Genomic DNA, 143,346 nt, shown 5'->3' on the forward strand with positions numbered 1-143,346 from the left:
CAGCAGCTAACACATCCTGCAAATCAACATTGACCTCACTTCTTGTTCTTGTTCTTGATAGAGAGGGTGGTGGATTGCTTTGTCTTGTAGGAAATGATGCAGAAGAAAGTGAAGGGGCAGAAATAAATGGCAAAAACTGCTTATCTTCCACACCGCCAACCGAGAGATGAGACTGTTCCTGATTGTTAGCTACTGATCCTTCTTCCATCACTTCTCCGGACTCAAAGGATGGCTCTTTAGATTGATTTTCAATGGACCCACATTTGTTTGACAAGTCTTGATCAATTTCAGGGTGTGGATGGGTTGGTAAAGGAGGAGGCATCATTGGTGCTGAGGCTGGATTTGCACTTGGTCGTAGTGACTGCTTAGGAACTTCAGGAAAGTCTAATGAGTCCAAACCGTCATCAGAATCAGACAGTTCTTTCTGGGCTTGATCCGAGGCATATTGCAATGTTTCATCATGTTTTTCTTGGGGAAGGGGCAATTTAGACCCACTTACAAACTGTGTCGGACCACTCTGACAATTAGGGGACAGATTTAAGTAGACATAGGCAAAAAGGAAATAGGGAAAAAGAACAAACAAAAAATGAAACCAAGCAGGGGCGTATATGCTTACCAACAAATCTTCATGCGGTTTGTAAATTTCAGCTTCAGATGCAGCAGGATCCCAATCCAGGCCATGCTCTTCAGCAATTTCTTTAAGAAGCTTCAGTTTTTTCTCAGGTGAGGGAGCACGAACAGATAGCAGTTCTATCAACTGCATCAAAATTGAGTGTCACAAACAGATCATAGGAGCCTAAATATCATGAACAACACCCTTGCAGTTTTAGTTGACTAAGATGAATATCATGGGAGAAAAAGGGAGTACACCACAAAAAGAAAGTTCATAAAACCTGGCGATTGACACCACAATCCGGTATGAGCTCTGCTGCAGCTGCGACAAATTCTTTCCCATATTTGGCGGCAAATAGCATTTGAACTTGCAGCAACTCCGGCAGATCAGCACATCTTGGCGCAGCAAAACACACACTGGATATTGCTTCTTTCAAGTCTATAGGGCATTCCCTGTATCAAACAAAAAGTTATAACCAAATTTTTTAAGATTAGGTGAATTTTAAAATGTAAGTAATTACAAAACTTGCTAACTTTTTGTGTCAAGACTTCAACAAACTTTAATGCCAAAAAAGTAAATCAAGTATCAGAGACAACACTTTGAGAATGAGATAGTGGAAAGATGAGAAAATCAACCATATGAACCTAGTTAAGGTACACAGACTAACCAAGATAACAAGCTAAGTGATGCTAGAAGTGCATGTGTTGCATGCTACCTCGTAAAGTAACATGGTGGGTTATGTGGAAGTGCCATGTGAGTTAATGGAATTCCCTGGGATACATGAGGGTTGGGGTTGTATAATGCATGGTATGCCATCTAAATCTCCACTACAGTTCGCAAGTCTTAGTACAGTTAGAAATTTCATAATGGGTTCATTAGATCCTCCATCAAGGAACAAGGACAAAGTAAATGTGAAACTCAAACAAACTTCCCATAACTGATACTATTGTACTCCCTATTCCAAAAACACGACAACAAACCATCGGTTAGAGAGCAGACAGTGCTCCCCGCTAGCATTTGGTGGGTTTAGTGACTGAATTGCAATCCCCGAATGACAAACTCTGTTTGGTTTGTAGAATATATCGGTAAAAGATGGTATTAAATATTTTATTTGTAACAATTTGGGAAGAAAAGTACGAGCCTATACAACAATCCAGCTTACCTAAAGTGCTCATATTCCACAAGAAGAAAAATCACTAGTTCTCAAATTTTCTTTTTCCTCTCTCTTCTCTCCCCAACTATTTCTAGAAGCCAACTTAAGTATATATATGAAACTAGAAAGCCATAACAAGGTTAAAGAGAGAAGGCCCATTAGCAGCATGTTTTCTATGGAACTGCAAATTCATGCATATCTATTTTATGGGAATACAAACAAGTCAATTAAACGATTAAGTTTGGGTTCCCCAAAACTTAAAAAATTGTTTGACTTTGGACCTTTAACTAACATGTAATATGATTGATTAGACTTCCAAAAGAAAATATGATCATTGCACCTTCAAATTATTTCATAAAGCTTTTGTGATCTAACCTAAAATGCAGTAGCCAAATTTCTGCATACCATGAGAAAACACAGGCTAGTATACAAGCTTAGTCAGACAGTAAAAATAAAAAGTTTTACCCCACAAATTACAAGCTTTGCAGATGAAGCCACAGCAACATCTGATTAAGTAATAAAATGATGTATTCCTGACTTAACAAATGCTATGAGAAACCATATCATCATATCCAAAGTCCCATGTCCTCGTACGTAAGAAATGTAGCTATGCAATTGAAGTCTCTTCCTCTCATCTATAATTTTCTCTTAACGATTTTATCTCTGCTCCATGTACATTTCAAAATGATGTGTGTGTTTGTGATTCTGTGCTTTTGTCTTAGTCTAAAGAGGTTGGTTCTGTTAACAGTTAACACCCACTTGGAATGTAGGGGCTGTTTGCCCCCTTCGCTATAACATGTGGTTTATAAGGCTCTTCTCCAAGATTTAAGTTTGTCTGGTGTTTCTGTGAAGAAAAACTAGTCACATCAATCTAACGCAAAGTTACAACTAACAAGTCAAAGAGCTTTATTTGGTCTTGTAAGGAAACTTGAAAAGAGAAAAGAAAAGAAGTTATTCAGAACTTATAGTTAGGTTTCAAAATCAAAGATACATGGGCATTCTTTTCTAATTTAGATTATCCTAAGGTAATAACATATAAGAATCAAACTCCAATAAAACTCTTTGATAAAATATGGGTGGGGAAACAGGTATGGTGGGGGGAGCAAAGGGATTTTAGCTGAAGTTAAAATCTTTCACACTTATAGCCAAGGTCCTGTGCCAAATCCCTCAAATATTTAAAAATAATCCTTTGATTTGATTTGATTAATTGATTAAGTGTCATTTTATTCTTTATTCTAGCAACAATGGTCTTCCTTCTTTACAACATATCAATTGCTTTTTAAGAATGAGATTCTACAAAGAAAGTGAAAGCATGCATCAACCAAAAACTAAATCTTCCTTCTTTATACAATCCGCAAACGGTCATTCCTTCACCATACTAAAAGATATGTATAGATATTTTCCAAATTTGCAAACATTGACTTAAATTTGATTTGGTGAAATCAAGTTAATCAACCTATTGGTGCATAATTAGCCATTCAAAAAGATAGCAGGCATAACAGCATGCATTATAATCCCTCCCAAAAATCATCTGAGTTTTTTTCATTAAGAAAATATACAGTACTGAAAATGTTCCCTGCGTAGAGAGAATACGAGATATGACATAACTTCAGCTTACGGTTCTGACCACAAGAATATAAGCTTACACAAATGTTAAACCAGAAGGTTGGGCTGTAAGTTATAGGAGAATAACCTTTGTGATTCAATAATTGGAAGGCGGACAGCAATAAGCTCGCAAAATAGCTCAAGGATCTCATGAGCTGCCATCATATTCTCTTCTCTAATAATATGCTCCACCTGAAATATAAATATCAACAACACCATTACACAATGATCATTATAAATACCCACACTAAACTTTTTCTTCATACTCTACTTTCTAATAGGAGTACCCAACTCATATATAATTCATACATAGCAACATCTCTTGGTATCGAGAATATATGGAAAAAAAAGATGAATTACCCGAATCCTAGCAGTAGCCTCTTGGCCAGTCTCAAGAAGTTTGGCAATGTCGCGGCGCATCTGTTTAATCTGAATTTCTCTCCTGTTCCTCAACAATTTCATCCGCGGAATCGTCAATTTCAGCAGGGTTTTGCTGCACATACAAATACACACTCACATAAAATCACCCGAAACCGAAAAAATCAAAATCTCAAAGTTGCATAGCGCATCCACAGAACGCAAATAATTCCAAACCCACGTCCCCAAAATCCTCAGTAGATCATAATACAACGGGTTTTCTAAAAAATAAAAATTTTGTAAAATCTCACACTTCCAGACAAACAGAGTTACCAAATCGATCCAAGTTTTCGATCGCAATAAAAATTTGGACGAAACTACAACGAAAAAAGGACACAAAAACTGAGAGAAAGAGAGAGAGAGAGAGATGAGTGATGGGTACCATTTGGCCGCCTTGAAGCCCTTGTTGAAGAAGGAATCGAGCATCGACATGGCCGATGAAAATCCAAATCCTCAATTCCCAAATCAAAGTTTCAATCTTTTCTCTGCGTCTTCGATTTTGTTTATGTCGCAGAAGCGGAAGGAATTGGGGAGATAGAACAATGATCAGTAGCTGAGGAGAGGACTAACTGCTATACGTAAAAGTGACACACAGGGTGTTTGGCTACGGACCAAACGCGTGGTTTACAAGTTTGCTTAATGGACAAGGACTCCCTTCCTGCGTGTACGGCCTTGTTTGCGCGGGCGGTCTCTCTGCTGTGCGGTTATTCTTAATTGTGGGGCCAAACACTGCCTTCTTTTTTCTTCTTTTTTTATAATTATTATTATGAAAATGAGAACGGCAGATAAGTTAAAACATTATAGATCAATCTAGAGTAAAGGATAGAGGGACTTGTAGCAAGATTGTAAATAAATGTCGTACATTTAAAAGATTTTTAAGGCCAAGCAGCGCTTGCAATTAGTGGAGTGGAATTATGTATGTCGCATGTAGCGCGTCATAATGTAAAAAAGGTATTTCGTACACGCAAGGTGTGTGCAGAAATGCTAGTTATTATTAAAAGGAGAACGATGTAACCAACCCTTTGAGATGAAGAAATTTTCTCCACTTTTAAGAGCAAACTAAAGGAGCCACTTAGTACTACGATCTAATAGTATTCTTCTTCACTTGTGAGTGAGAGGTTTTAGGTTTGATTCTCGGCAAAAGTGAATTTGAATCGCATTATTGTTAGCCCATTGTAAGGCTAAGCCCACCCTCTCCCTATCTTCCCTTAATGTAGATAATATCGTTTATCCGAAAAATAAAAAAAAAGAGCAAACTAAAGGAAATGAGGCACTCCAAAATGAAATATCTTAATAAACCTTCTCCTAGTTAGACGATAAATTAGAAGCACCAGAAATTAAGTTTCAAATATGACGGATCATAAAAGCTTTATTCCAACAATGGAACCTCTTTGAGCCAAGGTCCCCTTCTGATTTAGGGGGACAACCAAGCCACCTTAGCTGAAGAACACCCTAAACGAGTACTAGACCCTTCTTCAACATCCCTAAGAGGCATTCTTTGGGGATGATTAGATGTGAGCACCAAAAAACTTGAAGGCTCACAATTTGGGTGAGTTGCAACCTCCCAACACATGAGAGAACAATATTCTTGAAGAAAGCTGATGTTATACCATAAAATCAATTGACAATTATGAAGAGTAACCCAATACTCTTACCAATTCTCATAGCTTTTAACCCTTGCTTGAGTCTTGTCATTTAAATAAGAACAATCAGAGAGCTTGAGTTTGGAAGTGATGATCGACCGATCACAAAACTCAAAGAAAATAGATCGGCAAGGATTCTAATAGAAAATTAAACAAGAATAGTGTTATTTAAACACTTATTTACCTCCCACATACACTTATTAATATCTTAACCTTGATCTTTTTGAATTCATTTTTTATCTAAGATAAAAAATAAAAATTTGACAGCAATCCAAAACTTTAGTTCCACTAGTTCAGCTTACTGTACATTTTAAAAGTTGTGAAATACCAGAAATACCCTTAATGGTTTTTGAAATTCACCTCGTCTTACCCCCGTGTTTCTGTGATGAACATCTACTCCCTCGTCTGCAAAGCCTTCACTAAAACGTCCACTGTCACAACAATCTCTCTCAATCTCTCTTCAATCTCTCTCAACGCGCTCAAAGAAAGGGCCTCTTCTTCGACACAAAGGTAAGCAAGCAATCTCTTCAAAACGTTCGATTCTAGGGTTTCAATGGTGCTCCTCATTTCGTTTGTTTTGATGCCAGACTCAAATTCCCACGCTAGGGTTTCCAAACTGGTTCGAAATTTTCATTTTTTAGGGTTCTTGCGGACTCTGGGTACCATGCTTCGTGGGTATTTAATGCTTATTGGCCTGTGATCAACCTTTGATGGTGTTCTTCGTTTCCTCGGTTTTGAATTTAGATTCAATGCGCCAACACTGGGATTTTTTTTTTCTTTCTGGAATTTGAAATCTGATGATTTCCTTGTTATTAATTAAGCTTCCTTGTGGTTTCCTCAAGGTTTTTTTTTTTTTCAATTGAATTTGTGTTAAGCTTCTTGTTGCGTTTAGAATCGTATGCATTAGGCGAAATTAGTAGAAGGGGATCTACTAAGGTTAATTACTTTGACAAACCTACTCCAATTGTATATTAATTTTTGAATCTTGCATGATGTTTTTTTTTTTTGTACTCTGTTATATGCTTGTGATCAGAAAGCATATAAGTAAATAACTACGATGTTTACCATTTTTTCTTATGCAAATAAAAAGTAATTGACCCGAAAAATCATTCTTATGATGCAAAAAGTTCATCGTGGCTTGCAATTTTCGTAGAGCAGTGATCCCTTGGTTTTCTTTCCTGTCTCCTCTAGCCCAAACAATAGGTTTTGGTTTATTATACTTCATTATTATCGAGTTTTCCTGCTCCAAACCACTGAATCTTGCATAACCTTCTGGCTTGGTGCTATGGCAAGGCAAAAAGTTAAATCCTTCCTTGAGCGAGATCTTGTTTCTTTGTCTCAGCTGGCCCTTTGTCAGGCACTTTATTCTGGCCCATGTTGTTTTAAAAGCCATGAATTTGCATACCTGTTTTGAATGATTTCAAGGTAGGAGGTGGTTTTTTTTTTCCCCTTTTACTGGCTTATATTTTTGGTTCGTTAACTCAAATGTGGCTTTTGTTGCTCCAATAGTCTGACTTTTGGGCTCATCAGGTGGTATTGTTTTGTTAGGTTCTGGAAATAAGTAGCAGAGATGATTTCAGAGAAGCCCAGTTGGATTAGACATGAGGGAATGCAAATTTTCTCCATTGACGTTCAACCTGGTGGACTTAGGCTTGCCACTGGTGGGGGTGATCACAAGGTAAAATTCCTCTTCTCCTTCTACTCTGTTTTCTTGTTTAGGAAATGTAGAAAATTCAAAAAAATTCATTGTTTATTGTTTCTCCAACCTGTACTCCTTTAGGAACTTTACAAATTTTCTTGTTAAATGATATTTCATTTACATCATTGTTGTGGTTTAGTTGGGAAAGTACTAAACAGATAGTACATTCAAGTTTCCAGAGACTCTTGACCTCAGAATGCATTTGATGGGCTTAGTTTGTTCAAATTTTCAATAAGAGTGTCTTCCTTGCTGGTGGAAAATTTGGTGGAAATAAGTTGTAACTTATGTCTAATGATGTGTTTGGTTTGTGTTTTTAGAAGGGATCTGAGTTCTTATTAGGAATTTTGTTTTGTGTTAATAAAAAATGGAAATCAAAATAGGGTGGATTCCGAATTCCTCAGAATCGATGATAGATAAATCTATCTTTTTATGTTAGAGTACGTTTGATGAAAACAAATTAAACTTTGTAGTCAAATATAAATCCACCATTTTAAATCTACATAGAAAAATGCAGAATAGCTTTTAAATCCAGACGCTAAGGATATTATATTTTTGGTTTAGAGCATAACTTGTTTGTAAGGTTGCATGTATTTCCGGTGTGTGATAGTGAAAGTTTAAGCAGATATTTATTGAATATTTTTTATTTTTCATTTTAGCGTTTTCATTTATGTTTCTTGTCTACTAGAATGGAACCCTTATTGTGTTTTTTTTATATTTTATCATTTTTTAACTAAGGTTTACGTATTTCAAAAATGGTTATTGAAGTACTTCTTGTGCTATCTGTACATTACTAGTTTTTATTAATTCACAATTGACATTTAAATGCAATAGATGAAAAATATTGATACTTAGAGGTAGCATCTCATGTATGGCATAACTCATCTCCTCAAAGTCTGAATCTGGTGTGGCAAAGGTCCACCATAGTTTGAAAGTAATGCCTCCACTTTAGGTGTACTCCATGCTACTTGCATTCTTTAAGACCATGAAGCCATTTTCTAAGTGCGTTCTGGACCTGAAGTAAATCATGTCATTGTATTTGTGTTATCATATTCTAGTACTAGAATTCATTGCAAACACATTTGGATGAAAAATCAGAAAAACAATTAAGTGCAAATGATCACCACTGGCGTCACTAATAGTGGGAGCATTCTGTGCATACATTCAAAATTTCCCATAAAACTAGGTTTTATAATTCATTATTGCACATGGTGTTTGAACAGCCACATAATCTCATTAACGGTATATCTTGTGTTAAGACACATCGGGTCATAGTCCCATTTATATTTATTTATATTCAGACTTGTTGCATCAACTTACATGATATCATTTGTTATACCATGGAAGTGATTTATTCCTCCCCACTTTACTACTTACAGGTGCGGGTATGGAATATGAAATCCCTTGGCAGGGATTTGGATAATGAAGAATCAGCCCAGAGGCTACTTGCAACTCTCCGTGATCACTTTGGTTCTGTGAATTGTGTTAGGTGGGCTAAACATGGTCAGTTTCTTGCATCAGGATCTGATGACCAAGTGATTCTAATTCATGAGAGAAAGCCTGGTTCAGGAACCACTGAGTTTGGCAGTGGAGAGCCACCTGACCTTGAAAATTGGAAAGTTTCAATGACTTTGAGAGGGCATACTGCAGATGTGGTAATGACATTGCTTTCACTATTTGGGAGTCACCACCTAAATAAATTCTTTCATCTTATAGTTTGTTGAAATGGAGTATGTTTTGCTTCATGAATATGATCCACCTTTTGTTTTCAAAAATCAAGTCATCTTGCTTTTGGTGGATTATCTTGAGCTACAGTGAATTGGGTCTTTGAAGTTAGATCTATGATTGCAGCTGCCCTTCCGAAGAAAAAAACATGGATAGTTTAGTTGTGTTTTATTTCAATTTTCCCAAATGAATGCTGTGAAATTTTTTTATAGTTCCTGATGGGTGTTGTCTTTCCGAGGTGTTGTTTTTCCATGCTTAAAGTAGGTGGATCTTAATTGGTCTCCAGATGACTTGATGTTGGCCAGTGGAAGTTTAGATAACACTATACACATCTGGAACATGAGCAATGGTATTTGCACTGCTGTTCTGAGGGGTCACTCTAGCCTGGTTAAAGGAGTTACTTGGGATCCAATTGGCTCCTTCATAGCAAGTCAATCAGATGATAAGACTGTAATTATTTGGCGAACAAGTGACTGGAGCCTTGCTCACAGGACAGACGGCCATTGGCAAAAATCAGTATGTTAATCGTGTCAATGAAGTTTATCGTCATACAAGTTCCAACATCTTTTTCTAACATGCCTGTGTTTCTTCAGCTTGGATCCACCTTTTTCAGGCGGCTGGGATGGTCCCCTTGTGGCCACTTCATTACTACCACTCACGGATTCCAGAAACCAAGGCATTCTGCACCTGTTCTAGAGAGAGGGGAATGGTCTGCTACATTTGACTTCTTAGGACATAATGCCCCTGTGATCGTGGTGAAGTTTAACCATTCAATGTTTAGGAGGAATATTTCCAATGCTCAGGAAAAAGCTGCACCCATCGGGTGGACTAATGGGGCTTCAAAGACAGGAGAAAAAGAGAAAGAACCACAACCTTATAATGTCATTGCTATTGGGAGTCAGGACAAGACTATAACAGTATGGACTACTGCAAGTCCCCGACCTCTCTTTGTAGCAAAGCATTTCTTTACTCAAAGTGTTGTGGATTTATCCTGGTATGGTTTCCATTTTACAATAAATATCTACCATTTAGTATTTTTCATATTCTATATCATTTTTAATTTAGCTTTTTATTCATTTTATGTGGTTATTCTTTTATGTAATGTGTTTATGTTTTTCTCATTGAAATAGGAGCCCTGATGGCTATTCACTTTTTGCATGTTCTTTGGATGGTTCGGTGGCAACTTTCCATTTTGATGTTAAAGAACTTGGTAACCGTTTAAGCGATGCTGAACTGGATGAATTGAAGAGAAACCGTTATGGCGATGTTAGAGGTCGGCAAGCAAATTTAGCAGAAAGCCCAGCTCAGTTATTGTTTGAAGCAGCATCTGCTAAGCAAGCCTCAAGCAAAAAACTGGTTCTGGAAGTTCAGCAAAACGAGACAGTTGTAAAACCTTCTACTGAAGCAACGGTTGCAACAATAACTTCTGCAGACAGCTTAAATAAGGTTTCAATACCTGCCAGAATTTCAAGTCCTGTGAAGCAGAGGGAATATAGACGCCCTGATGGTAGAAAGAGGATTATTCCAGAAGCAGTTGGGGTGCCTCTGCAGCAGGAAAATATATCTGCTGGGGTTCAAACCCCGGCACTTGACTTCCCTTCTGTACGTTCTGATAAAAACAATGATGACAATGGATTAATTGCTGCTGATAGTGGCATCAAAGAAAGTTCTGTTAGGGGAGTAATTGGCAGAAGCACTGAAATAAAGGAAGGACATGGGGTTACTGCTAGAGCTATGATTACCAAGAGCCTTGTTATTGAGAAGGTTCCTGCTTCCACAGGTGGAGATGAAAGCATAGCTGTGGAACAGTCAGGTAATTCGAAGGCGTCTAGTTCAGCAGGTTCTTCATGTTCCACTCTTTCAATAAGGGTGTTTGATAGGAAAGAAGGGGAAGACAATGTACCAGTTTTCTTGGAAGCTCGACCTCGGGAACATGCTGCAAACGACATCGTTGGCTTGGGAAATACATTTATCATGAAAGAAACAGAAATTACTTGCGCAAGAGGGTTACAGACTCTTTGGTCAGATAGGATATCTGGGAAAGTCACTGTTTTAGCTGGAAATGCAAACTTCTGGGCTGTTGGGTGTGAAGATGGATGCATACAGGTGAGAATTGATATTGCTTTTGCACTTGTATACATTCAAGTTTTCTCCTTTTCTTTGTTTTTTCTCCCAAGTGTTATTAATAGATTTATTTCACATTAAGTTCAAAACTCTGCATAATATATTTCAATTTGTTTCCTTGGCGGTTGCACTCCTCAGATCCCATCTAAAGTTTAGCATAATTGTCACGAAAATGTTTCTTTCGACATCGACTTAGTCACACATTAGGACAAACATCTTCTTGGTACTAGAATTCTGAAGCCAACTTGTTCTTTGTAATCATTCTTTTCTATTGAATTACCCTTGAAGCAATAGCATTCTATTTCCTTTGCAGCATTTTATTTTTAAGTGATTGTAACTGAGAAAGATGCTAATGTACCGTAGGCTCAGATCTTAGCATTCTTTTTCTTAAGGTACTCTTGAAAATCCATTAAAAAAAAGAGAGGTAGGTTTTGCACAATTGTTTGGCTTGACATACGGTTCATTCAAGGGGGAGGAGTACCCAAAGTACTAATTCTCAAAAGCGAGTTCAATCTCCCTAACTATTCTGACAAGCATTATGCCATTTATGTTCATTATAGATTTTGACACAAATATTACCACCAAGCTTGGTATAAGTGGTTGAATTTGTTTAACTTATGGAAATTTTTGGTTGCCTTGAGTAGGTTTACACAACGTGCGGGAGACGTGCTATGCCAACTATGATGGTAGGATCTGCAGCAATATTTATAGATTGTGACGAGCGCTGGAAATTATTTTTGGTGACAAGAAAAGGATCCTTTTATGTATGGGATCTATTCAAGCAGAATTGTCTCCTCCATGACTCATTGGCATCTCTGGTCGCTTCAAACCCAAACCCATCTGCAAAAGATGCAGGTACCACATTGCACTTGTCTTTTCAACCCTTGAAGTGTCTTTTTGGATCTCTATTTGGCGGATAGCCATAGCCCATGTCTTGTCAGCATGAGGTCTAGATGTGCTTAACATCTTGACCACTGTGGCTGTGGGTATTGTTTTCTCCTTTTATTTCTGATCCTTTTTTTTATATAATCTCTTGTTTCTGATTTTTTTTTATACATGCATTCCAGGTGTGATCAAAGTTATATCAGCAAAGCTATCAAGATCTGGTTCTCCTCTTGTTGTTCTTGCCACTCGCCATGCCTTCCTCTTTGACATGGGCCTGATGTGTTGGCTTAGGGTTGCGGATGACTGCTTTCCTGGGTCAAATTTTGCAAGCTCCTGGCATTCAGGTTCAACTCAGGGTGGTGAGCTGGCTGCTTTGCAGATTGATGTTAGGAAGTATGTGGCCAGAAAGCCAGGTTGGAGCAGGTTTGTACTGAAAACTATGGAATTTTGAGATTATAATATGTGCTGACCTGCACACTGCAGTTTAGTATCCTGCTTTTGGAATTGATTTGTTTTATTTTCTTGTAGGGTGACAGACGATGGGGTGCAGACACGTGCTCACTTGGAGGCTCAGTTGGCTTCCTCGCTAGCTTTAAAGTCAGCTAAAGACTATTGCCAATGCCTTCTATCATATATTCGCTTCCTTGCAAGGTATTTTTTTTCTTTCTTTTGTGCATATGTAATTGAATATAGGAAGACCTATATGTCCTTGCCCTCCTGCTGCTGCTCTTTTGTGCTATTTGCACATACATTTCTACTAATTTTGAGAAACTCTTTTATTATTATAATGTTCCTTGGTGGTTCTTCTCTTCAACTTCTACTGGTCTGCTCTGCTTCTGCACTTTTTTATTGTTGGTGGCATCATCTTTTACCCTTTATACAGCAAAAAACATGAGATGTGAATTTGGTTGTGCAAATTTGACTCTTAAAGTATGTTAAAATTGAAGACTTCTTAGACACTCTCACAAAATGGGGTGTCTATGTTTGGTTGTCAATGTTGTCAGCAAGTGTAAAATTAAGAGACGTATTTATGTCCGTGCAGTGGATGTTGTTGCTTGTGGGCTCTGAATGTCTGTTCTTAAGATGTGATACCGACATAATTTGTGTGTGTGTGTGTGTGTTGATGTTTAACAATTTTAAACTTTTGATGCATAATAACTTCAGTTTCTGCAGCAATACTCACATATACATACATACATACATACATACATACATACATATATATATATATATATATATATATATATTATGACTTTATGTTTTCACTGATTTCAGAGAAGCAGATGAGTCTCGTTTACGAGAAGTGTGTGAGAGTTTCCTTGGACCTCCAACTGGGATGGTGGACGATACAACTTTAGATTTAAACAACTCGGCATGGGATCCTTGTGTGCTTGTAAGGCTGTCCATACAGTTCTTTGGGTGTCATGCTATTTTTCAACCCATTTCCCCCCTGCTGTTCATATACATGTTTTTCACTTGTGTTTTTGCTTTTGCAGGGAATGAGGAAACATAAACTTTTACGAGAAGATATCCTTCCGGCAATGGCTTCAAATAGAAAAGTACAGAGATTGCTTAATGAATTCATGGATCTCATTTCCGAATATGAAAGTGCTGAAACAAATATAGAGAAAAAGATTCAAACTTCGCTGACAGCACATCCACCAGCAGCTGATGAAATGGACTCTGCTCCTTCCAGGACAAACGAATTGGACGTTGTCCCTGCAGCAACAGAGAAAACGAAGTCTGTTCCTGCCTCAACTGACCAAAAGGACTCTTCCCAGTTAGCAACAGATACAGAAAATTCTGCTCCAGTAGCCGAAGACAAAGTTAATCCAGATCCGCCAATGATCAGTCAAGTTAGTGTTGCTGCACAAGATGCAGGTTCTTGAGTTTTGCATCTGGGAAATGCAAGAAATAGCGCGTGTTAACTTTTAGTTGAACTGGAGTCCTCTTGATGATGACCTATGTATATGTTTCGCCGATCACCTTCCTAGACTGGAGTCCATTTTGCCGATCACCTTTCTTCTCGGGGAAAAGCTAACTACGGCTGAGAGCATATCATATGCTGTGTTAAAGACAACGTTTGGTGATCTGTTGATGGTTTCCTCTCAGACGCATTTAGACCAAAAAAGGACTTTCCAAATGTAGTGTACCATATGTAGCCGGCTTGTACATTATTCGGCGTTATCGGAATTAAGGTCGCTTAATATTTTGTAGTTGTAGACTTCTGGTGTTCTACTAGGCGTGCCTGCCGTAAGGCGCTGATGAACACGTCTGTGTACTGTGTGTAATTTATTGGTAAATTTTTTTTCTTAAATTATTCATAAATTTTACTCGTCTAATGAATTAAACTTGATTCTTTCCTGCACTGGTTGGAAGTAGTAGGCTGTAAAAATGGTGATGGCTTGTGGCTTCGGGTTTTGAATGGTCAATATTTGAACAAAATCACAATTCAATCAAATACTCTGCTTCGATGACAATTTGTTGCAATCACAGGAAGCAAACACAAACGCCAATAACCGCAGTTGTTGTCCGTCTTTGGATATCATAAATTAGTAATTTTAAATTTTAAATGAATTAAATTTCTTCCACATTTTTCTCCAATACCTGTCACTTCTATAATTTTCTCCGAACCACAAGATTGCTGGTATCATATTATATATATGTATATATTAGTAATTTTAAATGGAGGCTGATCTGTAGCACTACATTTTTTTAGATAAGTTTTAGACCATTAGATTGGTCCACTTTTAATGGTTGAGATCTAATCTAGTAAGGCAATTCATTAGTTAGATATTTATTTTTTCAAACAAATTTATATTGGAAATAAATCTTTGAACTTTCTAATTATAATTTCATGCACCTAATCTTGCTGTCAATTTTTGGTGTTCACTCTAGATAATTATTGACTAGTCTTCATCTCACAAATAATGTGAATCTTGATGCAATAACCAGAGCACCATAACAGATCGACTAACAGTGATGGCAAGAGAAGAGAAAATAAATAAATAAAAAATAAAAAAGGAAAGCAAGGGAACAAATCAATCACAATATTGAGGAGAGAGAATGTAAGTGATAATTAAAAAGTTTTAAAATTTTAATTTTCCATGTATATTTGTTTAGAAAATTAATTAAATGCCATGTTAAACTAGATCTCAACCATTAAAAGTATAAATCTAACGGTTTAAGATTTGTCTCAAAATTTATGTCAAAAATACGGTATCACGGATCCGTCCTTATTTTAAATATGTATTTATTTTTTACAAAAATAAATTCCAAGTCCTAAGCCGCTACCAATAAAATGCTAAAACCCTAACCGAAAATGATCAACACCAGCCCTTGACGAACCTTCGAAAACCCTAAACCCTCAAAGTTCACCTCTCACACTACAACGGACCTTTTAAAATTATAAAAGAAATAAACTTGAGAACAAGTTAGAAATCTGCCCTATCTTTTATTTAGTAACCGGTCACCTTGCAATAAAATTTGTGACCTATTTTATAATATTTAATTAAACCTGTATTTTTCCTTAAAGTCCAAGTCAAACTCAGTATTTAATCTGAATTTATCTTTTGTTTAAAGCGATATCGATTAAGAGAGCTGTTTAGCTTTTAAATTTTTGTACATTCTACTATATGACCTAATATTGTAATTTTCTTTTTTTTTTTAATGTTATTGGCACTCTAAAAATCTCATTCTACACTCCTCACAAGTGTATTTTTTCTTTCCAAATATAGAAAGTTCGGAGTGTAGAATGAGATTTTTGGAGTGCCAATAACAATTTACTTTTTTTTTAGTACGTCAATATTTTTACACTAAGAATTTTTACCCAATAGTATAATTTTAGACATGCACTTCAGTATCTATATAATTAAAGTAACAGTACAAGTTTCAAATTTTATGCTTTTGAAATCATCACTTGTGGGCACTACAAAATCTGAGACTTTATGTTAAAATTGGATAACTTGCCAAAACATGTGATACTTTGAAATTGAAAGGATGGCCGTGGATCATGTGAAGTGCAACAGATGTACCCTCCTGCCACCTGCCACATGCCACATTTAAAACCATTCCCTCCTTATTTCCATTTAATATTTTACCCCCTATATAAATTATGTGTGTATATTTACCCCCATCGATATCCCTTATCATGCACCTTCTTCTTCTTTCTCTCTCTCTGTTTAGCTTTTCTTAGGTCTTCCGTTGTAATGAAATCTCTTTTCAGGATTTGCCTTTAGGCTTTAGTAGTCCGACATTTTAAACAACTTTTATCATTTGATTTCTTAGAGTCAATCTTCACCGTTTATTTTCCGTGCTACTGAGTAGTTCCTCGTATTTGTGTAGTTAATTTCAATCACTACAAGAATTACAGGTTACAAACAAAACATGAAGAAGAACTTGTCTGTTGGAGTTGCAGCTCACACAAGTTTCCTCCTTGTGGTTTTCTTCATGCTAATTACGATAGGCAGAAGCCTACGTGTTAGGCCTCCTCACGTCCCACGTACGTATAATCCATATCTCATTCATTAATGTTGGTTACAGATATATGATCACTCTTAATTTGTCGTCCTTGATACTTCAGTGAATCTTCAAAGAGAAGTCGGAGCCAGTAACAGAGACAACCTATACCGAAGCAAGGAAGGAGGAACGGAAGAAGCGAGGAAGGACCTACTTGGAAGCGGGTCGAAGTTGCCGGACTGTTCACATGCGTGCGGGCCGTGCTTTCCATGCAAAAGAGTGATGGTGAGCTTCAAGTGCTTCGTTTCAGAGTCATGCCCAATTGTTTACAGGTGCATGTGTAAAGGGAAGTACTACCATGTTCCCTATAACTAGCATTCATCATCAGATCACCACATTGCGACGGCCTTTGCTAGTTATACGCATGCATGCATGGGGATTCATCGCTAGGAACGCAATGTGTCAACTTGTGACCCCAACTTTTTTTGAAGCCTGGCAGTGGCAGTCGCCTTGCTCGCCCTATGCCACAACGGGCCTTAGGAGGATGCATGTTAACTTGTGCGAGTGGATTTTTCTTATTTATGTACGATTAATTTGTTTCGGATTTAATTGTAGTTCAGAATTTTCAGATGAGCAGAAGAAAAATGTATTAATTGTAGGGGAGAGTTAATTTGTATCTCATCACGAGTTTCTTGTTTTTCTTTTTTTTCCCTAGCCAATTATTATATTTGAATTTTTTGCCTTCTATCTCTGTGATTTATAGTTTATACCCATCAATGTTTCGGCAGTGATGTCATTAATTGTTGTAACGGCCTGTAATGAACCGTAAAAAGTTTCATGGGTAATAGTCAATTCAATCCACCCAAACGAATAGTAACTAACACTAGCTGTCCTAGTGCATCTCCACTCCTAACCTAAATAGCCTAGGTAATTTGCATCAAAATATTATTTATTTTTTTTAATATTTATTTTTAATTTCGGATATGTTTTTTAACCAATTTTGTCACGTCACGTATTATGATCCAAAAGTACAATTTTTGGGATAAGATTTTCGAGTAGATTTTTAGCCAATTCTGTAGTGCCATGTGTCATGATTTTGTAAGAATTATATGGATAGATTTCTGATAAGATTTTGAACAAATCATATCGCGCCACATGTCACTATCTGTTTAGAATCCTTGAGAATATATTTCGATAAGATTTTTAACCAATCACGTCATGCCACATGGCATTATTTACAACCTCATCCTTTTTTTCCCATATAAACTCTTCATCCATCCTAAAGTCATACACCAAAATCAAAATAGCTCAGAATCTTTCTTCATAGTTTATAAATCTCGAGTTCTTACAATGTATTCTTCAAGTAGATTGTTATAAATCGATGAGCAAGAGAAATAATTCTTTGAGGAAGATGAAGAATTGTTCAATCTCGAGAATGGTGAAGATGAGGTGTTCAAAATGGAAGAGGAAGAAGATGATGAACTTAGAAGCGGGGTGAGATCTCCAGACTTCTTGCGCCAATCTTCTCGCAAAACAAGGTACGAACCGTCTTCCAAACTTCTCACAAGTGCATCTCATTACCTGTAATCAGATAATGAGTAGCTTGAACCCAACTAATGTTTTATAATATGTCTTCAGGGTCAATATTTGTTATAGTAAAAATAGGTATAGTTGGCCAAATGCTGACAAAATGACTCACTTAAAATTGTTAAAAAGCTTGGCGATGCGTGCTCTTTTTAAAATTCCATAAAGACTTGTATCCGCAGTTGCTTGTACCTCCATGAACATTATTTCCAGCTATGCCCCATATATGATGTTGCACTGAATCATTAAATGGAACCTGAAAATTCCGCGGACGGATGAAACCATATCACCAGCTGTGCGACATAAGAATAAGGGCTGGTTTGGTATTATTGTATTTTGAAAAAAAAACTGCTTTTATTATGCTGTGAGAATAAACAGCTGTGAAATAAAGTAGCAGAGTGTTTGGTAAACTTTTTTGTAAAAGTGTTTTTGAAAGAAAAAAAAGCAATATTATAGTGTTTGATAAACTTTTATGTAAAACATATGTAAAAAAAAGCTGGTTTTTCAAAGCTAGGTTTTGCAGCTTTGTGTTTTTGGCTTTTTTTTTCACCCAAAACTGTGAAAAAAAAGTTGAAACTGAATGTTTACCAAACATAATGATAGCCACTTTTTTCAGAATCACCTCAGTACCAAACTAGGGCTAAGAAAACAAAGTTTCCCACCACAAAAAAAAAAAAAAAAAAAAAATGAAAAAAAGAAAAGATCATATATATATATATATATATATATATATTATTCACTAAATTAATGGCCCGAAAACTTATTATAGAAAATCATAAACTCAAGATTCATTTGTAAATTTATGGAATCATATTATGCTTGTGAATGAAGAGTCATAGTTAAAAGGTGAATTACCTTCTCTTGGAAGTTCATCATTCACCCATCCTTTCCACATGATCTTACACCGCATGCACCATTTTTTTTATTCTATTTTGTGAAATAAAATTACAATCCATACCCACTAACCCGAGCCAAAAACGGCCATAGGGTTCGTTGAGCCTTTTTGATTCTATTAATCACTTTTCTATCAGCTCCTCGTCTGGTAAATTCCAAATCCGACAATCTATTTCTTCGATTTTGTTTTGCAAATAATGAAATTATTATTGTGTTTTTGATTGATTTCGTTGCTTTGGGTTTGAATCTCTGTAAATTTTGAATTTTTAGCTCAAAGATTGTCAATTTTTTTGGATGATTTTAGTTTTCTTGAATTTTATGGTTTTGGATGGGTAATTATGCATTAAAGTTTTATTTGGATGGGTAAGATTGTATTAAAAAGATTTGCTGGGTTGTGTAGAACTTTGTTGGGTTTGAGTAGCTCTCTCTACATATACATACCCGTTGCTTGTCTTCAGCCACCATTGCCATTGCCATATATATACTAACCAGTTCACTAATTATGATCGACTTGTAGGAAGCTTACTGCATTTCACAGAGGGGAGAGCGAGCAGTAGCAGCAGAAGCAGCAGCAACGGCGGTAGTAACCACGGAGGGGAAAGCGCGGTGGTGGATTATGGAAAAAACAAAAGCTCACGGTTCGTCTCTCTCGTCAACTCCCTCTCTCTCTGTCGTAATTTGTTTGGTTTTAAGTTCACAATTTGGTTGATTTCTCTTGCTATTTAGAATTTGAACAAGTTTAGAATTTTGATTGTGATTTGATAGAGCCGCGTAGCCTATAAAATTGATTATATTCTTCGGATGGTTGTCTGTTCAATCCATGGTCGTTGCGAATCCTCGAAAAAATTGTAATTTTGAATCATTGGGCTTAATTCCATGAATACTAGATATTGTGATCAATTTGCAAATTAGTTATGAGGGTTCTAAGCGATTCGATTTCGACAGAAAGAGTTGGGATGTTAGGCCAATGCTAATTGCGTTTTATGCTGGTAATTTAATTGGAAGGCTAGGAATTGAACTAGAACTAGAAGTCAGTACAGCTTTTTAGGCCGACATACACCAAACATTGCACTAAGTTAGTCAAACTTAGTCTATTTTAAGTCAGTCCAACTTAGATCCTGAAACTATTTCAATCCAAGATAGTTTCGTACAACAAACGCATCTTAAATTACCTAATATAGCCCAAATGGGCTTGGCCCTAATGGGCCCAGTAAATACAAAATTAATTCGAAGCCCAATTTGGATGTTGAGCTTTCATAATTAATTAAACTATTTAATTAATTATTTCCTTCTTTGATTATTCTAATAAACCATTCCAACACTTTTGTATTCACCGCAGACAAGAATGAGGTGTGCAATCTATTAGGTTATAATCGATGAGGCCGTGAGCGATCTAGAGTTCCCAATTTTTAGCCATGATACTGTTTTTTGAAAAATTTATCTAACACTGCACTCTTTCAAAGACATGACACAATTGGTTGACTACCTTTAGCTAGGATATTGGCTCTTTAGAGGAAGAAGAATTTAGAAGTCTGCTAAAGCAAAACTCAACTTCAGTTTGGAAGACTCTCTTGTCAATATACCACCAACGGTCACAAGCATCAAGCAAAATAAATTAATGATCTCATCAATCGCGTTTTGAAGGGAGGTGTGCAAATCTTCGGGATTTCCTTAGCCCTCCATCTCGGGTAGTTTCAGAGTTCCAGCCCAAGTCAGGACAAGTCCTTGTGTAGTTATGGAGTTGGCTAGGATGAGGGTTGCACTTCTTGCAAACTGTTTGGAAAATCTATCAATTTTAGATATTGATCTGAGTTACGTTTCCGATCCTTCAATGGGAAGGTTCTTCCATGGTTGTCCTTATTGTAAAGTCGTTCGCATTGAAGGAAACATACATGAAGTGCCGAAAGAGAGGCACATGTTGAGCATTAATTCCACAAGTCTGATGGAATTATGGATCTGCTTGTACATTAAGTTTGGCCATTGTGATGCAATTGATATTCGAACATCACACGCGTTCAAGGTAGCTGCTCTAGATTTGCGTCTTTTGTACTTGGACGACACTACGTGCGCAACCTACGACTTTCAAGGCTTTATAATGCTCGAGGCAAGAGTGCAGGTCGACATATTCCTCAAAGCGTGTCTCGTCCATTAGAAAATGACGAGGACATGTTAGGTCATATACATGAAGTGAAAGTAGAAGAAACTATGAACATTGTGTTTGGTTTGTCCGAAAGCTCAACTCTTAAGTCACTTATCCTAGGCAACAAAACCATGCGAGTAAGTGTTGCTGGACAATTATTGCTTTCTGCAAGTGACTTAAGAGATACACTTTTGGATACAATGCTCCCAACTTCTTTCTATTTCCTCTTCATGTTTGGCATTTTTCAAGTGGATGAGAGGGCACCTCAAGGAATACGTCGGCTTGCAGTTTGCCTTATGCATTATCTAGCCTTGAAAGTTGTAGGTTGTGCACGAGTGTCATCCAAGTACAAAAGTCACAAATTTAGAGTAGCAACCTTGAACGTATATGATGTATGAATACTAAGACATCATAATGGTCGAACTTGATGTGCATGCGGATCCATAATTCCATAGACATGGAATTAATGCTCATCATCTGCTTCTCTTTCGGCACTTCGTATATTTTTCCTTCAATGTGAAGCACTTTTAAATAAGGGCAACTATGGAAGAAGCTTTGCATTGAAGGATCCAAAGCTTAACTTTGACAAATTTTCCAAACAGCCTGCATGAAGTGGAACTTTTATGCTAGCCAATTCTATAACCTTTACACGAGGACTTGTACCAACTTGGGGTCGAAGCTCATAAAACTTCCCGAGATAGGGGGCTATGAAAATCCCCAAGATTCGCACACCTCCCTCTAAAACGCGATTGATGAGATCATTCAATTCATTTGGCTCGATATGCTTATGACAGTTTATGGTGTATTTGACAAGAAGACCCTTCCAAATTGAGGTTGAGATTTGCTTAGCCAGACTTCTAAATTCGCCTTCCTTTAAAAAGCCAATATATGGCTAAGGGTAGTCAACCAACCGTGACATGTCTTTGAAAGAGTGTAGGTGCATGCTATGTCCTTTGGTTTGAGTCGGTTGAAATAGTAATTCTATTTTTTGATAAACATGAAGTCCCACTTTGAAAGAGTCTCGTTAGCACCTAGCTTTGGTTTTTTGCCCTAATACTCAACAATTTTCGGATTTTTAACCCTCCAATTTTCTATTTTAATATAAAAATCCATCCTCAGAACATAATAAGGCAGTGGAGCAATAACAATCTCTTCCTCCTAATCCATCAAGTTCAAGGATTCGGACGGTTCAAATTTAATCTAACGGCTAAAGTTATTATAACTTTTAAAGTGAACTTTTGTTTGTAGCCGTTAGATCAAATTTTAACGGATCCGGATCCCCGAACTTGATGAATTAGGAGGAAAAGATCCGGAGAAGATCTATTTTCTTTGTTAGTTTGCCGATGAGGTACACGTGCCAGGCCTACAATTCCTATGAGACGACACCACGTGAATGTTGCCATCTCAAAGCACAAAATGTTGATTGAGTCAATTTTAATGTTAAAAATTGTGTGACTTAAAACAAAGGGAAATTCTCATTTTTCTACTCAAGTTTTCCAATTTTCAGCTTTCATACCTAAATATTTTTCGTATCACTTTCGTACCAAAATATTGATTTTTCTACCAACTTCATACACTCTTTAGTCTATCCGTTAGCTAATCATGTGTTGAACTTCTCGTGCACGAGATACACGTTTGCCCTCTTGGGTTTGAATTTCACATGCTTGATTTACATTTCTTTATAGCTAGGTAATTCCCATGACAAAAGTCTAAGATTTAATAAGGGTGTTATTTGATACATGGTCATAAGTTAAATAAAAGGCTATCGTAATTATCATTTCTCAGCATTTGTAAAATATATTACCCTTTGCGTTTTTTAAGGTATGGACTGCACTTTGCGGACTTTATATGTTGACTAAATTGTGTTCGTTGGATCAAATCAGAACGGCTGAAAATAAAGCCATCAAAATGAGGTTTAGTGTGAAACCGGGTCATAAATAACCCGTCATTAATTCAAAATGGTACCTAACAACAGTTTTAAAGTTGTTGGTTTTAAATTCTCTCCCTCCCTGCCACTCATTTCTACGATCTAGTGGTATTCTTCTTCACTTGTAAGTGAGAGGTTTTAGGTTCGAATCTTGTGGATAACAAATTCGACCAAATTAAGTTACCTATTATGTGGCTTAACCTAACTCTCTATTTTCTCTAATGTAAAATATGTTGTTATACTAAAAATAAAAAATTTGTTATAAATAGGTCAAAGTTAGAGAGATAACCTTTTAGTGAATGGAGTAAAGCTGATGTAAAATGTCACACTGAAACTATAGCACAAGAGGATAACAAATAAAAGACGGAGGAATAGATGATGTTATTGATCTTTTCTCTCGTTCTCTTCTTTTATATTTTTCTATCTCTTGAAAGCATACAGAGTGCTCTATTTATAGAGCAACTCCAAACTGATGCATTAACTGCACATTGAAGTTTACAGCACTTTCTTTAACAATACAACCTCCATGCATTTACAAATTCAATTTCACTTTGCATGGGCATTGAAAATTTTTGCCAAAGTACTGTGGGCATTCACTACCCACCCGCATTTTCAACATTCCCCATTGGATACCCACATATCAACATGAGTTGTCTCGTTAAAATCTTGCTTGGAAAAACCCAGTGGGAAAAAACCATAACAAAGGAAAAAGAGTACAACTTTTCCTGGATTGTTGATATAGTGTCAAGTATACTTATGTTGCCTCGTTAAAACCTTGATAAGAAAAATCCAATGGAAAAAATCCTAGTCGAAGGAAAAAGAGTACAACAAGCATGTATCATGGATGCTCCCCCTGATATGTATCTCCCCCTGATTCCGCATTCTCCAAATTTAGCTGTTTGGTAAGTCGATGTAATCCAATACTTTGCACTAACTTCTGAAACGTGCACTTTGGTAGAGATTTGGTGAACAAGTCTGCCAGATTTTCATTTGAACGGATTTGTCTGCCTTCAATAATTTTAGCTTTTTGAAGCTCATGTGCACTAAAAAACTTTGGAGATATGTGTTTAGTCTTATCGCCCTTGATGAATCCTTCCTTCATTTGGGCAACACAGTTTGCATTATTTTCATGAATGACAGTTGGATTGTCTATCTTCGAAGTTAGACCACATGAATTCCGGATATGATGGATGATTAATCTTAACCAAGAACATTCACTACTTGCTTCATGTAAAACAAGTATTTCTGAATGATTTGAAAATGTAGCAACTAATGTTTGCTTGGTTGAGCGCCATAAGATTGCTGTATCTCCATTCTTAAACACATATCCAGTTTGTGAGCGGACTTTATGCGGATCAGAGAGAAAACCAGCATCTGCATATCCAACAAGAACTTGGTCATTTGTGGAGTTCTTTGAGTAGAAGAGACTCATGTCTATTGTCCCACGAAGGTATCGCAATACATTTTTGATACCCTTCCAATGGCGAATTGTTGAAGCAGAGCTATACCTTGCTAACAAGTTAACTGAAAAAGCTATATCTGCTCTATTACATTGTGCTAAATACAACAAAGCACTTACTGCACTCAAATATGGTACTTCTGGACCAATGACCAGTTCATCATCTTATTTTGGATGGAATGGATCTTTCTTAATGTCCAAATAACGAATGACCATTAGCGTGCTGAGTGGATAAGCCTTGTTCATACCAAATCACTTCAGAATTTTTTCAATGTAAGCTGATTGGTGGACCAAAATTCCACTAGCACAATGCTCGATCTACAGGCCCAGTCAAAATTTTGTTTTTCCAAGGTCTTTCATTTCAAATTCGCTTTTCAAATATTCAGCAGTTTTATTGAGCTCTTCAGGAGTTCCAACTAAATTCATATCATCAACATATACTGCCACTATAGCGAATCCAGAATTGGATTTCTTAATGAACACACAAGGGCAAATGACATTGTTGATTTACCCTTCTTTGATCAAATACTCACTGAGATGATTATACCACATTCGTCCAGATTGTTTCAACCCATACAATGATCGCCTTAATTTGATCGAGAACATACCTCGTGGTTTGTTACTTGTTTCAGGCAACTTAAGTCCTTCTGGGACTTTCATATATATGTCAGTATCTAATTCTCCATATAGATACGCAATGATGACATCCATAAGTCGCATGTCAAGTTTTTCTGAAACCACTAAACTTATTAAGTAACGGAACGTAATTGCGTCCATTACAGGAGAGTACTAGCAAGAGTGCCCGCGCGGTGCTGCGGGTTTTCAAACTGTACAAAACATGTAGAAAGTTTTAAATGTATATATGATATGCCATACTATTTATATACATGTGGAAAATGTACTTACAACACTATCTACAATAAGGAACAATAAGTAGGATTGGACTTCCTTAATCTGATGGGCTTGTTTTCATTTTGCTTAGCATCGTTGACTGAAATTATGAGAGAAATAGAAAAAGAATTTTAGAAATTGTTTATGAAGGAAACAAATTCAGTCCATATTATATATAATAGATGATCTATTACCTATAAGGAAAAAGACTTGGTAAAACCATTTTCCCACATCAGGAAACGTTTGTTTATGGGTTGTAATTCATTGCAACAAATTTATTTCCATCACCAATGCTTCGTACTTGAATGATCTAAATTAAAAAAATAATAGCTATAAATGGACATTCATCACTAAAAATGAAAATCATAGAACCTAAAACTTCCAACATGGTGAAAAATATAAACATTGCGAAATTGGAATAGAAATCAATTCTGAAAAGAAACTGAGCAGAGGGATTACACTACATGGAAACCGTAAACATAAATTGAAACAATTCTTATAGAATGAGTCAATCGAACATACAACGTAGTGAGGAGTGCAATCTTGCTGCCAATTTGCTAAACCAAGACTACCTACACCAAATCAGAACATTTTAATCCTTGAATAAGTTATATTGGATGACGCTAAGCATGCATGCTTAAATTAGACAATGACTTGGAACATCTACTTAAAACTCAAAAGTACATCACTTCAATTAAGAATATCTCGAGACTATCTCTAATCTTTGGTTAAACCATGACTTGGAACATGTCTAAAAAGCCCCGAATTTTAATTGGTACAACAGGACAAAGAGCTTATAGCTCCAACCAGTAATCAAACTCTACTGAAATCAGCTAGAATAATAACTGAAATGAAAAAGAAACAAAAATATAGGAATACCATATTAATTTTCAAATCTTACCACCAGTCTGCAAGGTGTGCCGAAAGCTTGTGTCTCACCATGGCTCAGTCTTTGCTTTGTTAGTAACTTAGCCGTCAAATCTTTCAACTGCAATGATCAGTTAGAACACGATCAGAGAAAAAGCACATATGGAAAAGCATACTACTTTCAAAATGCTCATGGAATCCACAATCGAAACTTTTCACTTTGCTTCTATCTGCAAGATACCAAAAGGATAATAACGATGAAGAGATGATAACAAATCTTATTAAAGAATGCACTGTATTCATTACCAAAGTGTTAACCTGGTGAAAGTATAAAATATTATGGATTTACACAGCTAAATTCTACACTTGTTAATTCCGAAATTTTTCGTTTTTTGGCATATTGTAACAAAAGTATAAGGCGTGATCTAATCAATTTGAAAAATCTCAAGAATTCACATATTATTACAAAACCAAATTCATTGTCAAGATTAAGAGCAACGGAATAACACAATAACAAAACGGAAAAAAAAAAAAAAAAATTAACTACCTTTGTCAAACCTCTTGGGATTCAAGCCGACTGACTCCAGCCCCATACTAAGTGGTGCCCCAGAAATTCTTGCAACTTTAGTAGCCTTGATCATGCATGTATAAGTATAAATACATAAAAGAAGATAAATGCAACTTATTAGACTAAAGAATTTGGGATCAATAAACTTACAGCGAGGCCAATAAACAGCGACTGAAGATACTTTTTCGTGTTGCTACATTGAGAGAGGCACCCAAACCTGATATTAAAAAAACTAAATATTTAGTATAATGTAAACAATTCAATATGTAGTATCAGTTTAGGATGCATAATTCAAGGCTCTAAAACCCGCAAAATCACAGAAAAAAAATATCACATCTCATTGTAAAAAAGAAAGAACCGACTTAATCATAGTATAAAAGACATAAATACAAATACAACTTTAACACATGATGATATTTGATATACATAAATTTTTAAAAGGTGATACAAATACCAGAACATATTTATATATATATATGTACAAACAGTTATCAACATGATTAACAAAAATTTGTAAATTCTAAAGTTTACACTACTTGTCAATCACTTACACTTTTTTTTTCTTTCCAATTTGAGCGAAAGCACTGTGTAGCTTATATAAATTGTTGTGCCAATAATCTGCAATAGATAACTTAGTATAAATAAGTTATACAAAACAACAGCATTGTAAAAATCCATTTTTTTTTTATTTAAAGCAATAATTATCAATACGATTAGTAAAAATTTATAAATTGTGAACTTAACACTACTTAGTAAGTTGGCTAATTCCCCTAAAGAGAAAGGCTTCGAAGTTGGCTACTTAGTAAGTTGAGCATAAACGGCTTCGAAGTTGCACATAGAAGCCCCAAAAAACGAAGAGCAAAGTGTCATGAAACAAAAAAAGAGATGCAAATCACACAACCAAACGACAGTTCCAAGGATATAAACAAAACACCAAAAACTACAAAAACTAAATTCCAAAAAACATAGAGCATCGTGTTCTGAAACGAAAAACACAAACAAATCATACACCCAGACATTAGATCTAACGATATAAAGAAAACACCCAGAATTAGAAGGAAAAAAAAATTCATACAAAAATCCCACTTGAACATGGAAAACTACAAAAATAAAAATTAAAACAGCAATACTTTAAAGGTTAAAAAAACTCACCAGCAAACACAGGTGGACCTTGGAGGTAACAAATCCACCCTGATAAAATCCAAAAACCAACAAAATCAGTACTAACCCAGGGATTTTAAACGGAGGATGCAACAACTATTTATTTTTCCAAAGGGTTTTAAACGCAAGAAATTTGCACAGATGATTTGGCAGAGAAAAATGAGAAAGATGAGAAGATCGGAAACCAAAGGTTGAGAAAAGGAAAGCAACTGGAAACTGAAGGAGATTTGGAGAGATGCAATTGAAGAGAACTTATCCACGATGATTGACGCGTGGCAAAACAGTGGAGAACGCATGGGAAGGCTGTGCAAAGGAAGAAAAGCAACGGGCAAGCTGGCATCAAACAGGGGCAAACATGTTCCAGATTTTTGTTTTTTTAATTATATTTTGATGGCAAGCCATGCATCATTGCTGCGAGATGTGATGGGGTAAGGTTTTTTAATTATTTTTTGGTGGCAAGCCATGCATCATTGCTGCGAGATGTGATGGGGTAAGGTTTTTTAATTATTTTTTGGTGGCAAGCCATGCATCATTGCTGCAAGATGTGATGGGGTAAGGTTTTTTAATTTTTTTTTGGTGGAAAGGCATGTACCATTGCTGTCAGTGTGGATTAGGTAAAAATAAAATGTTGGAATCGAAGAGAGAGCCGGACGGTTACACAAAAAGTAAAATAGAAGAGGGAGTCAGAATGGAAAAAAAAGATACTCAGGATGATAAACACGTGGCCAAAGAGTGAAAGAATCCCGAAGAAAAGAAGGATAACAATAAGGGTCTCTCCAACGCACGAAGCAAGGGAGAGAAACGGAAGAAAGCAAAGAAACCAGGGGCAGATCCGTCCGGACACTATTGCTGAATAGTGCCAGAAACCAACTGGGTTTTAGTAAATATAATATCTCCTTATATTCAATTCCAGGTCTTTGAGAAAAGCCTTGTGCAACGAGTTGTGCTTTGTATCTTGCAATCTCGTTTTTCTCATTGCGTTTCTTTGTGAATACCCATTTGTAACCCAAGGGGTTTACACCAGTCGGGGTTTGGACTATTGGTCCAAAAACATTTTGCCTTTCCAAGGAATTTAATTCTACTTGGATTGCATCTTTCCACTTAGGCCAATCCTATCTCTGTTTGCATTCATCAACAGAGTGGGGCTCAATATCATCACTTAAGATGATTTCAGTGGCTACTGCTAATGCGAACATATTATCGATGATTATTTTATTCTGATCCCATAATTCATTTGTACATGCATAATTTATAGAGATTTCTTTGCTTTCATGTACTTCTGTCTCTTCAGGAACATGTGTCTCATCAAGGACATTTTTTTTTTCTAGAAGTCCAGAATCATGAATTATGGATTTATCATTCATTTTCTCTTTCTAAATGATTTCATTTAGATTCAGTTGTGTATTTGTCTTTCTCTTTCGAGGAGCTGAATCTTTTGAACCTGGGGGTCTACCACGCTTCAGGCGTGCACCAGATAAATCATTCGCTGCCACTTTATTTTGTCCAATAGGGACATCAATTCTTGCAAGTGCATTTGCAGTTGGTATATGTGATTTTGTTACTTTCATAGCATCATTAAATGCATCTGGCATTTGATTGGCAATGCTTTGAAGATGAACGATCTTTCTCGCTTCATTTTCACATTGAATGCTGTGAGGATCAAAATGAGACAAGGTGGGAACAACCCATGTCAACTCTTTCCGTTATTCTGGAACAGTCTTTTCTCCCTCTAATGACGGGAAGACTGTCTCATCAAAGTGACAATCAGCAAAACGAGCTGTAAACATATCACATGTCAAGGGTTCCAAATATCTAATGATAGATGGTGAATCAAAACCCACGTAAATTCCCAGTCTACGCTGAGGTCCCATTTTAGTGCGTTGCGGCAGTGCAATAGGCACATAAACAGCACAACCAAAAACTCGTAAATGTGAAATGTTTGGCTGATGTCCAAACACGAGTTGTACAGAGGAGTATTGATGGTTGGCTATAGATCTCAATCGAACCAATGATACAGCATGTAAGATGGCATGTCCCCACGCAGAGACTGGCAATTTGGTTTTCATAAGCAGAGTACGAGCTATTAACTGAAGCCACTTGATCAATATTTCTGCTAAACCATTTTGAGTATAGACATGAGGAACAAGGTGTTCAACATCAATGCCCAATGTCATGCAATAATCATCAAAGGTTTAAGACGTAAATTTACCAGCATTATCAAGTCGGATTGACTTAATGGGATAATCTGGGAACTGTGCTAGTAACTTAATTATTTGAGTAAGAAGTCTCACAAAGGCTACATTCCGAGTAGACAAAAGACAAACATATGATCATCGGGTAGATGCATTAACCAAAACCATAAAATATCGAAATGGTCCACAGGATGGCTGAATAGGCCCACAAATATCCCCTTGAATTCTTTGCAAAAATGATGGGAATTCAGCATCAACTTTTAGTTGTGATGGTCTAATTACCAACTTCCCTTGAGAACAAGCTTTGCAAGGGTTATCATTTGAGATAGCAATGTGTTTGCTCACTAATGGATGTCCATTAGAGTTGGTAATGATCCTACGCATCATGGTAGATCCTGGATGACCCAAATGGTCATGCCAAAGCATGTAAACTTTTGAATCAATAAACTTCTGGTTCATGACAGTACGTGATTTAATTATCCTTATGTACGTATAATACAATCCACTCGACAAACCACGCAACTTCTCCAATGTACACTTCTGGGTATCATTGGAGGTAATGCATATATACTCCACATTTTCTGCACTTTTCGTTTCAATGTGGTATCCATTTAAGCGTATGTTTTTTAAACTCAACAAATTTCGAGTATATCAAGTAGCATACAATGCATTATGTATGGATAATATTGTTCCATTTGGTAACATAATCTGGGCTTTCCCTGAGCCTTCAATTACGTCTGAAGGTCCTGATATTGTTGTTACCCCTATTCTTGTAAGTATTAAGCTTGAGAAATACTTTCGATCACAAAGTATTGTATGTGTGGTTACGCTGTCTACAAAACAAATATTTCCGCCATTTCTCATGTTCTGAGAATGACCATAATTTTTATCCATGCTCTCTGAGTAAATGGAATCACAGTTGACAAACAATTTATAACAGGAAATACCACTTTTATTGAATTGAAATGCTAGTTTTCAGCATAATAAAAGTACATCAAACATAAACGATTTAGTCGGACCTGTATACTTCATTTCCCTTTCCACAATAAAATCTGGAACATCTAGGTGAGTTGTGTACAACTGCCCTGATAAGTCAAACATTGGATCAGGTATATTCATTGGTCTAGCCTGGTAGAGAAAATTGATCTCGACACCCTTCTCCTTGAGGGAAGTTTGATACAGATTCACCAGATGTTTTGGGGTACGACAAGTACGCGCCCAATGCCCATTGCCACCACACCTATGGTAGGCACCTTCAGAGTTCCTAGGAGCATTGTTCATATGGGCTTTGCCTTTGTAGCGATTCACATTTTTGAAGCTCGGGCCTGAATTATGCCTCGGAACCTGGTTGTGAAACTGAACTCCATGGTTCTTGCCTTTCCTGTTCCACCCATCTTGCTTGTGGTCACGTCCTCGTTTATGATTATCACCACCACAGGATGTGGCGTTCACTTCGAGGGAATCAGCATTCACTTCTGGGAATGGTGCAGATCCAGTAGGTTGAGAATGATGGTTTTTCATCAGGAGTTCATTGTTCTATTCAGCTACTAAGAGCACAGATATCAGCTGGTTGTATTTAGTGTAGCCTCGTGCTTTATACTGCTACTGCAGGAGCACGTTAGAGGCATGAAATGTGCTGAGAGTCTTTCCCAGCATATGTTCCTCAGTAATAATATCCCCACAGAGCTTCATTTGAGAGGTAATTCTGAACAACGCAGAATTGTACTTTGCCATTGACTTGAAGTCTTGGATCCTCAGATGAGTCCACTCATAGCGGGCCCTTGGAAGAATCACCATTGTCTGGTGATTGTATCTGTTTCTCAAGGCATTTCAAAGAGCTAACGGATCTTCAACCGTTAAGTACTTGCTCTTTAGCGTCTCATCAAGATGGCGGCGAATGAAAATTATGGCCTTCGTCCGATCTTGAGATGATGAGCTGCTCTCCTCCCTAATAGTATCTCCAAGATTCCCTGCTTCCATATGGATCTTGGTATCCAGTACCCAGGTAAAGTAATTCTTCCCGGTAATATCCAGGGCAGCAAATTCAAGCTTCGCCAAGTTCGCCATTTTCTTTTCTGAAAGAAAATAAAATGTGTAAGAACTTGCAATAATATGTATTCCTAGAGGAATATGATGTTAGAACTTCTGATTCTTACAAAATTTTCATTTTGATCTTCAGGCCAAAATGATAAGCACTCGAAACTTTTGGCTCGAGATTTTCAGGGTGAATGAAGAGGGCGATTGTACGGCACCATTCTCATTGAAATAATGTAACATAGAATGGACGAATATTCCGCACCACTCAAGTGGCAGGAAAATTTAAATACGCAGAACAATGTGGGCGATTATACCGCACCACCTAAAATTGCAATGAAGGTAAACAACAGGTAAATTTAAATATGCAAGGTAGGATAGGCGATTATACCGCTCCACCTAAAATTGGCAGTAAAATTAGATCTACAGTCTAAGATAGGCAATGATACCGCACCATCTTGGATCGCAATAAGAATAAATTTGCAATTCAAGATGGGCGATTGTACCGCACCATCTTGGATTGCAGTAAAATTAACATAAATAAACACTGGGTTAGTAATCAATATCCAAACCAAACAAGAAATCAAAGATTTATGTAACCGTTAGGTTGAGAACTAAGAGCAGGCATGGAGCAAACAGTTCGTCGCAAGGGTATACCGCGCAGTTGAGGCTGAGGAAGAAGACGAATAGTAAAAACCTTAGGGGAAACATTTTTTTCTTTCTTTCGTTCGGCGAAGAGAAATGAGAGAATAATTATATTTAGAGAGTCGTGCTGATAACGTGTTATAAATAGGTAAAGTTAGAGAGATAACCTTTTAGTGAATGGAGTAAAGTAGGTGTAAAATGTCACACTGAAACTATAGCACAAGAGGATAACAAATAAAAGACGGAGGAATAGATGATGTTATTGATCTTTTCTCTCGTTCTCTTCTTTTATATTTTTCTATCTCTTGAAAGCTTACGGAGTGCTCTATTTATAGAGTAACTCCAAACTAATGCATTAACTGCACATTGAAGTTTACAACACTTCATTTGACAATACAACCTCCATGCATTTACAAATTCAATTTCACTTTGCATGGGCATTGAAAACTTCTGCCAAAGTACTGTGGACATTCACTACCCACCAGTATTTTCAACAAAATTCTCCCTCATCCCGACAAATCCAAAATTTTAGGCCCAAACAAATCCAACAAAATAAAGCATCCAACTCAAGTATCGAGTATCCTTTCCCTTGTAACGCTACCGTTTTGACCAAAACTAAAAACAAATAAAATAAAAATGTCTACCATTGTAAGAAGCAGCCCACTTGTAGGAATTTAATCAGCTTTGTAGTTTTGAAGTAAAATTTAAAATTAAATTGCTTCGTTCATATTTTCTTTCTGCTTCAATTCGTTCTTCGACTGTCTCCATTTTTTCTCGCCAAATCTTCCGCCTCTTGTCTCTGCGCCTGCGGACTCTCACCAGCAACGACAATTTCTTCACTCGCTTCTCAAGTTCTTTAATTTCCCCATTTGGAGGTTGCAGACAGCCACCCCATCTCAAGTAATCAATTCTTCCATTAAAATTGTTTTTTTTTTTTTTTTTTTTTTTTTGAACAAGTCCATTAAAATTATTGTTTCTTGTATAATACTTCTCCGTCTTTCTTCAAGTGCTGAAATTGGTAAGTTTTATCTATTTATTGTAATGTATAATAATTTTGTTTCTTTGTTTCCTATGTGTAATCTTTGTCAAATTGTCAAATATCTTCACGATTTTATATTGGAAACTTGGGATTTTATTAAATCTTGCAGGAAAAAAAAGAAATAAAAACATCCCATTTTTTGTTTTGGTTCAGGGTAAAAATAAGATCATCATTTTCTTGTTAGGAAGATTTGTGGGTTTTTTGGTACGATTTGTTTGACGACCAAATTTTAAATTTGACATTTTACGAACCAAGGAATTTCATATTATTTGGACTAGTTCTTTAGCATTCCTCTCGTTTTTGTTCTCTGGGGAAAAGTTTATGTATGTATGTATGCCCTCCACCTTGTTTTGTTGTCATAGGATCTAATTTTGAATGGAACTGTATAGACCCGAAATTCGAATTTTTAAGGAAGGTAATTATCAGTTGATGATCACTGTAACTAGTTTTCGTTAAAAAAAAAAAATCCGATAACCATAAAGGAATCCCGCTTTCTTTAATTTTTAGATGTTCAATCTTCAAAGGGTTTAGGCTGTTATGCTGGTTGAGGTAGTAGGAACCATGCCTGAAAATAGATGTTCAACGAGCAAAGATAATGGTTGGTGACTGGTTTTCCTGTTTTTCCTTGTACTGTTGATTAAATGTTTGTTTTTTGTTTCCTTTTCTTATCCCCCTCTTAATTTTGTTTGAACCAAATAGGTTACTAAGTTGCAAGTTTGTTTTGGGTTTTCTTTTGGAATCGGGTGTGCAGTATGTGTCACTACTGTGGTGCGGAATTGACACAAGCCAAGGAAAAGACCTGCAAAGTTTGTGAGGAGAAACAGGAGCGAGAATTTTTTAAGCAGGGTAAGGTGATTTTGTATACAGTGCAAATGATCACTCCAACAACTTCCTTGTCAGGCAGTGACACTTCTGTCTCTAGCTGCAGTAAGTGTCCATCTTGCTTTCTAGTCATACATTTTGGCCTTTCTTGAAACAACAGATTTTAGTCTATGCTGATGTGTTTGATAATTTCGTTTAACTTCTGATCTTTTAGGTGAGTTTTCTGTGGATGTGAGCTCATGTGATAGGTATGTACCCTCCTCGTATTGTAATTTGTTTCTGGTTACTATAATCTTTCTTTAGAACTTTGCACGACCGCCATTTCACTTTAATGTAGGGTTAATCAAGAAGAAAACACAATATGCAGTTCTAAAATGGATGTCAGCAATCAATCTAATGGCAGACTACAGAATTCAAGCTTTGAGCATCCAGTAAATGGTCTTGATAATATGTATACAGTAAGGGATGTTGAGATTATACAGACAAATGATGATCATGAAGCAAAAGATAGTAACGAAAATGAAGATTCAAATTATTTAGAAGATGATACAAATGCTGGGTATTATATTATCTGAAGTTTGTCATTGAAATGTTAGATTTGTGCCATCCAAATGTGGTTTTTGTGGGAAAAATTGTTTCTCCTGATATTCAAGAGTCTATTTTTGCCAAAGGAATGACATTTGTCTTTGACATGAAGCGTCATCGCCTAGAGAGAGTTGCTCGTTATACTGGATCTCCAATTTTGTCACCAGATACAATGATGAGCAAAAACCTGAAACAGTGCGACTCTTTTCACATTGAATATTTTATTGAGGGGCATGCTGGAGGTGGAGGAAAGGAGCTGAGTAAAACATTAATGTTTATTGAGGACTCTTGTGCAAGCCTGGGCTGTACGGTTGGTAAATCACCTGCCCCCTCCCTCTTAGTCTTTATCTGCATAATCTATACACATGCACACACACATTCCCAATTGACAAGGTGGGCAGAGCCTTTCTTGTTTAAATTCACTTGACAGCACTGAATACTTGATGACAATCCAGATTCCTTTTGGATATGAATTTTTAGGATAATGTACTGATTCTTTCATGTTGCATATTTTTTTCTGTAATATTTACGTTCAAATAGCTTAAGCTTAACTTTAATAAGCGTTTGTTATTTTTTTCATGCACTTTATGCTAATAGGAGTAACATATGCAGACCTACTGTTCTCATCTCATGTCAAGGTGCCTTCTTTAATCTACAATTTTTCAGAGGCCTGTTACTTATTTTATTAAACAACAACAACAACAAAGCCTTTTCCCACTGAGTGGGGTTGGCTATATGAATCCTAGAACGCCATTTCTCTCGGTTCTGTGTCACGTCTTCCGTCAGATCCAAGTACTCTAAGTCTTTTCTTAGAGTCTCTTCCAAAGTCTTCCTAGGTCTTCCTCTACCCCTTCGGCCCTGAACCTCTGTCCCGTGATCGCATCTTCTAACCGCAGCGTCAGTAGGCCTCTTGTTACTTATTTTATTATGGTGGTTTTTTTTGCAACCATTTTTTATTGAGTCAAAACTTTGAATTCATACTGCCTATGTTCAAAGACAAGTCTTTTTTTCGTTGGACTTCTTGAGCTTGCCTTTTTTATCTGATACTAGAGACTGTATGATAAGTATTTCATCAATGCTTTAATAAATGAAAACTTTTGTAGTTTACTTAGCTGTGCTCGAATTAGCACTACAGGTTTTGCTGAAAGCAGCACAGAGTGATGCATTGAAGATCAAGTCTGTAGTGCAGTGTGCAGTTTTTCTGGTGCATCATTCAATTCTCGAGACTGCTTTCTTTGTTGACCAGAGAGCTACACTTTCATATGCTGATGTAGCAACTGATTTGCCCACTGATACAGAAGCCCTTACTTTAGGATCTATTAACTCAAGTGTTCCTCAGAATACAGACACTAGTGCTGAAAATGAATCTGATGCAGTTGATATTCTCATTTCCAATGAATCCCATGAAGGATGTTCTGACAGTTCTACCTTGGAATTCAAAGGCAACTCCACATTTGACGTACCACACAATCCTGCTCTACTTTCTGGGTTCTCGTCCATTTAGGTAGCACTAAGGAAAGGTTTGGGGGAAGGTTACAGGTATGAACCTCTTTTTAAAGTTTGTTTCTAGGAAATTTGCATGACCGGTTATCGTTTTCATCATCATGCACATATCAAGTTTGTTTGGTTTCATTTGTTTATCGTTTTCATCATCATGCATAGATTCAGTTTTTTTGGATTCATTTATTTATCGTTTATATGTGTAGGACTCTCTGGTTTCATAATGTGGATAGGCTAAGTGAGTTGCCTTTTGACATCATACACCATATGCTCTCCCGACTCACACTTAAGGACATAGCATGCACTGCACTCTTTCAAAGACATGGCATGGGTGGTTGACTACCCTTAGCCATGATATTGGCTCCTTAAAAGAGGGTGAATTTAGAAGTTTGGCTGAAGCAAAACTCAATCTCAACTTGGAAGGCCTTCTTGTCAAGTACACCACAGACTATCACAAGCATACCGAGCCAATCATGTTTTGGAAGGAGCTGTGCAGATCTTGGGGATTTCCATAGCCCCTATCTCGGGAACTTTTATGAGCTTCCAGTCCGAGTTGGTACAAGTTCTTCTGTATAGGTTATGGAGTTAGCTAGGATGAGGGTTGAACTTCTAGCCAATTCTATAACCTTTACACGAGGACTTGTACCAACTTGGGCTCGAAGCTCATAAAACTTCCCGAGATAAGGGGCTATGAAAATCCCCAAGATTCGCACACCTCCCTCTAAAACGCGATCGATGAGATCATTTTGGCTCGATATGCTTGTGACAGTTTATGGTGTATTTGACAAGAAGACCCTTCCAAACTCATGTTGAGATTTGCTTTAGCCAGACTTCTAAATTCGTCTTCCTTTAAAGAGCCAATATATGGCTAAGGGTAGTCAACCAACCGTGCCATGTCTTTGAAAGAGTGCAGGTGCATGCTATGTCCTTTGGTTTGAGTCGGGAGTCTATATGGTGTATGATGTTGAAAGGCAACTCGCTTAGCCTATCCACATTACCAAAGAGTCCTACACCTATACACGATAAATAAATGAAATCAAACTAACTAGATGTGTACATGACACAATGAAACCAAAAAAGAATTCAATTGAAACGGTGGTCATGCAAATAAATTTTAAAAGGAGGTTCTTACCTATACTTTTCCCCCATGAATTTCCTTAGTGCTACTGAAATGGATGAGAAGCCTCTATAAACTTTTCAATGTAAAAAAAAAAAAGGGCGTTGTTTTAGGTTTTTGCTCATTATCTGATGACAAAAATGGTGATTTAGTACAACAGGCGATGGAGTTTCATGTTCCTTTGGCAAGAATAGACTCTTGAATATCAGGAGAAACAGTTTTTATTTTTTTTCCACAAAACCCACATTTGGATGGCATCAATCTAACATTTCAAAGATTAACTTAAGATAATCTTTTTCCTGTTTGCAAGAAAATAGTAAGAACATGTAATTATTAACTTCCCCAGTAGGAGGACTGAAACAAAATCATCGGACAGCGGACTGCCTGAAACGAAATCATCGGTGTAATATATGGAATTGGGGCGGCATCCAGCAAAGTTTGAAGCCAAAACAGAGACTGAATGATTGTCGCCCAGGTAGACAGACTCATCTCCAAGGCCTTTTACCTCAACCCAGTGCGCAATGCATCCATCATCTTCATCGTTGAAAACCCACTTGTAGACCAGAAATCTCTTAGTCCGAAACCTGAAATACCTGTCAGGCGCAACTTCCCTCATCCAACAATATCTTAGGATGTGAAATAGGTCGCCCTTAGCTGATTCCACAAGATATTTATTGCCGCTATATCTTTCAAATGGTTCTGTAGGAGAGAGTAGCTTGAGTTGTGGCGGCTATGCACCAGGCTAACGCTTCCCCGCATACTAGCTGCGTAGACTTGGCCTCTATAAAATATAACATCAGCAGTTTCAAAGGACTTTACAATCAAATGCCAAGACTTCTGGCCTGCTTTGAAGACAGCCAACCTGGAATTCGAAGTGTAAATTGCTACAACGACATAGTTGTCCGGATTCAGAGAGGGATCACCGGACAAGATAACCTTACGGACAAAATGCTCATGGTAGCTTGCTACGCATTTGGGGATGAAGACATCTATGGGAGGCAGACGAATAACTGGCGATGCTTGTCTGAAGGGGTTCCTGAGTGCTATGATGAGACCTTCGTATATGCGCTCTACTGTGGCCAGCCACCCATGGCTAGAGCCGCAAGCCCTCATCCTAAAAGGCACTTGTAACTGAGCGTGGTTGTAGATTCGTCCTTCAGAAACGTTGTACACGAGTCTTTGGTCAGCTTGTGGGCGATTCTCGTCGGGGATCAAGAGCATGGGAAGTAACTGACGCCACCGGTTTGTTGCAAGATTATACAGTTTGGAAAGAGAACGCCACTCCCTGCAAACGGCAGCGAAACGAACATGTTCTATTGGTTCCGGCAACCTGTCGAGAATGAGAAAGATGAGTGCAGGAAGGCTTGCCCATCCAGTAGTGCTGAAGCTGACAGGCGTGATCCTAGGACAGGGCATCGTGTGAGACTCAAACAATCCGGACAAGAAACGACGACGAAACCAAATCCCTTAAATAACCAATGGAAACAAAATCCTTTTTCGTTTTGGACCTTCCCTTTCCGTTACCTTAGAGGACAAGGAATCCCACAGCAACAAGGTAAATCAGCATCCCAGAGCTACAAGGAAATAAATGATATGTATTTAATTAATCAATTACTTAAAATTAAGCTAGCAAGCAAGAAATCAGTAGGAAAAATGTGCAAATACAAAGAAAAGCAAGAACTCAATGCCCTCACTCCCCAAAGCAGGTCCAGGGCTTTTACCTCCATGAAATCCAAGGGCTTTGAGCAGCAAGTTTCGAGTTTCTGCAACGCCGTAATGGAGCAGTGGTACTTGCCCATGATACACTGCAACTAGTAACTAATCAAAACAAATCACTAATTAATTAAGATGCTCAATGTTCGCTTAATTGTGATTAAGATAATCACAATCCTAACATCCTCCGTATGCTCTGCCAGTGCCACGTCCGCGGCCGATGTTTTCTGTTCCGATTTTTACTTTTTTACTCTTGCTTACAACATTTAAATAATCAGGTTGAAATAGTAATTTTATGTTTTGACAAACGATAGTGTTAGTAGGTTAAATTGTTAGTTATTACGAGAGGAGATCGTTTTAGAGATCAAACTCGCATCAGAATGCATAAACATCATTGATTTCTATCTCTCCAATTTGAAATAAATAAAAATAAAAAAGTCAAGTAAAACAACATTACAACGAGCGAGGATCCTTTGTTGATCCTATTAACAAACTTGTCAAAGTCTAACCTAAGAACTATTAAATTACTAAACCAGATACAAGATTAATTATAGTTGAATCCTAACGTATCGAACCTATCTACTGCCATGTTAGCCGCTCGAATGATAAGACTTTATCGTATAATTAGGAATTTGATGCAATAGGTGCCAAATGTCCTTTCCATAAAATTTGAGGTAAATTGCGGTTTAACTTCCTGAACTATTACCCTAGTTGAAATTGACCCCCTAAACTCTTTTTTTTTTTTTTTTGATAAATTAACCTCCTCAACTATTTAAAATCAATTAACCCCTTGCCGTTAGATTGTGGAATCAATTCCGTCAAATTCAAGGGCAAATTAGTCATTTCATCATCAATTGTTACTTGTCAGCTGTAACCACCAATAAATTTTGACACATGAACACAAAATAATTAAAAAACATATAACATAATGAGAAAACATAAAAATAAAATAAAACACAAACGTTTATATAACGGACCATCTCACATTGTCATCACACGTTATTTTATTTTCAAATGTCATAGGTTTATTGATGGTTATAGTTGACAAGTAAGAATTGATGAAGGAAAGGCTAATTTTCCTTTGAATTTGACGAAATAGTTGATGGAATCTCTCGACAAGAGATCAATTGGCTGATTTCAAATAGTTCATGAGGTTAATTTACCAAAAAAAATAGTTCAAGGGGTTAATTTCAACTTGAGTAATAATTCAAGAAGTCAAATAACAATTTACCCTAAAATTTTCCCAAGGACCTTGAATACCTTTCTTAATTGCTTCCATCAAAATCTTCGAATCGCCCTGAACAGCAATTTTATGATAGTGCTGGAACTGCCAAATTGGAGGGCCATTCTTAAAGTTGTAGCCTCTGCCTGCAAAACAGAAGACTCCCAATTCCTAAAGGAAAAGCACAACTGAAAGTTCAAAGTTTAATATTTTGATCATTTCCAACCATTACTAACAAGAGAAATGATTACGGACTCTTTTACGAGTGAGATTCTTTGTGGACCTTCAAAAAGTCTTCTTAACATTTCTCTACGAGACTCTCCAACTTTTGTAAAACATTGTGTTAAAAAAATATAAGGTTGTAAACAATCCATAAAAAGTCTTAACTTTAAAAAGTTTTCTTAGAATTTCACGTCCAACGAATTCCCTTCAATAAAGTAGGTCTTGGACTCGTCCAACGAGCAAAGAATGGGCCCTTCAAAAGCTTTTGGTTTGTGCCAGTTTTCTCACCAGAGCAATACCTCTACAACTTGCAATATATATATATATATATATATATATATGTACATGTGTATGTATGTATGTATGTATGTATATTGGTTGGTTGAAGAGTCTAAAATCAAAAGAGTGGACGATCCTCTTAAATGAATTGCAAGTTGGAAATTAAATTAACCCAATTTGAGGGACAAGTTAGTTAATTTGCATATATAACTCAACTCAAAATATTATTTGACTGACTTTTCATCCAGAATTTTGACTACTTTAATATTTGGTAAAAAATATACAGAGTCAAGTACAAATAACTATTTAATTTTTCAAAGTAATTTTAAGTTGGTAGCAACTTTTTTAAACATTCTAAATAACTAATTTTATGAAAATTGGACCGGTTAGATCACCAACATTAAGTTATAATAATGTAATGATTATATACCGTATCATCCTTGAACTTTTTCGTGTTCTTATAAAACTCTTTGAGATTTGCAAGTAGTGAATTGTTCCAATGAATATGTGGTTTCTTTTCAATTCATTGTGTCCCGACTTCAAACTCGCCCCCTAGAGGGATGTTAGTAAAGAAATTATTCACAACATACATGTGCTAGCTTTCCACTTGAGGTTCATGGTGTTTAAGTTTTCGCCAAGAAAGTGGAACCAAGCAGCCCCTGATGTGGCTAAATACGTTTTCCAAAGAACAAGGTGTTTCCCAATAACATGGTTTTGGACTAATGACTTTTTCAATATTCTAGCTGCTGAAGTTAATGTGTTTGTTCGCATAAATTAGTAATAAATTAATTTACCGTTTGAAAAATAATTTCCTATATAATTTACATTTTAATGCATAAAGTCAATATTATGAGGTGTTTAAAATCCGGTGTCGTTGAAAATATTCATATTTAAATTTATAAAAATATTGAGAGATATATCGAATATCGATAATGATATTAGTTGTTTTTGATAAAAATGAAGAAAATTTAAAATGAAATTTTATAGATTGTCAAACATTAATTTTAAGGAAATAAGATAATTTCTCCGATATTTTACCGATGAGTTAGAAATATCTACGAAATTTATCGATTTTAGCTTAAATTTAAAAATTTCTCAAATATGAAGCGAAGTTTAAACTTCACCAGTCATTTTCATATCTTTCTCTAAAAGAAAATTAGATGAAAGACCAATTATTTGTTATTAAAGAAGTGAGAATGAAGGGCCGATAATTGATTTCCAGACCTTCTCGCCACATTTCAAAATTTGCAAGATTCAACCAAGAGAATTCTTGTCACCAACATGCCACGTATAAAAGTTTCACTTCCCATTTGTCACGGCAATGGATAGTTTGGTAATTGCATTGCAGCATAGAAAATGACATTAAACACCCTCTCTACTACCATCACGTGGCCAACTACCACGACAGCCGTCTGTCCTTGCCAATCATTTAACGTCACCAACAACAAAAGAAGGTCCTCCAAGAATATAGCAAGCACTTGTTTATTTGTCAAATAAAAACAACAAATGTATATAAAAATGCCGTCTTTAGACTCTTTACGGCTGGATGGCATTCGGCAACATCACAAAGCATTCCAGCCGTTGTCTACCAATAGTCAACTTTTGGTTTTTCGCCCTAGTACGCAACAAGAGAAATGCTAAGGCGGTTTTTAAATTAAGATTCTTTGTAGTTTTTATATCATTCTATAGTTTAACGTTAATATTGTGTCAAAAATATGAAATATCTGAGAGTTCATGAGAGTTCTACTTTTGAGAGAGTCTCCTTAGGCAGGGACAGATGGGAGTACGGACCAATGTAGTCTTAGGACCACCTGAAGTCCGAAAAATATACATGTGAAGGTCGTTCGAGGATCCTCCAAATGTTTAGTACGGATTTCTTTTGTACCTACTAAATGTTTAATGTAATTCATACTAGACATATCTCAATTCTCTATATTCATTTATCAGATTCCTTCAACATATGTTGTTATTTGTTAACATATATGCAACATAGTTTGATTGACAACAAATCCACCAAAATTTCGACAAAATACCTCAATAAATAAGCAGAAATTTTTTTTACACGCTTCATGCTCTTAACACTGCTGAATCCGCCTTTCTCACTCCAATGTTCAGAATTTTTGACCCTCCAATTTTCTATTTTAATATAAAAATCCACTGATGCTGTGCTCAATTGGTCATTAAATCACACTACGAGGTATTCTCAGAAGTCAGAACATAATAAATCAATGGAGCAATAAGAATCTTATTACAATTCCTTGGTACATATCATATGTTAATAGACAGAAAATCGAATTTAATTTCACCCCAAGAAAATTTGGGTGTACGTAAATTATATCATATATTGCTGAAATTAACTATGTGTGCTAAAAATTCTAAGAAAATTTAACGTTTCAATTTGAACCACGCGAATCTAATTGAATCAATTTTAATGTTAAAAAAATTTCAGTGACCTAAAATAAAAGGAAATCCCCATTTTTCTACCTTAAAAATTCCCAATTTTCCATCTTTTATACCCAAAGCTTTTTTTGTCTTACTTCCATACCAAAACATTGATTTTTCTACCAATTTCATGCATTCGTTAGTTTATACATTGAATCATTTGTTAACTAATGACGTGGTAGCAACTCACGAGAGATTTTTCAGTGTGATTGGCACACGAGATGGTACACCACTATGTAAATGGTGGGATTTGTGTGTTAAAAAGTTAATAACTTAAAAAATAAAATTTCCTACCACTTACATAAAAACATGTGGTATACCATCAGTGTTCCCATCACAATGAAATTTTTTTCGCAACTCACGACACAATATGATACGTAAATATATAGGAAATCATTATTAGCACTCTTAAAAAGCCATTGTGCACTCTTCTCTTCTCTTTTTTTTTTTTGGTCAAATGATAGATTTGTTAGATTAGAGAGCCGACCGAGTTCGAACCCACGCTATGGTGCAAGGGCAACACTCATCTCTACCACTGTGTTAGATGGCTACTTGCTCTTTTTTGTGGGTTGTGCCAGGCCCAAGCAGTAGTGCAATGCTTGAACGACACCCGAGACCCCAATAGCAAGCTATTGTAATAAGCCCTCACCCTAAAAAAATTAACTTGATATCGTGTGTACCATTGACCCACTATTCTCCTCTTTCATTTTCTCAATAAAAATTAGTGCAGGGTGGATTATTTGAAATGGTAATGGAAGCCCAATTATTATAATTTGACAAGGAGTAGTGTGTAGTTTTTGGATGCCTATAGCAACTATTTATGTATCTTCAAAGGGGAGCTGTAAGTGTTGGTATTGCAAAAGAGTCATCATCCACTCATATATTATACATGGAGGAGTGCACATGATTTTCTAAATGGCAATCATAGTCTCATTTTTCGAAAAGCAATACTTATATATATAAATATATATATACACACACACACACACACCCACACACGTATGATCGCTCAAGCACTAATTGGTTAGTAACTTAATACGGTGTTGACTACTTGCCTAAGTTTGCTCCTAGTTATTAACTTAATCGGTTAAATGATTTCCGATCTCAGTAAATTTTTACACCGTTAATCTTTTAATGATAACTTAGATCAGTCCACTCATAATTACCATTTCTCAGCATTTGCAAACATATATACCCTTACTGGACAAAGGTGATGAGGTATCATTTCTAGTACAAAAAACCTCTATATAGTCGTAATGTTGAGGCTAAATTACTTTATTACTATAAGGATGTTATTATTTAACAAGGGTGTAGCTAAATTTTTTTTTTTTCCTTAATGAAACTTGTATGGTTACAAATAATGGAGCATGTTAATTTTCAAAATATCGACACTGGAAGGAAAGAGAGCCTAGTCTCTAATAGCTACATGTAGCGCTCTCTTTAACGTCAAAAGTTTCATGCCAAGAGTCTGTAAATATTCTTGACAAGCTAGAAACATTTTGACTTCAACAAGGTGTCTATATTGACGAGTTATTACGTAATTGCAACCTCAAATACATGGAATCAACTTTAAAGAATAATTCACTGTCTAGACAACTTTAGACAAATATTTTATTTCATCGTACATTTTTATTAGTGACATTACATATTTTTGGAATTATTGACAATTATTACCATAAGGAGGTAAGTTTCTTAAGACGAGACTTAGAACAAATTATAACTTATTACAATGTGAAGCATATTCCTATATATCATTGGCCCAAGTTGGGACCAAAATGTTTTATGATTAAAAAGAGGTTATTCATATATAGATTACCACTATAGAGATGTTTAGTTTTGTGGCCATCGTATTTAGCTATGCGATAAGTTTGTTCAATTCGAAATATTTGTGGCGATTGTTGTCTAGATCTGAGATGGTGGCGTTGTAATTTATGCTCTCAACAAATTAAAACTCGATGTTAATTTGTTGGAGGGGACTCATCTTAGGGCTTCTTTGTCATTGAATGCAAATCATTAGAGATAGGTGTGATATTTCCCTCGTGCAACCTCTCTTATGGTTCTTTTAAGGTTTAGAACTAAGGATCTCCATGATTGAAGAACCCTACTGTATATTTGAGGTGTCGTGACATTCTTTTCATATGTGCAATCTTTTGAGTTGTTTTAAGAGACACGTTTAATATATTTGTTTTTAATAAAATTTCTTGCGCTCAAAACAATTGTAAAACATGTTTTCAATTGAATAAGCAGGTGAATTTCATTTGAAAAGAACTCATTTTGTGAACCAAACGGACCTTTATGGAGACAGGGTGACGAGATAAAATATCTTTCTTGTATATGTAGCTACACGCAACAATTATTCTATGTAATTAACATAGGCAAAATTTTCGTATTGACGTGATGTTAGCAAAATTTATTGTATTATTCTTACGGTATTAATGATAATTATTCAGTTGTAATCAATTTTTATTAATTCTACCAATAAATGCATATCACCTCAATTTATTACTCTTTTAAAATACAGTTCATTGATCACATATTGATTATGCAACAATGACATATTAGCCACACAACGATAATACAAAATAAACACCAATCATTTTTGCAACAAATGTCAAAAATTAATTATTCCTGCTAATTGCCCAAAGGAAAAAAAGTAATGTCATCAAAACACAAAGAGTTGGCAGCCACCATAGGGTGGCCCAGTGATGAGGCGAATTCTAGGCCCATATTCTATACGGCTCGTTTTAGGTTCAATTCATGATGCTAGTGAATCACACGATGATGTTCAAGAGAAATTTGAAATATCTTTCTGATCCTTTAAAAGGGTGGAATGTCGTGACTTAGCTACCTGCAGATCTCCTTTTTAAATTGTAAAGAGAAAATACAAGGAGTTGCCAACATTATTTCAAAATTGTAAAAAATACAACAAAACCCTAATACCAAAACAACCAAAACCCTAAAACAATAAACATTCCTAAATCGTGATCAAGCTCGCAGTGTCTAATTACAAATAAACCAATGTTGGAACAAGGGGTGATATGAAGAAAACATGCATTGATCGAACTACACATAAGAGGGTAGAAGGATCACATAATAAGGAATAAGGATCCTTATTTGACAATGATGACGAAAAACACATGAGTAGATGGCAACAGAATCATTCAACAACCATGTTCCGACTTTTGAGAGAAGAATTGGATTCAATTTGTCGACAAAATGTGATGGACTACTGAAATCTTTATCATAGTTTAGATCAAGTCACCACAAAGGAATAAGGATTGCCGATGGAAGGGCTAAAAGTGCTTTTTCCCGAAGAACTTGAATTTTCAACAATGTTTCAACCGGTTTACATGTTTGGTAAAAAGATTTAGAAGTAATTCTCACATAAAATCTCTTTTGATAGACACTTGTCAGATGATTTTCCAACAAGTACTTGTCAAGTTCTTATTTCGACGCTTTAATTATAAAAACTCTTTTAACAAAAACACTTAAAAGCAATCCCAAATAAAACTGGTAGAAGATTTGTTTATGAACAAAAATGCTTTTGGTCCTAATTCAAAAGAAACAAAAAGAAAGAAGTTGAAAGGTGGAGAGTGGGATCCCCTTAGAGGCTAAGGTTTGCTTTTTTCTTTTCAGGACTATTTCATCCTCCATAATTTTATGTTTAAGCAGATTTGTTTATTTTTTTATTTTTTTAATTTTTTTTATGGACAAATAGCATAAAAAGTAGTTTAGAGGCTAATTAATTAGAACGGGTACCAACTTAATCAAAATAAGAGTGCATGTCTAGCAGCTAAGCATAAAGTGGTTGTCTCATTGTGTGGCTTAACCAAAATACCATTTAGCTGGTATTTGAATTCTGGGTTGTAGGGAGAATTCGAAATGGATTTTTCATCCCCATTAGACCCTCACTTATTTTTAAGATTCTAAGATTGTCCTTCACATTAACCCAACACCACCAACAGCTGCGCAATTTAATACGAAATTCAACAATAATAATAACATTAATATAAAAAAATTTAAAAAAAAATTAAATTTTAGTGTATTTAATATTTGGTGAAATGAGGTATTTAACTTTTATTCTATTAATTAGTACACAAATTTTACCAAAAAATTAGTATATATAATAATTTATTGTAAATAAGGACATTTTAGTAAGCATGTTAATTTTTATTTAGATTCAAGTGAACTAGTAAATAGTTTATAACAAGAAGGGCTAAGGGTTTGTTGCCATTAGTCAAAATACAGCATTGTATAATTCCACTTCAATCCTTTTGGTTTGGGATAATGTAACACATCGCATTAACATATCGGTGGTCATGGCTTTTTAGCTATGTACCAATTCCTTTCTAATTCCAGAAGGTTTTAATAAACAACATTAATATGAATCAAATTCTGACTCATTTACATTCCAACTTCTTATCAATTCAATTTCTCCCATCTTAATTACAAATTAGTAAACGAGTTAGTGTAGATTATCATTTGTAATAAAATAAAACTTACTATCCATAAAAGTCAAACCAAGACCTTTAATTTATGGATTTGGATCCTCTCCGGATCCCCTCCCTAGGGATCCGGGGGATCAAGGCACAAAGACCGTTCATCAAAGATCGTGTGGCCACAATTAAATGCTTTTTATATTTTTAAAAGTAAAGTAATCTCGTTTTGCGTAAAAAAACATTTAATTATGGCCGCACGATCTTTAATGAACGATCTTTGTGCCTTGATCCCTGGGATCCCCAGGGAGGGAATCTGGAGAGGATCCAAATCCTTAATTTATAACTATTTGGGATATGAATGCAAAACTTAAAGGTAATTTACTTTTAAATACATCAATATTATTTTTACATTAAAATTTGAGCTAAACCACTCCATAATAACATGGTATTGAACACATAATCTACGAAATTCAAATTTAAAAATTTTTATTTACAAGTAGCGAGAAATATCATTGCACTGTAACTGCAATTTAAGTTGATTGTTTTCTTCTAATAATAAGAAATACATACTAGGTAAAGGTATGGAGTATTCTTTGTAATAAAACCTGAAAAAAAAAAAAGAAATAATATTTTTGGGAATGCTAACAACCTTCTTGTTTGGACCTTCTCGTTCTATCTTTTTGACATTCCTTCTCTTCTTGCAATGTGAAATGATAATATGATCGGTCTATTATTTAGATCACTATTTCAAAATCATCTCTAAAAAAAAAAAAATTAGCTAAGGCCAAATCGTTTTGTCATTTACCAAGTATACAATAAATCGACGAACCATATTTTTCACTTAAATACTAAAATTTTGTCAACGTTAATCGAATGGTTAAACAATTTTTAAGTTCCGATAATGAAGCAACAATGCCAAATGGTAAAGAGAGTCGAGAAGATAAAATTTGAAGATTCAAGTGAGAAGGTTGCTAGCATCCCATTATATTTGTTTAGAACAAACTTTTGCACCAAAAATCCTCTATGATCTATCTCATTTATTGATACATTAAACCCGTTTAACAATGTTAACTCTTAAACTGATCTCCTCAACTAAAACAAATTAAAAACTAAAAAGAAATTAAATAAAAAAAATTCGTCTCAATCAAGTAGATAAATCCTAACGAGCCGATAGAATATTTGAACTCAATATTTTTACAGCTAGTAAGGCAGTGTTGCATGGACCCCACTTGTGGAAATAGCTTCGTTGTAAGGAAAATTCAATTCAATTCAATTCCTTCCTTTTCTTTTATTTATCCAATTAATACATTCCTTGACAATGCCCCTTTTTTCCCTCTCCAAATCTTACGCCTCTTGTCTCTCTGCTCTGCTCCGCGTCTGATAGACTCTCTGCGGACTCTCACCAACAACAGCAACAACTTCTTCACTCCCTTCTAATATTCCTTGCTTTCTCCATAAACTTTCGATCTCTGCTTTTCAAGTACACGCCAAATAGTTTTATACTCTGGGATCATATGGAGGTCGCACCAGACATCCATCTTTGTTCCTGTGGATTTCTTTAACAGTAAGTAATCAATTTCTTCTTCTTCTTTTTTTTTTTTTTTCTTTTCTTTCTCTTGTTTAATTCTTTGAGTGCTGAAAATGGTAGGTTTTTTTTTTAATATTAAGTTATTTCTTTAATTTGTTTGTGTAAATTGTAATCTTGGTCCAGTTGTCGAATTTCTTCATGATTTTAATTTTCGAAACTTGAGATTTTGATTGATGATTTTATTTAGTGGATCACTTTCTTCACCTCAAATTCTTTGTTGGGTTTTTCTCTGAATTTGCATATCGATTTTTGAATCAGTTTTCATATTATTTGTTGATATTCTGATCTCTTGGTAAAGCTGGTATTCGTTCAAGAATTGGGTATTTTTCTTCACTTTGGATCTTTTATTTGTGAGTTTTTTTACAGAAAAAATCCGAATTTTCGGTTTAAGGTGTAAATGTTTAGGAAGATTTGTGCGTTTTCCGTTTGAATATTCAATTTTTTTTGGTACCATGTGGTTATTTGGTGACCAAATTTCAATTGAATTGGTTAGCTTGCTATTTGACATTGTACAGTAAACCATGGACTTTCATGTCATTTGCACTCGTTCTTCAACCTTCTCCTCTTTTTTTTTTTTTTTTGACTGGGTGAAGTATGTATATATGTATGTGCTTCACGTTGTTTTGTTGTAGTATGATCTGATTATGGATTGATTCGTGTTGATCCCCGTAACTAGAATTCGTGTTTAGAAATATTAGATAACCATAAAGGAATCCCGGTTTCTTAATTTTTTAATGGTCAATCTTCAAAGTGTATAGACTGTTAAACGTAGATTTTCAACAAGCGAAGATACGATTGGTAACTGTTTTTCCGGTTTTTCCTTGTACTATTGTTGAATTTTTTCCTTTGTTTGAACCAAATAGGTGACTAATTACCGGTCTGTTTTGGGTTTTCTTTTGAAATTGGGTGTGCAGCAGTATGTGTCACTACTGTGGTGCAGAATTGACACAGTCCACGGAAAAGAAGAAAAAACAGGAGAATTCGAAATTAGTTCCATTAGCTAAAGGAGGCCCCAGTAAGTATTGCAAATTTTGTGCAGAGAAACAGGAGCGAGAATCTATCAAGCAGGGTAATACGGTTTTATATACAATGCCAATGATCAGTCCGGCAACTTCCTTGTCAAGCAGTGACAGTTGTGTCTCTAACTGCAGTAAGTGTCCAATTTTGTTTCTTTTATATGATACATTTTGGCCTTCTTAAAATACAAAAGTTTAGCCTATGATGGTGTGTTTGATAATTTCTTTTAACTTCTGCTCTATTAGGTGAGTTTTCTGTTGATGTGAGCTCATGCTATAAGTATGTACCCTCCTTTTAAAATTTGTTTCCGGTTACAGTAATCTTTCCTAAGTACTTTGCATGACCAATATACTACTTTAATTTATTTTAGGGGTATTCAAGAGGAAAACACGACAGGCAGTTCTCAAGAGGATCTCTTTTGTCGGTCTAATGGGAGGTTACAAAACTCAAGTTTTGAACATCCAGTAAATGGATTTGATAGATCAGAAAAACAGATGGAAAACAACCTGAGCGAAAGTAGTTGTGGCAGTGATGTGTATACAGTAAGAGATGTTGAGATTATACAGACAAGTGATGACCATGAAGCAAAAGCTAATGTCAATGCAAGCACTAGTTCACATAGTGATGGAGCTGAGAACTCAAATTCTTTAGAAGATGATACAAATGCTGAGATATGGGAACCCCCTGAACCTGATGATCCGGAGGATGACATGGAGGATAGTGTTGCTTTCAATGATGATGATGATGAGGAATGTGGTGATGGCATGAAATGGGGTACATCGAGTTCTTTGAGTCATTCTGGAGATGAAGGAAGTGGAAGTTATACGTTTAAAGAGGAAAAACAAAGAGCAATGGAAGCAGTGATTAATGGAAAGTTTAAAGCCTTGATCAGTCAGCTACTTAAATCTGTGGGTGTTGCATCTTTGGGGGAGGGTGGTGAAAGTTGGGTGGACATTATTGCTTCTTTGTCATGGGAAGCTGCTTCATTTTTGAAACCTGATGCTGTTGTTGGTAAAGCAATGGATCCAGATGGCTACGTGAAAGTAAAATGCATTGCAACTGGTGTTCGCACCCAAAGGTGACAGTAATAAACAACTGGTTTTCTTTTACGTTTTAGTTTTAGTTTGTTAATTATCTTCATCTTTTATTAAGTTCAGGTATTTATCTTTTTATTGATTGAAAGAATCATGGCTGCATGTTTCGGATTTGTTTCTTCAGAAAATTGCTTTTGCAAAATTTTCGAATTGCAACCTGGGCTTCTTCTTTCTTTTCTCAAAGTTATGTGAGGCTGAAGAGTCAGCTATTTCGATTTCATCAACAACTTATAATCTTTCAAAAGAAACTTATTTCTCCTTCAATACAAAAAAAACATATCAGCTTCTTCCTCCTTTCCATTACAGATTTCCCGAAAAAGATATTTAAATTTTTGTCTTCTAACTCACTAGATGCATTTTTTAATAAGGCAAAGGGAAAGCTTGCCTGGTTGGTTGCTTAGAAACACCACCCAAAATTTCTTTTGTTTCATTATATCAGTTTTTAAGACTTGTGAGATGCAATTCAACAGTGTAATAATTACTTTACTGGTAATTCTAGTTGGCATATTTTGAGAATACTTTTGTCATCTGATAGATGAAAACCTGAATCAGTGTATGCCATTGCAGTCAACTAGTAAAAGGTTTGGTCTTCAAAAAGCATGCTGCACACAAGCATATGTCGACCAAGTACAAGAATCCAAGGTTGTTGCTAATCAAGGGAGTACTTGGTCAGTCTTCAAGTGGATTGTCATCCTTCGATTCAATGGAACAGGTAATAGGATAATAATATCAGTCATTATTTCAGGGAAGTAAACAAATACGTGTTCTCATATTTTATTGCTAACAGGAAAGAGATTATCTGAAGTTTGTCATCGAAATGTTAGAATTGTGCCATCCAAATGTGGTTTTAGTGGAAAAAACTGTTTCTCGTGATATTCAAGAGGCTATTCTTGGGAATGGAATTACACTGATCTTTGACATGAAGCTCCATCGCCTAGAGAGAGTTGCTCGTTGTACCGGGTCACCAATTTTGTCATCAGATACAATGACGAGCAAAAATCTGAAACAGTGCGACTCTTTTCACATTGAAAAGTTTATAGAGGAGCATGCTGGAGGTGGAGGAAAGGTCCCAAGTAAAACATTAATGTTTATTGAGGGCTGTCCTACACGCCTGGGCTGTACGGTTAGTCAATAATCCACCCCATCTTACTCTGATATCTGCATGATCTATACAAATACACACATATTCCAGTGCTAAATACCTTAATGACTCTCCAGAGTCCTTTTGATTATGAATTTTTCATATACTATATTGATACTTACATGTTGCATTGGTCTTTCTGTAACATTTACGTTCAAATAGCTTCAGCTTAACTTAAATAATTGCATCTTATTTTTTCACACTTCTTAAAATAGTGCCATACAGAGAACTACTGCTCAAAGGAGCTGCTGTATTACCAGAAAACATTTACTCACAGTCAATATGCCTTCCCTTAATCTACAATTTTCAGAGCCCTATTACTTTTTTTATTCAGTCAATGTGCCTTCTTTCGCCATCATTTTTATTGAGTCATAACTTTAAATCTGAACTGCCTAGTTCAGACCACTCTTTTTTCATTGGACTTCTTGAACATTCCTTTTTGATCTGACACAAGCAATCATATGATGAGTATTTTGTCAAATTCGATAAGAGAATGAAAACTTTTGTAGGCTGCTTAGCATCTTGTATGAATAACTGTGCTTGAATTGACCCTACAGATTTTGCTGAAAGGAGCACGGAGTGATGAATTGAAGAAGGTCAAGTGTGTTGTGCAGTGTGCAGTTATTCTGGCGTATCATTTAATGCTCGAGACTGCTTTCCTTGTTGACCAGAGAGCAATGTTCTCTACACTTCCATTTGCTGACGTAGCAACGGATTTGTCCACTGATAAAAAAACCCTTAATTTAGGATCAATTAGCTCATGTGTCCGTCAGAATACAGAGACTAGTGCTGAAACTGGGTCTGATACAGTTGATATTCCCATTTCCAATGGATTTCATGAAGGATGTTCCCACAGTTCTACCTTGGAAGTCGAAGGCCGTTCCACATTTGATGAACCATACAATCCTGCTGTACTTTCTGGCTTGTCGTCCATTTCAGCATCTTTAAGGAAAGTTATAGGGGAGAATTTTCCCCTAGCATCTTCTTCTTATCAGTCTCTTTCTTCATACTTTGGATTCAGTGGAAGAGAACTGAATGACCCAATCACAAGATCTGTTTCTGTTTGTACAACTCCTGAGGAAACAGAGCATTGTGATGTTGAAGATAAAGGTAGTGTTGATGAAGAGAGATTACTTAATGGGAAAAATCAGACTTCATTTACATGCACAGAAGCTTCTCTTGAGGTGAAAGAAGATCATGGAAATAGTGAAGATCAAATGAAAAGTAAGAACCAAATCAGTGCTGTGTTGGATTCTCAGAGTATTTTGGTTTTGATGTCTAGCCAGAATGCATTAAGAGGCACTGTTTGTGAGCAGAGCCGTTTTTCTCATATCATGTTCTACAAGAATTTCGATGTTCCCATTGGAAAGTTTCTTCAAGATAATTTACTCAATCAGGTTGCACATATCTCTAACTTGAGGCATTTTATTGTCATTTACTTGTTGCATACTATATTGTAAATGGTTAAGTCCAATACTGTCATTATGCATGTGTTAGGATCTGGGGACACACATTTTGACACACGTTTTTGTGGCTCCCATTCCGTAACTTTTTTCAAGGATCCAAACCGTCTATATTTCAATTCATGATTCATAGTTCATCCTTGCAAAAATTTAGACAAATCCAAAACCATTAAGACATTCATTTGTGGTGAAGACAATGGACGAATACAGTTCTACAGAGAAACACTAAATTTAATCCAATGATCATATGGTTTTGGATTTGGATGATTTTTAGTAGTCGTGATCTTTGAGGTAACACATAAAAGATAACGGTTGGATCGTTGAAATACATTACAGAGTGGGCCCAGCAAAACGTGGTTCAAAAAGGTGTCTTCGGATCCTAACCCATTATGTATATATATTTTCTGGAATGTTTCAGTGTTATTCTGCTGAAGGTTGCTACTTTGAGTTTTATTAAATACTGTACCTAATGTTCGGTCATTGAAGTACTGACTTTCAGTTTCTTTAAATTTAAGGATTTGATTTTTTTCAAACTTAAAAACAATGAGTTTTTTGAAGATGGAACTGATGAAACTCGTATCCTGCAGCAAAGCCAGTGCACATCATGTGGTGGACTTCCAGAAGCTCACTTCTACTATTATGCACATCGTAACAAGCAGCTTACTATTCGAGTTAAACGGCTCCCTGGAGAAGTGCATTTGCCTGGTGGAGCAGAAGGGAAACTTTGGATGTGGAGTCGATGTGGTAAATGTAAATCTAGGAATGGAATCTCAAAGTGCACAAAAAGAGTATTGATTTCCACTTCTGCACGTGGTCTATCATTTGGAAATTTCCTGGAGCTCAATTTCTCGAACCCATCTTTGTCTAATTTATTTTCTAGCTGCGGCCATTCTTTGCAGGAGGACTTTCTCTACTTCTTTGGGTATAAATCTGTTCCCTCTCATCTAGTGGTACTTTCAGCTTATATCAGGGTTTACTTACTTAAAGTGCAATTTCAAACCTTCTAGTTTATGAAAGGATTTCCATTCAAATACGTGGGGAAATCTACTTAGGATTATGCATTATGGGAGGTGGGATTTGGCACTTATCTGGGGCATGTGAAGACATTCCCTAGGTTCAAAAGCATTTTGATGCTGTGCGATATTCTGTTTTTATGGTTATTTTAAATTTTAGAATAAAAATCGTGGGAAAAAATTCTACATTATTTTGGATTGGATCTATTAGTATATTTTGGTGTATCTGCTTTTATATTGAGTCTGCAAGCAGCAACTGTGCACTTATTTTGTTTGTCCTTTGTCATTTCGGACGATCTGCAGATTAGGCCCTATGGTTGCCTTGTTCAAGTATTCCCCTGTTACGACTTATACTGTTTCTGTGCCTCCTCTGAAGCTTCCATTCAGCAGTTCAATTAGACAAGACTGGCTTGTGAAAGAAACTCAGAATGTATATTTCTTTTCTTATTTTGCTTGCTTCTTCGATTTCTGATGATTCATTAATATGACATTTGCCTATGGCAGAAACATTAGCCTTCTCTTACCTACCCTTTTCCTATTTCGTTGCACTGGATGTGACCTTTTTGTTTCAATCCAGGTGTACATGAAATTGATTTACTTGTTCACAGAGGTTGCCAACTCTTTAGAAAAGATGAGATCTCAATTTGATGGGTTGGCTTTGAAACTTCAAGGCTCATTTAAAGAATTCTCTGACATTGAAGAGATGCTAAAGCAAGAAAAATCTGAGTTAGAGGTCAACTTTCTCCATACATATTTTTGTCTTGTAAATTTTGTGGCATGTATTGCAGAAAGGATTGCTTGGTAGTCTTTGTTTGAATGTGAATGCGTTTGTTACAATTTGTTGCTGATGCTGCCCATACTTCTGTAATGGCTATTGTGATCTGTGAAAAAGGTTGTATTGTTCGAGTGTTCTATAGTATTTCCATGATAATTGCCTAATTTGATTGTGTTTGGACAAATCTTCTCAGTTTTTTGTAGTTTGAGATTCTTGTATAGATTTGTTTTCCTTTCCAAATATTTTTTTACTTTTCAGATGCAGTGAATTCATTTTGTTATCTGTTTTGAACTGAACTTCTAAGATTTTCTTTTTAAACATATAAGAATGCTGGTATGAAGGATGGGAGCTTAGTCTGCCTAGAAGTATTTAGTTCATGAACTTACTTTCCAAATGCTTCTATTTGTCTAGCTTGGCATTCTTCTCCTAGACTTCTATTTTTTCTTTCCATGTCCTTTTTACTTTTCACTTTACAGTCATGGATTTGTTTGTTCTCTGTAGGAAATTCATTTGTAGCAAATTTGCTTTTATCCTTCTCACCTAATCCTTATTACAAAAACAGGTAGTGCTCAAGAATGCTGTTACCAGGACGGAGAACTCGGACCAGGTTGCCTACAAACTACTTAGCTTGAACAGAGTACTTTGGGAACTGCTCCTTGAAGCATGTATTTGGGAACGGCGCATGCAGTCATTACTGTCACCAGATCCTACGATGATCCATTCTAGAGAATCTGTGAAGGCAGAGCCAGAAAAAGTTGATTCAGGTATTGGTACCAGTTTAGAAGTCAAATTGGATACAGCTGCAGAAGCTGATGGATCTCCAATAAAAGACATTCCAGTTGAAGGTCCTGTTCAAGAATCTAATGGAGCTGATCCAGTTAATGTGTCTGATTCGGCTGAGGGTTTCAAAACACCGAATGTGGATGGTTCAAGCCCAAAACGGTTGGCCAGGGAGGGGTCCAATTTGAGGAATGGCTCCAGCTATCATTGTGAGACTGATCAGCTAGCAGAAAATGTGGATGGTGCTCTTGCCGATTCAGATCTATCAATGAAAGGCACTTATCACCGTTCACTGTCATTCAACTTGGAAGGTTCACATGACTGGTTTTGGGCACCATTCTCCGAAATTCGTCAAGTTGGCATGAGAGATCTACACAGAGTGTTCTTTCAGAAGTTTGAATCAATTAGTAGCTATACTGCAGAGAACTTACCCACAGCGTATCAGCTAATCATGGAAGAAGGGCAAATGCTGCACATTCCTCTTGGAACTGATAAACATGTTGTGTCAGACTATGAAGGAGAACTGTCTAGTATGATTGCTTGTGCACTAGCTTTATTGAAAGATCTACCTTTACAAACAGAGGTTCATGCTGACGATAGCAAGGGAGAGAGTGGAGTTGCTGTGAGAACATTTGAGAATTTGCAGAGTCTGACTCGACTTCCCACTAATACTTCCCTGCATTGGTCTTCAAATGGTTCGTTACATTTAGATTCTGTCCATAATATGGCAAGCATTTTTTCAGATGAGTCACGCTTCTCCAGTTTTGATGGGTTGAATTTGTTGGATTCTCTGGTTCCGCCTGGAACTGTTAACCCAGTAGTCCCTCTAGGAGTTTCAAAATCATTTGGCAAGGATAAATATACTGTGATATGTCCATATGCCAATCAATTTCGTGATCTCCGCAATCGATGCTGCCAATCTGAAGTTGATTACATTGCTTCCCTTAGCCGTTGCAGAAACTGGGATGCTAAAGGTGGGAAGAGCAAATCCTTTTTTGCCAAAACACTTGATGACAGGTTAATTATTAAAGAAATCAAGAAGACAGAATTTGAGTCGTTTATGAAGTTTTCCAACGAGTATTTCAAGCACGTAAAGCTTTCATTTGACAATGGGAATCAAACATGCCTTGCAAAAGTTCTTGGGATTTATCAGGTTTGTAGCATTTGATTTTTTTTCCATCGGTGGGTTGTTTCTTTCTCTGTACTAAATTTTTTCCTTGTAGGTGATTGTGAGACAGACAAAAAGTGGGAAAGAAATGAGGCATGATCTGATGGTCATGGAGAATCTTACCTTTGGTCGGAACATCACTCGCCAGTATGATCTTAAAGGTGCTCTACATGCTCGATTCAATTCTGCTAGTGGTGGTTTGGGAGATGTCCTTTTGGATCAGAACTTTGTCAATGACATGAAGTCATCTCCATTGTATGTTAGTAACAAAGCAAAGCGTATATTGCAGCGGGCTGTGTGGAATGACACAACTTTCCTCAATGTGAGTTGTACATATTTCCCTCCATTTGTTTGTAGTTCCGGATCTTCTGAAATTCCTTTAATGACAGCAGAGGATATTAATGGTCCTACGCTATCTAGAAGGGGTATCTGCCGTTCTATGATAATTTCTTTTTAATTCTATATTGTCAATTGTCTTCCACCTGGTTTATTGTCCATTGGTTGGAATTATATTCTAATTCTATTACAAACTCCGCAAACTATCTATAAACTGATATGGTTTTGTTCTTAAATTTTCAGTCAATCAATGTTATGGATTATTCATTGCTTGTGGGAGTAGATACTGAACGTCAGGAGCTTGTATGTGGCATTATTGATTATCTTAGGCAGTATACATGGGACAAGCAACTAGAGACATGGGTGAAGTCTTCACTTGTGCCGAAAAATGTCTTGCCGACTGTCATCTCGCCAATAGAGTACAAGAGGAGATTCAGAAGGTTCATGTCTAAGCATTTCTTGAGCGTCCCTGATGATTGGTGCTCACCAGAATCCTCTGACCCCTGTCACCAATGTGATGTTGGAAATGATGATTCTTCTCATTCAAAATCCCAAGTGAAAGGCGGGTTCAACAGTTCTTCAGCCTAAGCCTTCTTTTTATCGGGTATCATCATTTTTCCTTTTCCATCTACGGATATCAATGCTGCTCCCTTTGACAGCTTTAAGTACTGTAAATAGTTCGTTCAGTTCTGCCCTGTTATTGTGCGATTTTTAGCAAATTTCTGGGGATAGTTTCGGACCTATTGGTCACGATGTGCAGCTAGAAAGAAGTATAATTTTTTTTGTAAAGCCTATTAAGGAAGTATAGAGTTACTGTGGTGGAAAAGCCGTGATTAATTTGGAATCAGTGAAACGTCGTAGCCATTATTGTTGTTGATGACATTGTTTCTGGTACATCTGTAAATGTTACTCATCGATTCAGTGTCGGAAGTGCACAAAATACAAGCTAGTGAAAAATCTTATACAATTTGTTGCTCTGGCTCAAGTTTTGTTTTTGTTTTTGCGTGTTCTTTTGCTATCGGTTTTTCTTCGGTTCTGCTTGAAGCTCATTTGGTCAAAATTCTGCATTTGGTCTGTGAAGTAGGATTGTATGTGGGTTTGTTTTGGTCTTTACATAGGGAGTTGATGGCTTATTTGTGGACTCACTAATCTACTCAGTCTACGAACATCCCAAGAATTTTTGCTGGAATCGCTTTTGATGAGAGGCAAGCCAATTTTTTATTTATTGACAAGAATTCAAGTGCTTTTTGAAAAAGCAATTGGAAGTGCATGGAGGTGCTTGTTTAAGAAAATAAAAATTTGAAAGTGCTTTTACAACCCATAAACAGTGTCAACTTTTTCCAACATAGTAACCAAAAGCGTTTTCCGCTATTGTAATTGCCTGGCTTTTTTCGAAGTGCTTTTAAAATAATTAAAAGCACTTTCATATCACCCAAAGTGGTTATGGTAATGTTTGGCATAAAACTTTAAAAGTGCTTATGAGTTGAAAAAGGCAATTGAAGTGTTTTGTGGAAGAAGCATCTGTTGTGTGTTTCCTTAATAAAGCAAAGCACTTGAATTTTTCTTAAAAATTTCGATGTACTCCAAATAAAAGCTCTTTTATTGGAAGTGCTTCTGAGCATAAGTGCTTTTTAAAGAAGCAACGGACCTGTCATCAACGAAGAAAACCTCCCAACAAGAAATTCAGTACTTAACATAGAATTGCTTGCCCCCTCACTTGAGCAAAGAATCCTCCCTTTCTGCAGGGCAGTTGTTTATAAACTCCTTTCCATCTAAATTGCCTCCTTGAGAAACGATGGAGAACTACCCCATCATCCAAGACCTCATTGACAGCACTGAAGAACACGATGACGACCCAAATAACGAATCCAATTTCATGTCTGCTATGAACGCAATACTAAGTGGCACTGCACGTCTCAACGTTCTCCTGCCCACGGCCCCCGTTCTTTCCTTCACCATTTTCACTCCTCTCTTCACCAACGACGGCGTATGCACCCCTCTCAACCGCTGGCTGACAGGTCTCTTTATCGCTCTTTCAGCAGCATCATGCATCTTCTTTACACTCACCGATAGCTTCAAAACAGTGACTGGCAGGTTATACTATGGAGTGGCCACATTTCAGGGGATACAGACTTTCAAAGGCAGCCGGAAAAAGCCACGCGTGCCCTCCGATTATAGGTTGAGATGGGCGGATCTCTTCCATGCCTCGCTTTCAGTAGTCGCGTTCCTAGCGTTTGCAGCTTCGCATTATGATGTTGTGGGTTGTTATTATCCGGCGATGCCTCGGAGGGTGACCAACATTCTTCCTCTTGTGGTAGGGTTCGTAGTTAGTGTTTTGTTTGTGTTGTTTCCTTCTAAGAGAAGGGGAATTGGGTATCCTTTCTTGCTGCAGAGAGAGGCTTTTTACTCTAGATGTTGATAAACTTTATAAATTTGTAACCAATTTACGGTTTTCACAAAGAATGAAAAGAAAAAGTTGTGACAAAAGCTATTGCACAACAAGAGATACATTTACGTATAAGGCTGTAAAAGTTAAGTACAGTGGCAACGGCGTGGAACTGAAACGCCGGGTGGTTTTCTCCTTTCACGAACGATTGATTCCTTAATCATTGGCAACTTTTGATGTATCTTCTTCCACACGTGGTTCACTGCACCGTCGGGAGGAATTGGCCCGATGCCACCAGGATGACCATTGTCATACTCAAACATGGGCTGAAACTGAGCCATTTTCCGACGAAATCTATCCCTCTGCTCTCTACTAAAGGTCCTAAGATGGCTCAAAAGCCAGTTCGGTTTCAATGCATCATCAACTGCCACGAAAACTGAAAACTCTGAATAATCTACCATCCCTTCGAAAGGAAGTTCTATGTTGTCGCTGACAATAACGGGTATACAAAGACTTTGAATCGCATCAAACAGCCGACATGAAGTGGGAGTGTCCCCAGCTGGGTGCAAGCAAAACTCTGAAGTTCTCATCCCTTTTATAGACTGCTCCCTCCCAGTGGCGTTAGGGAAGCCTTCTTCCATGATAACATCTGGCTCGTTAACCACCAAGTCCCACAATTTTTCTCGAACTAAGCCCCCCTGTTATCAGAGAACCCAGTTATGTTACAAACATAATTACACAACATAGACAAGTTAGCTTTATACCATCCTAGATTAGGTCACAAACATAGTATCCTATATCATATAAAGCATTTATAATGATTGTTAAACTTTACGACAACCCCTGCGATTAATGACACGAGATGTACACGACGCATTAGGACATATAAAGAGTGTGTCAGGTGGAACTTCAAGAGTTTGCCAAATAACTATATAAACAAACTACTTTAAGACTAAATGCAGTTTAAACACTGTCAGTTCAACGATGAAATTGGAGAAGAAAGTGCAATCTACAAAGTGATGAGTTACAAGCAGTCAAAACAGAAAGGCACTGAAAATCACATCATGTGTCAGATACAACAGGAGAAGTAAAGATTCAAATCTTGCATACTGACCCGGTGCCTATGTTTAGCTCCCTTGAAATAAAGTAGAGTAGGACGCTTCTTGTTTTCTATCAGTTGCAATCGAGGAAGTAGATGGGTGTAGGGCACAATGACATCTTTGAGTAGTGACACTTGTGTGTGCTGAATCACATCTGATGAGTTGCCATTTAATGACTTGGATTCAAGTCTGTACCACCCTCCAAAATCTACAACGAGAAGAACCGCCGGGGCTATCTCTGCACGAACGTGCCACATTGCCACCGGGTCTGCCAAAAATGCTTCAAGTTTTAACACAACCTACAAACCCAGAGCTAAATCAAAAGCTGCTACAGCATATACTACATTTACATTGCTCTCTAACATTTTACCGGTGCTCCGAGTTACCTCCAACTGATCAAATGGTATCCAAGAAAATAAGAAAACCTCTTCGAAAATCACAATGGCTTAATAAAAGGACCAAACTTTCCAAATTCCAAGGATCAAATGGAGAATGCAGACAGATTCATTGAAAATACTAGAACACATTTAAATCTACAGACCCACATAAATAATCACAGAATCACATCAAAACCAACACCTAATCGTCAAATCCAGTGAACAATCCCAGAAATTACTTGATTCCCATTAGCACAAATCGAACTTAACACCGCAATTAAATCCCAACAAAAAATTTAATTAAAAAACTAACATACCAGTAAGCACAAACACATGGTCTCTTCCACCTGACCTTTTCCAAGCCTCAGTGTTCTTCACAAAGTCCACCACTTGCCTCTGCCTCTCATAGTCCTCATTCCCAGCCTTCTTCCTAAACACCCCTCTAGCCGTAGCCAGCTGCAATTCGGCGCTCAAGGTCGCGAAAAAGGGCACGAAAACAACGTCGGCTTCGGCGGCATCGAAAACCCGGCTGGCAAATGACCCAGTTCTGTGCTCCTGAGGGGTCATCAGGTCCCCCAAAATCCAGTACTCGGCGCTGTACTGTTTGATCAATGGATTCTCGGGATAGGGTGGAAATTCAAGGTTTTTGGGCAAATGGGTGTCTGGGATTTGGTGGTCAACGTCGGTGTGGAGGCGGGAATCGGGCCCGGAGGCCCAGTATTTTTCGAGGAGGCCATAGTTGAGGGATCTGGGGAGGTCTGCTACGTAGACTTTGAGGGAATTTTGGGGAGAGAAAGGCGCGTTCTGGGAAATGAAAGAAGAGCAAGAAGGAGGAGGAGAGGAAGAAGGTGAAGGATTGGAGAGGAAGAAGAGAGAAAGAGAGAGAGCGCAGAGGAGAGTGAATGCGAAGAAGAGAGTGGGAACAGAGCATACGGATGAAGAAGCTGTCGTTGTGGGGGTGCTCTTCACTGCCATGCCTCTTGCTTTCCTTCTCGGTCGCACTGCAATTGCAATTGTATATGGGAGACCCGGAACCCCCAGACAAACCCAACCCAAACAAACCCACCCCCCCCCAAACGGTACAATTGGTATTGGTAATTTAATCTTTTATTTGAAGTGGGGCTAGCTGATGGTTTCGCGCAGCCCACTTTCAAACGTCAATAATTTAATCTTGGTCATTATTGGTTGATCATCAACGTCAATAATCGAATCTAGAATTAATTTTCTTAGTAGTGTTAGTGACTCTCAAACAAACTTAACTCAAAAGACAATCAATTTTTTTAATAGAGCGATACAGTTAGTGGGTTAATTAGTTAGTTATTAGAGTAATGCTAAGCATATTTTTATACCACATTTCTATACCATCTTAGGTGACATCTGTTATGGATAACCATATCATTTGAAAAATTTACAAAACTCAAGGAAAGAAAGGAGAAAGACTTCTCGGGTACCACAATCATGATTTAATTAATTAGTTTTTCTTAATTATTAGTTTATTAAATAATGAACTAAATTTAAAAATCTGATTAATTCAAATGACGTGGTTGTTCACATCAAATACCACATAAAATGGTATGACAATATGGTACAAAAACATGATATGAATATCAGTACTCTAGTTATTAAGGTTAGGAGAAATCGATGAAAACCAAACCCGTACTTAGATGTCTAGGTATGATCAATCAATTAAATTCACTTTAAAATACTATTACTTTTAGGATGATTACTAGGTGTAATCCACTCTCTTAGTTACTTTTTATTTATTTATTATTTATTCAACAATATAATATTTTACTAGAAGATGGGAGATGATTGAGCTATACTGCATAATGAATCAGTCACTAATTAGATATCAAACTTAATAAAAGTATAATATGTCTTTATTATCCATATGAGTCAAATATCAAACCTCTCGTTACAAATAAAGATAAATAACAATAGATATGACACGAGTACTAGCTTGTATTCTTATAATTACTTTGAATTATACTATTATCACTCATTTACTTTATTTCTTTACCCACATTTTAAATAAATATGAGAATGATTTAAACATATAATGGTTTGAGGAAATAGAATATGTGGGTGGAAAATAACAAACACTTTTTACTTTTAAGCAAATACGATTGAAACTGGATGTGTTTTTTTATAATGTTGCTACGAACAATTTTATATGCTAATACTACACTTATTACATATTTATCATCTCTTTCGTGGAGATATAACCCACTAACACATATGAGTTTCATTTTTATTAAAAAATAATATAAATAATAATATAAATACATAATAAAAGTAGCGTTTTTTTATCTTATATCTTGTATTATTTTTCTAAAGTTCGGTGAATAATAGGTATAACCGTATAAGCGCGTTATTGGGCATGTCCTTGGAGGCACAGCCCCATACAAATACAGCCCATAATTTGCATGATCTGGAGGAACCGAGGAAGGACTATTATATCAATATTATCCTGCTCCTCCGAAGCTTCCTTATGAAATTAGCTGTTGGACTATAAACACTACCGCCGTTGGAATGCACTACTGTCCGGGCACGTGCGTGTATCATGCACTTTAAGACCTGTTTGATAACAATTTTGTTTGTAATTTGTGGTTTTAAATTTTTAGAGAGGGAAACAGAAGGAGAGGAATGTTGTAGAAGAAATGCACAACGAAATGATAAAAACGAACGATTTTAGAGGTGGGTGCGTGCTGAGCTGGGTCTAATTTTTTATGGATCTTGATTCGACTTTTTTTAATATAATCGAGCTTATGTATTTATTAGTGGAATTAGCTCATTTGGATCCGTTTGATATGGTCCGATTTCTATAGGTCAAACGGATCCTTTTCCAATTTTGTGTCACATAACAAAACAATAATATTAAACAATCTCTATGTGGTTCTTTCACGATTGTTGTTTTACTTATTTTCAGGGTTAGAGGGACATAAAATCATGGATCATGCGCTTCATGTGGACCACAAAGAAACCGATAAATGTTAAAGACAATCCTTAACAGTTTAGGTCAAGTTACCCACACATAAAAAATATGAACTCGGTTTGGACTCATTTTTACACAAGCCGGATCCCACTTGGACCTTTTAAAAATTAAAAGTAAGAACCAAATGGTTTTACATCGAGCTGAGTACTACGGTCCGAATCCACAGGTTTAAAAACCTGTTTGCCCACCCCTGATTTTCAGTTGCTTTCACTTTCAATATTTTGTTTTCGTTCTCTCCCATTGCCCTTCATCATCACTCCTTTTCCCCAAAACCTCTTGAGACATGTCTTCATAGTGTGGAATGGGAAGGATTCTTCCGTATAACGAGGAATTCATCCTTGATAAAAGGCAAAAGATTTATAGTGCTGCGGAGTATCAGATAATCCAGACACATTTTAACCAGTGGATCTTAGTTTTTGAGACCAGCAGCATGTCCGAACTGTTGGTACTTACATTCTTCCAGGTTTCTTTTGGAAGTCGAAAACACATCATTTGTTAGTATGTTTGATAATGGTTTCATAATTAAATGGTTTTCAATACGACTGAACTGCAAAAGGACTACGAAAAGGGTCAAATTATAAACAAACGCAATGATTTTCTGGGATGGTTACAAATGCACAAACTCTCCCAGAGGGAAAAGTGAGTTCAATGTAGCCATAACTAACAAAAATAGACTGCATTATTGGCTCCCACAACTATACCATGGTAAGAGCCTTCTACTCTCCAGTCAAACTGAAAAACTCTAACGCCCCATCACAGCCTCGTCAAAGTTCCAGTCTCTCACGATATCCCTTCTCACAGCCCGGCTTCGCACTAGCCTTGGGGTACCTGGTATGGAACCACCATTTGAAAGAGTTGGTTGCGGGGTTACTCTGGATGATGCAATGTTGGAATGTGTTGGCAGTGGAAGAGATGGCCTCCGTGTTAAGCAGTTGGCAATAGCAGAACATCTTCCATCGTTTTCTGTGCTTGATACAGAGTAACTCCTAAAAGAGTGTGATGGACTTTCTGCGCTGCACACAAGGCATGCCAAGCTCATACTTAGACTTGCAAGCTGACACCGACTGCAGAGTTAAAATCTGCAATTTACATCAAAGATAGAACCATAAATTTATCATATTCTAGATGATAGATTAATAAATGGCACACCACTTAAAGAGAAGAATATAGATGGAAGCAAAAATGAAGAACGGAAAGGTGGAAATTGTTTTTTCAATTATAAGACTTTTTGTAGTCATTGAGAACAAGTAAATTCTGTATCCAAGTAATGCAACAGACCAGGTAATCGAAGCAATAGAAACTGGGGACTGCACATTATGCCAATGTTGTATAAGAGATCAAAGCGGTATTCTCGACTTTTGAAGAGTGAGTATTGTTCTCATGTTGTAATAATTATGATAAGAAAACACAACCACAAAGTACCGAATAAGCAATGTAGAACAGAGTGTGAAAAACTGAGCACTGATTCAGCACAATGCTTCTTCTTTATGTGTGTGAGCACTCATGACAAAATTAAGAACTGTTTCTCTGAAGGTTTTGGTCAAGTACATTTGTATGATCAGTCGGTAACTAAAAATACATAATCCATAATGTTGTCAGACCTCAGCTAAGGGTTAATCAAGGACTTGGAATATTATTATTAAATGGAGTACATAACCGGTTCTTATCATTGGTAGTAGTGCTTTTTGATACAACGATGTTTGAGGTAAGCCACACAAAGGGACAAGGTATTGAACTCAACGTTTGTAGCAATGCTAACTGCTGAGCAAGAGGTTATCACCTTTGCTTAAAAGGTTGGAAACTTGGAAGTAGAAAAAAAATACACCCAAACACTTGGATTTTGAAAATAACCTGGTCAAGTTCCAAACACGCGCATTCGTAGGTGAAAATTTTAAATGTCACATGAAGGAACTCGATTAATAGTATCAGACAACTGTGAGATTAAGATGCAGGATGACACAAGGTTGGTGTCGCCTATGATTGCCATGAGCTTGAGATGATAGAAACTTCTAGTCATAAGGTATTCTTAAGGAAACTGATATATGATGATCCATATATTCCTTTTTGGTCTAGGGTGTAGTAAATAGGGTGTGTTTTGTGTTTGAGTGATTTTTGGAGGGCCGATATCAATACCCTGAAACGAAATGTGACACTGCCAGAAGTAGGATCTTCAAATGGACGTGTCTGGAGACAGGGAAACAATTTGAATGATCATAGAGAAAAAAATTAAAATAGCACCAATTGAACACAAAATGAGAGAGAACTTATCACGGTGGTTTTGACATGCTTAACAAAGATCAATAAGTGCCCCAATAGATGCATCAAAGTGACTTAACCAAAAATTTGGTGCCAGGGAAAGAGGAAAATCAAAATAATATGGTTAAAGGTAATTAAGAAAGATATGATAATGCAACTCTCACAAAATTATGAGTTAGGATATGATGGAATGGAGCACAAGAATTCATAGCCATTATTTATGTTGGTTGTGTTCTAGTGTTTCATCCCCCTCCTTGGCGCAAAATACAGCACAATGGCGTTCTAGGATTCATACAGCCAACCCCACTTAGTGGGATAAGGCTTGGTTGTTGTTGTTGTGTTGTAGTGTTTCAATTTATGTCCAATATTTCTTAACGCATATTCATAACTAGTTCGAGATTTTTGTATAGCTCTAAGGACGTCTAACTCCCACCAAATAATTATATAGTCAAATTCTTCTTTTCATTTTTTAATCCATTACGAAATTTGTACACCTAAAACATTACAAAGGTTTCTCACCTTGAAAGAAGGCTTCATTCACTTATACCCTTACGCCTTCGGATAGCTTCTAACCTCAAATAGCCGATTCTACAGGCAAGTAAGACACCTTCTGAATACTAAGTACATTAGACTTCTACTTCCTACCCTCGAAATTGAATGCAGATAGGATTCTAATCAAATGAAGAAAATGAAAAATGAAAAACAGCTCCAAATTAAACACTGCATTTGAACCCAACCCCACAATCCTCCTGGCATCAAAAAATTTGTTACCCCCAGATCTTGTTGGGAAAAAAACCCTTCAAAGAACAACCAAAGAAACCCACCACAGGCAATTGAACAAAATGGATTCTAAGAAAGTAGGGAGTTAGAGCAATTCAATTGATAAACACCCACAACACAGTAAACCAAAAACGAAATAGACAACCAATACAGAAAAATATCAACACATGCAAATAAGAAAAAACGATTCTGCAAGATCTAATAAAAACATAAATTGAAGTAAAAGACAGGATCTGAGATCTGAGAGACATACATACCTTCTGTGTTCTGAGTTTGATGTGCAATGCTAAGGGCAGTGGTGGCTGGTGGCGTTGATTCTTTCTGCGAGAGAGTGAGACAGATCGTGAGAGAGTGGAGACTATGTTGTATTTATGCGCGGTAATTGGTAAAGGGAAGATAGAGGATCATAACATTCTACAATTCTGGGAAATTTCGTGACTTGTTTGGGAATGGTCAGCCTAGTGGTGTCATTGTCCCACCCCAAATATCTCGGTAGACAGTTGGGCTTGTAGCGAATTATGTACTATCACTTAATCTTTATTTGGAAGTGAGAGGTTTTAAGTTCGATTCTTATAAAAAAAAATAAAAAAAAATTAAACCACAGTGCTAGCCTAGTGTGAGGCTTAACTCATTTCCCCATTCCCTTTGTAAATAATATTGTTTGTTCAACAAAAAAAAAAAAAAAAAACTTTGAATATTATAAACGAGACTAGCTAGGGTATGTACATATATCCAATATATCCCATTTGATTTGGGTTTTATGATTAATGTTTTTTAAAATTAGCATAACTTCTCATTTTGATCATGAAATTAAAAATCAATCAGTCTTATCCTGGAAATTGGTTTACTTAACTTGTTTGGACCTGTTGTAGACATGCAAATCGAATTTCCACTTGCTTTTGCACTCGTTCAACCCATATCCTCTAGGTTGTTAGATGAGCAAAATACTAAGGATCAATTTGATTTTCAAATAAAGGTTGAATCATTCGCATAATCAATCTAGTTTCAGAGTCCTAGTCGAAGACAATGAGACTCGGTGGTGATATAGTTTTTACTGAGATTAATTCCAAGTATATTTAGAGAATATGTTGAGGAATTGGAATTTTATTAGAATTTTGTAACTCGGTAGACTTGGCCATCATGAAATTCACCTCCACAAATATGAGGTTTTGCAATGTAGATAATCTCTTCAACTCAACAAACAACTCAAAATGATGAAAGTGGAAAAACACACTTTACGTGAAACACTTCTCACTACCCTGAGAAAAATACTAATTATCCTAACCCCCTCGTCAACACATCTTTAGTTTGGATAAATAGCACTCCATTGACAACCAGCGACATCTTTATTTTGGATTAACAACACTACTTCTGGTTGGTAGGTTATCCATCCAATTCTCACCTAGCAAAAGGTTTTCAATTCTTTCATATAAAGAGGTCACTTCATTGGCTACCTAACTAAGTGAGGTGTTCTATGATCGATTACTCACAAGTGCACTTTATAGTTCAGCACTCAAATGCTTGAACCACGTTCATCATAAAGACACTCATCTCTTTGAGTATATTTTCTCGTACAACCTGACATTGATTCGGTGCATTTATATTCTCACGAATACAGTTGAAGTTGCCGAACCTAGTGTAGAAGAACCTGAACTTCACAATAAATTAAGTGACCTTGTCTTCAAGTTCTAGAACCCTAGGTCGAGAGATGTTCCTACCTCGGCCATAGCCGCTCGAGTGCAGAAGTTAGCAGTGCATTTGACAAGAAAGATGTAGTTGTTGGGAGTGCGCGCCATGTAGGTCTTGAAATTTTTAGGACCAACACACATCAATTTGTTTCATCCGTCTATTTTTCCATCTATTTTATCATTAAAAGTGTAACTCCTCATGTTGGTCCTGAAGTTAAAAATCAATAAATCTCATCCTAGAAGTTGGTTGACACAAATCAATTTGGTCCATCCATCTATTTTTCATCCATTTTAGCATTACAAGTGGTCACGTCGGCCACATAATCACTTTTTAGGGCAAAAGTAAAAAAGAAAAAAAGAAAGAAAAAAAGCTAACGAAATAAATCTTTACCCTGCCTAACCCAGTCACCGTTAGCCGGCCCCACCTTTGACAATCTCTCATTTTTTCTTTTTTGGCCAAGCAAGAAAACTTCCATTACATTAAAAACTAGTACAAGGCCTTAAAAGAGTCTGGTAAACAACAACCGATAAAGTAAAAGGCCCAAGAAAAATGAGATTTGCAACCCAAGATACAAAGAGAGGCCCACATAAGTTTAGGCTCGAAGGTTGCAAAAACAAACAACATAAAACCATAATCTTAAGTAGCATAAACCAAATTGTCGCTGTTGTCACATCCTTAGAGGAAGCCAAATTCCGAATTGAGAAAGTAGACACCAAATCCAAGTCTCCTTCATGAACCCTTGCAAATATATACAAATAAAGTATCTTATGAGTAGAGAGTGAGACTAAAGAGGGACACCAAATCCAAGTCCCCTTCATGAACCCTTGCAAATATATACAAATAAAGTATCTTATGGGTAGAGAGTGAGACTAAAGAGGTATGTAAAATACCCTTACTGTGGTAGAGGACATAGAACTCTTGGCCTCAATGGGGATTCGACATGCTGGTTAAGGGAGATGAGTACAGGAGGGAAGTGGATCTAGTATCCAATTTTTGTTCGGAGTCTGCTGATCCAAACATAAAAGGATGAGGGAGGAAGAAAAATTAAAAAGCAGAAAGCAGTAAAAGTAGGCGAAAAAGACTAGATAAGGGGCACGAAGTCCAAATATGAGACAAGCTCAAGGGAGAGTTGAAACTTAGTTCAAAGAAAATTGAGATAAAACTAAGGAGAGAACCGATAATAAAAACGAAGGCGAAGACTCGAAAAAAGGAAGGAAAATGAGGTGGGATGCAGGGAGGGGGAATGGGTAAAGGAGATGAGAATGGAGGAAAAGAGGTATAGGGCAAAGAAGAGGAGATGAGAGAAAATGAGGAGGAAAAAAGGAAGGAGTAGTGGGCTGCCGCCCACCTCGAGCAAAAGCAAGGGGCAACAGTTGAAACTTTGAAACTGGGGTTGGGTTTCTTCTGGATATGGGTTTTGAAGCTCACGGAGCGAGAGATAGCTTACTTTGAACTTGTAGTTTTTAGTTTTCTGCCTTTACCTCTCTTGATCATGCACTAAATCAAGACATTCTGCACCAAATCAATGGGAATTGAAGTTGAAGAGAAGAAGATGGTTGTAAGAAGCTTCACCAATACAACCACGACCTCCTTAATTGTGCTTCTCCTCATCTTCGCTTTACGTTGATTTTACCTACAAACCCTCATGATTTCCAAATTGTATGCTTTTTTCAAACCTCAAATTTCTTTTTTTGCCCTTCAATTCGTCTAGGTAGTATGGCTAAATCGTTGTGGGTTTGTATTTATAATGACCCTAAAAATAATTTGTTTCCACTTGTTGGATATATGTCAACAATTTGTGATAAAATTATATATGCTAATAAATAATAAATGTGAATAAAAAAAAATAGAGTATGAACAAAACAAAAATATAAAAATAAACAACTTGACGATCGAGGCTTGTGTACCGCAATGTCCTTGAAACAAAAATTTCTTCCGTACTCAGTGCTTGTAGTTCTACGGACGTCTGCTTCCCTAGGTTTCAACGATCAAGTTAGAATTCCAGCACCGGAAAAATCAACTTCTGGCGAATTTTCTGTGGTTCTCTCAGTAAGAAGGTTTAGGAATGTAGAAGAAGAATTTGATATTTTCTATGTTCTAAATGCCATGCAGATGGATGTATATATAATATGATTATGCTTGGTATGAGGAAGAGATGCATCTGTTGGGAGATATCTTCTCAGAGGGGTGTTTGTTTTCTGCTTTCTTTCACCACACTTCAGACTCATCTTTTCAGATGAAGTCTGTTGGTAAAAAAAAAAAGATTAATTAAATTTGAAATTAATTAAAAATAATTAATCGATCTAATTATTGGAGCCCTTGCCCCATCTTTTGATAATTAATTATATATTAATTACTACACCTCAAAGCCCAACCCCAAGGGTGAGCCCAATTTTATTCTCCAAGGCCTATCACTCAAATCACTTTCTATAAGGGGCAAAGCCTTATAAAGTGAGGAAACCTTTTGGGAATAGCCAATGTGGGACAATGAAATTTCTACTCAAAATTTCCAACATCACTTAACTAGTTGGTACATGATAAAGAGAGATTGGTGCAACTGAGAGAGATGGATTTTTCCTAAGTAGAGGTGAAGTGTCGAATTTCAACAAAAAAAAGGTTGGGGTGAATGACAAAATAATAGAGTGGTCAAATGATAAGCTGGGTGGTGTGTTTTGACGTTTTATATCTCAAAAAGTGGTCACGTAAAAGTGTTCATGTGGGCCTACATGACCACTTTTAACGTTAAAATGGATGGAAATTACATTGAAGATTCAAATTGATTTGCGGCAACCAATTTCAGGGATAAGATTGATTGATTTTTAACTTCAAGGATGCAAATAAGGAGTTATACCAATTTTGGGAATCATTTTGATAAAAAAAACCCTTAAAAATATAAAGAAATTTTTTTTCTAGCTAGATGATCTTATCACATGAACTGACAAGGTAGTTAATACATCGTCACACATTGTGTCGATTAGCTTTTAGTTTTATGTAACCACCTCCTGCCTTCTTTGTATATTCACGTGAAACAAGTTAACACCCAGCATAGGTTTCATCGTCCAACTTTCTATAAGTACCTCCCAACTCTCTTTATGAATACATAAAGTGATAGATAAATTCTTCACAATTAGTTTTTTCATTTGATCATGGTTACTAACTTAGAAGCTGAGAGTGGATTTTTATATTTTAGAGGGAGGAAGAAGGGGAAAAGAAGAGAGTGGGAAGTGAATGCTGCAATTGAGATTGAGAGAGACTTGAAAAAACTAAATGGAGCTTATAATTGCTTTACTATAGAAATGAGTGGCATGGGAGAAAATGGACTGAGGAGAGGGCGTAAATGGAAGAAGGTATGTGTGTGTGTGTGTGTGTGTGTGTGTATTCATTACTTGTTAGTTGATTAATTTATTTTTCTTTTCAATTTTTATTTAATTTGTCAAATGATTAATTTCTCTTAACATCTTATTGATTTAATGTGTTGTTTTCAAAATTCAATCTCTTCCTTGTCTGTCTTAAATTATTTTCCAACTCATCATTTGTTCATAGAATATCGGTTTTCTAGTTATTTTGACACTTTAGCATGTTTTGAATGCTCATTGTAGAAGAAGATTAGTATAAAGTATTTAACTTGTTTTCACAATATTTAACTTTCTTCAAAGATTTTGACTTGGAAAATTCTTTGCAGGAGAAGAAAATGTTGAGACATTGCCTTCTCATGTAAGGACTTCAAAACATTTCCTCCCTTCGGAGCAGGCAAGATATAGATTGAAGGGATTCTTTATGTCAGAGATGGCAAGATAAACATTCTATGTGTTTGCCATGGCCTTTTACACTCTCCGGTTGGATTTTTCGAGCAAGCCGGTGGAAACAAAGTGGCAAATCCCTTGCAACACATAATTGTCTGCTTTTCTTCTGATTAAGTCAATGGCGTTGGCTCCGTCACCTTGGAATGTTAACATATAGTTAACTAATATGTAAACACCCTAATTTGAGCAATTAGCTCTCATTTTATAGGTTATTTTGTATATTATCTTATATATAGTCCTCTCCAATTTAACTGTGGATGTTTGGATGGCTTTAAGGTGATGTCAAAGCTTATGTATTTGGACATATAGACAAACTATTGTTTAGTATAGGTACCATAAAGCACATCAAGCAGACTTCTGGTCTCCTTATAATTTGTTAGTTTGCTCTACATCGAGCCTTTGTAGCTGGTTGGCCTTGCGCTATATCCGACATTTAGCATAGTTATTAATTATTAATGTAAGACTACAAAGATATTATCTTGAATTATTATGTAGTTGTAAAGATCACTATATTCTAGACACAGTGAAAATTATTGGTATTATGTCATTTAGTATGTAATATTTGTTCTCTAAAAAATGAGGAACAATCGACCAGATTGTGAGTGGCAATGGACTAAATATTTTAACAATGTATATTAACTTTGGAAATATAAAACATAATTTATTTTATTATTTTGACTGTTTTTGGATTTAAATTTGAGCCGTGACTTATAGTTGGATTTGAAAAAAAAAAATATTTGATCAATTAGATCAAATTCAAAAGATTGCCAAAAAAAGAGAGTTTGATCTGGACCTTTAATAACCAACAGTTGATAAATTGAAAGACTGAGCTTGAAACCCAAGTTATTGTCCCTCCGCCCCGAGGGACCAGCTGTTAGCCATTCACCTACATGTTCAGCGACTTTTAGAAAAATATACTAATTGTGCACATTAAACTTTCTGAAATTAGAAATAAAATTACTCTTATAACGATTGCACAATTAGAATTTTTAGAGTGTCAATAATAGTTCTCTTTGAATTTTGTAACGGTTATGTGCATGTGAGACATTAGTCATTTCACGCGAAGTTGATGAACATTTTGTCTGTGGCTAACCCAACTTTATTACCAACATCACTTGGGTGCTTTAGCGGACATGAAATTTAATATGTATGTCGTAAATTGTTTCAGTTATATTTTACTTTATGCAATAATCGTCTACCTTCTCTGTATGTTCACGTGAAACAAGTGAAAGATATTGGAATTTTGTAGTTGATATATATGTGTGATATTCTCTGCCATTTCATGTGAAACTGGCGAATGTTTTGTCTGTGGCTAAACCAACTTTATAACCACCATCACGTGAACTGACAAGGTAATTAATACGTGGACATACAGTGTTTTGATTAGCTTTTACTTTTGTGTAACCACCGACCGCCTTCTTTGTATGTTCATGTGAAACAAGTGAACACCCAACATAGGTTTTATCGTCCAACTTTCTATAAGTACCTCCCACCTTTCTTTATGAATACATAGAGTGATAGATATATTCTTCACAATTAGTTTTCTCATTCGATCATGGTTACTAACTTACAAGCTGAGAGTGGGTTTTTATAGTTTAGAGGGAGGAAGAAGGGGAGGAGAAGAAAGTGGGAAGTGAATAGTACAATTGAGATTGAGAGGGACTTGAAAAAACTAGATGGAACTTGTTATTACTTTACTATAGAAATGAGTGGCATGGGAGAAAATGGACCGAAGAGAGGATGTAAAAGGAAGAAGGTATATATTCATTACTTGTTAGTTGCTTGATTAATTTTCATTTCAATTTTTATTAAATTTGTCAAATGACTAATTTCTTTTGACATCTTATTGATTGAATCTGTTGTTCTGTCTCAAATTCTTTTTCAACTCATCCTTTGTCCATCAAATATCGGTCTTTTGGTTATTTTGACCCGTTAGGATGTTTCAAACGCTTGTTGTAGAAGAAGATTAGTATAACGTATTTAACTTGCTTTGACAATATTTAACTTTCTTCAAAGATTTCGACTTGTGTAAATTCTTTGCAGGAGTAGGAAATGTTGAGACACTGCCTTCTCATATAAGATCATCAAAACATGTCTTTCCTTCGGAGCAGGCAGGATATAGATTGAAGGGATTCTTTAAACCAGAGATGACCAGGTAAACATTCTGTGCGTTTGCCATGGCCTTTTACACTCCCCGGCTGGATTTTTTCGAGCATGCCGGTGGAAACAAAGTGGCGAATCCCTTGCAGCATATAATTGTCTGCTCTTCTTCCAATTAGGTCAATGGCATTGGCTCTTTCGCCTTGGAATGTTAACATACAGTTAACTAATTTGTAAACACCTTAATTTGAGAAATTAGCTCTCATTTTATGGTTATTTTGTATATTATCTTATGTAGTTCTCTCCAATTAATTCCGGATGTTTGGATGGCTTTAAGGTGATGTCAAAGCTTATGTATTTGGACATATACATAAACCGTCGGTTAGTATAGGTACCATAAAGCACACTAAGCAGACTAGTTGGTTTTGCTCTATATCGAGCCTTTGTCACTGGTTAGCCTTGAACTACACCGAGATTTAGCATAGAGATTAATTATTAATGTAAGACTACAAAGATATCATCTAAGATTATTATGTAATTGTAAAGATCACTATAAAATTATTGCAACTATGTCATTGAGTGTAATATTTTTTCCCTGAAAAAATGAAGAACAATTTGTTCCCTAAATTATTACCAACATCACGTGAGCGCTTGAGCGGACATGAAATTTAGTACATGTGTCGTAAATTGTTTCAGTTATATTTTACTTTATGTAACCATCTTCTTTGTATGTTCACATGAAACAAGTCAAAGATATTTGAATTTCGTAACTGCTATATATGTGTGTTCTTTTCTGCCATTTCACATGAAATTAGTGAATGTTTTGTCTGTGGCTAAATCAGGGCATAACATGAACTGACAAGAAAATTAATATTGAATTTGACCTCTTTTATCCCTTTTTACAATAGACAACCTTTGATAAAACCAGGTTAAATAGTAACTTCCTATTTAAAATAACAAATACCATGCATGTCTTCAATTTTTAAATACTAAAATATAGAATTGGTACTTTGAATTTTCACCTAAGTTTAGATTTTAACTCTTATCTCTTTATTGGTTTTATCGCATAACTTTGTTTTCATTAAATACGTCTATGTATTCGTTATTTAAATATATATATATATATATATATATATATATATTTGAAATAATCCGTCACGAAAAATAACATAACAAATAATACATGTATCATAAGTTGTTTCAATGAGCTTTTGATTTTTATAAATATTATTGTAACGACTCTGTAATTTCATGCATGCTTTCTAAATGTTCACATGAAACCAGTAAATTATTTGTCTGTAGTTAAACAGAGGGTGATTTATCAGCACCCAAATTTTAGTTAAGAGCACTCCCATGTTAAATTATATCGCTAACTTCCAAAATTGCTCAACAGTTTTAAGCACAAAAATTTGGATTAACCACACTGAAGCTCTAGAATCAGCGATTTAGGAGCATCTTCAGTTTAGATTAATAACACTGCTTCTAGTTGGTTGGTTCTCTATCTAAGTCTCTATCGGCAAAGGGTTTTCTATTCTTTTGTCTAAGTGGTCAATTCATTAGCTCTCCAGCGAAGTGAGGTGTTCATGATCGGTTACTCCTATGTGCACTTCATAGTTTGGCACTTAAATGCCCGAACCATGTTCACCATGAAGACACTCATCTTTTTTGAGTATCTTTTCTCGTACAACCTAATATCCAATTAGTGCACTTATATTCTCATGAATATAGCTGAAGTTGCTAAACCTGATGCAGAAGATCCTGAATTTCACAGTGAATATAGCAACCTTGTCTGAACTTCATAGTCGCCAAGTGCAAAAGTCAATAGCACATACGATACCACCACTGCCACATCTATTCTACTTGCCAAACTGAGCTCACTTGTGAGTTGGGCATTAACAAGAAGGACGTAGTTACCTTAGTAGTTGCTTGACATGTGCACCACGTAGGTCTTGTCATTTTTAGGACGAACACAAATCAATTTGTTTCATCCGTCTACTTTTCATCCATTTTAGCGTTAAAAGTGTTAACTCTTCATTTTGGTGTTGAAGTTAAAAATCAATCAATCTCGTCCTAAAAATTGGTTGACACAAATTAATTTGGTCCATTCGTCTATTTTTCGTCTATTTTAGTGTTAAAAGTGGTCACATGAGATTGAGTGAAACAAATCAATTTGGTTCATCCGTATATTTTTCATCCATTCTACCGTTAAAAGTGGTCACGTCGACCACATGACCTTCTTTTTAAGCGGACATGAAATTTAATGTGTGTCGTAAATTGTTTTAGTTATATTTTACTTTACATAACTATTGTTTGCCTTCTCTATATGTTCAAGTGAAACAAGTGAAAGATATTTGATTTTCGTAACTACTATTCTCTGCCATTTCACGTGAAACTGGTGAACGTTTTGTCTATGGCTAAACCAATTTTATAACCACCATCACGTGAACTAACAAGGTAATTAATACGTAGGCATACATTGTTTTGATTAGCTTTTACTTTTATGTAACCACCGACCATCTTCTTTGTATGTTCACGTGAAACAAGTGAACACCCATCATAGGCTTCATCGTCCAACCTCATCTAAGTACCTCCCAGTTATCATTATGAATACATAGAGTGGCATATATATATATATATATATTCTTCACAATTAGGTTTTTCATTTTATCATGGTTACCAACTTAGAAGCTGAGAGTGGGTTTTTATATTTTAGAGGGAGAAGGAAGGGGAGAAGAAGAGAGTGGGAAGTGAAAAGTGCAATTGAGAATGAGACTTGAAAAAATTAGATGGAAGTTGTTATTACTTTAGAAATGAGTGGCATGGGAGAATAAGGGCGGAGGAGAGGACGTAAAAGGAAGAAGGTATATATATATATGTTCATTACTAGTCAGTTTCTTATTTTATTTTTCTTTTCAATTTTTATTAAATTTGTAAATGATTAATTTCTCTTAACATCTTATTGATTGAATATGTTGCTTTCAAAATTCAATCTCTTCCTCATCTATCTCAAATTCTATTCCAATTCATCCTTTTTTTTTTTTTTTTTTTGTTAAAGGATTACTTCATAGAAAACAGAAAGGCACAAGGCCAAATAACAAGCAGAGAGCATCCTCGCAAGATTAGATATACAGAGGCAAGGATAATTAGGACACCAATAGATGCCACCACTCCAGGCACCAACGTCGTCCTACCTATCAGTGCAAAGAACACCCCACCCTTACAAAGGAGGACATGGAAGAATGTCTTTGTTCAAAATGCCCACTAACGAAGATGGTGGTCTTACAACCTAGCCGAAGTCGTACATGTCCAGAGAAATATACCTTGCGACAAAATTCATTGCCATATTTGCTGATTGTGGAGTCCACAACCAGGAGCATGATTGAAAACTCCTCCTAACCCCCAAAACACAACTAAGAATTGCGAGTAGGTCCCAATCACAACTCAGAGAAGGAGAATTGAGGGACCGCATAATAACTTGTGCATCTCACTCAATTACCACCTCTTGCACTTGTAAACTTTTTGCCAATAAGCATCATTCCAGAGCAGCTAAAGCTTCTGCCATCACAATTGAAGACACATGCACCCAGACACTTCTCACCGCCGTGTAACTCAAGAAACAATCTCTAACCACAATCCTGATATGACCTTAGTGAGAGTCTCTCTTCTAATAAGCATCAACATTAACCTTAACCCAATTAACTGGGGGAGTAGACCACAGATCGAGGCGATGCATACCTCAAGAAAGACTGCTTCGGATAACAGGAGACATACGCAAATGAGATGAGGCCAACTTAAAAGAATCCAAGGTAGTGGTGATAGCCCGAATAGTTCTGAAGGGAAATGGATTAACTCCGTTGAAAATGGCATCACAACGGGCCCTCCAGATAAACCAACACGAAAAAACCAAGTACACCATAGTTCGATCGAGGTCATCCTTACAACCTAGATTTTGATTGACAACCAAACACAACCAATCCATTAGAGTAGTGATTGAACTTCGATTAATTTGAATACACAAAAGACCCCCATTCCACACCCTGGAAGCCCATGAGCACAAAAGGAGAATATGCTCAATGGTCTCCTCACTTTCAACACAGATGAGGCAGAGGGGGGATACGAGACACCTACATTGAAAAAGATTGAATTTAGTGGCGTAAGCGTCCCAGATAGCCCTTCAAAGAAAATTTCTCATCTTTAGGGAGGGCTTTACAACTCCAAATCCAAGTCCAAACCCGAGGATCAACACTTCGGGAAAAGGAAGGGCCGATCACGACTCATAGTGGGGTGACGATTGTGACACGTCTAATATCCTGACTTAACTGAAAAAGAGCCATTTCGTTTAAACGACCATACAAGTTTATCTGGTCTCATAAGCGGCCCCACATAAATTTAAGAGATGACACCATGCTCATTCTCTGAGATAAGGTTGGAAAGAAGGTCAAATTTCCATTTCCTCGAGACTGGATCTATGAACTCCGCAACCTTGCTCTCCCTATTGATACCCGAGTAACTAAGAGGGGTGGGGTGCCCCCCTGAGATGCCCGGGACCTAGTTGTCTTCCTAAAACAGAACTTTCTACCCTCCCATAATCTGCCATCTAGCACCCTTTAGAATGAGATCCTTCCCCTCTAACAGGCTCGCCCATGCCCAACAGGCCCTTCCGCCATTCTTAGCCTCTAGGAAAGAAACATTTAGGAAGTATTGCTCTTTCAATACACAAGCCCACAGGGAGTCAGGATCATGTATCAAACGCCAGCATTGCTTCACTAATAGGGCAATATTAAAATCATTAAGATTACGGAAACCCATACTACCCTTCTTTTTTGTCCGACCCAAGTCATTCCAATTTACCCAATGTATCCCACGATCTTTGTCTGCCCCCGCCCATCAAAACCTCGCCACTGCTACATCAATTTCGTTGCACAAGCTCACCGACAGTAAGAAGACGCACATTGGGTACATAGGAATAGCTTAGACCACCGCTTTAATGAGAACTTCCTTCCTCACTTGATAAAGAAATTGCCACTTCCAACCTGCAATCTTTGCCAATATCCGATCCTTGATAAGCTGTAAGGTCTCCCGCTTCAATCTCCCCCAAATTGTTGGTAAACCCAAATACTTTCCTGGGTCATCCACCTTTGGCATTTCTAAGATGTTACAAAGCTCCGAAGCCAGTTGAGCCGGGGTATTAACCCCAAAATAAACCACCGATTTCTAAAGGCTCATATGCTGCCCAGAAGCTATACAATACACATGAAGAAGGGAAGATAAATTCCTGCAATTCTGCTTGGTAGCCAAAAGAAATATTAGAGTATCATCCATAAACAATAAATGTGATAGCACTGGTCTGGAAGCAGATATCCTGATGCCTTCCAAATATCCTTGCTGCACCGCCCTACTGATTACCAAGGAAAAAACCTCACTGATAATGAGAAACAAGTAGGGGGATATGGGATCCCCCTGACGAAGACCCCTTATTGGTTTAAAGGCTCTCCCCGGCCTCCCATTGATTAGAATAGAAAACTCCACAATTTTTACGCACCGCATAGCCATATCAATCCACCTTCACTAGAAACCGAGATGCACCATAACTGTCTCCAGGAAGTCCCATTCAACTTGATTATAAGCCTTGTTCATATCAAGTTTGATCCCCATTTCAAACTTGGTCTTCGTTTTCCTTAACTTAAGGAAATGAAAAATTTCATGGGCCAAGATGATATTATCTTGTATTTGTCGGCCTTGTATGAACACATTTTGATTTGGCGAAATTATTTTATCCAACATTGGTTTCAAATGATTCGCCAAAATCTTAGACAGAACTTTATAAGAATAATTACACAGACTTATTGGCCTGAATTGATCGACCCCCTCTGGGATGAGGACCTTAGGAATCAAAGCAATATTGGTGGAGTTGATAATAGAGGGACATCCATCACCCCCTAGACAATCGGCAACAATGCCATTGACCTTAGCACAATAATGTCCCAACAGGATTGGAAGAACAAACCTTGGAAGGTCCAGGCGCCTTAAATCCTCCCATGTTGAACACTGCATCTTTTATCTCCTCATCAAAAATAGGACTACATAACGTCTCGTTCATTTCAATCGTTACCACCGAGTCCAGGAAACTAAGGATATCCCCCCAGTCCCGATTGCCATTAGACGTAAATAATCTTTTAAAGTGATCTTCCACCGTCATTCCGGATTCGTGCTAATTTGTTCCCATAGAATATCGGTCTTCTGATTAGACGATATTTAACTTACTTCAAAGATTTTGACTTGTGTAAATTCTATGCAGTATCATGAAATGTTGAGACTCTGTCGCCTTGGAATGTTAACATAAAGTTAACGAATATGTAAACACTTTAATTTGAGTAATTAGCTCTCATTTTATGGGTTATTTTGTATATTATCTTATATATAGTCCTCTCTGATTTAACTGTGGATGTTTGGATGGACTTTAAGGTAATGTCAAAGCTTATGTATTTGGACATATACATAAACTACGGCTTAGTATAGGTACCAAAAAGCACATCAAGCAGACTTCTGGTCTCCTTGTAACTTGTTGGTTTTGAGTTACAGCGAGCCTTTGTCGTTGGTTGGCCTTGCACTACATCCAAAGTTTAGCATAGTTATTAATTATTAATGTAAGGCTACAAAGATATTATCTAGAATTAGTATGTAACTGAAAAGATCACTATATTTTGGACAGTGAAAATTATTGGTAATTTATCATTGAATATGTAAATTTGTTTCCTTGGAAAATGAAGAAAATTTGATTAGATTGTGAGTGGCTATGGATTATCGTCCCTCTGCCATGCGGACTAGATGTCGGCCACTCCTACATTTTCGACAACCTTAAAAAAAATATTAAACGTGCACATCAAACTTTCTATATTTAGAAAGAAAAATAATCCTATAACAAGTACACAAATAGATTTTTAGAGTGCCAACAATGGTTCTCTTTGAATTTTGTAACTGTTATATGCATGTGAGACACCCTCAATCATTTCACGTGAAGCTGCCTTCTATGTATGTTCACGTAAAACAAGTGAAAGATATTTGAATTTTGTAATTGCTATATGTATGTGTGATCTTCTCTGCCATTTCACATGAAACTGGTATACATTTTGTCCGTGGCTAAACCAACTTGGTAACCACCATCAAGTGTACTAACAAGAAAATTAATATTTGAAGGTCATCTCTTTTATCCCTTTTATGATAAACAACCCTTGATTATAATCAGGTTAAGTAGTAACTTCTTATTTAAAATAACAAATACCAAGCATGTCTCCAATTTTTAAAGAGTAAAATTTAGCATTGGTACTTGAACTTACACCTAAGTTTAGATTTGGGCCATGAACTAAAATATGTTATTAAAGTCCCTAAATTTAACAAAATGTGTGCTATTAGTCATTGTCGTTAAATTCTGTCTAAAATTTGAGGGTAAATAACACAAAATTACCTTAACTTTGAGTCGAACCACAATCTCATATCTCATATTTTAAACATTGCAATGTCAAACCTTAACTTATGAATTCGTTGCAATATCAGACATCCGTTAAATTTTCTGTCAATTTGGCTGTTAAATGATGACTTAGCAGGAGGAGGGCCCACTCCTTTGCTAACTAGAATGAAAAGTTAATTAATTAATAATAAATTAAGAATTTTTTATTTAACAATTAAAATTAATTAAAAAAGTATTTTAATTAGTTATTTTGAAAAAAAATTTAATTAAAAAAGAAAAAATGTTCTTCATCGCACTGAGCAACCCAGCCATCCCAAAAATGTTCTTCATGCCACAAACTTCGCTCATTTACCTCCACCTCTCTCTACACCACGCTCACTTTCTCCCTGTAATCTCTGTCAATTCTATTTGAATCTTTACCTGTTTTTCATTTCCTTGAATCTGTTTTCAATTTTTTTTTTTTTTGGATTTTCTTAGGCGCCAAACAGATCGCTGAGCTCCTGTTGTTATACATTTTGACTATTTCAATTTCCTTTGGTTGGTTCCGTTGGATCTCGGATTCAGATTCGATGATTGCGGAGTTTAATTCAAAAATATTTCTATTCATTGTTGTGAATTCAGAAGTCATTCTCCCAGGTTGTGTTCACCTTTTGCCTCGTAGAGGAACCTCATGCTTCCGTGGGTATGGAATGAGGAAGTGTTAACTCCAGGCTGCCTAATCTCTTCTCTCTTTTTGTGGCTTCAATTCCCAGAAAATCCATTCCTTAAGAATCAGAGGGAAATGAAATCGAAACCCCAGAAAATGCAAAAAAACCAGCGGGACTTCGAGAGGTAAAGTTGAATTTCTCCTTAATCAAAATCGAAAATCTTGAAATCCAAAATGATTGATAAGTTTTTGGAAAAAATTGGGTTTTTAATATTGGGTCATCGTCATCCGGGGCAAATCTCCGTCACAGCCTCAAATTTCCCTCAGAAATGGCCTTCGTGGTTCATGAGCAACTGCTTGGAATCGTGGAGGTAGCAGGATAATCTACGGAGGATGATGAAGACGATGACGATGAAAGGGACTTCTGGCTCTGACTCGGAGCGGTCGAAGAAACAAATTTGGAAGGTTGGAAAGAGAAGACGAAGAGCAAGAGGGAAGTGATAGGATCATGATTAGCTTGATCACAATTAAGGGGTATTAAGTAATTCTATTATGTATGAGTTGCTTTTAATTAGTTATTAGCTTTATGTGTAAAAGCCAGCTGGCTGCTAGTGAAGGAGGAAAAAAATATGAGGGCTAATTGTGGCTTTAGTAAGAGGAGAAATTTTTCAGTGTGACCGATACATAAAATGGTACACCATGTGTTTGTATAGTGAGATATGTATGTTAAAAAGTTAATAACTTAAAAAATAAATTTTCCACCACTTATGTAAAAACACGTGGTGTACCCCGGGTGTTCTGGTCACAATGAAAAATTTCTCTAGTAAGAGAACGGCCATTTTATTTAAAACAATATATACAAAAAACAGTTGTAGCTCTCTCTCTATCTTCATCTTTCATACACTGCTCCATTACTTGGCTACTTGCAGGTCTTGAGTGAAGGGCCTGAGGTTTGTGCTTATCATTTGGTATCATCATTTTGATCCTGAGTCTCTCTGTTGTATGCTTTGCCACACCACCAACTCTTGAATGTTTACCTTGGAATCGGGCCTCGCCGCCGTGGAAGCTAATCTGGAATCCTTTCCTCAGTAGATCCAGACTTAGATTCACCTCATTGGAGACGAAGTTCGCCCTTTTCTTGGAGCATCTCCATCGTGACCCTGGATCTCAAGGCAATACTGGGTCTTTTGCCGCTCATCTTCATCCGGGTCCAGATCCATCGATTTCTCCCCTGATCGTGACTGATGATGGCGATTTTTGTTATATTGACACTCCGCGTTTCTAGCGTCATAACTCTTTCGAATGAGGTAGTTTCACTTCGCGCTCTCAGTGGTATCATCGCTTGGATTTTCCTAGTTTTTCCGACGGCGACGATCTCTCAGCTTGGATCTATAAGGCTGAGCAGTACTTTGCTTACTACCACACTTCAGATTACCAGAAAGTCATGATAGCTTCCTTCTACTTCGAGAATGAGCCATTGCAATGGTTTCGATGGCGAGATTGCATCCATTCCACTCCAACTTGGGGTGAATTCACCACTGCATTGTGCCAGGAATTTGGCCCTATGAATTTTGAGGACTGCACTGAATATTGTTCAAACTCCGGCAAACAGGTACTCTTCGAGATTATATTATTGAATTTCGTCGCCTTGCCAATCGTACTTTTGATGTAGGCCCCATATTGTTGAAGAGTTGTTTTCTGGGAGAGGGGTCTCAAACGAGAATTATGTTATGAGGTGAAGTTACTTCGCCCTAATTCGGTTCATGAAGCCATATCCATTGCTACCCAATTGGATGCTAAACTCAATGATTTGAAGCACTATCCTCCTAAACCTCATCCACTCGCCAAAACTACCCTTGCCTTACCTCCACCACCCACGGCTCGGCCCCGACCTCCTTGCCCTATAAGAAACTCTCTCTTGATGAGGTACAACGGAAGAAAGATAAGGGAAAATGTTGGTTTTGCGAGGATATATGGGTTAAGGGGCATAAGTGTTTGCATAAACAGCTCTTGCTACTCGATGTGTATGGTGATTTGGTCATAGAAGATGAACAATTGGAATCGCTCAAATCTGAGTTGCACAGTATGTCTCTGAGTGCTTGTGCTTTCTATGGTACCAAAGCTAACCACTCTGTCAAGACCATGAAAGTTGATGGGATCATTAACAACTTGCTAGTCACCATCCTTTTGGATTCCGGCTGCACACATAATTTTGTTGATTGCAGGCTCTTAAAAAAATCTGGTTGGTAGCTTCAACCCACAAAACCATTTGAGGTGATTGTCACAGATTGGGGGAGGGGGGAGGGGGGAGGGGGGAAAGTTACAAGTTAAGGGTGTTGTCAACGTGTGCACATGGATATTGGTGGGTATAAGTGCACCCCAGATTTGTTCGCCTTACCATTAGGGGGTTGCAATGTTGTCTTAGGAGTACAGTGGCTCTCGTCAATAAGCTCCGTGCTTTGGGATTTTCATAAACTCACTATAAAGTTCTCGATGGATCTGGCCACTTTCAAACTTACCCAGTCTTCAGCCCCATTTCCTTTTTCCCAGTTGCATGACATCAGTTTATGCAATCTTGACAAAGAGTTATACAACTTTACTTTGGGAGTCTTATTGTATTCTTTGGAAGGCAGCAAGCTTGCAACTTCTGATTTGAGCACACAACAGTTGCATGAGTTGCAAGGGGTTTTGAGTACTTTTGAATAAGTCTTCATGACTCCCACCACATTGCCACCTCCAAGGGAACATGACCACAAAATTCCTTTGATCCTGGGTTCAAAACCTCCTAGCATGAGGCCTTACCATTATGGGCCCCTACAGAAAAGTGAAATCAAGAAAGAGCTACGAGAATTCTTGGATTGTGGTTTTATCAGGCCTGGCCATAGTCCGTTTTCTTTTCCAGTGTTGTTAGTCAAGAAGAATGACGGATCTTAGAGGTTGTGTATGGACTACAGGGAGCTAAACAACATCACCATCAAGGACAAATATCGTATTCCTTTGATTGATGAATTGTTGGATGAGTTGTACGGTGCCCGATATTTTTTGAACTGGATTTGCTCGGGGTACCACCAGATTCGAATGAACACTGCAGATATTGAAAAGACAGCATTCCAAACCTATAAGGACCATAATGAGTTTTTGGTTATGCCTTTCGGCTTAACCAATGCTCCGATAACTTTTCAGAGTTTTATGAATGCAATATTCAAACCCCATTTGAGGTAGTTTATCCTTGTCTTCTTCGATGACATCTTCGTATATGGTAAAACATGGGAGGAACACTGTTACACTTGTCCAAAGCTTTGGAGATTTTGTAGCAACATCGGTTATTTTTTAAGAGGCAAAAATGTTCTTTTGGTCAACGCCAAATGGAGTACTTAAGCCATATAGTCTCCAGTGAAGAGGTATCCGTAAATCCAGCAAAGATTTAATCCATTATTGATTGGCCATCTCCTAACAATGTCAAGGAACTCCGGGGTTTCTTAGGCTTGACAGGGTATTACCGAAAATTTTATGGAAAGATTTGCCATCCTTTATATCAGCTGACCAAGAAGGATGGGTTTCATTGGACATAAGATGCTAAATTGTCCTTCTAGCAGCTTAAAACAGCTATGACATCGCCTCAATTGCTTGCACTACCTGATTTTTCAACCCCTTTCTTGTTGGAATGTGCTGCTTCAGGTGTAGGAATAAGGGATGTCTTCCAACAAAAAGGAAGGCCAATTGCCTTTACTAGCTATTGAATTTTGAATGTCTATATTTTGTATTATGTAAAACCAATGTACAAGGGAAGCTCATATAAATGAGCTTTGGAAGAAAGGAAAAGAAAAACAGAAGCCGAAAGAAAGGGAGGACAAGCAGAAAACATGGAGCATAAAACATGGAAAAGTAAAGGTGAGGAAAACATGGAAAAGTAAAGGTCACCCATGTTTTCTTCCAATACTCCCCCTCAAGCTGGATCAAAGGGATTAATTGATCCAAGCTTGAACAAAAGACGTTGAAAATCAACAGAGGGTAATCCTTTTGTGAAAATATCCGCAAGTTGATCATGACTGCGCGTGTAGTGAGTGTCGATCACCTTGGACTGAACTTGATTTCTGACGTAGTGACAATCAACTTTAATATGTTTAGTTCGCTCATGGAATACAGGATTCGATGCAATGTGCATCGCGGCCTGATTATCACAGTGTAGGGACATGGGTTGTTGATGAGGAAAACCTAAAGTCAACAGAAGGCTTCTGAGCCAAATAAGTTCACAAGCAGTGGACGCCATAGCACGATACTCTGCCTCTGCACTAGAGCGTGCAACAACACTTTGTTTCTTGCTTTTCCAGGTAACTAGGTTGCCTCCCACAAACATACAAAACCCAGTGGTAGACTTGCGATCGAGAGAATTGCCTGCCCAGTCAGCATCGGTATAGCCTGAGATCTGAGTGTGACTATTGTTGCGCATAAGAATTCCTCTACCAATGGAACCCTTAAGATAACGTAGCACACGATGAACAATCTTCAAATGATCCATGCTTGGAGAGTGCATAAACTGGCTACCAATGCTGACAACATATGATATATCAGGACGTGTGATAGTCAGATAAATGAGTTTGCCAACCATTCTTTGATAGTAACTTAAATTGGGAACTGGATCACCGTGAGTTTTTAGCTTCAAGTTGCTATCCAAGGGGGTACGAGCAGGCTTGCAATCTGTCATTTTTGCTTCGTGAAGAAGATCCATGACATACTTGCGTTGGTTGAGGAAGAAACCCTTGTGAGAGTGTGCCATCTCGATGCCCAGAAAGTATTTGAGAGTGCCAAGATCCTTGATAGCAAACTTGTTGTTGAGATACTGTTTAAGAGCAATAATCTCTGACATATTATCACCTGTCACAATTAGATCATCAACATAAATGAGCACAACTAGTTTACCCACTAAGCTGGAACGAACAAATAGGGAAGAATCCGCAATACTTCGACAAAAACCAACCCTTTCCAGAACATGACTGAGCTTGGTATACCATGCACGTGGACTTTGCTTGAGACCATAAATGGATTTATGGAGTTTGCACACCATTTCTGGATTGTTTGATTGAGGATGACCTGGGGGTAGCTTCATGTAAACCTCTTCTTCAAGTTCACCATGCAGGAAAGCATTTTTAACATCCATTTGAAAGAGAGGCCATGCATTGTTAATTGCAACCGACAACAATACTCTAACAGTGTTCATTTTTGCCACTGGAGCAAATGTCTCTTTATAATCGACGCCATAGGTTTGTGTAAAACCTCGAGCAACCAAGCGAGCCTTATTCCTTTCGATTGTGCCATCTGAATGAAACTTAGTTTTGTACACCCAACGACTCCCCGCTGCCTTCTTTCCTTTTGGAAGTTTCACTATAGTCCATGTGTTATTTTCATTGAGGGCTTGAAGCTCCTCTGCCATAGCATTTCTCCACTCACTGTGAAGATTGGCTTCTTGAAAACTTTAAGGTTCTCGAGCTTCATTAATGGCACTTAGGAATGTAGCAAAAGAAGATGAGACTTTGCTATAATCAATAACATCAGTCACGGGATACCTGGCAGTGTAGGTCACATAATCATGCAACTTGGATGGAAGTTTCCTCTCTCGTGCAGGATTGCGACGAACTGTAGGAGATTGAACTACAGGTATTTGAACAACATCATGGTTGGAAGGATCACTGGGGGGTGCAGTGTGAATCTCTGATGAGGAAGGGTTTTCATCTTCAAGATGTTCCACCGAGTGAAGGTTAACATCATCCGGCACATGATCACTAGGAGTGCATGTTGCATCTTCTCCGTTTGGATATGGAAAAGGAAATAAGTCCATCAAATGCTCCCCCTGTCTAGAGTAATCCAGTGATTGTGAGAAGTAAGGAACATGTTCTTCAAATTTAACATCCCTTGAAACAACCATTTTTCTAGTTGTTGAATTATAGCACTTGTAACCTATTTGGGTAGATGAATAACCTAGAAAGACACATTTGGCAGCCCTTGGGTCTAGCTTGTCACGATTTTGAGTTTGAATGTGAACAAAGCATGTACACCCAAAGACTCTCAAATGGGAAAAATTGATCTTTCTATTTTTCAAGACCTCATAAGGTGATTTAAAATTCAACACTTTACTAGGCAATCTATTGATGAGATATGCCGCAGTAAGGACTCCTTGAGACCAAAACTTTTTAGGCACATTCATGTGAAACATAAGAGCTCTAGTCTTCTCAAGTAGATCTCTATTCTTCCTCTCGGCCACCCCATTTTGTTGAGGTGTTCCAACACAGCTTGTTTGGTGTAATATACCATGCGTGCTCAAGTAGTGTGACATGTTATGAGACATATATTCTGTGCCGTTATCTGATCGTAAAATATGAATTTTTGAAGCAAATTGGGTGGCCACAAGTCTATGAAAATCTTGAAAAACTTCCATCACTTCACTTTTAAATTTCAAAAGATACAACCAAGTAATCCTTGTGAAATCATCCACAAAAGTTACAAAATATTTGTATCCATCAAAAGACTCTATAGTTGGTCCCCAAACATCGGAATGCACAATTTCAAAAGGGTTACTAGCCCTAGACAAAGAGGAAGTAAATGGTAATCTAGTAAACTTAGAAAAATGACAAACATCACAAGGACTTGTAACTTTGCACATATTTGGGAACAAGGTGGATAGAACTTTTTCAGAAGGATGTGCTAGGCGTTGGTGCCAAAGTTGTTGTTCTTGAGCTAAGCTTGAAGTGACTTGAAAAACCTTGGGAACTTGAATATGCTTGGAAAGATAATAGAGAACATTTAAGAAAAATCCTTCACCAATCGTCTTCTTGGTGACTACATCCTGAAAGATCACATTTTTGGGAGAGAAAATGGCAAGACAATTTAATAAGTTTGTGATCTTGCTAACAGATAAAAGTTGAAAAGGGAATGAGGGAACATAAAGAGCCTCAGACTCGACATCACTTGAGATCAAATGTATTTTTCCTTTTCCCACAACCATAGCATTTTTTCCATTGGCAACTGACACTTGGGATGGATTAGAAAATTTTTCAAATTTATGCAAGTTTGTAGACTTGTTAGTCATATGATCAGTGGCTCCAGAATCTATAATCCAATAATCATGCACATTACCAATGTTGAGAGCAGTTGAGAAGGAGTGTAAGATACCTGGGATGTCCCTTTGTACCACGCCTTCATTTCCAGCCAGGAAGCCAGCAAACTGTCCTAGTAGTGCAGTTTGATTGTTGTCACACTGATTTAGTGGTCCTTCACTATCTCCAAGACCTTGTTTCTTGTGAAGAAACATAGCAAACTCGTTGATCAGTGCAACTGGATTAGTGGTGAACTTCAGTGCTCCATCAGAAGAAGTTGTGGTAACATGATTTGCCTTGTAAGAAGGGTTGTACGAGCCTTTTGAGACACCTTTGTTATCCCTAGGAAACTTTGGTTTTAACTCTGGATGAAGAATCCAGCATCGATCTCTTGAGTGCCCACCAGCATCACAATGGCTACATTTTAAGCCAGTTTTCTTTCCTTTGTAGCCTCTCTCCTCACCAAGTTTTTGGTTAGAGAAGTAAGCCCTAGCTTCTGGTATATTTGCCTTCATGTCCAAGGTCATGACTTTCCTTCGAACCTCTTCTCTTTGAATTGTGGCACACACACTTGAAAAAAAAGGCAGGTCGGGATTCATGAAGATATGACTTCGAAGATCTTCGAATTCAGGACTCAGACTTGCTAGGAGTTGGAATATTTTGTCTTCCTCGGCTCTTTTAGTTAGCACAGCAGCGTCGATGGTGTGTGGTCGATACACATTCAGCTCGTTCCACATAGTGGTCAGCTTTCCAAGATGTTGCACAAATGGCTTCCCTTCCTGTTGCAAACCAGCAATGTCCTTCTTTAACTGAAACACTCTAGCCGCATTGTTCTGATTTCCATACATTTCCTTGAGATTTTTCCAAAGAGTCATGGAGGATTCAGCATAGCTAAAAATTTCTGCAATCTTACGATCCATGGAATTGAGTAGCCACGACATGACCAACTGGTCTTTGCATAGCCAAGCATCATACTCCGGTGAGGTAGTCTCAGGCATTGGAATAGCACCATTAACATAACCAAGCTTTGATCGTCCTCCCAGAGCAAGAGAAACTGCTCTCTCCCATGGAAGATAGTTAAACTCATTTAGCAAGACAGAACTAAGACGTTGATTTGGGTTGATATCAATATCTGAGTGTGGTGATGGTGGAGTAGCATGAAAGCCGTCTCCTTCCAAATTTACTAAGCTTTCTTCAGCCATGATTGAAGGACAAGAAGCTCACAAATCTCTCAAGAGAACATCACAGAGACAGGCCGGTTAGGGTCACTGCTCTGATACCATATTGAATTTTGAATGTCTATATTTTGTATTATGTAAAACCAATGTACAAGGGAAGCTCATATAAATGAGCTTTGGAAGAAAGGAAAAGAAAAACAGAAGCCGAAAGAAAGGGAGGACAAGCAGAAAACATGGAGCATAAAACATGGAAAAGTAAAGGTGAGGAAAACATGGAAAAGTAAAGGTCACCCATGTTTTCTTCCAATACTAGCAAAGCATTGGGGCCTAGAAACCAAGCTTTGTCTACATATGAAAGGGAGCCGATAGTTATCATCCATGCTACTCAAAAGTGGCAGAATTATCTCCAAGGGCATCATTTTATCATAAAAACAGATCACAAAGTTTGAAATACTTCCTCAACCAAAGAGCAACCACTCATTTCTAGCAAAAGTGGGTCTCCAAGCTCTTAGGATTTGACTACGAAATCTAGTATAAGCATATGACAACTGTTGCAGATGCTTTGTTTAGAGCTCCCGGTTCCAACCTCATACCTGAAGACATTATGCAATGACCATAATGCACAACAATAACCTATCTCTATTTTGGGTGGTTAGATGATCTCAGGAGACATTTGGAGCAGGATCCGTGGATATTATAGAAAAGCAAGGAAGTCATGGAACGCCTAACTTCAGATGCTATTGACAAATCTCTTTCCAAATACCACCTAGACAATAGTTTTTTAAAGTATAATTCCAGGATGGTAATCCTTCTGGATTCGAGTTGGCGGAATAGGTTATTTGAGGAGCACCATTGCACTTCTATTGCAGGCCATGAAGGGGTGCTTAAAACCTATCAAAGGTTGAAAAAAAGTTTCTACTGGGTTGGTACGAAGAAAGACATAAAGCATTGGGTTGCCAAGTGTAAAACAAATATGAGACCATTTCACCCCCGAGACTTCTACAGCCCCTACCTATTCTTGAAAAGGTGTGGAGTGACATAAGTATGCACTTTATCACTGGCCTACCTGCTTGTAAAGGTAAATCAGTGATCATGGTTATGGTTGATTGACTGTCCAAATATTCCTATTTCATTGCACTGGGGCACCCTTACACAACTAGCATAGTGGCTCAAGCATTTATGGACAATGTGTTTAAATTGCATGGGATGCCTACCACCATTGTAAGTGACAGAGAATGTCTTTCTGAGTATGTTTTGGAAAGAGTTCTTCAAACTACAAGGGTCTCGACTTTGCATGAGTTTCGGGTATCATCCACAAAGCGACAGGCAAAGTGAAGTGGTTAATCGTTGCCTGGAATCTTACTTGAGGTGCTTCATAAGCTGCCAGCCCAAGAAATGGCTCCAATGGCTCCCAAGGGGCGAATGGAACTATAACACCTTTTTTCACTCTTCTTCACAGTTCACTCCTTTTGAGATAGTTTATGGATACCCTTTTCCCCATATTGGGGCATATGAAAGGGGTACTGCCAAACTTGAAACAGTTGAACAAGGCTTGATAGCTCGGGATCAAATGTTGTCCATGTTGAAAACAAATCTATTGGTTGCACATAACCGAATGAGGGTCTAGGCGAACAAACATAAATGTGAAAGGGAATTTGAAGTTGGGGATTTCATGTACTTGAAGTTAATTCCCTATCAGTTAAGTCCTTGGCTATGCATGCTTATCACAAACTGCATCCTAAGTATTATGGACCTTTTGAAGTGTTGGAGAAAGTGGGGGCTATGGCTTACAAAATTAAATTTCCTCTAGGATCCTAGATACATCATGTATTCCATATGAGCTTCTTAAAGAAACACTTGGGTGCTCAAGTCGAACCTCTTCCCCTATTACCTCTAGTGATAGATGATGGCCTACTCACTTAAGAACCAGAAGCAGTGCTCAAACGAAGAATATACCACAAGGGCAATGCAGCTAGAGTTCAACTACTCATCAAATGGAAGTTCTGTTCAGAGGAAGAAGCCACATGGGAAGATTATGACTCTGTCATTGCTTGATTCCCAGAGTTCAAACTATGAAATGTAACCTTGAGGACAAGGTTGTTTTGGAATGAGAAGGTAATGATAGGATCGTGAATAGCTTGATCACAATTAAGGGGTATTAAGTAATTCTAATATGTATGAGTTGCTTTTAATTAGTTACTAGCTTTATGTGTAAAAGCCAACTAGCTGCTAACATGGGAGGAAATAATATAAGGGCCAATTGTAGCATTAGTAAGAGAACAATCATTTTATTAAAAACAATAAATATAAAAGATAGTTGCAGCTCTCTCACTATCTTCATCTTCCATACATTGCTCCATTACTTGGCTACTTGCAGGTCTTGAGTGAAGGGCCCAAGGATCGTGCTTATCAGGAAGAAGAAGGATTAGGAACTTACACGGCGGGGTGGATCTAGGTTCTTGCCGAAGCAATAGCGATGGTAAAGAAGCTGACCTGCGAAGAAGGTGACGAGAAGGCTGCCTTCAATTTTTTTTTGTTTTTGTTTTTGTTTTTAAGTTTTAAAGTAAAATTACTTTTAACCAAGCCTTTTTAATTAATAAAATATGTTTTTCAAAATAGCAAATTAATTTTGATTTTTAAATAAAATATTCTTAATTTATTCTTAATTAATTTTTTTTTATTCGCAAAAAAGTGGGCCCTCTTTTGCCATGTCATCATTTAACAGCCAAATTGACAGAAAATGACTCTCTCAAAAGAAGGACTCTCTGCCACCTCACGTTTTTGGCATAATATTTTTTTTTCTTTTTTTGAACAAACGATATTATCTATACTAAGGGGGACTCGGTCGGGCTTAGGCTCACAATGGGCTAGCAATAATGTGGTTCAAATTCGCCTTTGGCAAGAACTGAACCTAAGACTTCTCACAGACAAGTGAAGAAGAATAATGTTGGCATGGGAATTTGCAAAAAACCGTGAGATGTCGGAGAGTTCATAAAGAGTCTCACTTTAAAATAGTCCCTGCATTTCTCTTCAGTATTTTAGGCCTCTCTTGGCACGTTGTTTAAAACATCAGATAGTACTAATAATACGAAATCTGAAATTTGATGTCCGTATGTATTAAAGAGTCACCGAATTAATAATCCAGCGCATCCATTCTATCCGGTTCATGCCTGCTTAATTATACTCCCCCAGAACACGGTATTATTTAGTCGGGTAGGTAGAAAACACGATTCTCTCGCTCTCTCCTTTCCTCCTACTTTTCTTCTTCTTCTTCTCTCTGTTCTGCCGTCCTCTTCCTCTTTTTCTTGCAATTTTTCTTCTTCTCTTTCGGTTTCTACCCTCCTCCATCTATTTTTCTTGCAGTCTTTCTTCTTTTCCTTCTCTATTAGTTTCTGCCCTCCTCCATCTACTTTTCTTGCAATTTCCTTTCAATTAATTGAATTTGGTTATTGTTTTCTCTAATTTTGCAATTGATTATAATTTTCTATTAATTAAAATTTTAGGGTTTGTCAATTTTGAGATCTAAAAAAAATTGACCTGTATATATTTTTTATTCATTGTGCGCCCATCTCCCCTGCCAGAAGAACACTACCCACTTGGTTTGATTTCCTGGTATGGGTCGAATCATTGAAAAAAAAAAATCAATTTGGTTGGGGTTTTGGCAAGAATTGCAAAGATTCTGAGTTAGATATGTTGAAAATTCGTACCCAGTTGAAGAAATGGATTGGGCGATTTTTCCCAACTTCTTGAGCTTTTTGGTGAATTGGGTTATTTATTATCTCTGTGTTAATCTTCTAAATGGGTTTAGTTTTGGTTCGTGTGGGTTATTACCTTCTGAATTTCTCTCTTTTTTTTCTTTTTTTTTCTTCTTTTCTTCTTGAGCTTTTTGGTGAATTTGGTTATTATCTCGATTGAAACTCTTGAGTATGAGTACGACTTGCAGGGGGATGAATTGATTTGAAGTGGACTTATTGATTTCTACTCTTCTTTGGGTTTATCTGATTATGCCTTGAGATGCTTTAATTTAACTACTCCTAGGCATCCACGATTGCAGGTTATATCCAAAATGGGGAAATTGAAAGTGCATTTGATTTATTTTATAGAATCTTGGCATCATGAATTCAATAATATGTTGGGTGCGGTGCATAAATAAAACGGTGATTTGGCTGCAGTATAGTACCAAACATATAATAAATAATATAGTCATTAATCCGATGTTGCACCAAATGTTTGATTAATTCAGTTAGTACTATCCTGACGACTATTTATTCTATTCAACTAAAATAATCGGTATAGTCCGACCTGCCAAATTAGGCATTAAGTAACCCACAACTACCTACCTTGGTTTTATCGCTTCATTATGTTTTCATTAAATATGTTTGATTATTGGTTATTTGAAAAAAAAATACTATATAGAATAATTGATCACGTAAAATAACACAACAAGTAATGCATGTATCATCTTTTAACTTTTGTCAAACTGTAGTAGGCTGAATCTCCTTAAAAGCAAGATATATGCACCTCAGTCTAATTGTCTACATACTTCTTATATGAATATCACACCTTGTAATTTTCCCAACACTAAATTTCATTCCCGTTCAGGGTGCTAAACTTATATTTGTTGTCTGCAGTTTTTACTATTTAGGTCAAGATGATTTGAGTTCTTGGCAGTTTAACCAAATACATATGCCATTTCTAGAACAGTATAACTTTGGTGTTGTATGACTGCATCCAATCTCTAAAACCACACTACCTACTTATCTTGTGAACAAATCAAGTCAAATGTAGTTCATCTCTTGATTCAAGAGAAAAATAATTACGAAATTTTACAGTTATATCCAACTATAAAGAGAGAGATATCAAGCCATACGTAACACATCGGTATATGCATTGTCCATCACAGTCCGACAACTCTTGGGCGCCTTTGACAGAGACATTTGCGACAACTTATGTGGCCCTCCAATTTAATTAGCTGAGACATCACCATCTTGGTTAAAGCAACTGCTACTTGAGCTTGATATTTTTTGAGCTTTTGTTGCACGACAAGTCGTCTTTCATCACCTGCCTCAAGTTTGCCTGACTTCATTGTCATATGGATTTGCTAACCGCGTGGCTGTAGTACTTAAAGAATGCCACTGAAAGTCCAAGCATAGCATGACTTTTGGATCCATGCACCAAATTATATTGAATGCATCCAGTGGACGTGCGAACAATTGTCCTGTAAGCATATGGCCCCGTTTGGTTTGGTGGACTAGATGGAATAGGTTGTGATCAATTAAAATAGACTTGAGTTTATTTCGTTGTTTATTGTGTCAAAATATGAGATGGACATGACTAGATATAATAAGTTATGAATCTATAATATAATGAGTTATTTAACCTATCCTTAAGTCTGTGTCAATCTAATCTTATTCGTAACACTCAATCTCATCCCAGCTATCAAACAGACCCTAGTATTTTGAAAGGTGCTCATACTATTCCCTTTTGTTTTTAGTCACCATCTTCCAGTATCGGCTAATTGAGGACCCTCTAACGATGAAGTAAATAAACAAGTATTATAATTCAGCAGTGGGCTTGAAAGCATAAGTATTTATTATCTTTGATATGAAGACTGAGAGGGATATTTTTATTGTTTTTTTAACATACAATATTATTTATACTAAAAGGACAGGCGAGTGGGTTAAGTCTCACAATGAACTAGTAATAATGTAGTTCAAATTCGCATTTACCAAGAATCAAACCTAAAAGCTCTCACTTACCGGTGAAAATGAATACTACTAGACCGTAATATTAAATGATCACTAAAAGGGATATTTCTATATACTAATTCATGGAAAGTCTTTGGGAGGATAGTAATCCTCGAAAAACTGGGAAAATCCTAGAGAAAATATAGGGAGAGATTTTATTTTCTCTGCTTGTGGTGCATACTAATCCCATTAAACCTTAAACTCTCAAGTTATTCGGGATTAATTCCTAATTACAGTTTAACTGGGTTTCCATCTTTATGGGACAAGAAATCCTCGACAAGATTAGTCCCGCCTACCAATTTGGAGTACGTCGGACCGGGCCCAACTGCCTGATCCGGTGAGCCTAGTCCGACTTTGCCTACACATTCAAGGAATTCCAGCCACGCCGAGTGCAATATGTTACTGTCCAAAAACCTATAGTCCCATATTGATTAAGGTAGAGACATTCTTTGATTCACTTGCCAAGTTAGACATTAGTAATATCTATGCACCAACTTGAGAATGAGCATTGTAAGTCCAACTTAAAATAGGAATATAATCATATTTTATTTTATTTACTTGTAGGTTTTTATTTCATAGTGTAATTGGATAATGAGTTATTGTTATCTTTATCTACAAAAGGGCATATCTCTATAAATATGTGCCACCACAACAAGAAGAGTGCAACAAAATCATATTCCCATAATCTCTACTCTTATTTTTTCAACAAAAGGTGATGCTAGAGATGTTATCTATTTAAACCATTTTTTATAAAGTGTAAACCACATAATGTGAAGATTGATGGTTGAATTTTTTTTTAATAATTTAAAGAAATTATCAACTGTCATATCATATATTTAACAAAAAATGATTTCCTTAGTATTTTTCTGTAACAAAAGCCCGAAGTGATTGTTCTTCATATACGTGTAATAATATCAAGCACGAGATACGATAACGACGGATTAACCCATAAAGACTAGAAATGTGTATTTTTAATAACGATATCGTCTTACATAGTCTGCTTTATAATTTCGGTCTTGGGTTTATAATTTCGGTCTTGGGCCCATATTTTTCACCAGAAGGAGCACACATTGAATCCACTAATTGAAAGTTGTTGAATATGGATGTCATCGTTACTGATGCCTATTCTTATATAAGAAAATTAACAAAAAGTCTAAAAAATTTCATTTTTAATGAAAAATCCTTTTTAAAAGCATAGTAAAAAGTAGTAGAGAAAGATATAAATGTGATTTTTCATTAAAAGTGATCCCGGGAATGTTTTGTTAAAAAAAATTTCTTATATATCATGCTTCAACCAACAAGGCAAATATCTAGACAACACCACCACCTTAAACTAAAATATGGCTGCAAATAAGTCTTCACGTTTGGGAGTAGTTTTCCCTGTAGGCCTCCCCCTCCTAGTCCTTGCTTGCTTCTTTCCCTGCAGTAGCTGCCACTGTGACGTCAGCGTAAGCAAAAACACTGACGAACACGACGGTGAGGCGGGGGCAGCTAGTGAAGGGATCAAGGGCATGTTTGTGTTTGGAAGCTCTTTGGTCGACAATGGCAACAACAACTTCCTCCCGGACTCACTGGCCAAAGCTGATTACTTGCCGTACGGAATCGATTTTCCTATCGGGCCTTCTGGCAGATTTACGAACGGGAAGAATGTTATCGACCTTTTCGGCGACCATCTCAAGCTTCCTTCCTTCGTTCCAGCATTTGCTGACCCCAAAACTAAGGGAACCAAAATCCTTCATGGCGTCAACTTTGCTTCTGGTGCTTCTGGTATTCTTGATGATACTGGTTCTTTAGCGGTGCGTATGCATGACAAACATAACCGTAATTTTTAATTTGTTTCATGCTTACCGTCATATCTATTTCCAATATATAGCGATCATCAAATTCTTTCTTTCTTGCCTTAGTTATATCACCGTGAATCCGTGACACTGTGTTTGCACCATGGATTTTGAAGTTTTAAAGCCTGAATTAGTTTGTAATAATAACACTATAAAAGTAGATGATGGAAATTCGGAAATAACCAGATCCTGTGCATTTCATGTGGCATTTTAAAAGTCCTTTGTTTGATGTTTGGTAGTGCATTTCTCGCGTTCTAGTTGTGATGTTTCTTTTTAACAAGTCGGGCTAAAATAATCTCTATCCATCCAAATATAGAGCAGGAATTAGGGTTTAGCCATTAATTTCTGCAACTATATCCAGTAGAAATATTGACTTGGCTATGATATATGCATGTACATTCACCATTTATTAGTAAGCTACGGTATTCTCTTGTATATTTGACCGTTAGATGATGAATGTGTTAGTAAATGCATGTATGTAAGAGGGTACCCATGACCTCTTATGCATGTGTTATTTCTAGTTCTATTTGATCATATACCTATGTTAATTTATTAGTTGGACCAAAAGCAGAAGCTTATGGCTAACCTCAATTATTGAATACTGAATTTCTGGGAAAATGATGTATATATAATGGGTTTGGATGGCCTGAATTATTGAATACTGAATTTATGGGAAAATGATGATATATATAATGGGCTTAGATGGCATATAAACATTCATCATATATTTGCAGGGGCATGTGATAAATCTGAATCAGCAAATCAGAAACTTTGAGGAGGTAACGTTGCCAGAGTTGGAAGCGGAGCTAGGCCGGTGCACAACCTCTCAGTCACTCGAGGACTACTTGTTTGTGGTGGGAACCGGCGGAAACGATTACTCATTCAACTACTTCCTGACCACCTCCTCCCGCAACGTCACCCTTGAAACCTTCACTGCCAATCTCACTGCCTCTTTGTCCACACAACTAAAGGTGCATGCATTTAACTACTATATATATCCATGTTATTCTCATATTATTTTATAGATATGCAATCAAATCAGACATAAAAAAAATGTTTGGGAAATTGACTAAAATATTAAAATCAAATTTTAATTATTGAACTAATTAAAATGATTAGATCGATGATATAACAACAAAAAAATTAATAATATATATCAGATAACTACAACAAAAAAATGTTTATTTCAACACAGAATTTGAAAAATAATCATATTTATTAGCCAATTTCTCAAAACATTTCACCGTTTAATTGATGCCAACTTGTATATATCTACCGTTAACTTATTATATTTTACAGAAAAATTTAATTATGCATGTTAGTGTACAAAAACATAAATGTATGTGCATGTAAGAGAGATTTTTTCATGTATTCGAAATACAATTCGGTACATGAACAAATGATAATTTTGATTGTATTGTACTCTGGAGGTAGTCCCTTAAAGTAGTTGATCAAGGGACTTAGGCCCCTTTTTAATATTCTGAATACACATTTATAAAACAAGCATCATATTCGTGCACAGTATTTATGTTCATGCTGACTAGCTAGCATTTGTTTAATGCATTCAGTTCCAATTTATGCAGTTGGTCCAAGCTCCAAATAAAACGGGTCAGGTGTACGTAGTAAATAATCTGACTAGTAGATGGTAGAGTATTTATTGTATATGATATGTCTGTTTTCATTATTGTCGGGAAACAGCGACTGAGTCAAGAGAACCATATCAGCATTCAACAACCACACCTCCCATATTTAATCTTTCAACCACGACAAGCAGATATTTTTTCATGTACCCGAAATTTGGAAGAAAAAAAAAAGACATTATACGAGCTTATAAGTAGTAGATTATTTTTCGTATTGTCAATTTATTGTATAGTAGAATTTCAACTTTTTTTTATCTCGTTTCAGTACGAGTGCGTTGAAAAATTTGTCATGTATTTAATTAGTGTACAACATTAGTCTATTAAATAATTGTCACGTGATGTCATCGGTTGCAAAGAAAATCTACAAAATCTTCTTGTTTGCAAGGCTCTTGAATGATTAGTATTACGATCTCTGTATGTGTAGGACCATTTTCACACACACACACACACACACACACACACACATATATATATATATATATATATATACATAACATTTATATATGAATATGATGTGGGGTGGGGTGCAATCAGATAGACCAGTAATTGATAAATGTCGGAAGATATATAGACAAGCGTAAAATTCATTACTCAAACCCAACCCATTCAAATTTTCTCTACCGCCACACCCTGACCCTACACATACAAGTAAAGGATGATATAAAGTAGACACGTTGATTTCCGTACGCTGTGGAGGATTTCATTACTTGCAGAAGATTTATAGTTTAAGTGATTAATAGCGTTTAGCTTTTACGTAGTATTAGTTTTTATGTCGAATCTTCCTTTTCTAATATTTGCTTACATAAAAGGAACTCTCATTACCAAATTTTTTATTCATTGGGTATGGTTTCTGAGTGATTCATTAGGTATTATTCATGAATTGTGAATGATTGTACGTATTTGAAAAAACAAATTGGCTTGTAACAGTATTAATTTCATCACAAAATGCAAAAAAATTTCTTTTCTGTTTCAGGAAAAAAATAATATTTTTCTATATTCACAAGCTAGACAACAATTATATGCATATAAATATGTCAACAATTAATATATAGCTTGAAATATTTGGTGATGATTGCAGAAGTTGCACAGTTTAGGAGCTCGAAAGTTTGTGTTGATGTCAATAAATCCATTAGGGTGTAGTCCTGTGGTGAGGATGAGCCGACCAACACATAATGGTTGCATGCAGAAACTGAACCGGGCAGCTCATCTCTTCAATACTCACTTGAAGTCGTTGGTTGATGGTATGAGGGTACAGATGCCGGGCTCATCTCTTGTATTTGTTAACTCCTACAAGATCATTAGAGACATTATAAAAAATCCCATCTCCAAAGGTGCGTAGAGATCTCTCTTCTTAACATTCATTCACCTATCCATCTGAAGTCTTGTCTTCGAAGTAAAATAACGTGATCAACATATGTTAGATACAAAAACACTCTTTTGGCCCACCTTATGGCCAATCTTAATAAATTAGCATATATGATGACGCTCTTAGCATGCATCCCATTTATTGTAGCAAAAACGAGAGGATAAGGCTCCTGTAGGGAATCTGTATGATGGTCCTATACATATATTCCGTTTTAGCTACGGTAAAACAAGATTTTGATTGAAAGTTGCTCATAAACAATTAGTACAATTAGTACGTTTGTAAATCAAAAACATGTAAATTAGTTACAACAACAAAATAATGGAATTTTGCAGGATTCAAGGATGCTAGCACTACTTGTTGTGAAGTGGCATCAATAAATGAAGGAGGGAATGGAATTTTGTGCAAAAAGGGAGGGCAAGTGTGCGGAAACAGAAGCAGTCTTGTGTTCTTTGATGGCTTGCATCCAACGGAAGCTGTGAACGTTCAAATAGCAACCAAGGCCTTCGCCTCTTCCCTTAAAACTGAAGTATATCCCACCAATATTAAGCGAATGACCACACGCAATATGTAGGGTTATCATCAGATCAGACCAGACTCTCCAGAACTTGTATGATCTACTGCGTGTGAAGTTGGTTACGAATCTAGTAGGAACTTAAATACATATGAATCGAATAGCTCTGTAATATGCAGCTAGCTAGGTTGTTTTCTATTACGTTTCCAATAAATGTGTCGATAATATTATCGACTTTGGCTATTTTAGCTAGTTTAAACTTCTTCTTGATGAATTAGAAACTCGTAGTTAATTGCTAAATTGGCCCTAAGGTCTCGTTTGGTATGAAGAATTGGATTTGAATGGATAATTAACTGTTTTCAAGGTATGTTCAAAATAGAAAAGAAAATTTTACGTCCAACTTGGAGGTAGGAGATCAATTACTTCTAAAGAAAAGTATTTCAATCCTCCCCAAAATCGGAGGATTAGAAGGGAGAAGTTTTCTTCATGTCTAATCCTCTTCTAAATCCCATAAAATGACAAATCATTCTCCTCTATGTACCTTCATTGATGCGGGAGGCAAGCCTCGAAAGAAAACAATTTGAAGACCACTGCTATGCTGTGGGAATAATATCTGCTGTTCATCAAATTTGACCCAGTTTCCATGACTATCATTTGGAGAGTTATATATCTCCGGAAAGCTCTGGAAGTCTATTACCAATGCAACCAACAGTGCGTCAATCAGAGTTTTCTATAGAAAATTATTAGAAAATACCGAAGGATGTGCGGTTGTGCGAGAAAATCTGCAAACGCCATTTCTTCCAAATAGAGAGGATATACCAGCATCTTGCTCCCATGGATGACAATCAGGTATCAGTAATTAATCTGAGTCAAATATTATTGAAAAAGAATTTGTGTTCTTCTCAAAGAGTTGTTGATTGGAATTTGCCTCCAATATATGATGAGTGTTCAGATGATGGATACTTGATGATTCCTACCAAAGAGGTAACTCCAAAAAAATTTGCTCAGGAAGTTACACCATCCACCACTAAGTCTTGAGCCAAGAGGAAATCTCAGGACTATAGTTTTTCATCATATTCCAATAAAAGAAGAAAAATCCTGGTTGGAAGATGATTTCAAATATTTCAACCAGAACTACTTTGAAAATCTGGTTCGGTGCCATATGTGTTCACTCATTGTCTGCTTTTTTGAAGATGTTATTGGTCCAAGTTGTTGATACTCAATTCTTTGGAGAGCTCAAAGAGTTCAAATCTTGGACAGGTCGAAAACCTAAATTCAAACAAAAATACAAAAAGGGTTCAAACTCGAGGACGAGTTCTTTTCGAGAAGAGGAGTATGATGCAGTCCACACAATTAATATGATCCATGTATTAAACATGTTGTTGGTGGCTGTTTTTCAGCTTTCAAAGTCATGTTTTAATTACATGCGTAGAAACTACAATCTTTAGTATTAAGATTTCTATCCTACCAATGTATTGTAATCTCCCTATTTAAAGGAATTCTTATGTACTAAAAAAATCAGTCAATTAGTGAATTATAATTACTCCAAGAAGTGAGTGAGTTTCCTCCTTTTTAAATCAAGCATTTGGTTTGGCCGTATCGAGTGAATCCACGATTAATAGTGATTCCGTTACCCCTAGTTGAGTGATTCTAAGGTTAACTATCCATCGTCTCCTGGAAATTCCTTGGCTACTTGCATCATTCATAATACATTAAGTTTAGCAGTTATCAATTTCAATCCAATCCTCCACACAAAATGAGCCCTATGTCAAGTTGGTTTCTCTCTCACTTGTATTAGGTAAATATTTTGGGTGACTGTTTGCTCTTAGAAAATTGAAATCCGACCATACTAAATCGACTGTCCGATTTGATCTATCAAATATCTATTTATTTTTTTTACTAATTGGATGGGAAAAGAGTATTAATGTAGAAATTGTTGTGGCCTATATATAACTAATAGGGGAAGGGGGGTCGGTGACATAGAGAGAATATAGAGAGAGATGTGTTTGTAAGGTTGTGTAGAGGATGTTGTTATTTCCCCTATGCAATGCCTTTATTTATAGTAATAAAAGAGACAAGAAATTCTTCTCCTCCAAGGAATACAAGTCCTAATAGGAAAGAATAACTAAAATCAAATATAATCTAAGATTTACACAATCACACTTAAATAAGAAGTTTATAACACTCCCCTTGAGTGTGTAAATACTCAAGTAGATTCGGCATCATGTAGAGGTTGAAGAAGTCGACTTGTTGGCACTGATTCTGGAAACACACTATTCTCAATAAGGTAGAAACTTGCATAAGGAAGTAAGTCTCATAAAAAAAAACCCTATGACTATGGTAAAAACCCGAGTAGGGACAAAACCCATAGTCTAAGGAAAAATGTGCGAGAAATGGAAAGTCAAATGAAACATCTACAGGACGTCATTAGGGATATGATCAACCCAAGGTGGGTGCCTTGTCAAAACCTCGTTAGGTAGCAAAAACCCAGTAGGAAAAATGCTCCTAATCATAGGGAAAAAGAGTATATTAAGATCAAACAAAAATACTTCAGGATACTTCCCCTGAATTTGACATAATTCCAAAGAGAACTAGCAATGTTACAACTCAGAAAGTTTATACATACCAATTCCTTAAACAAGCTTCTAAAACGTCGCCTTCAGTAGAGATTTGGTGAAGAGGTTGGCTAGATTGTCTTGTGAACGGATTTGCTTGACTTCAATCTTCTGATGCTCTTGTTGTTGATGTAAGAAGAAGAACTTCGGCACAATATGCTTGGTGTTGTCTCCTTTGATGTAACCTTTCTTGAGTTGTTCGATGCATGCTATGTTGTCTTCATAGATCTTCGTTGAGACATCAACGACAGGGTAAAGGCTGCATGAGCTTCAAATATGGCCCACAATTGTTCTCAACCAAAAGCATTCCCGAGTTGCTTCGGGTAAGGCCAGAATTTTAGCATGGTTAGACGAAGTGGCAACTAAGGTCTGTTTAGTTGACCTCCAAGAGATTCCGGTGCCTCTAACGATAAAGGCATTTGAGAGCCCGCCTTGTACGAATCAGATAAGTATCATGCGTCAACATAACCAACAAGACGAGAATCGACTCGAGATAAAATGGGTGCGGCATCACTCGAGGATCCGTAGGGGTAGAACAAGCCTAGATCCGTAGTACCCTTAGGGTAGCAGAAAATGCCTTTAAAACCAGTCCAGTGTCTGCGTATTGGTGCATTACTGTATCTTGCTAAAAGATTAATAGTAAAGGAGATGATGGGTCTAGTGCATTGAGCTAAGTACAACAAAGCGCCTATTGCACTTATATAATGAACTTCAGGCTCCAAAATGTCTTCATCATCCTCCTTCGAATGGAAGGGATCTTGTTTTGCATCTAGCGATAAAACGACCATAGGAGTACTCGAAGGCTTCTCTTTATCATCGTTAAAGCGGCGCAACACCTTCTGGGTATAGTTCGATTGATGTACTAAGAGTCCATCTGAATGGTGCTGTATCTCGAGACTGAGATAATATCGAGTCTTTCCTAGATCTTTCATCTCAAATTCCGACTTCAAGTATGCGGCAGTTCTCGCAAGCTCTTTAGAAGTTCTGATAAGATTCATGTCATCGACATATACTGCAACAATTGCAAAACCAAATGTGACTTCTTAATGAACACACAAGGGCATAGTTCATTGTTCACATTTAATACTCACTCAGACGGTTATACCACATTCTTCCGAATTCCTTCAAATTGTAGAGTGAATGCCTCAGCCGAATTGAGAGCATGTTCCAAGGTTTGGAAATATTTGATCTAGTCAATGTAAGTCCTTCGGGAACTTTCATATAAATTTTTGTATCAAGATCCCCATAAGGACGCAGTTACTACGCCCATCAGCTGCATACTCAGTTTTTCGAAAACTACCAAACCGATAAGGTGGCGAAAAACAATCACATCCATAACGGGTGAATCAGTTTCATCATAGTCAATCCTGGGGTGCTGTGAGAAGCCTAGCGCAACAAGACGAGCTTTGTAACGCATAATTTTGTTCTTCTCATTACATTTTCGAAAGAAAACCCACTTGTAGCTAACGGGTTTCACATGTGAAGGAGTAGGACTTACAGGTCCAAACATTTATGTTTCACAAGCGAATCGAGTTCGACTTAGATTGCTTGTTTCCAGTTGGACCAATCAGTTTTACGTCGACATTCATCAATGGAACGGGGTTCAGTGTCATTGCTCAACATCATCCAAGCTAGCATAATGGACCGAAATCTCACGATCTTAGGAGGTGGTTTCGTCTCTTCAAGGACGTTTCCGTAATCTAGAATTTCTTCATGAGTTGGACAAAATGAGTAGGCGATAGTCAAATTCACGGTAGGCTTTTCAGGTGCCTGTGCTATGGGTTTCCACTTCTGGGGGTGTGAATCCTTTGAACCAAGAGGTCTGCCACGCTTATGTGTAGGGGTAGATGATTGGCTAGCCGATAATGTACGTGGATCGCCAAAGTTGGCGTCCCAAGCGTCTAGGAGAGAAGTTTGTCGTACATTTGGTACATCAATCTTTGTAGGCACATTTGTATCTGGAATGTTTGATCTTGCCACTCGCGCTAGATCGGTGAAAGTATCTTGCATGCTCTAAGCTAAGCTCTGAAGATCTACTATGCACTGCATTTCATTCTCAGACTGAACGGTGCAGGAATCTAAATAAGACAAAGTGAGAGTCGTCCACGATAATTCAAGTCGTTCATCAGGAATGTTGACGTTCTTATCTCCCCTAACTGCCGGAAGACTGTCGCATAGAACTGACAATCCACGAAATGAGCGATAAACAAATCTCTTATCAAAGGTTCTAAGTAACGAATAATCGAAGGTGAATAATATCTGACATAGATTCCCATCCTTCGCTAAGGCCCCATTTTTGTATGCAGGGGTGACGAAATCGACACATAGACCGCACAACCAAAAACGCACAAATCCAATATGTCAAGTTCGTATCCAGTAACCAACTGAATGGCGCTATATGGTTGGGTTGCAACAGGCCTTAGGCAGACCAACATGCTGCATGCAATATTGCATGACCCCAAGCAGTGATCAGAAGTGATGCACCGAAATTCAACTCCATTTTCTACATAGGTTTAAGTGTGGTAATTATTATTGTTCTTGAAACTCAACAATGTTCTTTCGGAACACGGAGAATAAAGTGCCTCATCAATGGTCAAATTTGTACCATTGGACAACATTATACATGCCTTACCGTATCATTCGATCAGGTTAGATAGGCCTGAGAGGGTTGTCAAAGATGCATCTTAGGTATGAAGTTAGTGAAATATATGCGTTCACACAAAATGGTATGCGTGGTTGCATTATCTGCCAGACAACTAACTTTCCAACTAGTCATACCTAGAATAAAAATTAATTTAAATCAGTTGCATGCATAAAAGTTCTTAAAAAATATCCATTCAAAATAATTTAAGTATTCAAGGATGGTAATTAATTAAAAACTTAATATCCAAAAATAAATCACCAACAAATAATCCAAACATAAAGGAAAAATTGTTCAAAAATTAAACCAAAAAACAAAGGGGGTTTCGGCCACTATGTGGAATTCGGCCCAATTTTCTAAATTTCAACCAGAAAATAGTTTATGTTTAAGATTCTAATCTTCCATAAGGGTGGTATCCTCCTAAAAGTCAAAAACCTCCATCTTGGTACTCTCCGGTTCATCCACTTGCACAAAGTTTGATTCAAACTTCTTACAATGCGAATGATATTCAACTCCAACCTTCTAGGGAGCTCGGCAAACACAGGATCAATGGTCCTTGGAACCACAGCAGTAGCACATGTCTGCATCTGTGGTTGCAGGTGCTTTACCTTCATTCTTGAAGTTCGGGGGCTTAAGAGTGAAGTTAGGGCGCTTCTAGGCTCGGTTTCCTCCCTTAGATAGGCCTTAGCTCTGTTGACCTTGATAGGGTGGCTTCTAACCGCCCCTACCATGCTTATTTTGACATTTTGGGCGTTTTCTTATGTTATAATGTGCTTCAGGAATGGTAGTCGCCCCATTAAGTCAAGCTTAATGATCATCAACAGATGATTCTAATTTTCAGCGATAAGTAAAACAGAGATCAAATCTGAAAACTTAGTGACTTCTGAGCCCTATATTGTTACTGTAGGACAATATTACTAGCAGAGAATGTCGAATAGGTCTGATCATCTTCAGTCAAGGTCTCGTTACAAAGCTTGAGAAGTGATCAGATTCGACAAACTTCGTAATTATATTCATTCACAGGCTTAAAGTCTTAGAAGCACAAATGCTGCCAGTCATGTCTTACTTCAGGCAAGAAGATGTCCTTTTGGTGATCAAAGCGATCAGCCAAAGCGACCCAGAGTGTTCGTGGATCCTCCTCAGCAAAGTACTCGATTTGCAGTGCATCATGAATATGTCTTCGGATGAAGATCATGGCAATGGCTTTCTCAGCTTCGCCAACTAAGTTGTACATCTTATCTTCAATGGCGGGACGCAAATTCTTTTCAATGAGGTGGAGCTTCACATCTGAGGCCCGCTTGAGGTAGCTTATTCCAAAGACCTCCAAAGTGGTAAAGTCGAGTTTGTTCAAATTAGACATGTTCCTATCACAAAATAAATGGACAAGATGTGATTAGTGTAATAGAAGAACAAATCAATCCATTCACATAGGAGTAGAACATTCAGGTTCTAATAGACATGTATTGGTTTAAATTTACATGAAAAAACTTTAGGTTTTCATGGGTGATGTTTTTAAGGAAAACTTCAGGTTTCAAAATTATTATGAACTTCAGGTTCATATGTTCCTGTAGACAGACACAAATATATATACAGAAATATGCAACAAGAAAATATACAAATAGAACTTCAAGTCTGTAATTATAATTGAATTAATTATTTAGACTTCGGGCCAATTTTAAAGTGTAAGTAAAAAAAATTATAAAACCCAAAAGTACCTAAAAAAATAGGCATTTAGAACTCGAGGCCCAAAATAATAATCTGAAGCCCATAAGTAGGCTGAGTAGTTTGATACCGTGAGGCCCAGGCCCAAAAATTGGTATGGGTTTAAAATGGGCCGAGCCAACAGAAAAAGGCTGCAGGCTTTTCTGGGTTGTAAGAACAGGCCCAGCCTTATAGGTGAGGTCCAAGATGGCTTATGAAGGGTACGGATCGGGTGTGATGTGGAGCAGTGCATCAATTCTCCAGCAGCGAGCTAGGATCGTGTGCGGCGCAGCCAGATGAACCAAGGGGAAGATGCAATCCAGTGTGTTGCATGACACAAAGATACCATATATAGCCACGGGCTAGTGTCACGGACTGAGTCCAACAGAGAGGCCCAATTGGGCTCTGTGATGCAGGCCGTGGGAAATAAAGCTTAAGTAGGCTTAGGTCAAGTCCAAAACGGCCCATGTCAAAACTGGGTTGTGTCGTTAGAGAAAGAAAACGGCGCCACGACTTCAAGTAGCTGGGTTTTGAGACACGATTCTCGATGCAGGGTCGTGGGTTTGATGGTAAGCCAATTCCTAATGACGAAGAGAATGCCTTAACGTCGGAGGGAAGGGAAAAAGGAAACCCGTGAAATTCAAACTTCAATTTCACCCAAATTTGACAGAATTCTTCTTGAATTTCAATGATATTGGTTCAAAAATCATGACACTACGTCGAAATTTGCCAGAAAATTGCACGGCAAGGTCGTGGTCTCACTGCAGGCAAGTTGGGGTTTCTGATTTGGACGTCATATGCATCAGGTTTCAATGGAGCTTAATGCTCCGCGGGTGGCTCGGGTCATGGGTTCGAAGAACCTTAAATTTTGTTTTCAATTAATTTAATGCATATTTATTCAAATAAATTAATGCATGGACATATATTTGATGCAATTTATGGTAATATCAATTTCACATAATTCAACAATTATGGATATAATGCATACACAATTTATGTGGAATCTAAATTTCGAAAAATGAAAAGTTGGGTCATGCATTATGGTGAATGTTCATGCTATCAAGGCTGCAAAAATATCGAGATAAAAACCGTTGTTTTGGAAAAAGCTGATTGCGTGATATTATTGGTGAACTGGTTTGATGCAGAAAGCTTCCACGTCAAATTCCTAAGCGCAGTGGTAGGAGTGTGTTGAACATGTTGTGGCCTATATTTAAGTGACAGAGGAAGGAGGTTGGTGGCACAAAGAGAATATAAAGAGAGAGTGAGAGAGATGTGTTTTTAGGATTGTGTAGAGGATGTTGTTATTTCCTCTACGCAATGCCTTTATTTATAGTAATAAGAGAGAACAAATCCTTCTCCTCCAAGGAATACAAGTCCTAATAGGAAGGAATAACTAGAATCAAATCTAATCTAGGATTTATATAATCATACTTAAATAAGAAGTTTATAACAGAAATATAGAATTGGTCTATTTCATTCATAAGGTTAAACTCTATGTACACATCACAAGCTTTGTGACCAAGGAATATAATTCCTTAGAAAGTAAGAAATGTTGTAGCATATTTTATCTGACTAAGGGAAGGGGGGCCGGCGACAAGGAGAGATTGTAAAGAGAGATTAAATTGTAGGAATGTAGGGGAATGTGTGTGTTATTCCTCCCTACGTAGTGCCTTTATTTATAGTAATAAGGGAAAGAAGAAATCCTTCATCCCCAAGGAATACAAGTCTATATAGGAAAGAATAACTAGAATAAAATCTAATCTAGGATTTACATAATCACACTTAACCTAGGACAGTTTACAACATTCCCCCTTAAGTATGTAAATACTCAAGGTAGATTCGGCATTATGTAGAAGTTGAGGAAGTCGCCTCGTTAGCATTGATTCTGGGAACAACGTTATTCTCAATAAGGTAGGAACTTGCATAAGGAAGTAAGTCTTCACTAAAAAACCCTAAGGCTATGGCAAAACCCCGAGTAGGGACAAAATCCATAGTCTAAGGAATGCGTGAGTAATGCAAAGTCAAATGAAACGTCTACAGGACATCATCAAGGATATGATCAACCTAAGATTAGTGCATCGTTAAAACCTTGTTAGGTAGCAAAAACCCAATGGAAAAAATGCTCATAATCGTAAGGAAAAAGAATACACTAGGACCAAACAAGTATACATCAGGATATTCCCCCTGAGTTTGACACAATTCCAAAGTGAACTAGCAATGTTACAACTCTGAAAGTTTATGCATACCAATTCCTTGAACAAGCTTTTGAAACGTCGCATTCGGTAGTGACTTGGTGAAAACGTCGGCCAGATTGTCTTATGAACAGATTTGCATGACTTCAATCTTCTGATGTTGTTGTTATTGATGTGAGAAGAAGAATTTCGGTACAGTGTGCTTGGTGTTGTCTCCTTTGATATAACCATTCTTGAGTTATTCGATACATGCTGCTTTGTCTTCATAGATCATTGTTAGGACGTCAACAATAGGGTAAAAATTGCAGGAGCTTCGAATATGGCCCACAACTGTTCTCAACCCAAAAGTATTCCCGAGTTGCTTCATATAAAGCGAGAATTTTAGCATGGTTAGACGAAGTGGCAACTAAGGTCTGTTTAGTTGACCTTTAAGAGATTGCGGTGCCTCCAATGGTTAAGACATAACCCATTTGAGAGCACGCCTTGTGCGGATCAGATCAGTATCCTGCGTCGGCATAACCAACAAGGCGAGAATCAACTCGAGATAAGGGGGTGTGGCATCACTCAAGGATTTGTAGAGATAGAACAAGCCCAAATCCATAGTACCCTTAAGGTAATGGAATATGTCTTTAACACCAAATCAGTGTATGCTTGTTGGTGCATTACTGTATCTTGCCAAAAAATTAACAACGAATGAAATGTCGGGTCTAACGTATTGAGCTAAGTACAATAAAGCGCCGATCGCACTTAGATAAGGAACTTCAGCCTCCAAAATCTCTTCATCATCCTCATTCAGATGGAATGGATCTCGTTTTGCATCTAGCGATCGAACGACCACAGGAGTACTCGAAGGCTGCTTTATCCTCGTTAAAGCGGCGCAACACCTTCTGGGTGTAGTTCAATTGATGTACTAAGATTCTATGTGAACGATGCTCTATCTCGAGAGTATCGAGTTTTTCTTAGATCTTTGATCTCAAATTCCGACTTTAGGTGTGCGGCAGTTCTCGCGAGATCCTCAGGAGTTCCGATAAGATTCATGTCATCGACATATACTATAACAATCCCAAAACCAGAATGTGACTTCTTAATGAACAAACAAAGGAATAGTTTATTGTTCACATATCCCTGATTAGTCAAATACTCACTTAAACGGTTATACCACATCATTCCTGATTGCTTCAAACCGTAGAGTGAACGCCTCAATCGAATTGAGAATGTGTTCCAGGGTTTGGAAATATTTGATCCAGTTAATGTAAGTCATTCGGGAACTTTCATATAAATTTATGTATCAAGATCCCCATAGAGATACGTAATTACTACGTCCATCAGTGGTATACTTAGTTTTTCGGAAACTACCAAACTGATTAGGTAGCGAAAAGTAATCGCATCCATAACGGGTGAATAAGTTTTGTCATGGACAATCCCAGGACATTGTGAGAAGCCTTGCATAACAAGATGAGCTTTGTAACACACAATTTCGTTCTTCTCATTACGCTTCCAAACGAAAACCCATTTGTAGCCAACGGGCTTCACATGTGGAGGAGTAGGAGTAAACGAATCGAGTTCAACTTAGATTGCTTGTTTTCAGTTTGACCAATCAGTTTTATGTCGACATTCATCAATGGAATGGGGTTCAATGTCATCGCTTAACATGATCTCAATAACTACTGCATATGTTAATGCATCGTCGACGATTATCTCAGTTCTACACCACGCATCTTCTAAGCTAGCATAATAGACCAAAATTTCACGATTCTCAGGAGGTGGATTCGTCTCTTCAAGGATGCTTTCATAATCTAGAATTTCCTCATAAATTGGATAAAATGAGTAAGCGTCACAGTAGGCTTTTTAGAAGCCTGTGCCGTGGGTTTCCTATTCCGGGGGTGTGAATCCTTTAAACCAGGAGGTCTGCCATGCTTTTGTGTAGGGGCAGGTGATTAGCTAGCCGCTAATGTATGCGGATCACCGAAGTTGGCTTCCCAAGCCTCCATGAAGGAAGTCCATCTACATTTGGTACATCAATCTTTGCAGGCACATTCGCAGCTGAAATATATGATCTTGTAACTCACGCTAGATCGGCGAAAACATCTGGCATGATCTGAGCTATGCTCTAAAGATCTAATATGCGATGCACTTTAGTTTCAGACTAAGCTGTGCAGGGATCTAAATGAGACAAAGTGGGAGTTGCCAACGGTAATTCGCGTCATTCTTCAGGAACGTTGATGTTCTTATCTCTCCCTAATGACGAGAAGATTGTCTCATAGAAGTGACAATCCACGAAACGAGCAGTAAACAGATCGCCTATCAAATATTCTAAGTAACGACTGATCGAAGGATAATCATATCCGACATAGATTCTCATCCTTCATTGATGCCCCATTTTTGTACGTAAGGGTGGTGAAATCGGCACATAGACCGCACAACCAAAAATTTACAGATGCGATATGTCAGGTTCAAATTCAGTAACCAACTAAAGGGTGTTATATGGTTGGGTCACAAAAAACCTCAGACAGACTAACATGGCTGCGTGTAATATTGCATGGCCCCAAGCAGCAATCGGGAACTTGGTACGTATGACCAACGATCGAGCAATCATTTGTAAGTGCTTAATGAATGCCTATGCCATGCCGTTCTGGGTGTGAACATGGGGTACTAGATATTCAACCTCAACCCCAACCGACATATAATAGTCATCAAAAGTTTTAAATGTGAATTCTTCAGCAGTATCCAATCGAATAGATTTGATCACATAATCAGGGTGGTTAGCCTTGAGCTTGATAACCTGAGCTAACATTTTGGATAATGTAGCGTTCCTTGTGGACAACAAGCACACGTGTGACCAATGTGTGGAGACATCAACCAAAATGATAAAATATCTAAATGGTCTGTATGGAAGGTGAATCGATCCACAAATGTCCCCCTGAATCAGTTGTAGAAAAAATCCTGTCATAAGAAGGCTTAGTAATAAGTTTTCCTATTGAGCATGTTTGACATGTGATTCTTTGATCGAACCTAAACTTCGGATTAGTGGATGCCTATGTGATGATTTGAGGATACGGTGCATCAATATTCGTCCGGGGTGTCCTAAACGATTATGCCAAAGTGTAATTTCATGCGCGGTCCCAGAAGCAGGGCCGGCCATATAATGGTTCTCTATGAGGCGTATGGTCGTAGTATACAGACTACTCAGGATACGCTTCATCTTCTCTAGAATACGCTTTTGGCCATATTCGTAGGAAGTTATGCACAAAAATTCAACTTCGTTTTCTACATGGGTTTCAGCGTGGTAATTGTTATCTCTAATGTCATTAAAACTCAACAACGTTCTTCCCGAACATGGGGAATAAAGTGCCTTTTAAATAGTCACAATAGTGCCATTGGACAACATTATACGGGCTTTCCGTATCCTTCGATCTGGTTGGATAAACCTGAGAGGGTTGTCAAAGGTGCATTCTTAGGTACGAAGTTAGTGAAATAGATGTGTTCACGCAAAATGGTGTGTGTTGTTGCACTATTTGTCAAATAACTAACTGTCCCACTAGTCATTTCTAGAATAAAATTAATTGAACCAGTCAGATGCATAAAAGTTCGAAAACTTAAATCCATTCGATTAATTTTGTTGAGAAAAATTTATGAACTTCAGGTTCACAGTACCTACAAACAAAAGCATGTATACACAGAAATATGTAACAAGAAAATATGCAAATAGAACTGCAGGTCTATAATTATAATTAAATTAATTATTTGGACTTTGGGCCAAATTTAAAGTGTGGCTGAAAAATTATAAAACCCAAATTGTCTAAAAAAAAAATAGACAATTAAACTTTGGGGTCCAAAAATTTGGACCAAAGTCCATGGGTTGGCTGAGTGAATTGGTGTCATGAGGTCTAGGCCCAAAACTGGGCTGGGGTAGGCATAGGCCTAGCATGCAGGTAGGCCCAGCATCACAGAAAACGGGTTGTAGGCACAAGCCCAAAGACAGAGGCCTAAACGGGCTCTAATTTGGTGCTTCGCAGACACAGATGCACCAGTAAAGGCTGGGATTCGGTATGTCGCAAGCATATGAGACACCATAGCCTTACAGGCTGATGTTGCACTTAGGCCGAGCTTCGGACTATGGGCTACAATTTGTAAGCCCAGATTAATAAATTTCTCTAATCTTTGAGTCTAAACACCAGCCTTTTGGACCAAGGGTAGCCAAGCCTAGGTGGGCTCGGGGTAAGGATAAAAAACATCTCAGCGTTGCTAGGTAAGGTCGTCGGAGTTAAGGTCAGCACCGCCACTACTGGTGGCCGTGTTCTTGGTGAATTTTGGTCAGGGGAAGCACCTAGAACCCTATTTTGAACGGAGAAAGTTCGATTTCTCGGCGTTGGGTGTGAAAACCATGGGGATTTTGAATTGAAATCCTCAAAAACTTAATGAAATTCAATGGGAATTTCAATGATCATCGTCGGAGACAATGAATTTGTCCCAAAAATCACAACATCAGGTCATGATTCTCAATGGAAATCGGCGTTGGTGCCGTGACTTATCTACGGGCGAGTGTGGGTTTGGCGACGACACCATGGACGGCGTTATTTTGGTTTTCATAAAGAGAGAGCTGCTGGCTTTTGGCTTGTGGCTCAGCTCAGTCACACAGGCTGTAGGCCTGGTGATGACAGCCCGACGTGGCATGGCTTGGAAGCCAATGACTCGCAATGGATGTGATGCGTTTTGAGAAAACCCTAATTTTAATTTTTTTTGCTTAATTCCAGATTATGAAATTTAATTCAATTGCATGCATATTCAATTAAATATTTTAATGCATGGACATATATTTGATGCAATTCATGGCAATATCACATTCACATAATTCAACAATTATGGATATAATGCATGCACAATTTATGTAGAATCTAAAATTCGAAAAACATAAAGTTGAGTGATGATATGGATAAACTGGTTTGATGCAAAAAGCTTCTACGTCAGATTCCTAAACGCAACGGTAATAGGGTGCTGATAATGTGTTGTAGCCTATTTTATCTGATTAAGGGAAGCGAGGCCGGCGGCAAGGAGAGATTGTAGAGAGAGATGTGTTTGTAGAAATGTAGAAGAATGTGTGTGTTATTCCTCCCTACGAAGTGCCTTTATTTATAGTAATAAGGAAGAAAAGAAATCCTTCATTCCCAAGGAATACAAGTCCATATAAGAAAGAATAACTAGAATCAAATTTAATCTAGGATGTACACAATCACACATAACTAAGAAAGTTTACAATAAGAAAATCTAATTTGAATATAAGTATAATACTTGTGGAATCCTAGCTAAAGATTTACATTCTATCATGCCCCCTAAATTTGGTGACATCCGAACGACAACTTTGGCCAATAAAATATGAAGTCAATTTTACGAATCCCTTTGTGCGAGCATGAAATACTAAATTAGCAGCCATATAGGTTTGAAAAGGATGACGAAGCTAACGCTACAAGATAGCCGAAATTTTTACCACAAACGTGGGCCAAGGTACAAAACTCATATTTTGCCTTCGAGCATGAGACAATAAGTTACTTAGTAGAGCTCCAAGAGATCTAAGTTCAACCCAAGAAAACTTAAAAACCCCAAAGTGGAAGATTTTGTGAACTTATTCTCGGATTGAGGAGAAATCGAGTTGTCTTACTCTATTCTTGTGAAGTGACAAAATATTTTTTATTTTCTTTTTCTTTTTGTCAAATGATATATTTTGTTAGATTAGATGTTAGATTAGTTAACGATAGAGTTTAAACTCACATCCTCATGTAAGAGCTCAATTTTCTTTTCATCACTGTCATAAAGGGCTACTTGGGACAAAATATTTCAAAACTAGGATTGTTTCAATTAACATTTCACGCTTCGGAGGATAGGTCTATAACTTACCAATAAATTTTAGCAAATGATATTGACCATAAATAGGAAAATTGCTTTTACTAACCTTAGTTGAAGAAAGATAATTGTTCTGCCAATTTTAATGCTTATAAATTTTCTTGTGCTTAAAAGTGTACTTCCCATTCTATTTGGACTAGGCCACAAATTGTGGGTGAATACAATTATAAGCATAAGAACATTTATATTTTGTCTCCACTGCATATGATACACATGTCACTGGTGCTATTGCTAGAAATTGTCATTGGCCACCGCCATTGTGGACGAATATTTTTTTTTTTTTTGGTCGTCGGAAAATATTAAAGTCATGACTAAAAAAAATAATGCATGCAACCTTTTTCATCTTTAATTACATTTTGTTGTGTGAGTATTGATTTTTAACATGTATACATAATAGGCACTTAATACTACAGTTTAGTGATATTTCTCTTCACTTGTAAATAATAGGTCTTAGGTGTGAGAGATCTTATGTACGATTCTTGCCAAAGGCGAAGTTGAACCATACTATTATTACAAGTTCATTGTAAGACTTAGCCTACTCCTCTACTTTTTAGTGTAGATTTTATTGTTTGTTAAAAAAAAAAAAAGTGTATTCACAATAAAATTGGACAAATTATGAGAAATTTCATTACTTAAAGATCCCTAAAACAAAATGTTTTTATAATTATTGAATTAAAAAAAAAACTTTGAATGAGTTTTGACTGTTGGATTGTTAAAAGATGGGGCAAGTTTAGAAGAAAAGGGATTAAGAGTGAAGACAGACCCAAAATTAAAATCTTAAAATTATGAATTAAAAAAACCATATATATATATATATATATATATTGGGAAAAAAATAATGCATGCAACCTTTTTCATCTTTAATTACATTTTGTTGTGTGAGTATTGATTTTTAACATGTATACATAATAGGCACTTAATACTACAGTTTAGTGATATTTCTCTTCACTTATAAATAATAGGTCTTAGGTGTGAGAGGTCTTATGTACGATTCTTGCCAAAGGTGAAATTGAACCATACTATTATTACAAGTTCATTGTAAGACTTAGCCTACTCCTCTACTTTTTAGTGTAGATTTTATTGTTTGTTAAAAAAAAAAAAGTGTATTCACAATAAAATTGGACAAATTATGAGAAATTTCATTACTTAAAGATCCCTAAAACAAAATGTTTTTATTATTATTGAATTAATAAAAAAAACTTTGAATGAGTTTTGACTGTTGGATTGTTAAAAGATGGGGCAAGTTTAGAAGAAAAGGGATTAAGAGAGAAGACAGACCCAAAATTAAAATCTTAAAATTATGAATTAAAAAAACCATATATATATATATATATATATTGGGAAGTGTTATTGGCACTCCAAAAATCTCATTCTACACTCCTCACAAGTGTATTTTTCTTTTAAAATATAGAAAGTTTGGAGTGTAGAATGAGATTTTTGAAGTGCCAATAACAATTCCCTATATATTAACCCAAAATCTAATTATAAATAAGAACTTAATCACTCATTTCTAACTAAAAACAAATAAAATTGTAAGAACGTGAAAATTTCTAACACGTGAAAGAGCACAAACGTGAAATTTGTGGTCAAAATTTTTAACGTATTTTATATTGTAAGTTAAATTTAGTCCAGTCCATTTTGAAATTTTAAGATTCGTCCCACTAGCAAGAAGTCAAAGATGAGTCACATTTTTATTAAACCCTAACGATACGCAGCTTGAATACATTAACTTTGACATATTCTGATTCACTGTACAAGTGAAGAAAAAAAAACCTTTATTTTTTTGGACAGGCGATATTATGTACACTAATGGAGAAGGGATGGGTTAGCAATAATGTAGTGTAAATTCGTTCTGTTGAGAATTGAATCCAAAACCTTTTACTTACAAATAAAAAATAATATTATTACATCGTAATATTAAGTGGAAGTTAAGAAGAAAAAAACTTACTCTAAGGTGGAAAAGGAAGACAGGATTTGTTGCTAAACTCAACTGGACCAAGAAAGACGTGTACTTTTGTTAACATTTTTAATTGATTTTTTTTTATAAAAATTATAAAATAAAAAATAAAATATGAGAGGAGATAAAATAAAAAAAAAGATGATAATAAAAGGAGAAAAAAATCATACTCCGAGATAAAGAACTGAAGTCCGAGAAAACGGAGACCGGCGGCATCAGTCAGAAGTTGTCAGGTCCAGCAGCGTGCAATAGTCAGTTGATCTGGGTCTTCCATTCCTGAATACCCCCGTTCCCTTCCTCTTGCCATTTTAACCAAGCTTTAACGCCGTTAACTCATGTCAAAGTTAAAGGCTGGACTCTTTCTCCAACCCGAACCCACGTCTTCAATTCTTGAGAAACTACTTTCCCTAGATAAAAAAAAAAAAAAAAAAATTATTGACGGCTGGAAACCACACCAACGAAAAGTTAAGGAATTTAATAATGATTTGGTATTTTAATCAAATTAAAGTTGGAGTTCCATTTTAAAAATAACAAAATGGTACTAGTGATTTTTGGTACTATTGAGGTTAATTTTGGAGCACTTGAAAATGATATGTTAAATTTTAAATATAAAATTTAAATTTGACATGTTATAAACATTGTATTAAAGTGTGATTGTGTAAAATTTATATTATATTTGATACTAGTTCTTTTTCTTTGTTAGGAGTTGTATTATTTGGAAGAGAATGATTCTTTACTCCCTTATTACTATAAATAAAGGTACTACGTAGGAGAATAACATATCATCTACATAACCTTATAAACACATATCTCTCTACATATCCTCTATATAACCCTACAAACACATCTCTCTCTTTGTTGCGCCTCTCTATCTCCCTTGTCAAATAAAATAAGTAACAACCTGTTATCAGCACGCTCCTACCGCTGCGCTTAGGAATCTAACGTGGAAGTTTTCTGCATCAAACCAGTTCATCAATAGCATCACGCAATCAGGTTCTTCCAAAACAATGTTTTTATCTCGATATTTTTGCAACCCTGATGACATGAACATTCACCATAATACATGACCCAACTTTACGTTTTTCGAATTTTAGATTCTACATAAATTGTTATCCATAATTGTTGAATTATGTGAATTGATATTGCCATGAATTGTACCAATTACATGTCCATGCATTAAATTATATGTTGAATATGCATGCAATTATAATAAATTACAATATGGAAATTAAGAAAAAAAAATTAAAAATAATTTCTAGGGTTTGTTTGAACCCAAATGGTAGCAGCCTGAAGCCGTGACGCCTCTGAAGCCAAACCCAAGCCATGGAGCCTGAAGCTTCATTCTGTGAACGAACCAAAATGATGTTGTCCCTGTCATTTTCCCAAAACCCAGAAACCCCCCACTCGCCGTCACGAGTCACGACTTCGCTGTACTTTTTTCTGGGCAACCACGACCTGAAGTCGTGTTCTTAGGCTAATCTCATTATCCTCGACGATGATTGAATGGAATTCTAGAAGAATTCCTTCGGATTTTTTTTTTTAAATTATAATTTTTGGTTCTAAATCCCTCGATCAAGAAATCTTTCTCTATCACTTGGATTAGTTCCTTATCGAACCCACGGACTTGCATTGAGGTTTTCTAACCCAGAATTCAACTGCCCGCAACGATGGCGCCGGTCTCCTTCACCAGCGTAGCAACCCATCATGTGCTGGGGTGTTCTGGACACCAAAACTGGGATGGCCTTCTTGGCCTGCAGTAAGAATTTTTTTCTTAACTGGGCTCACATGTTGCGGCCCAACACCATGGCTTGGCCCAAAACGACACCAGCTCGTAGTGCTATGATGTCCATACACTTGCGACACAATGGATCCTAGCTGGTCCATCCGCGTAATTACCTGCACATGATCCCAACCTACTGCTAGAGTATTGGTGCACCGCACTGTATTGCACTCGATCCACACATCTCCGCTAGTCTATTGGGCATGCAGCCCACCCGTGCCTACCCCAGCCTAATTTTGGGCCTGGACCTCACATCATAAATTTGCTCAACCCACCCATGGGCTTTGGTCCATATTTTTTTGCCCCGAGTTTTAATTGCCTGTCTTTTTAGGCAATTTGGGTTTTATAATTTTTCCCCCACACTTTAATTTTGGCTCGAAGTCCAAATGATTAATTCAATTATAATTGTAGATCCCAAAGATCTATTTGCATATTTATGTATATATATTTGTTTTTGTCTACAGGAACACACGAACTTGAAGTTCATAATTCTTTTGAAATCCAAAGTTTTTTTTTTTTTTTTTGAAATATGCCTTGTTTGAAAACCTGAAGTTTTCCTTAAAAACATCACCCATGAAAAACCCGAAGCTTTTTCATGTAACTTTAAACCAACAAATTTTAATTAGAACCTGAATGTTCTACTCATGTGTGAATGGATTAATTTTGTCTCCATTACACTAACTATATTCTGGTCCATTTATTTTTGTGATAGGGACATATTGAATTTGAACACACTCGACTTCACCGTTTTAGAGGTCTCTAGAAGAAACTACCTCAAGATGTGAAGCTCCACGTCATCGTAAATAATTTGTGTCCTGCTATTAAAGATGAGACAAATAACCCTGTTGGCGAAGCTGAGAAAGCCATTGCCATGATCTTCATCCGAAGACACATTCATGATGCACTGCAAAATCGAGTACTTTGTTGAGGAAGATCCACGAGCACTTTGGGTCGCTTTGGCTTATCGCTTTAATCACCAAAAGGACATCTTCTTGCCTGAAGCAAGACATGATTAGCATCATCTACGCTTCCAAGATTTTAAGTTTGTGAACGAATATAATTCTGAAGTTTGTCAAATCCGATGACATCTCAAGTTTTGTAATGAGAACTTGTTCAAAGATGATCTCTTGAAGAAAACCTATTCGACCTTCTCTGTTACCAATATTGTCTTGCATCAACAATATAGGGCTCAGAAATTCACTAAGCTTTAAGATTTGATCTTTGTTTTACTTCTCGCTGAAAAGCAGAATTAGTTGTTGATGAAAAGCCATCAAGTTTGACCTACTAGGGCGATTGTTGTGCCTGAAGCACACCATAGCATAAACCAACACCCAAAACGCCAACATAGGCATGGTAGGGGCAGTAGAAGCCACCCCGTCAAAGTCAACAGAGCTAAGCCCCTAAACTTCAAGAATAAAGGCAAAGCACCTGACACCATGGTTGTGGATATATGCTACCAATGTGGTTCAAATGACCATTGGTCTTGTGTTTGTTATGCTCCCTTGAAGGTTGTGGCTGAATATCATTCTTGTCGTAAGAAGTTTGAATCAAACTTTGTGCAACCGGAGGGTACCACGATGGAGGTTTCTGATTTTTTAAAAGGCCAGTACCCCTATGGAATATTAGAATCTTAGACATGAACTATTTTAGTTGAATTTTAGACCCCTGGGGCCAAATTCCACTAAGTGGCTGAACCTCCCTCTTGTTTTTGGTTTAAGTTTAAATAATTTTCCTTTAGAGTAAATTACACTTTACCACCTTAGGTTTGAGGTCTATTGCAACCTCATACAACATCTTCAAAAAATTTCATTTTCATACCTCAAGTACTATTTTATTTCAATATAATACATCTGTTACATTTTCCATCTATTGGTCCGTTAAGAGCTAACATGGCTGCCACATTTGTGCCATGTGGCAAAAAAATAATTTTTTATGCATTAAAAATATTATAATAATTAACCCTACGAAAAGAAAAAAAAAAACCTGGAAATCCTTCCCCGACCCCTTCCATTTCCCCGCAACCCAAACCTCACCTCCCCCACAACCACCCCCCCAGGCCTGACTCTGCCCCACCCCAAATTACGGTCCTGGATCCCTAGCCCTAGCAATTCGAACCTGCCCCGATTTCCAAAACCTCTTCCCCCCACACCAAAAAACCGTCATCCCAATCCCCATCCCGATCCAAACCTTCACTCGCCTGATCCAAAAAGCCCCAACCCACTTCCCCGAATCTATTCTTGCTGATGTCTCTCCAGACAACCCGAATCTCTACTCGTTTTTGCTCAAGCTAGCCTGGGACACAATCGCCTCCGACAAAGGTTCGAACAAGGTGTTGGAGTACACAGTCTAGGCATCCCAGTCATTCGAATGGTGTGCGGTGGACAGCGAGCCAAGCCTGGACCTGGCCATGAGCCTGGACGACGAGCTGAGCTGAGCCTAGACGGTGAGGCGAGCTGAGCCTGGACAATGTGCGGTAGACAAAGACTAAACCCGGCATCCTCGTTGAAGAAGAAGATAGTGGAGGAGAAGGAGAAGGCGGGATGGGGGGTTATGGGGGAAGTGGGGGTGGGGTGGGGCGGAGGAGAGGGAGTGGGTCAGGGGGGAATGGTTTCTGGGTTTGATTGGTTTTTTTTTTTTTTTTTTTTTTTTTTTTACAAATAGATAAATATTATAATATTTTAAATGCATATAAAAAAAAAAAATTGTTTGCCATATGGCATAAATTTGGCAGCCACATCAACACAAATATGGATCTCATATTTGCCACATCATCACTTAACAGTTTACTTAACAGATTTTCGAACGGATGTATGAAATTGAAATAAAATGATAAGTAAATGTATGAAATTGAAATGTTTTAAAGATGTTGTAAGAAATTGAAATTGACCTTAAACCTGAGGGGGGTAAAATGTAGTTTACCCTTTCCTTTATGTTTGGATTATTTGTTGGTGATTTGTTTTTGGATATTAAGTTTTTTTAATTACCATCCTCGAATACATAAATTATTTTGAATGGATATTTGTTTTTAGAATTTTTATGCATGTGACCAATTTAAATTAATTTTTTTCTAGATAAGACTAGTTGAAAAGTTAGTTGTCTGGCTGATAGTGCAACCATGCACACAATTTTGCATGAACGCATCTATTTCACTAACTTCGTACCTAAGAATGCACCTCTGACAACTTTCTCAGGCCCATTCAACCTAATCAAAGAATACGGTAAGGCACATATAATGTTGTGCAATGGTACAATCTTAACCATTGATGAGACACTTTATTCTCCACGTTTCAAAAGAACATTGTTGAGTTTCAAGGACATTCGAGACCATACCTATGTAGAAAACGGAGTTGAATTTTTGTGCATCTCTTATCACGAATATGGTCAGAAGCATATTCTAGAGAAGGTAAAGCGTATCCCGAGTGGTCTGTATACTACAACCATATGCCCTTTAGAGAGCCACTATGTGGTCGGCCCTACCTCAGGGACCACGCATAAAATTACGCTTTGACATGATCGTTTGGGACACCTTAGATGAACAACGATACGCCGTATCCTCAAATCTTCACACGGGCATCCACTAACTCGAAGTTTAGGTTCAATTCAAGGAATCGCATATGAAACCTATTCCATGCGAACGCTTATTATTAAGCCTTCTTATGACAAGATTTGCTCGAATCTTCCTACATTTTTACAAAAGATTCAGGGGGACATTTATGGATCAATTCACCCTCCTTGTGGACCATTTAGATATTTTACGGTATTAGTGAACGTTTCCACATGTTGCTCATATGTGTGCTTGTTGTCCACAAGGAACTCTGCCTTCTCCAAACTGTTGGCTCAGGTTATCAAGCTCAAGGCTCACCACCCTGATTATCCAATCAAATCTATTCGACTGGATAATGCTGGAGAATTCATATCTAAATTTTTTTTATGACTATTGCATGTTGATTGGGGTTAAAGTTGAACATCATGTACCCCATGTTCACACCCAGAATGGCATGGCAGAGGCATTCATTAAGTGCTTATAAATGATTTCTCGACTGTTGGTCATACGTACCAAACTCCCAATCGTTGCTTGGGGCCATGCAATATTACACACAGCTATGTTAGTCCACCTGAGGCCTGTTGCGACCTAACCATATAGCACTATTCAGTTGGTTACCGAATACAAACATAACATATGGCATCTATGCGTTTTTGGTTGTGCAGTCTATATGGCAATTTCGCCGCCCTTATATACAAAAATGGGGCCTCAGCGAAGGATGGGAATCTCCGTTGGCTACAAGTGGGTTTTTGTTCGAAAACATAATGAGAATAACAAAATTGTGCATTACAAAGCTCATCTTGTTACGCAAGGCTTCTCATAACACCTCGAGATTGACTATAATGAAACTTATTCACTCGTTATGGATGTGATTATTTTTCGCTACCTTATAAGTGTGGTAGTTTTTGAAAAACTGAGTACGCAGCTTATAGACGTGGTAACTGCGTATCTCTATAGGGATCTTGATACGAAAATTTATATTAAAGTTATTGACGGACTTACTTTGACTAGATCAAATAGTTCCAGACCTCAGAACACACTCTCAATTTGGTTGAGGCGTTTACTAAACAGTTTGAAGCAATTTGGAAGAATGTGGTATAACCGTCTGCATGAGTATTTGACTAGTCAGGGATATGTGAACAACGAATTATACCCTTACATGTTTATTAAGAAGTCACATTCCAGTTTTGCGATTGTTGCAGTTTATGTCGACAACATGAACCTCATTGAAACTCTTGAAGAGCTCGAAATGACCAGCGCGCACCTAAAGTCGAAATTTGAGATGAAAGATCTAGGAAAGACTCTATATTGTCTCGATCTCGAGATAGAGCACCGTTCAAATGGAATCTTAGTATATCAATTGAATTACACCCAAAAGGTGTTGCGCCATTTTAACGAGGATAAAGTGAAACCTTCAAGTACTTTTATGATCGTTCGATTGCTAGATGCAAAACGAGATCTCTTCCATCCGAAGAATGATGATGAGGATTTTGAAGCCCGAAGATCCTTATCTAAGTGCAATAGGTGCTTTATTGTACTTAGCTCAATGCGCTAGACCATACATCTCATTCACTGTTAATCTTTTGGCAAGATACACACCCAGATACTGGACTGGTGTTAAAGACATCTTTTGTTACCTTACGGGTACTATGGATCTGGGCATGTTCTATCCCTACGGATCCTCGAGTGATGTTGCATCGTCTGTCAGCTCTCAAGGCAATTCTCGCCTTGTTGGTTATGTCGACACATGTTACTTATCTGACTCGCACAATGCTCGCTCTCAAACGGGTTACGTCTTTACTGTTGGAGGCACCGCAATATCTTAGAGGTCAACTAAACAGACCTTAGTTGCCACTTTCTCTAACCATGCTAAAACACTCACCTTACAATAAGCTACTTAGGAATGCTTATGGCTGAGAGCAGTTGTGGGCCATATTCAAAGCTTTTACAATATTTACCTCATCGTTGACATCTCGATGACAATGTATGAAGATAACGCAACATGCATCGAACATCTCAAGAAAGGTTACATTAAAGGAGATAACATCAAGCACATTACACCGAAGTTTTTCTTTTCACATCAACAACAAGAGCATTTGAAGATTGAAGTCATGCAAATCCATTCACAAGACAACCTAGCAGACCTCTTCACCAAATCACTACTAAAGGCGACATTTCAGAAGCTTGTTTAAGGAATAGGTATGCATAAACTTTCTGAGTTGTAACATTGTTAATTCTCTTTAGAATTATGTCGAACTCAAGAGGAGTATCTTAAAGTATACTTGCTTGATCTTAATGCACTATTTTTCTTACAATTAGGAGCATTTCTCCCTTTTGGTTTTTGCTACCTAATGGGGTTTTGACGAGGCACCCACCTTGGGTTGATCATAACCCTGATGACATCCCGTAGATGTTTCATTTGACTTTTCATTTTCCATGCATTTTTCCTTAGACTATGGGTTTTGTCCCTACTCAGGTTTTACCATAGCCATTGGGTTTTTTTTGTGAGACTTAGATCCATATGCAAGTTCTTACTTTGTTTGAGACTAGCATGTTCCCAGAACCAATGCCGATGAGTTGACTTCCTCAACTCTACATGATGTCGAATCTAATTGAGTATTTACACACTCAAGGGTGAGTGTTATAAATATTGTATTAAAGTGTGATTGTGTAAATCATAATTAAAATTGATGCTAGTTATTCTTCCCTATTAGGATTTGTATTCCTTAGAAGTGAAGGATTCTTCCTTCCGTATTACTATAAATAAGAACACTACATATGAGGAATAACATATCCTTTGCATAACCCTACAAACACATGTCTCTCTTTGTCGTGCATCCCTACTCTCCCTTATGAGATAAAATAAGCCACAACATGATAGTCTATGTGGCATTTTAACATTTTTTAAGATTTTCGCTTCACCATATATACCAAATTAAATTATTAAAATAAATATTTTAAATGACAGTAATTAATTATATTTAATAATTAATTGAATTTTTTTTTTAAATTGATGTCAATTTGGTAAAGTTACCAACTCATATCATGCCACATCAAATTTGGCTTTTCAATTAAAAAACATTGTTGCTGCCTTTTTTTACTATTAGTATTGATTTGAACATTTTGACATTTGTTTTGAGATGAGCTTAATTTGTATGATTGCTCATCCCCATTTGGTCTATGTTGAAGAGAATTATAATATTTTTTTTTCATATATAATCTCACTAAAGGGGTTAATCTTAGGGGGAAAAAAATGAACTTTAAACCAGTTAATTCGAGCTTTTATAGAATAAAATAAACGCTTTATAGATTTATGAAAATTGAACCATTTGACTACAATGATTCTAAAAGTAAACATGAGAGATAGTATTAACAAAATCGAATCCCTTTGGTCATTAAACATATTTGAAAATCTCAATACCTAATTTGACTTTTACATTTCAATATGAGCTAACGGCGTTTGCATTTTGCTATTCTCAGAGAAAGTAAAACCGGATGCAGCAGATCCGAGCTCGCTTGAGTCAAACAACGTGAATGACCCTTTCCCCATATTGTCCGGCAGTCAAAGTCTTCTTCCATTGCATACCTCACCACACTCCTGTCGTCCCTCCTCCTCCTTAAAACTCACCCAACTATCTCATCTGACCCACCGATGAACTAATACCCAAAATCCACCACTCACCCAAAAATGGCGCTCCAAACCCACATCCGATTTTCACTCCTCTTGATCACCTCTCTCCTTTCCGCCGCCGTTTCCGCCGCCACCACAATCTCACCAGGCTCCTCTCTCTCCGCCGCTACCCTAAACACCACCTGGTTCTCGCCAAGCGACACCTTCTCCCTCGGCTTCATCCCCTCCGACCCCCCCACTTCACCCCCTTCTTACATCGCCGCCATCTCCTACTCCGGTGGCGTCCCCGTCTGGTCCGCCGGTGCAGGCAAAGCAGTGGACTCCGGTGGAACCCTCCAGTTCCTCCAATCCGGTACCCTCCGCCTCGTCAACGGCTCCGGCGCCACTCTCTGGGACTCCAACACCGCCAGCCGCGGCGTCTCGTCGGCAGAGATTGACGATTCGGGCAATTTGGTCCTCCGAAACGGTACCGTTACCGTCTGGTCCAGCTTCGACAACCCCACCGATTCGATCGTCCCCGCGCAGAACTTCACTGTGAGTAAGGTTTTGCGATCTGGGTTGTACTCGTTTAAGCTTGTTAAAAATGGGAATCTTACACTTTTGTGGAATGATAGTATTGTGTATTGGAATCAGGGATTGAATTCTTCTGTTAATAAGAATTTGAGTTCGCCTACTCTAGGATTGCAGTCAATTGGTATTCTGTCAATTACTGATCCAAAATTGTCCACTGCTGCTATTGTTGCTTATAGTAACGATTACGCCGAAGCCGGTGATATTTTGCGGTTTCTGAAGTTAGGGAGTGATGGGAATTTGAGGATTTATAGCTCTAGTAGAGGTAGTGGGGCTATAACCGAGAGATGGGCGGCTGTTACTAATCAGTGTGAGGTTTTCGGGTATTGTGGGGACATGGGAGTTTGTAGTTATAACGATTCTAATCCGGTATGCGGATGTATGTCTCTGAATTTTGAGCTTGTTGATCCCAAGGATAGCAGGAAAGGGTGTAAGAGGAAGATGGAGACTGAGGACTGTCCTCAGAGTCTGACTATGTTGGACTTGGTACATACTCAGTTCTTGACGTACCCTCCTGAGACGGAGTCAGAGATTTTCTTTGTGGGGATATCGGCCTGCAGGTCGAATTGTCTTGTAAATAGTGCTTGTGATGCTTCTACGTCTTTGTCTGATGGCACAGGGCTATGTTACTACAAGACACCAGGTTTTCTTAGTGGTTATCATAGTCCAGCTATGTCCAGTAGTTCATATATCAAGGTATGTGGACCAGTGGTCCCAAATCCGTCATCTTCAATGGGGACTGGTGACAAGAAAAAGAATTGGAAGTTGCGTGCTTGGATAGTGGTTGTTGTGGTTATTGCCACCCTCTTTACTTTGATGGCATTGGAAGGTGGTTTGTGGTGGTGGTTTTGCAGAAACAGTCCCGCCTTTGGTGGATTGTCTGCTCAATATGCGCTTCTTGAGTATGCTTCTGGTGCACCGGTTCAGTTCTCGTATAAGGAGCTCCAGCGCTCAACTAAGGGATTCAAGGAGAAGCTTGGGGCAGGAGGATTTGGAGCTGTTTATAAAGGCATTCTTGCTAATCGAACTGTTGTTGCAGTTAAGCAACTTGAGGGGATCGAGCAAGGGGAGAAACAGTTCAGGATGGAGGTTGCAACAATTAGTAGCACCCACCATTTGAATCTGGTGAGGCTGATTGGTTTTTGCTCGGAGGGGCGCCATAGGCTTCTGGTATACGAGTTCATGAAAAATGGGTCCCTTGATAGCTTCCTTTTCGCAACACAAGAGCAATCAGGAAAGTTGTTAAATTGGGAGTCTCGGTTCAACGTTGCCCTTGGCACTGCAAGGGGGATCACATACCTTCATGAGGAGTGCCGAGACTGCATTGTGCATTGTGATATAAAACCAGAGAACATTCTGTTAGATGAGAATTACAATGCCAAAGTGTCAGATTTTGGCCTCGCAAAGCTCGTTAGTGCAAAGGACCACAGGTATCGAACCTTGACGAGTGTTAGAGGTACTAGAGGGTACTTGGCACCAGAATGGCTAGCAAATCTTCCAATAACTTCCAAATCTGATGTTTACAGTTATGGTATGGTTTTGCTAGAGATAGTAAGTGGGAGAAGGAATTTTGAAGTTTCTGAGGAGACAAATAGGAAAAAGTTCTCCTTATGGGCTTTTGAGGAATTTGAGAAGGGTAACATCAAGGGAATTGTCGATAAAAGGTTAGTTGACCAGGATGTTGATATGGATCAAGTGAAGAGAGCGATTCAGGTAACCTTCTGGTGCATACAGGAACAACCATCTCACAGGCCGATGATGGGAAAGGTTTTGCAGATGCTGGAAGGAATTACAGATATTGAAACCCCGCCAGGCCCAAGGGCTGCCATCGAAGGGTCTGCCGGTGGAACCATCATGAATGTGAGCAGTGATATCAGCACTCTATCCGCTACTGCAGCCTCAGCCCCAGCTCCCTCCTCATCTTCATCATTGCAAGTTTCAGGAGTATCGCCGCTAACATCAGGGAGGAATACGGAGAAGGCAACTGCATCCCTTATACAGTCAGACGCAAATTGAATTTCATTTCCACACCTGTTTCCTTCTTGTATTCTACCTCTACTTATCCAATTCAATACAGTGAAACTAGGAAGTCGTAGTGTTAGTTTCATATTAAGACAATATTTTTGATTTGTTATCGTGTAAAATTGTTTATAATTGTATAATATCAGATCAAGTTCATTGAAGAAACATGTAAGTTATGCACCCAGTGAGAGAACTGGTATTATCAAAACTTCCAAGTGTTTTTGAACCCATAATTGGCCTATCGAACATTGAATATCAAGCTATACTTCTGGAGAAGAATTGCTCGTCTGCCATGAATTTCCTCAGTAAGCCAGGACAACTTCATGGCAATCATGCTATTGCTTTTAATTTTTCTTTTCCTAACAAGCAGTTTGGAACCTCGGGCTTTTAATCTCCTTCTGCAGTAAGCGATTATATTGCATTTACACAGCTACTATAAAGACAATTTTTCTTGTCAAATACACCATTTAGTTTCTTTTAAGCTGTACACTCTGGAGCTGGCATTTTGCAGGGCATCAAGATCAAGTGGATATAAATGGGATGGCATTGATGGTTGCACCTGCATTGTTATGTAAGGTATCATGTCTTGTTTTTCTTCTTACCTCATGTGCTTTTCCAGAAGCTATTTGATGATCCAAAGGATGATGACTTGCTATTTGTGTTTTGGTTGTAATTCTACAGAGTAAATGACCTAAGGGTACAAACTTAAACTCAACATCCATACTTTGGGGTTACATTGTGAGCAGGTATTGGTGTTCTGTGTTTTTGTTTCTTGTTTACATGTTAATATTTACCAACTGCATCCGAGTGTGCATATTTTGAAATGTTAGCGGCTCATTACTCGAGGATTTTCTTTCGTAAAAGAACCCCTTATGCTTCACCATGTGTTTCATCATGTAACTGCTAGCTATGAAGGAACCTGTAGTGAATTATTCTTTTGAACTTGTTGAAATATAGAAGGGTCTCTTTAATAATCACCAGCATTTGGTTTCGCTAATCTCTAGTTCTAATTGGAGCCAATTTCTGGGGCTAATTAGTTTTGTGGTATATGGTATAGAAAGAAATTATTGATTTCAGAATTCAGTTGACTCTTACCAAGAAGATTTAAAGGTCATAGTCAAGCTAGTCTTCATGCCTTTATGCTCTAACATGTGCAGAGATTTTGTGTTTTATTTGTTAGATAAATGTACAGAAGGTTCCGCTTTGATTAATGGATTATTTTCTTTGCTAATGTGAATCTGTGATACGCTTAGATAAGCAGTTAGGTATTTATTTTTTCATACGAATGAGATGTAATGTGAATTAAAATTTTCTTTTTACAAGGGCCAATATTTCTGGATTCATCATTCATATTTAATTTCTTATCTCCTAATTTATCTTTTAGTTATGTGAGCTCTTATTTCTGGTTTCTGGAGCGAATAAACCTTTAATTTCCTTTGCAATTGTGTGTTTCAATAATGTGTATATAATTGGCTCTTCTAGGTTGTACCCAATCAAGCTTGGTACTTGGTAGTTATGCATTCGCATGTCGTTCATGAAGGTTTCGTCATGTGCATATTTCTTCCTTTCATAATATTTTTATCTAACGTTTGTTATTGCCCAAGTACTACGTCTTTGTTGATTTTTTACTTTTTCAAAGGATTAATGTGAAATGCTCTGTGGCTGATTACTTGGTGCCCTTCTTTTGTAAAAGGAGCCCTTGTCTTTAACCATGTGAGACATCATGTAAGTTTGTAACTGCTTTGCTAGGAGGGAAGCATGCAAGCGGTTTAGGAAAAACTGTGTGAAAAGAAAGGTTCCTTTAGTGAATCATTCTTTTGTATTGCTAAGCGGTGCTATGTATATATTATATAAACAGTGTACATCAGTCATTCTATACTGTATAAGCATGATCGTCTTCTCCCTCTCTTGATATTTTGCAGCATACGATTCATGGCATAGAAAGTTATTTTTTATTTTGGAAGTTTGATTCCTCATACAAAGTGATTTATAGGTCATAGCCGAGATAGCCTCCATGCCTATTCACACATACAAAAGTTTCTGATTAAGTTGTTAAAGTTCTGATGTACAAAATGCCTTTCATTGATTGATTGATTATTTTTCTCCTATGTTGAAAAGTGAGGAAAAAATTCTCTGTAATCAAATGCTAACATTTCATCGTTGTTGATAGCTATTAAGTGTTGACAGTGACTTGTTTGTGAGTATGGTATGCCTTTTTTAAAAGAGTATGCTTCTACAAAATTGCTTATGTTTGTAAAAGGATTTCATTCACTCTATGATTATTGATGGATGTCGATGTTGTTAAAGTCATCTTATAAGGTTTGCATGTTTGTCTTGGTACGCTACCGATGTTGTTGGTGCCTGTACAGAGAATGTGATATTTCATCGAAGGCACTGAAGTAGACAACATGGCTTTCACAACATTTTTTTTCGCATTATTATTGCATTTTGTGTGTCTTCAAGAGTCGAGGCTAAAGTTTGGTCTTTCAGTGACATGATCCAAATGGTGACTTTAAACTATGGTCTCACTCATTATTCTGATTCTGCAGCTCAAATGCTACTCCTGAATCCTGTTACAGGTGCCCTGCATTCTGAAGTTACCACGGAGTTTTCTGCTTTTGCTGCTCCTGCAGATGCAACCTTTTCAATGCCCGTGGATGTTAAAGGAATTCTACCATCGTTTTTGGTCGAATAAAAGGTCTCGTTCTTGTTCTATATAATCTTGCAAGAATGTATCAGGCGGAACAGAAAGCAAATTTGTGGATCTGTCTCCAACACATACAAGTAATTTTTCATCCCGACGACGTTCATTTTGGCTCATGTTTGTACTAGTTTTTGTTGGCTTTCACTTGTGCTAATTGCTCCACCAGGACCACCACAACTTTCGAATAATTTCCTTTCAAAAGGAGATCGTACCCGCTGCACAATAGACCCATAAATCAAACTTCCTAAATATGGAAAGAAAGAGTCAAAATATAAAATAAGAAAAAACTCAAATAAAAAAGATGCGTTATTTTGAACATGGATATACGAGGACTAATAGAATGAAATCCTCCTGTGCATATATGTCCGAAGGCTAATTTATTGATTTGTTCTTCAAAACTGTCATAATTGAATCATTTCACCTCACTTACGTTCATGCTGACAGAAATATGGTAATTTTAAAAGTTTGGTTGAAATGTCGATTTAGTTCCTGAATTATAATTTTACGTACCATTTTGGGATGAAAAATTTCATGTACCAAATGTTGAAAATTAAAAAACTTTATGGTAGTAAACTGAGATTAACCCAAATGAAAAAGACAATGAAAATTAGTTTTTTTTCTCACCTTGGTGTGGCATGAAGACAAAAACAGCAACGAAAAATGGTCCTTTGCATGGCAAATGAAGAAGATTGATGCGGGAGGGGAAACAAATATCCTCTAGCTTTCTCTCTCTTGTAGGGTAGAATAAATTGCTCTCTGTAGTTGATTTAATACCTACTTAAGGTAAACTTAAATAGACTTTGGAAGTGATTTATTTCCCTTTCCTAATGATCTAATTTTCAATTAAAGTGGGAATCTACATCAAAATAGAAAATAATCTTATGTTTCCTAAAGCAAGGAAGATCTCTACATATATTGCCCTTTCCTGTGAGTAGCCCAACAAGTGTGGGGGCATTTGTGGAGCAAAAAAACATCAAGAAAATTATGGAGGTGACACTTGGACTTTTGGGTTAAAAAGACAAAATTACCTTTGAGGCACACTGGAATTCCCACGTGGATGCAACGGACAAGGACGGCTCAATCAAGGAAGAGTCAAAAGGTGATCAAAATGATATTTATTTAAATCTCTCTCATCATTCCTCATTAAATCCTTATTCAAAATGTAACTCCCAAATTTCCTATTTATTATGTGAAATAATATCTTGCAATTATTCACCCAATTACACCATATATGGATGTCCACTATTCTCCAAATAGGGTCGGCCACTCCCCTATAAATAGCATTATTATCCCAATAAAAAGCTAAGTCATTTGCTACCCACAAACTTCTAAACACATTCTTTTCAAAATTTTAAACACCATATATGGATGTCCACTATTCTCCAAATAGGGTCGGCCACTCCCCTATAAATAGCATTATTATCCCAATAAAAAGCTAAGTCATTTGCTACCCACAAACTTCTAAACACATTCTTTTCAAAATTTTAACTTTGGCATCAAAGATTCTTTAGCCAAAGGCACCCCATTCATCGTGAGCGTGCGAGGCTTTTGGCCTTAATCTTAGGTGTTATTATTTTGCAGGTGCATTTTCGTCAAAGAAGAAGACAGCGGAAATTTACATCCACATTCGTGACATGCTAAAATGCAAACTCCCACTTGTGCATCATTACATATTTGAAATAACCAGAAGATAGTCCATTGCATGATCATTTCATTGCGATCATATCAAAAATATTGTTCCATTGTCTGAGAAACCCTACAATTTTTTGTCGAATACAACTTAATAAAAGGGAAGTAAGGTATTAAAATGATCTAAATAATTCTAAACACAAGTCTTGCATATGACTTATATTGAATGGAAAACTTAACTGAGTTAGGAGAAGATGACAAATTGTTTAAAATTTTAATTTATATGACAAATTTAAAAATAAGTACAAGTTCAATGACATTTCAAAAATTTCCCCAAAATAAAATCTTAAAATTATGAATTAGAACAACCATATATATATAGTAACCCAAAATCTAATTATAAATAAAAACTTAACCACTCATTTCTAACACGTGCAAGAGCATGAACGTGAAATTTGTGGTCGAGTTTTTTAACGTTTTTTTAAATTGTGAGTAAGTTAAATTTAGTCCAATTCATTTTGAAATTTTAAGATCCGTCCCATAAGCAAGAAGATGTCAAAGACGAGTCACATTTTTATTAAAATAAAAATAAAAATAAAAATAGAGCATTATTATGACTTACTCAAACCCTAATGAGACGCAGATTGAATACATTAACATTGACATGTTCTAATTCATTGTACAATTGAAGAAAAAAAAAACTTGACTCTAAGGAGGAAAGGAAGACAGGATTTGCTGCTAAACTCAACTGGACTAAGAAATAGTCATTTGGTACTACGGTCTAGTGGTATTTATTTTCACTTGTAAGTGAGAGGTTTTAGGCTTTGAGACTAGAATCAAACCTGAGACCTTTCGTTTACAAGTGAAAATGAATAGCATCAGATCGTAGTACTAAGTCACAATATAGATAATATTATTTGTTCACAAAAAAATAAAAATTGGACCAAGAAAGACGTGTAATTTTGTGAAGAAATAAAAGAGAACACTTAAATAAACACTGAAATTGTAAGAGACTCATTGTTTCCAATAAATTGTAAAAGACTTATTAAACACTTAAATAAACAACATTATATGTTTGCTCCACATGTTTTCATTATGTTCCGATACTTCATAATATATATGTCATTCTATTTTTTAGTTTATAATGAAATTATATATATTTTAAGTATAAACATACACTTATTTACACGAAATACAATAGATTTACTTAAATCCGCCTAGGCACTAGGCCCTAACTCACCACCCGACTAGCGCCTAACGTCTTTTAGAACCTTAATATTCAAATCTTCTTTGAGATAGTGTAGTAGTGATTTTTTTTTTCTTTTGCTAAAAATGTTCAAGCATGTTTGCTGTTTATTTCTTAGGATGGTTTGTGGTGCAATTTCATTCAAGCATGATTCCAGAATCGAGAATCTGCATGGACACAGCAATAGCAAAATCAACTAGCCCTTTCATGATTTCTTATTTAAGAAAAGCCAGCAAAGTTGTTACTTCTGAGTTTAATATCAAATTCACATTTAAAGCTTAATTCCCCTAAATTGACAAAAACCTTGAAGCAGTATAACCATGAACACTGTTTGTGTGCTGAAAACAAAGGGTTTAAATTTATTTTTAGGAAATGATGAATACTTGAGGTAGACTTTGTGTGGAGTGTATGAAATGTGTGGGTGTGATGGTAGTTTCGATTAGTACGTTGAGTATATTAAGATAATTTTTAATTTAAAAAATACGTACATGATATTTTAAGTATGTGAGATGTTTTCGTAAATATATGAAATGTTAATAAAATAATCCTAAATTAAAAAGTAAAGTGTGAGATAACGAGAGAGAGAGAGGAGAGAATTCTTCTTCGAAATAAAAAAATTGAAGTCCGGGAAAACAGAGATCCGACAGCATCAGTCAGAAGTTGCCAGGTCCAGCAGCGTCCATCAGTCTGTCGAGAGCCGTGATCTTCCCGAATACCCCGATTCCCTCACCCTTGCCTTTTCAACCAAGCTTTAACGCGTTAACTCATGTCCAAGTTGAAGGCTGGACTCTTTTTTCTCTAACCCCAACCCACGTCTTCAATTTTTGAGAAACTACTTTCCCTAAATAAAAATATTATTGACGGCTGGAAACCACATCAACTAAAAGTTACACTATATTTGGATGAGAGAAATAAACATGAAATTTTGGTAAATATCAGAATTTATAAATTAACAAGTATCAATTCTTTTGTTTGAATTCATAAACATAGAAATTTAGAATTTTCGCGTGGAAAAAAAAAATTTGGAATTTGGGATCTCCAAATCCCAAGTTCAAATTCCATGTAAATATATGTCATTTCTCAATTTTTATGATTAAGAGTTTAAACATAACAAATTCCGTATTCAATTCCATTATTCTTTTAGGTTAACCAAACAAGAAAATTTACAAATTCTAGAAAATAAAATCTCGTCATTTCAATTTTCGTCATTTTAAAATTCCTTAGTAATCTTAAATTTCTTCACCCAAATATAGTAAGGAATTTAATAATGATTTGGTATGCTGCATTTTAAAAATCACAAAATAGTACGAGTGATTTTTGGTACAGTTGAGGTTAATTTTAGCATTCAAAAATGATATGTTTAATTTTAAATATAAAATTTAAATTTGATAGTTTACAAGGCACTTTGATATCCTTTTAAGATTTTCTCTTCATCTATATATCAAATTTAATTAGGCTTATTATATTAACATCTTACATATTGTTGAATACACCAGATATACTTAATACATCTCACACTTACTTTTTAAACTAAAATTATCTCCATACACCTCACTTACTACCAAATCTACCCTCACACCCCACACATTCCATACACTCCACATACCCCACACCAAAATCCACCTCAAGTCCTCATCTTGTACCCAAAAAAAAAAAAGAAATTTGAAGTCTTTGTCTTAGCACATTTGCCAACCTACAAATATCGGTTTTGACTACTGTATTCTTTACTTATTGCTTCTTCTTTTCCAGAACTGTGAAAAATCACTTCGGTTTGAGCAGTTCATCAATACCCATATCAGTCGTAGTCTTTAATTCATGAATAATGCATTACAGCAGATCAAGAAACTACATCATTCAAACTAAATTAAGAATAACTAAATAGAGAATGAACAATAAGGGAAAGAACGGAAAAAAGTCAAAATCTTATTAAATGATTTGGGGTACAAGAAGAAAATAATGTTTAAAAAAAAAAAAAAAAAAAAACTTTTTAGGGCTTAAATAGTCATTTTATACAAGTCATTTAACATTAAATTTTGAGTGAGGTGTATTCAACAATTTGTGGGGTTCTAATAAAAAAAATCCTTTAATTATTATAATAAACATTTTAAACAAAAATAATAATAAAAACGGAAAATTCTATTCTAATCTTTGTCTAAGATTACTTTTTGAATAAAATCTTATCTAAGATTAAAAACTAATTCTAATCCTTGGCATTTAATTGTAATTTTTTAATATTAAATAGGTTGTAATAATTATTGAGTTTTTTGTTTGTAGGTTATATATTGATTCTCATAAATAATAAAAATGTTAATTATCATTGATAGTTATTATTAAGTTCCCATAATAAGAAAAGTCATATATCATCATATATTTTTCATTGTGCTTGAATTTCTCCATATATATGTATATGCATATTATGTACATATGTATGTTTAGATGCTATAGTTAAGTACTGATACATTTGTACGCCGATACATTCGTACCAAAAGTTATGTACCGATATATTCTTTCCGAAACTTACGAACCGATAATTTTGTACCTATGAGTAATATAAGGTACCTAAAGTTATGTGCCGATACTTTCGTACCTATGAATAAAATAAGGTATCAAATGTTATGTATAAATTGATTTTGCTTTGTTGTTGAATTTGTTTGATAATGAGAATTTGAATTTTGAATAAATTTTTATCTATTAATATGATTAGAGCACAAAATAAAAAAATATAATTATGGATGGGTAAAGAATTTCGAATGGTAAGTTTATAAATAATAAATGTGCTACAATTACTTAAATATGGTAAGTTTTAAAAATAGGGACTTATATTAGATTTTGAAAACCATTCATGTTAAAATCTCAAAACAATTTTATTGAAACCCTACAATCTAAGAGCCCCTAATAAAAATGATTAATTATATTTAATAATTAATTGAAAAAATTTGAAGTTGTCATTTTGGCAGAGGGTTACCAACCCATGTCATGTAACATAAAATTTGACTTTTAAGTTGAAAAACATTGTTGTTGCCCTTGTTTTACTAGTAGTATTGACTTGACCATTCTGACACTCTTTTGAAGATGCTCTTAGATATCAATTTTCTCAAACGACCAATCTTCCTTAATTTGTATGATTGGTCATCCCCATACGGTCTATGTTGAAGAGAATTATAATATTTTTTTAACATTTAATCTCACTAAAGGGGTTAATCTTAGGGGGTAAATAATGAACTCCAAACCATGTTATAGAATAAAATCAATGCTTTATTGATTTATGAAAATTAAACCATTTGACTACAATGATACTAAAAGTAAACATGAGAGGTAATTTAACAAAATTGAATCATTTTGGTCATTAAAAATATTTGAAAAATCTCAATTACCTAATTTGACTTTTACATTTCTATATGAGTTAAGGGCGTTTGCATTTTGCTGTTCTCAGAGAAAGTAAAACCGGATGCGGCAGAAACGAGCTCGCATGAGTCAAACGCCGTGAATGACCCTTTCCCCAGATGTTTTGGCAGTCAAAGTCTTCTTCCATGGCATACCTCACCTCACTCCTGTCCTCCCTCCTCCTCCTTAAAACTCACCCAACTTTCTCCTCTGCCCACCCACCCACCGATGAACTGATACCCAGAATCCAACACTCACCCAAAAATGGCGCTCCAAACCCACATCCGATTTTCACTCCTTTTGATCGCCTCTCTCCTCTCCGCCGCCGTTCCCGCCGCCATTTCCGACGCCAACACCACAATCGCACCAGGCTCCTCTGTCTCCGCCGCTAACCTAAACACCACCTGGAACTCGCCAGATTACACCTTCTCCCTCGGCTTCATCCCCTCCGACCCCCCCACTTCACCCCCTTCTTACATCGCCGCCATCTCCTCCTCCGGTGGCGTCCCCTTCTGGTCCGCCGGTGCAGGCAAAGCAGTGGACTCCGGTGGAACCCTCCAGTTCCTCCAATCCGGTACCCTCCGCCTCGTCAACGGCTCCGGCGCCACTCTCTGGGACTCCAACACCGCCAGCCGCGGTGTCTCGTCGGCCGAGATTGACGATTCGGGCAACTTGGTCCTCCGAAACGGCACCGTTACCGTCTGGTCCAGCTTCGACAACCCCACCGATTCGATCGTCCCCGGGCAGAACTTCACTGTGGGTAAGGTTTTGCGATCTGGGTTGTACTCGTTTAAGCTTGCAAAAAATGGGAATCTTACACTTTTGTGGAATGATAGTATTGTCTATTGGAATCGGGGATTGAATTCTTCTGTTAATACGAATTTGAGTTCGCCTACTCTAGGATTTCAGTCAATTGGTATTCTGTCAATTTCTGATCCAAAATTGCCCACTGCTGCTGTTGTTGCTTATTGTAGCGATGCTCCTGACTACAGTTATGATTTTCTGTTTCTGAAGTTAGGGAGTGATGGGAATTTGAGGATTTATAACTCTACTAGTGATAGTGGGGCTATAACTGAGAGATGGGCAGCTGTTACTGATCAGTGTGAGGTTTTCGGGTATTGTGGGGACATGGGAGTTTGTAGTTATAACGATTCTAATCCGGTATGCGGATGCATGTCTCTTAATTTTGAGCTTGTTGATCCCAAGGATAGCAGGAAAGGGTGTAAGAGGAAGATGAAGATTGAGGATTGTCCCCAGAGTTTGACTATGTTGGACATGGTACATACTCGATTCTTAACGTACCCTCCTGAGACGGAGTCAGAGATTTTCTTTGTGGGGATATCGGCCTGCAGGTCGAATTGTCTTGTAAATAGTGCTTGTGATGCTTCTACGTCTTTGTCTGATGGCACAGGGCTATGTTACTACAAGACACCAGGTTTTCTTAGTGGTTATCACAGTCCAGCTATGTCCAGTAGTTCATATATCAAGGTATGTGGACCAGTGATCCCAAATCCGTCATCTTCAATGGGGACTGGTGACAAGAAAAAGAATTGGAAGTTGCGTGCTTGGATTGTGGTTGTTGTGGTTATTGCCACCCTCTTTGCTTTGATGGCATTGGAAGGTGGTTTGTGGTGGTGGTTTTGCAGAAACAGTCCCGCCTTTGGTGGATTGTCTGCTCAATATGCGCTTCTTGAGTATGCCTCTGGTGCACCGGTTCAGTTCTCGTATAAGGAGCTCCAGCGCTCAACTAAGGGATTCAAGGAGAAGCTTGGGGCAGGAGGATTTGGAGCTGTTTATAAAGGCATTCTTGCTAATCAAACTGTTGTTGCAATTAAGCAACTTGAGGGGATCGAGCAAGGGGAGAAACAGTTCAGGATGGAGGTTGCAACGATTAGTAGCACCCACCATTTGAATCTGGTGAGGCTGATTGGTTTTTGCTCGGAGGGGCGCCATAGGCTTCTGGTATATGAGTTCATGAAAAATGGGTCCCTTGATAGTTTCCTTTTTGCAACAGAAGAGCAATCAGGAAAGGTGTTAAATTGGGAGTCTCGGTTCAACGTTGCCCTCGGCACTGCAAGGGGGATCACATACCTTCATGAGGAGTGCCGAGATTGCATTGTGCATTGTGATATAAAACCAGAGAACATTCTGTTAGATGAGAATTACAATGCCAAAGTGTCAGATTTTGGCCTCGCAAAGCTCGTTAGTGCAAAGGACCACAGGTATCGAACCTTGACGAGTGTTAGAGGTACTAGAGGATACTTGGCACCAGAATGGCTAGCAAATCTTCCAATAACTTCCAAATCTGATGTTTACAGTTATGGTATGGTTTTGCTAGAGATAGTGAGTGGGAGAAGGAATTTTGAAGTTTCTGAGGAGACAAATAGGAAAAAGTTCTCCTTATGGGCTTTTGAGGAATTTGAAA

The 143,346-nt window shown here is 37.0% G+C and overlaps 12 protein-coding genes, 2 long non-coding RNA genes and 1 pseudogene across 26 annotated transcripts in view; 8 read left to right on the forward strand and 7 right to left on the reverse strand.

Annotated features, from left to right (window-relative positions):
* Positions 1-4,405, reverse strand: part of LOC137729779 (uncharacterized) — a 5,387-nt gene extending 982 nt beyond the window's left edge. Inside the window, exons 1-6 of one of the 2 annotated variants that reach the window (XM_068468804.1) lie at positions 4,171-4,405; positions 3,732-3,864; positions 3,460-3,563; positions 894-1,065; positions 617-757; positions 1-502 (exon numbers count right to left, since the gene is read on the reverse strand). The exon at positions 1-502 is cut by the window's left edge and continues 982 nt beyond it. In XM_068468804.1, the coding sequence (XP_068324905.1) occupies positions 1-502; positions 617-757; positions 894-1,065; positions 3,460-3,563; positions 3,732-3,864; positions 4,171-4,220 (1,102 nt within the window). In that variant the 5' untranslated portion in view covers positions 4,221-4,405. Of the gene's footprint in view, positions 518-616; positions 758-893; positions 1,066-3,459; positions 3,564-3,731; positions 3,865-4,170 lie in introns of both variants that reach the window. The other variant, XM_068468803.1, reaches the window with a different exon arrangement.
* A 1,412-nt stretch (positions 4,406-5,817) lies between these two features.
* Positions 5,818-14,196, forward strand: LOC137729437 (protein HIRA-like). Of its 4 annotated transcripts, none has more exons than XM_068468381.1 (11): positions 5,818-5,941; positions 6,980-7,109; positions 8,507-8,782; positions 9,117-9,368; positions 9,446-9,846; positions 9,983-10,958; positions 11,621-11,831; positions 12,044-12,284; positions 12,390-12,512; positions 13,137-13,254; positions 13,358-14,196. In XM_068468381.1, the coding sequence occupies exons 2-11, from the start codon at positions 7,002-7,004 to the stop codon at positions 13,748-13,750; spliced, it is 3,099 nt and encodes a 1,032-aa protein (XP_068324482.1). In that variant the 5' UTR covers positions 5,818-5,941; positions 6,980-7,001; the 3' UTR covers positions 13,751-14,196. The 4 variants fall into 4 exon arrangements, with proteins under 4 accessions (XP_068324482.1, XP_068324483.1, XP_068324484.1 ...); XM_068468382.1 differs by having other exon boundaries at positions 5,852-5,941; positions 6,962-7,109; XM_068468383.1 differs by lacking the exon at positions 5,818-5,941 and adding an exon at positions 6,522-6,856.
* Positions 14,197-18,796: 4,600 nt separating this feature from the next.
* Positions 18,797-19,697, forward strand: LOC137727559 (uncharacterized). The gene is made up of 2 exons (XR_011067809.1): positions 18,797-18,945; positions 19,315-19,697. It is a non-coding gene; the product is annotated as an uncharacterized lncRNA (long non-coding RNA).
* A 5,467-nt stretch (positions 19,698-25,164) lies between these two features.
* On the reverse strand, positions 25,165-28,644 carry LOC137729547 (uncharacterized). 7 transcript variants are annotated; one of them, XR_011068010.1, is made up of 8 exons: positions 27,802-28,604; positions 27,201-27,267; positions 26,800-26,866; positions 26,629-26,713; positions 26,094-26,202; positions 25,737-25,786; positions 25,409-25,524; positions 25,165-25,314 (listed from the first exon to the last, which is right to left on the reverse strand). It is a non-coding gene; the product is annotated as an uncharacterized lncRNA (long non-coding RNA). The 7 variants fall into 7 exon arrangements; XR_011068007.1 differs by having other exon boundaries at positions 26,116-26,202; positions 27,802-28,501; XR_011068009.1 differs by having other exon boundaries at positions 25,409-25,786; positions 27,802-28,644.
* A 2,333-nt stretch (positions 28,645-30,977) lies between these two features.
* LOC137727672 (uncharacterized) lies at positions 30,978-32,069 on the reverse strand. Its single transcript, XM_068466494.1, has 3 exons — positions 31,867-32,069; positions 31,620-31,815; positions 30,978-31,538 (listed from the first exon to the last, which is right to left on the reverse strand). Exons 1-3 carry the CDS (start codon positions 32,067-32,069, stop codon positions 30,978-30,980), a joined length of 960 nt encoding a protein of 319 aa, XP_068322595.1.
* Positions 32,070-33,375: 1,306 nt separating this feature from the next.
* On the forward strand, positions 33,376-36,022 carry LOC137729957 (uncharacterized). Its single transcript, XM_068469007.1, has 4 exons — positions 33,376-33,581; positions 34,472-34,647; positions 34,757-34,790; positions 34,880-36,022. Exons 2-4 carry the CDS (start codon positions 34,473-34,475, stop codon positions 35,115-35,117), a joined length of 447 nt encoding a protein of 148 aa, XP_068325108.1. The 5' UTR covers positions 33,376-33,581; position 34,472; the 3' UTR covers positions 35,118-36,022.
* A 1,898-nt stretch (positions 36,023-37,920) lies between these two features.
* Positions 37,921-39,251, reverse strand: LOC137729956 (F-box protein At2g26160-like; annotated as a pseudogene).
* A 10,142-nt stretch (positions 39,252-49,393) lies between these two features.
* LOC137729403 (putative 1-phosphatidylinositol-3-phosphate 5-kinase FAB1D) lies at positions 49,394-59,565 on the forward strand. 3 transcript variants are annotated; one of them, XM_068468347.1, is made up of 13 exons: positions 49,394-49,625; positions 50,564-50,799; positions 50,912-50,945; positions 51,037-51,744; positions 52,328-52,472; positions 52,548-52,883; positions 53,459-54,298; positions 54,952-55,286; positions 55,681-55,807; positions 55,955-56,110; positions 56,715-58,085; positions 58,156-58,422; positions 58,680-59,565. In XM_068468347.1, exons 2-13 carry the CDS (start codon positions 50,568-50,570, stop codon positions 59,022-59,024), a joined length of 4,896 nt encoding a protein of 1,631 aa, XP_068324448.1. In that variant the 5' UTR covers positions 49,394-49,625; positions 50,564-50,567; the 3' UTR covers positions 59,025-59,565. The 3 variants fall into 3 exon arrangements, with proteins under 3 accessions (XP_068324448.1, XP_068324449.1, XP_068324450.1); XM_068468348.1 differs by having other exon boundaries at positions 50,567-50,799; XM_068468349.1 differs by lacking the exons at positions 49,394-49,625; positions 50,912-50,945 and having other exon boundaries at positions 50,663-50,799; positions 58,680-59,562.
* A 450-nt stretch (positions 59,566-60,015) lies between these two features.
* LOC137729535 (probable arabinosyltransferase ARAD1) lies at positions 60,016-63,361 on the reverse strand. Its single transcript, XM_068468509.1, has 3 exons — positions 62,617-63,361; positions 61,937-62,190; positions 60,016-61,520 (listed from the first exon to the last, which is right to left on the reverse strand). Exons 1-3 carry the CDS (start codon positions 63,272-63,274, stop codon positions 60,969-60,971), a joined length of 1,464 nt encoding a protein of 487 aa, XP_068324610.1. The 5' UTR covers positions 63,275-63,361; the 3' UTR covers positions 60,016-60,968.
* Positions 60,232-60,855, forward strand: LOC137727673 (protein DMP6-like). The gene has a single exon (XM_068466495.1). The coding sequence runs from the start codon at positions 60,232-60,234 to the stop codon at positions 60,853-60,855; it is 624 nt and encodes a 207-aa protein (XP_068322596.1).
* A 2,447-nt stretch (positions 63,362-65,808) lies between the features above and the next one.
* Positions 65,809-68,828, reverse strand: LOC137729884 (uncharacterized). The gene is made up of 2 exons (XM_068468935.1): positions 68,588-68,828; positions 65,809-66,373 (listed from the first exon to the last, which is right to left on the reverse strand). Exon 2 carries the CDS (start codon positions 66,331-66,333, stop codon positions 66,037-66,039), a length of 297 nt encoding a protein of 98 aa, XP_068325036.1. The 5' UTR covers positions 66,334-66,373; positions 68,588-68,828; the 3' UTR covers positions 65,809-66,036.
* Positions 68,829-87,982: 19,154 nt separating this feature from the next.
* LOC137727676 (uncharacterized mitochondrial protein AtMg00810-like) lies at positions 87,983-89,467 on the reverse strand. The gene is made up of 2 exons (XM_068466501.1): positions 89,167-89,467; positions 87,983-88,911 (listed from the first exon to the last, which is right to left on the reverse strand). The coding sequence occupies exons 1-2, from the start codon at positions 89,465-89,467 to the stop codon at positions 87,983-87,985; spliced, it is 1,230 nt and encodes a 409-aa protein (XP_068322602.1).
* A 9,911-nt stretch (positions 89,468-99,378) lies between these two features.
* Positions 99,379-103,659, forward strand: LOC137730119 (GDSL esterase/lipase At1g29670-like). The gene is made up of 4 exons (XM_068469184.1): positions 99,379-99,848; positions 100,625-100,861; positions 102,609-102,861; positions 103,229-103,659. Exons 1-4 carry the CDS (start codon positions 99,393-99,395, stop codon positions 103,465-103,467), a joined length of 1,185 nt encoding a protein of 394 aa, XP_068325285.1. The 5' UTR covers positions 99,379-99,392; the 3' UTR covers positions 103,468-103,659.
* A 25,636-nt stretch (positions 103,660-129,295) lies between these two features.
* LOC137729370 (G-type lectin S-receptor-like serine/threonine-protein kinase At1g34300) lies at positions 129,296-132,157 on the forward strand. The gene has a single exon (XM_068468309.1). The coding sequence runs from the start codon at positions 129,424-129,426 to the stop codon at positions 131,950-131,952; it is 2,529 nt and encodes an 842-aa protein (XP_068324410.1). The 5' UTR covers positions 129,296-129,423; the 3' UTR covers positions 131,953-132,157.
* Positions 132,158-140,983: 8,826 nt separating this feature from the next.
* Positions 140,984-143,346, forward strand: part of LOC137728883 (G-type lectin S-receptor-like serine/threonine-protein kinase At1g34300) — a 4,108-nt gene continuing 1,745 nt past the window's right edge. The window contains exon 1 of the mRNA XM_068467678.1: positions 140,984-143,346. This exon is cut by the window's right edge and continues 963 nt beyond it. Coding sequence (XP_068323779.1) covers positions 141,186-143,346 — 2,161 coding nt within the window. The 5' untranslated portion in view covers positions 140,984-141,185.

Source organism: Pyrus communis, chromosome 3 (assembly GCF_963583255.1).
Source record: "Pyrus communis chromosome 3, drPyrComm1.1, whole genome shotgun sequence".
In the NCBI taxonomy this organism is placed as follows: domain Eukaryota; kingdom Viridiplantae; phylum Streptophyta; class Magnoliopsida; order Rosales; family Rosaceae; genus Pyrus; species Pyrus communis.

Bases quoted from the DNA above. Each gene is read 5' to 3' on its own strand.
- LOC137727673 (XM_068466495.1), top strand. From the start codon at position 60,232: ATGGAGAACTACCCCATCATCCAAGACCTCATTGACAGCACTGAAGAA.
- LOC137727672 (XM_068466494.1), bottom strand. From the start codon at position 32,069: ATGGCGAACTTGGCGAAGCTTGAATTTGCTGCCCTGGATATTACCGGG. The intron at 31,816-31,866 runs GTACTTAACGGT...CTTGAGAAACAG, and splicing joins GATGAGACGCTAAAGAGCAA to ATACAATCACCAGACAATGG. The intron at 31,539-31,619 runs GTGCTCCTGCAG...GTAGCTGAATAG, and splicing joins GCACATTTCATGCCTCTAAC to AACAATGAACTCCTGATGAA.
- LOC137729957 (XM_068469007.1), top strand. From the start codon at position 34,473: ATGTGTCACTACTGTGGTGCGGAATTGACACAAGCCAAGGAAAAGACC. The intron at 34,648-34,756 runs GTAAGTGTCCAT...CTGATCTTTTAG, and splicing joins CACTTCTGTCTCTAGCTGCA to GTGAGTTTTCTGTGGATGTG. The intron at 34,791-34,879 runs GTATGTACCCTC...ACTTTAATGTAG, and splicing joins GATGTGAGCTCATGTGATAG to GGTTAATCAAGAAGAAAACA.
- LOC137729535 (XM_068468509.1), bottom strand. From the start codon at position 63,274: ATGGCAGTGAAGAGCACCCCCACAACGACAGCTTCTTCATCCGTATGC. The intron at 62,191-62,616 runs GTATGTTAGTTT...CATTTTTGGCAG, and splicing joins CCATGTGTTTGTGCTTACTG to ACCCGGTGGCAATGTGGCAC. The intron at 61,521-61,936 runs GTCAGTATGCAA...CTCTGATAACAG, and splicing joins GAGCTAAACATAGGCACCGG to GGGGGCTTAGTTCGAGAAAA.
- LOC137729437 (XM_068468381.1), top strand. From the start codon at position 7,002: ATGATTTCAGAGAAGCCCAGTTGGATTAGACATGAGGGAATGCAAATT. The intron at 8,783-9,116 runs GTAATGACATTG...TGCTTAAAGTAG, and splicing joins GAGGGCATACTGCAGATGTG to GTGGATCTTAATTGGTCTCC. The intron at 9,369-9,445 runs GTATGTTAATCG...GTGTTTCTTCAG, and splicing joins ACGGCCATTGGCAAAAATCA to CTTGGATCCACCTTTTTCAG.
- LOC137729884 (XM_068468935.1), bottom strand. From the start codon at position 66,333: ATGAGCTTGGCATGCCTTGTGTGCAGCGCAGAAAGTCCATCACACTCT.
- LOC137730119 (XM_068469184.1), top strand. From the start codon at position 99,393: ATGGCTGCAAATAAGTCTTCACGTTTGGGAGTAGTTTTCCCTGTAGGC. The intron at 99,849-100,624 runs GTGCGTATGCAT...ATATATTTGCAG, and splicing joins ATGATACTGGTTCTTTAGCG to GGGCATGTGATAAATCTGAA. The intron at 102,862-103,228 runs GTGCGTAGAGAT...GGAATTTTGCAG, and splicing joins AAAAAATCCCATCTCCAAAG to GATTCAAGGATGCTAGCACT.
- LOC137729403 (XM_068468347.1), top strand. From the start codon at position 50,568: ATGTGTCACTACTGTGGTGCAGAATTGACACAGTCCACGGAAAAGAAG. The intron at 50,946-51,036 runs GTATGTACCCTC...AATTTATTTTAG, and splicing joins GATGTGAGCTCATGCTATAA to GGGTATTCAAGAGGAAAACA. The intron at 58,423-58,679 runs GTGAGTTGTACA...TTAAATTTTCAG, and splicing joins ATGACACAACTTTCCTCAAT to TCAATCAATGTTATGGATTA.
- LOC137727676 (XM_068466501.1), bottom strand. From the start codon at position 89,467: ATGGCAGAGGAGCTTCAAGCCCTCAATGAAAATAACACATGGACTATA. The intron at 88,912-89,166 runs GTGAACTTGAAG...TAATTGTGACAG, and splicing joins TAAAAATGCTTTCCTGCATG to GTGATAATATGTCAGAGATT.
- LOC137729370 (XM_068468309.1), top strand. From the start codon at position 129,424: ATGGCGCTCCAAACCCACATCCGATTTTCACTCCTCTTGATCACCTCT.